The sequence below is a fragment of the Halichoeres trimaculatus genome, unplaced genomic scaffold (assembly GCF_033239565.1).
Source record: "Halichoeres trimaculatus isolate MK-OKI-2021-1 unplaced genomic scaffold, fHalTri1.1 fHalTri1_scaffold_2, whole genome shotgun sequence".
Classification (NCBI taxonomy): domain Eukaryota; kingdom Metazoa; phylum Chordata; class Actinopteri; order Labriformes; family Labridae; genus Halichoeres; species Halichoeres trimaculatus.
The window spans coordinates 18,692,971-18,814,866 of NW_027437180.1; the positions used below are offsets into that span (position 1 = coordinate 18,692,971).

Consider the following 121,896-nt stretch of genomic DNA (forward strand, 5'->3'; position numbering starts at 1 on the left):
GATCAAGTGGATTAACTATAATCAGGCCAATTCAAAGTCCTTTCTTCTGCTTGAGGCAGCCTTAAATTGTGTGTCTGGTGACATTTATGAAATGATGACTCTCAAAGTAACACTCTGTTTTGGTTTGGTTAATCACAGAGAAGATAAGTGGAAACTTCTGTGCAGATTAATCTCACTCTGACGTCACTAACCACTGGTCTTGCAATAATCTACTTCAATTAATTTATATATTTGATGAAAAAAACATGCTGCAAAGATAATTGGCCTTCAAATCTATCATTAAATCACCTCGAGAACGGTACCATCACATATTGATGAGGAGCACAATCTGCCCCTACTCTCTACTCCACCCTTAGCTGCCACAGGCTTTACTGAGAAACACACCACGGCACTGCCATCACTGTTTTACAAGCCTGCAACTTCTTCTAATTATATAGATATTTACAAAAAATCATTTTCAACACTGCACTTTCTGCACCTCAAAAAGTAAAAACAAGAGGACAACTAAAATTGAGCTAAGAAAGCTGAGAAAAAGCTATGAAAAATAAAATTATGAGGTAATGCAGACTACATAAGTGCACATATTAAGCAATGCTTGTCACATTATTGAAATTAAGAATAAACAATTTATTTTTTGCAAAGCCAGTAACTGTTGGGTTATTCTTGACAGAATTGTGAGAAATTCACAAACGTGTATTTTGTTCCCTTCGATCGGGAGAAAATGAATTGAAGTTGTTAAAAAAATCTGTTTGAAAGTCGATATTGTGTTTTGGATCAGATCTATGTGAACAGAGCACATGTATTGTCAGCTGATGCTGAGACACTGCTTGTTTTTTGAGGTTCTGTTACCAGACGAAGATTCAAAGACAGGATCACACTGCAACCTTAGACACTGAGACTGATGGAGCGTAGGCCCCCGCTGCAGTCCTACTATAAAAACCATGTCTCTGTCTAATTTTCTTGGTATCACACAGCGAGTAAAGGGGAAGAAAGCTAAATGTAGGTGGAAAGGTTATTTTTGAAGTCTTAGTGAGAAAAAGGCTTTTTCTATTTCCTGTGGTTTTTGAATGATGAAACCTTGTCTCCACACATCCTGTGTGTGAGGTCGAGTTTCTTGTCAAATCAGATGAAAAACACCGAGCTCAGTCACATCTTTGATTCAATGATGAAAGAGAAAATTTCCCACCCGACTGAGTTTCATAAGCTCAACTAACAGGAAGTCTGTGTGACGCTATGTTCTCAGGTGTTCTTTTAGCGTCTACTGTATGTACAGGACAGTGAAGAGAGCGTGGGAGGAGAGAGTGAGGATGACATGCAGCAGATGTCCAGGGTTGGCATCAAACTGTAGCCTTTACTCTGTAAACTGTATTTAGCTAAACTGATGACCTCTGTCATTATTTTTGAAAGCAAATTTCACCACCAACACAAACTCATTTACTGACTTAACATAAAAATGTAGAAACTGTGCTCAGGGTCATTTTTATCACACAGGAAATACTTTGAAGTCTGTTTTTAGTCTTGAGTCATATCAACCAATTGTTAATCAGCCTGAAAAACAGCGCATGCTGTGGAGCAAAAGCAGGCAGAGCACTGTCTACGTAATGGCATAGGATCTCCCATCAAGCTGTGATTTGACAACAATTTATTCACCTCTGTAAATGGATATCTTCATGCAAGTTAAGCAAATCTGGGTCAGTTTTAAACCTGAGTGACAAATTAGCTCAATGCTGTGTCCTGAACACCGTCAGTATTTGGATTTTCAGCTTTCCCTTAATGTATCAGAAATAATCAAACTGACCTCCAGTCAACACAAAATTAAATCAGTTTTTTTTCATATCATCTTCAGAACAGACCTGAGTTGTGTTTTGACTTTTTACCAGTCTTTAGAGTTTGGCAAATTCAAAGTTAGTGTGAAGCTTTTGTGAAGCTTATATTAATTTACAGGGACCAGTTTCTGAAACCTTGCTTCATAAAGTGTACTAAGTAGATGTCAAACATATTGCCATGACCAATTTGCCACCCCAGTGCCTGATTATGCTTCCAAGATTAAAACAGAAGTTTTAGATACTCCTACATTAAGAAATACAAAAAGGATAATATCAACCACATTTTCAGATTCTAAACTTCACAACTTCATCAATTTCTTCTTATGCATAACATCAACTCTATGCTTTGACAGTGTTTAAGTTTCGCATGGTAATGTAGTTTTTTACTGCTCACTAAGAAGTTCTGCTGTGTGTTTCTTACCAGCTGAGAGTCTTTTTTTCTGGTTTGTAAATGAAAAATTACCAAAAGTGTGGAGCTCTGTGTTTTTATTTATTTATTTTGCCATTTGATGGATAACTGATTTATAACTATCACCCGTTTATACATGCTGATGAGAAGAGCAACGTAACGAACCAGCAATGAGGTACACTCTGACAAGCAGGGGTGGACCTGACTTTCTAGACTGGGGTGCCCCGACCAAGGCACTGACTTATGCAGGGATGCATGAATTTTGTGTAGCCCACACTAGAACAAATGGCATTTACTTTTGCTTGTTTGTTTGTAATAGAATTACAAGATTAACAGGCTACAGCTTTAAAAACAAAACAAAAAAAAAATCAAATGTTTATATAAGGTCATGGTTAGGGCGCTGCTGCTGCTGTTTGTTTGTTTTGACCATGAGCAGATGTACAATAAAATATGTGAGAAAATGAGGTCTGTGTAAACTGCTGGGCTGCATTGAAGGGTTTCTGTGGTTTTATAAACAGAAAATATTTAAATTTGTTTTGACCGTTTTACATAGTCTCTTAATTTTTCCACCAAATTTTAGATAAGATAAGATCAGAAAAACGTTTTGATTCAGAATGTTTACCCTGAGTTTGATCACTTTTCTGAATGGCACTGAGGATGGAGAGTAACTCTGTGTTTGTTGGTGCACAGCTGATCATTCAGGAACAGGATGAGCAGTTGGAGTTGGTGTCAGGCAGCATCAGAGTCCTCAAAGACATGTCGGGACGCATCGGGGACGAGTTGGACGAGCAAGCTGTGTGAGTGCACACACAGTCACACACACACGCACACACACACACACAAACAATACAATGGTGCATTTTGAAATGCCTCTGCTAGTAACTGGTAATAAGTAAATACTAGTAGTAGTAAAAAAAGATACACATCTGCAGAGAAACTGTACATTGCTGAGCACAAAGGAGAGAAATGCAGGAGACAGTCCAACTTCTCCAACTTGTGGCCCCCAAAGATAGAAATATTCCAGATTCTACTGTTATTCTTTCCTGTTTTCTGAGAGTCATCTCAAGGAATTCTGGGAAATGTAGGAGTCATTATACCTGAAGTAAAATCGAGAAGTCAGAAAAATTGTAAGATTCTTTATACAGCTCAAAAATGAGACCAATGACTGAGTCTGGTGGTTTTTTATGAGACCGTGAAGGCTTTGGTCAGTTTGCACTTCATTTTCCTTTCCCTTTCTTTTCTTAACTTTATATTTTCATCAGCTATTAAAGAAAGATGAGCCTCAGACCAGCTCCATGCCTCCAGAAAATAAGGACAGGCTATAAATCACCTTGACTGAATCATGGAAAGTTTAGTTGTCCCTCCTCTCCTCTAGCACCACCTTCAGGACAAACACCATCACCTTCAGACATACACTTTATCTCTAGGGAGAAAAATATTTTTTAGCTGACATGAAAAACTTCAAGGACATTATGAAAACTGTTGCCTTCATTGACGAGAGCAGTGTTTGTTTTCTACAGCACTCTAACTCACAGAACACGCCACACTTCTCCTCCCAGATAGTGTTAAAGAAACAAAGTTCTCTCCATATTTTGGATTATCTAACTTTATTGTGAATCATTTGTTTTGCTTCAGGTGTTTGTCAGTAAGTATTTGTATGAAATAACTGTGAACTCTTCTTGTTGGTTTTCAGCATGTTGGGAGACTTTGGAGACGAGATGGACCAGACGTCATCTCGTATGGACTCAGTCCTGAAGAAGCTAGAGAAAGTCTCACACATGACCAGCAGTAAGTTAACACAGGACTGACAGAATCACTATTTGTAATGATCCCTTAGTGTCACTAATTTGCTGCTGAACCGAAAACCTTTTATATGGTTGACAATATTTTCTGTTTAAAAAGGTTTGTGAAAAATGTCATTTTTAACATTTCTGAGATTTACCCGTATGTTTTCATTTAATCAGTCAGATTTGAAGTAAACAAGACACACAGCAGCTCTACAATGAAGACAGGAAAACACTGAGCACTCGTCTAAAATGCCCTTGTTATATATAGAAATATAACATGATTTTGTTACTGAAACATTTCAAAGAGACAGTTTTTTTATTATTATTCTCTGCTTTTAGAATTGGAATTCAGCATATCAACCTTTTTTTAATCTACAGACCAAATACCCTCACCAAAGAGCCTAAATTTATTTAAATTAACTCTACTTCCAAGAAGCTGCCATTCTCCATCACTGATCCATACTAAAGCAGTGTTATTTAAAACAATCTCACATATCAGGGTAACTATTAACTGTTTTAGCAACTCTTTAAAATTCACAGTATTCCATGTTTTGCCAAAATCTAACAATATGCTGTTTCTACATCCACCTCTGGTTCAGTTCAGTATTGTTTTTTGTCTTTAGCTTTAGGCTTATCTTAAATTTCAAGTCACATTACTCTGCATATGTCAAATTTTTACATTTTTTTGAATTATTCTCCTTTGACACATAATCAAATGTGAAGCCTACTTGTTTTAGTTGCTCATCACAATTTTCCTAAACATACGATCTTCAAAACTCCTTTTCTGTCAGAAACAAGAGACCAAACCCAAATAATACAGTTTTCATTGCAAAAAATGAAGTCATCATGGTTCAGAGGTTGTAACCTGTGAATATTTTACCAGGAGAAGAATAGAATAAAGGTTTTCATGAAGTTGTTCTTGTATTTGATCAGCACAAACGCTGAAACCGGATAGAACAATAAACTAGACTCTACCTGCTGGCTCAAAACATCCAATAAGTGTACTTTCCAAAAGCTTGAACTGTCTCTTTGCATTTACAGTTTTAATATTTCTATTTCAATACATCACCACATGAGGAACAAATAAGCTGAACATCAGTTTTAGCCGGAGTGTGAAAATTCTAAAGACGATCCTGTTTTCTTCGTTAGGTCGGAGGCAGTGGTGTGCCATCGGCGTTCTGGTTGCCATCATGATTGTCGTCCTCATCCTCTTCTTCGCGCTCTGATACCAATGACCTCTGACCTTCAACATACATTAAGTGTTTCCTCTCTGTTATGAAGGACGGACAGATGGACAGACACAGGAACAAATGGCGTGTCCCACCCCCCTTACATTTCTTCACTCCAAGGAGAAACTGGTGACGTGCAGAGATTTGAATCCTCCTCTTCTCTGTTTTGAATGACTCCAGTGAACAGCACTGCTTTTGGCAGAGGGAGGAGCCCGGCGGTGTTATATATTTCAAAATGGTTCATATCGGTTTTTATTGGAAGTGTGTGTGTCTAAATGAGGGAGGGTCTGCTGCTGTCAGGTTTAAAACACAAAAATGTGCAAATCAGAGCGGTTACACACACACACACACACACACACACACACACACACACACACACACACACACACACACACACACACACACACACACAGTTTTGAGTTCACACTAATCAACTTTTTATTTCAATTAACTTTGTTTTTGTTGATAAATGAGTAAAAAAAAAAAACACTTAAAACACTGATTGGTGATAGTAGGAGTGGTCTTATTTTACCATCTGTACTTAGTTTTAACATGCTGGCTGGCTTAAAAACAACATGTTTCAAGAAGTGAAGGTTTGATTTTTTTATAAACAATGTCACTTAGATCAGTGAAAGTGCTTTGTTTTTGTGTGTTGATTTTAAAGAAAAAATTACAAGAAAAAGGCAAATTTTTGTGTTTTACACTGACAGAGCAGTGTGGGAGGGGAGAGCTGGGTTTTCAGTGTTGCCTTAACTATATTTTTATATTGTGACTGTGCAGTATGTTTATGTGCCTATAAATGAAATTAAGTGGAGAACTAATGGCAAGTAACAGAATAATGACAAGATAAAGAGAGACAAAAATGATTGTAGCTGGTGTTACTGTTACAGTTAATCCAGGAGCGATGAAATCAGCTGTTGTGAAAGAAGAAAAAAAAAAAGCATGAAATGAAGCTGCCCACCCTAAAACGTCATGCCAGAAACCGTCCACATCAGTACTGTCTTTACCAAGAGTAGGAAACGGTTCATCTCCCCCTCAATCTGTCTCAGTGAGGTGAAGTGAGGTCTGCAGCCCGCCGCCTCGCCGCCCCTGCAGGCGGCTGAAGCACATGATTGGCTGCAGCTTTGTTCCTCTCACTGGGGGGATGAGAGACAACCTTGGCTTGGAGCGAATGGGTTCGCCTGTTTTATTGAAAAGCTTTAGCTAATGAGAGGACGAACAGTTGCTGGGCAGGATGTCTCTGACAGGGGCCCACATCCAGGCTCACAGCGCCCTCTGCTGGATGCAGAGGGTCATGTTTTTCCTTTGTGTCATGTCAGGTAACACTGCCCACGCAAGGGTGTGTGCAGTGTTGTACAATATAAGATTTGATGCTTTAAAATGTGTCTTAATTACATTATCATTGTACACACTGAAGTCTAACTGTGTGATCATTTTGTGTCTGTTCCAAATAATTAAGCTAAAATCTAACCAAAAGCAACATTTTTCCTCCTTTTTCACCCAAAAGTCAAAAGTAAGACATGCAGGACTCAGAGCAGGGGACGTCTTCCTGCTGAAGCTTTATTTAATCTTCCTGTCCCGGTGGTTCATGTGTTCCTTTAATGTGGTCTTACTTATTCAAGCCCTCGACGCCTGAACGCTTCAGCGGGGAAAATTAACTGAAAAGAGCTGTGAGCATAAATGAAGCATCATGTGGTTTCCACTTAAAAGTCATGAGTCACTGAAAGACCTCACGCAAAGCAGAGGTCTGTGGAGATAAAGACCTCTCAAACGACAGGCAAATTTCTCACACACACTTTATCTTAAAGATAAATTAAAGCTGATAGGTTCTCAGTGTTCAGAACAAGTTTGACAACTCCACACTGAAACATCACACCTGTAGTATAGAGATTAAGATTATAGACTAAGTGTGTTTTATTTATTTTTTAATTGTTTTTGGTTTAAGAAAGTTTAGTCCTGCACACTAGCAAAGTGATATTATGAGTTAGAGAGTCTTAGCACATTTCAAACAAAGAATCTGAAAAAACTCACATAGATAAATACAAGACTGAGGACAGTGATTTGATCATTTCTGTCTTTATGTAATTCAGTAAGTTGCACAAAGGCTCATTTTTTGTCACCAAATCTGCAAAAATCTCAACAGAAGTCACAGGTACATTAAGTTATTGTTAGAAAAGATGTTTGTGGCATCATTTTAAAACTGCAATCAGCAAAAGTAGATAGTTTGTTTGGCGCATTTAATGTTCAAACAAACCTTAAACTTCTTACAGATTAAAAAAATGTCAATATTCCTGTGCAAAATTTACAAACATTTTAAATCTGCATTCACCTGCCGTCAGATGATCAAATAAATGCATCCTTCTGATCAGTTAAAATTTGTTGTGTAGTAAGTACAGTGTGTTAATGATGTACTTGAAGCATACAAGCTGACATTTTGTTTCCTGTTTCAAAAGCATGAAATCAATTGCTTAATTACACATAACTAAACATCAGGTGAATATTTTGTTGAAACACCATCTTGTCTGTAAACCTTAGGTCAGTAGGTCGGTGGTGGGAAGTTGGGATCTTTTTGGAAACACTTTTGGCTCAGCTCCCAAAGAAGATCCGACTCTTTAGGCCCCCAAACAGCTCCTAATATAAAGTTATTTGTAGCATCATATTCATCGTAACCTGGCAAATGAAAAAACCATGTAATGATTGACCCTTCTGCATTCAGTGTTTTTGAGCCTCATAATTGTGTCTGGACACACCCCCGGTAGCAGCGATCAAATTGTTTGATTAAATACTTTATCCAGACTAAAGATAATTTTAGGTACGGATCAGAATTTATTTTCAATACCTGACCATGGCCCGTATGCATGACCAAGCATTAGCAAGGAAGACAGACCAAAAAACGTTGAAAAAAATGGAGTAGTGGTATGCATGAGCCAGGTTAACGGACTAAAAGAGCGTTAAGTTTAATAGAGGTATGCCCCACCATTACAGGGGCTAACGGCAGGATTACAGCGCCTGTTTGGCTGTTTAAAGGCAGACATCGCGCAATGTGTTACCCTTTCAGATGAATTATGCAATGACAGTGGCGTTGTGTATCCATACAGCAAATTTAGGTAAGGAGACACAACATTTTTCAGTGAACAGATGATATAAGGGAGAAAATTGAAGTCTCAAACCAACAAGGCTCACTGCCGTCAGTTTGCCGCTCTTTGCTTTGATGGGCCTGAGTCCTTTCAAGATGCATGCGATGAAATGTTGAAGTCTACGAAACTGCATTAAAGTTATTGGTCGAGGTACTTGGCCATTGCTGCTGTGCTTGTAGTAGCTTTCATATTGATGATTTTTTTTATTGAGGTTTTATACTGTGCACTCATAAATGCCACACACATTTACTCTGTTTAAGGTTGCCAAACTTTCTCTTTCTCTTTGTTTACCTGGTTGACTCACGGGTAACAGCTCTTTGTGTATTCTTTTCATCAAATATCCATTTCTTCCTCTGAGAATTGTTTTTCTTGATCTTCTCTCAGTCACACCAATATTGCTTGTCAGGTTTATTGCTGTTTATGAGTGGTAGGCATGCGCAGTTCGAATTTGTTTGATGGGGTTCACCCTAATTATGACGTAAACTGCACTTGAGTGGCTTTCGTGGGGTAATTACTTAACTAGACAATTTCTGCAGTTCATACATGCGGCTATCTCTGTAGCCAATGTTCCATAACTGAACATTGGGGCTAATGGTCCTGTTTGTTTAATGTCTGAACGTGCATGCAGGCCCTGATATCAAACCCCAAAATGTTTTAATCAGTGACGCCTGTATTGTATTGCTGTGTATTTCAGCAGATGAAACAGTGACACAACCAGTTTTGTTTGAATCTGTATGTTCAAAATGTTTTGGCGTTATTTAATGTCTGAAGATCTACAGTAACAGCAGCTTAACATGCTTTCATTTTCACTGCTCTGCTTTCAGAGTTTTTCTTTCACATGCTCATCACGCATTGTGCCTGTAACTTTCATAAAAAACAGTGTGACAGGAACATCAGAGGTGATGAGTGTTCCTGAATTTGAAACGTAGTGTAAGTGGTTTTAAACATTCATGTCTCTAAATTTAGACTCAGTGCTGTATGTTTGAGGAATCCAGGATTTTCCTTCTGTCTTTCCTTCCTTCCTTCCTTCCTTTGATATGTACTCAGGGTGAAAAAGGTTTCCAGTAATTACAGCTGCCACTGGAGTGAGTTTTAATTGGGAGGCAATCTTCAAGTAGAAACATCACTCAGTCTTTTTGTCAGAGCAGGACCATCATGTGACGTTTCTTTCAGCTGTGATGAGCAGAGTGTGTCCCTGGTGGCCAAATGACTGAGGGGAGATCTGAGGACACACTGGCAATGGGAACGAGTCCAACATACGCAGACATGCAACAAACGTCCTTGTACTGCAACTCACTTATTTGGCACTTCATTTATCAAAGACTCTCAGAATCAAGTTCGATCAGAACTTAAAATCAGATTTGTTTTTTATCCAGAAGAAAACTGGCAGAGGGCTGGATTCAACTGAATTATGCAAACTGAATACAGGAACACTTTTAGTAGGCCAAACAACAGTGAATTTTTACAACTACCTCCTTTCTTCCCCCTTTCACACCTTTTTCAACATTTTTCCAACTATACTTTGGTATTATGAGTATCATGTAACTAGCTAACCCAGTCCTTTTTTTGTGGTCAGCCTATTTCTGATAACACAAACAGTCTGCTTAAAACCTGCTTTCCTTGCACCATTTTAAGGAGATTCCATCAGCTGCTTCCAAAATTTTGGGGAAATCTGCCAGGATTTGGTAATCCTTAACCCTGTAAACCTGAAACATCAAAACAAAGCCAGATTATTTTTTTTTTTTTTGTGGAACTCAGATGTTTATTAACCCTTTTAATAAAATACACAAAAATACTGCCATATCGTTTAGTTTGAGATGATTTTTTTGAATCACACTTGATAAATTGGGTGGTTTGGGCAACTCTTTTGTGAATTTTTTTAGAGAATTTGCATTCTTCAAAGGGAGAAATTACTTTTTTTTTTTTTTTTTTTTCAAAGAGAAACACTTTGGATGTCATTCTTACCACAACTTTTTGAAAAAAAAGTATGGATGATTTCATTGGGGCAGCCATTTTGCAAAGAGCCAAAATACGACTTCAGCTGCCTGTAGCCGAAGGATAATCCTGGGAGGGGAAGAATACTTTTTATTGTTACACTTTTTGAACACGTTTTTAAGGAAACTATTCCCCATGTTGCTGAGACAAGTTTTTTTAAACACTTTAAATATGATACGTTCAGCATCATTAAAAGGGTTAAAATCAGTCTGGATCAGGTTGGTGTAAGTGTAAACATGGGTTCACACAGTCAGCATGTGAACTTATACTGGTCAGGAGAGCTAGCACTATCAGCCTCTGATCCTCACAGATCCAACACACAAGGCTACCTCTCTAATCTCCACATGTATCACTGCAGTGTCTAAACTGGCATATAACCACCCAGCCAGACCTAGCAGTGTGACCAGCACAGGTATTTGGATGTTAACCATTGACTGTATATAGAGTGGACAGCATGGCTCCGCCATTTCTACGGTTTTAAAGCCAAAATACCCCCGTCACAGGCGCAGCCATTGAAGCACTTGTGCAGCTAGAGTCTGCGCAGTAGAGATTGTGAGGGACTCTGGGAGTATCTGAGTGGTGAGCCAGGTGACAAAAATAATAATTATTTAATTTTTTTCAAGAGTCTAATCACTTCTTGACTCTACCTCCCGACATGATTTACAATCCCTGAAAAAAATACATGAGAACGGCAGCTGTCAATCATCTTAAGATGTGACTTACATTTTTCTTTTAACCTTGTATAACTAATGAAAACAAAACTTTTCAGAAAAAAAGGACTTGAATACAAGACAGCTAAATGATATCTTCAAATCACAACAACAATCGGACGGCAGAAACATTTCTATGAGGCATATTAGTTTTTTAAAGTTTGACCACAGCCCATGTGGAATGGCAGGAGATCCAGATTCTTTTTACCTGTACTGCAGCCAGCCACCAGGGGAAGCAGTTTTCGTGGCAACCTCACTTCGAGCGGAGCAAGATGACATCCATTTTTTTTTTTTTACAGTCTATGATGTTAACCTGCAATGACAACCAAAGGCCAGCGTTGCTAGCTCTGCTAACCTTAGCCACACACTGCAGACACATTTTACTTTGTTAACTCCAACATTCCGCGTTTGGCTGCAATATTTGAATGATGCTAAATTAATACTCTTTTTTCTAGTCTTAAGAGTTTTTGGCAAGAATTTAATAATTAGTTAGTATATTTTAATATATATTAATAATTGAAATGATGAGAAAATAAGTTGCTTCCAAACATCCTTATTTTAAAGATGGAAGGGTAGTAAAAAACATCAGGTGACACAAGATAGATATGTGGAAAACATTATATCGCTGATCAACTCAAGCTTAAGTCAATGATGTGAACAAAGACACAAAGTCGTGGGTCAGTCCTGTTTGTTAAAAACTTTTTATTAAGATATTCAGAATTTTCCTCATTTTTAATCAGTCTGGTTTCTTTTTCTCTTTACAGTAGTTAATGTGCAATTATCTTTATTACTGGGTCACATTTAGGAATTCACAAAGTTATTGGCACTTGGAACACATGGGGGAAACACTGGCATGTACACAGGGCGGGGCAGGGGGCGGAGTCAGGGCGAGCTTATGATGGGCAGGGGCGGTGGGGGTTGGTTGACACAGCAGGGTCGGGGTTAAGGGTTTGGGGAGCATGTGTTTGTGTGTGTGTGGTGGGGTGAGGTCGGGTATCTTCTTTGACATCAGTAGACGCTACTGCATTGTTTGTTTTTGTTTATTTTTATATCCTTTTTGATTTACTTCCAAAAGGCTCTTCTTCTTATTTCACTTTTTTCTGGGTTATGAAGAATAATAAAGAATAATACCTCATGCTGCGAGTGCACATCTAACAATCAAACTTCGATAGTGCTTCTATGTCATAATGTACAGTTTATATATTTATATATTTATACTGGAAAATAAACAAGTAACAGAAAGAGTTCTGCAGAGTTTTTCGCCCGACAACACCAGAGACAAGGAAGAGAGGGAATAAAAAATAGTCATTCACGTTTGCTATGATTATAAGCCCCGCCCCCTTCCTGTTCTGTAGCATGATACTGAGGTAAGTCTGTGTTGACATGGAGTCCCGTTTCCTGTAAAAACCCTGCGTTGAATGCATTCAAAATGGTCCGGGAGCACTCTGCTGAGGCTCCCGGTTTGTTCCTGAAAACAAAAAATGTACCTGCTTTGTAACGGCAGCCACAGCAGTTCAGAAGCTGCTGGCAGCGCTGACATATCTGAGGGGATTAAGGTCTGCTATGGCTGAGAGCTCCCGAGGTAAACTGGTACTTTTTTTTTTTTTTTTAAACTGCATCAGTGACACGAAGACACACACACACACCTCCTGCAACTCATCCCGAGCGTGCAGGTGTGTGTGTGTTTGAGTTTCTGTATCTCAGAGGTTTGCCCGTTTTGTATTCATTTGTACATTTACAGTATAATTGTGAGTGTATGAGTTGTCTCTGGTGTGTGGGGATTTTTGAGGAAAAAGCGGCGTAAATGTTTCTGGAGAGAAGACTACAGACCTGCAGGCAGCAAAAAAAGAAAAAAAAAAGGAGACGAAGGAGAAGGGAAAAGGGTCAGGGCGGCTGAGGTTGATGAGGTCCAGCCGCAGGAGGTAGGCGGCTGAAGGAGGAAGGGATGGAGAGGGAGAGATAAAACATGATCTTTCTTGATTCAAAGATCAACTTCCCTCACTCCTCTGATCTCAAGTTCAGCCGTTTTTACACACTTCATGACACAACCTCTAACATTCCTCCAGGGTCTCAGCAGGGTTCCTACACAGGAATATTCCACCCTCTGATTTCACTCTTGTTGCATCTAATCCATCACTCTCAGGTTTTCCACTCAATCTACAGTGAGAATGCTTTCTTTGAAAAGTCTTGTAGCTGTAAATGTGCATTTTTGCTTCTTTGAGCTTTTCTTTGTTTTGTTTTTTAGCCCCCAAGTTTTCTGTATCAGTAAAAGAGACTCACTCAATTTCTTGCAGTGGGACAAATTGGGATGGTTTAGCAGCTGAGGAGCTCAAATTTTGGGATAATCAAGGCTGTTGAATATTTCACTGTCACTTTTTTGTTGACATGACCAAAGCAATGAAAAAAAAGTTATAAGAATTTTTATAAATGGTTCACCTGATTAGCCATAAAACTGTATGCTTTTAATCAATGAATGCCCCTTCTTACGATTAGTGAATGTAACCCAAAGCCATATAGAAAAGACCACATCATTTTTGGCGATAGAAAAATTCTGATGATATCGCTTCTATTATATCATTTTTCTTACTGGTGTGTTTTTGTGATATCAGGATTTTTACATAAAGCTTCCACAAAAGCCAGCCAGAAAGTTCGGCCATGGGGAAAAGACAGCAAAACTTGGTGTTTACAGTCGAGCTGGACATGAATTAAGATCGGAAACAACAGATTGAGTGCTGGAGGGTGGATTTTTCCTTCAACATTTTGACTCCTTTTGGGGAACTGAAAAAAGGTAACATGATCACCAAGCAGGTTGTATATTTTCCAAGATACAAATATAACTGACAGGTCCGACCCAACAAGCATTTAGACAGAAATTTAATCTGATATGATATCAAAGTCGCCCATCTTTGTTTTCAGTATTGATTCAGAGTAGGACCCAAAAGTCAACATCTTAAAAAGACGTTCTTATAGAGAGTATGTGACTGTTTCGTTGTCACACTGAATGTTTTGTTGTGCTCTTTTAGAGTAAAACCTTTAATCTGTCAAATGCTTGCTGGGTTATCCAAACAATCATGGGGACTTTTCTTGGGTTATTCTTAAAAGGGTAGAAAAAATAATCAATATTCCCTGAAACTAGTCCAGGGACCCTGTTTGAATCATCGCTCATTTTTAAACTCTCTCCTCCCCCCCTTTAGCTCCTCTCTCACCCCCATGCAGAGAGTTTGCACAGCCTTTGCTCCCACTTCCCACCTGTGGGGAAACAGGTCAATGGGCACATCATCATCATCATCATCATCAGCATCATCATCATAGTCTTTACAGTAAGCAACCAAATGTCATAAAGAGAGAGAAGAGAAAACATACAAAATAAGAAAGGGCATAATAGCACATAAAAATAGAAACAACAAAAATAAAGAACTTACAAAAAGAACCCTCACATTACATCTCCGTTGCCCACCCCCTTGAAAAAGTCAACAAAAGTCCAGCTGTTTACACCAGCATTCAAACCACAGACAGGAGGGGACATAGTGAGCGTGCTCAGAAAGGTGCAGAGGGCTTCAGCTCTACTGGACAGTCGAGCACTTGCCCAAAGGTGCTTTTTTTTTTGCAATTATTTCACTCTCTCTTTGTCACTTTTGTTCCTCTCTGTGGCTCTGCAGCCAAGGACGAGATGAGAATCAGGAAAAAAGACTAAGTAGTTCATGGATGGATCAGTCAGACAACAACACACAGCTGTGGAGCTCCTTTTGTGTTTTGGAAGCCAAGTCAGCATCTTTTAATCTGCCGACTACTTTTTGGCATCTTGGTCCACGTTTAGGACATTTCTGCTGGTTTGTATCTGATTTTGTAAAACTGGGCAGCAGAAGCCTCCAGCGCTCTGCTGATAAGGTGCTCAGATGATTACAGTGATTGAGACTCTTTAAGTACAATCGTAGCTTTTTTAGCGTCACTGCTTCTTGGGAGATCACCCTCTGGTGGAGCTGGCAGGTACCACAGCGGATGAGCCCCCCCTTCTCTAAGCTGTGGTACCTGCTTTAGCCACCAGGTGATGATTAAAGAAAATAAAACATTCAAGCAGCAGTAGCTTATTCTTTGTTAAAAGCTGGTACAAGAACCAGGTCAAGTAAACTTAATTTTGGTCGATTTTTAAATGGAAGTTTATGCAAACTTGGCAAAGTGTTTTTATCGTCACAAGCTGACAGTTTACCATGAACAGAATTTTTAAAGAACAGACATTCAGACTTGTAGTCTTTATATGATGTGAGCCCAACAGCGTTAAATCTGACTCGACTGTCCATCCATAAGTCTGTGGAACTGCCCTTCAGTTTCCTGCAGATCTCACCTCGACAACAGCTGCAGCACAGTAAAAATCAAACATCTGGTCCAGCATTAAAAACCCTCATCCCTCCCCACAGTACCTCAGTCATACAACAATGCAAAAATATGTGGTTCTCTTTCTCTAAACTATTTTACAGCTAAACATTTCTCCTCTTGCTCTTTTTACTGTTTTCATTTACACAACTTGGCAAACTCTACATACAGGCGTTAATGTTCAAAATGTTAGTAGCATCTGTCTTAAAAAATAACTCTCGAGGACTACAGTACTCTAGCTCAAATGTAGAAAACAAAAATATAACAGCAACATAAAATTAAATGCAGAACAGAAAAGAAATTTTAACGTGTACAAAGCTCTTCTTCTAAAAGCGTGACCAAACACCGATCATCCGCTCTGGCCCCGCTCAACAATTAGGCATACAACTGTGCTCAGACAATAGCTGCCCTACAAAGGTCGAAGGTCACATGAAGGTTATCTCTTTCATCGTACTGTGTAATTTTTCAGTATTTTGCTCTTTGCAGGGCAGTGGAGTGTTAAAAATCCTCTTCACTTAGTCCTTTCTACTCACAGCAGTGTCAGCCACTGACTGGTATCATTTCCTCTAAATAAAAGAGGAAACAAAATCAGGCACAGGTTCATGTTAGACAAAAATATTCATTTTTCCTGTGCTTTAAGGTACGCCAGATTTTTCTGAAACGCCCATCCTCTAAACCAGTTCAAAGCCCTGTGCGCCAACTAGAGGCCACACAAACACACACCTACACAGCGACTGGGTACAGCGAAAAAACTGATGATAAGCTTGTGTAAGCCTCCTTAGACCTGTTTTATTAAAAACACTGACACTCTTTGCTTTTCAAAATCCCTCACAGTGACAAAGGTTACTTTTCAAGACTACAAAATAGTTTGGAGGTTAACTTTTAGGTTTAATACTTTTGCTACACAGTCTCTTACCAGTAAAATGATTTTAAGGCATCACCAGATTAAAAAAGTACGTTATTCATATCCAAAATTACACGCATCCTTGATTCTTTTTAATTATAGCTTCAACAAAAGGGTTTCTTATCTTGCCAAATAGTCTGCCTATTATTTTAAAACTTTCTGGCTGGTTTGTTTTGGTCTAATAAATGTCAAACAAAAACGTCATATATCGCACTTTCCCGTTTCAAACCGCCTCCCTCATTATTACAACCGTCCAAAAGCTCAACACTAAATTTTTAACAGAGAAGACCAGAAAAATTGGTGAATGTTTACATTTAGAAGCAGAATCAAGCAATTAATCAATGGGTGCACCATGAAAAATTCAAAACCTTTTCTCTTGCCGTCATCGCATTAATGAATCCATGGAAGCTTGTGAAAGCTGATTGTATTTACTTTTTTTGTATCCAAAACAAAAGCTTGTAAACCATTTTCCTTCCTAGTATCATGCATATCAACAACACATGCAGGGCTCACGCCACTTTAAAAACTCCACTGGTTTTTCCGTCTCTGGGTGCTGTCTAAAGTTTTCCAGAGAGCCAAACATCGCCTCCACAGCTGAGGGGACCTGCCTTCACATCATCATAACACAGTGCTTTAACAGGACAGTGGGGTGAAACATTCAGCTGTGTGTGCTGAAGAGTTTATGGGCCAGGCACAAGAAAAAGAAAATTTGGAGTAGGAAGATTTTTTTGAGGCTTTAGTGTAAAATTAAAATTCTGAAAGTGAAGCTGGTAAAGTTAAGCTTTAAGTATCTGTGCCAGGCACAAAAACACTTTATAGATGAAGCATTGGCAACAGGCAAACAATGTGACATGAAACCACGTCAGCAGTCAGTGTTAATCAACGTGCCTGAAAACCTGGCTGCTGATTCTGAGAAGTTTTTTTTTTTTTTTTATCGGGCTGATGTTAAACAAATTGGCAAGACATTAGAGGGAAAGAGTGCTGTGCAATTTAGTTTCAGGGTCGAACAACGACAGAAAACGGGGGTGTGAAAATAACACAGTGTCTCTGAGAGTGATCATTCAATGTATCTTACAGCTGATTTAAAAATCTGACAAAGTGATGTAAAAAAAAAGAAAGAACATCGATTCAACTGTTAATTTTAAACATCACTGTTAGTTTAAATTTTTTTTCAAGCTTTTACTCTATAAATAAAAAATGTCAAGACATGGTCGAACAGTAAGGATGGGGCTGAAATAACAGATGTGTAGATAATGTGGAAGTACTGGAGATCCATGAGCAAAGTTGAAATAAGAAAACTGTGAAAATAGTGTCATGAACAAACTCATCATCACGTTAAGAGATTTCTCAATGTTTTTTTTTTTTTTTTTTAATGTCTCAGTGATAAATCCAAAAAGTTGAACACAAATTCAGGTGTCTGGAATAAAACTTAAGTTTGAGATGTAGGATAACATCAAGTTGTCTGAAATCTAGCTGAGAAAACAAGAAGATCAGGAACACATTCGAAGGACTGAGATGTAAACATCCGCAGCCCAGTTAAACTTTCAGTGTTTGGGATAAAAGAAAAACTTAGAATTAGAAGAAGATAAGTTAAGAAATGTTCAAAATCCTCCTGTTACTTTTAGTTGCATGCATGTGCACTGAAATGTTTGACTGTTTTTACTTTGTCCTACATGTGATCTGTCCTCCCCTTGTGTTATTTTCTTGTGCGTGGCCACATAATCTGCACAAAGGTGTCCCTGGACACAAAGACTCTTTTACAAATATTTAGTGCAATTTTTCCACCTCAAAAAGGGTCCAAGCTCCTTTCTAGATTTGTTCTCCAGACAGATTCTGACTCAACTTTTAGAAGCCTTATCTCTTATTAGAGAGAGAGAGGGCACTTGTTTGGTGGGATCAATTTTGGACAAATGCGTGATAGTTTAGCTGTTCAACCCACAACCCCACCCATCTGCAGAAATGCCACAAACGAGCACCCAGGTATTTATCTGTGTGGCACAGAGGCAGAGGGAGAGGCCATCGCCCCCTCCTCTCTGGGTTTACCTTCCCCTTTCTCTCCCTCTCTCCTCTCACTCTCGTCTCTTTGTCTGGATTGTGGCTTCGCTTGTGTGACGGCAGACTGCCGCAATGCCTCATCTGTCCTGGGAGATTCTTAACAAACATCTCCTCCTCAGGAAGAACGACACCCACCCTCCCTCCTCCTCCTCCTCCTCCTCCTCCCTCCTCCTCCTTCTCCTCACAGCTCAAGTCTGGGATGATTGTAATTATTTCTTTAACCCCACTTGGTCACTTGGTTCAGTCGGGTCATTTGTCGCGGCATGATTGGCCGCGTCTGTTGCATGGACGATCTGATTCGTCTGCCGCAGGGATCGGGGGGGAAATGGGGACAGATAGATCTTTTCTTAATCAATAGTCTGATTATTTAAAGGTGCAGTACACACAAAATCACATCACATTGTCCCAGGAGAGGGGGCTGGGCTGAACACAAACACACACACACACACACACACACACACGCACACACACACACACGCACACACACACACACACACACACACACACACACACACACACACACACACACACACACACACACACACACACACACACACACACACACACACACACACACAGAAGCTGTGGTGTGTCTGGTCAGACGTACCTACACCCACTTATTTGCATATTTGCATTCAAATGACTAACATACACAAACACACACACACACACTCACACACACCAGCAGTGACATATTTGGCAGCTCCATCTGTTGTTGCAGACAGTACACACACGCACACACACACACTCTCACAGGGATGTAGATATATGGGTGAGAGTTTGGCAGGGATTTATTTTGCATCCTATGAAGAAAATGGAGTAGACAAATGAAGCAGCAGCGGTTGAAAAAAAAAATTGATGGTTTACGTAATGGAGCAGCAAGGGACCAACGCTATTTAGTTCTTTCCTGTGAGTGTGTGTGCGTGTGTGAGAGAGAGAGAGAGAGAGGAAAGAGAGAGACAGGGGTGAGGCAGGGGAGAAAGACAGTAATGTATACATAAAAAAGAGACCAGGCAGAGAAGGATGTAAACAAAGGAATCAGATACACAGAAGGAGAGCCAAAAGGCGAAGACTGGGAGAAGAATGACAATTTAGGGGAAGACAGAGGGGACATTTCAGTGTCCTGGCTGCAGTTTTTACACTGTCCCGTGAAGAGATTCAGTGACAAGTTATTTAAGGAGGTTGGAAAATAAAAGTCAGAAAAGAAAATCTGATTTTTCACTGAGATGATTTTCAAAAACACAACCACACATCCAGAAATCAGCTGAGCCATGATGAGCAACATGGCTGCCATATGTCTGCAGCTCTGATACAGTAAAGACGCACAGACCTACAGACACACAGACGCACAGACTCAGAGCTGTGGGTATAGATGTGTGACTCTGCAGATGTGTGTGTGTGTGTGTGTGTGTGTGTGTGTGTGTGTGTGTGTGTGCGTGTGAGGCAGAGGAGGCAGACAAAAACAAACAGCCACTCATCTCAACCTCTGCGCACATACCACCCACTCACACACACACTTACACACACAGACCTTGCAAAGCTGAGCACCCAAACCACCCACACACACAGTGACAGACATGCGCAGTCCTCCCGTTAAGCCAGACACACACGTATGCAGCTCATAGATCGAGACACAGCAGCAGCAGCAGCAGACTCAGCCTGGCATAGGCATGCGCATTACACACACACACACACACACACACACACACACACACACACACACACACACACACACACACACACACACACACACACACACACACACACTGTACCGCTGTCTGAAGCTCTTTCCAGTGAGGAAGCAAACATTAACATGCCATAAATGGAGATAGAGGGAAGGGAGTGGGCTGCATACATACATTAATATGCACACAGACAAATTCACACACACGCACACATGCATTAAAAATACACCCACGCATTATACACCCCCCCCTCACACACACACAAAACCTCTACAAACAGCTCTCAAAAACCCACCCTGCAACAAAAAAAGCACACACAAAACACACACTTGTGTACACACCACTATGCATGCATGCATTCACACCAAATCATCCAAGCGTCCCAGCCACCCCCCTCCTCACCCCTCTCCCTCCCCTCCCTCATTCATCCCTCCTCTCTGGGGAGGTTCACACTGTCCTCTTCTTCCCTCTCTATCTTTACCGCATTTTTTTCTCATTTAAGGCGTCGGTTTTTAAACAAAGCATTGGAATAAAAAAAGATTTGAAACAAAAACAGAAATGTGCAAACTGTCTCCCCCCGCCTCCCCCACAATCCCTTTCCCTTTTCTCTTTCTTTATCCTTCTTGCTTCTTCTTGCCTCTGTTCTCACTTATGAACTTGGTTAAGTCTCCACGGATCGTTCCATGTGCCTCAGAAAAGTGTGAGGTGAAGAGTGTGTTCATAACGAACAGCCCTGACTCACTTTCCACCCTTTCCTGACGTTAGGACCATAGCGTGCTCATTTCAGGACCAAGAATTCTTTGACTCATAGCCTAAGAATAAAAAACGTGATATACTTGTAAATATATAAAAACGTAAACATCTTTCACAGCTGGGCTGTAATAATCGGACATTTTTCTTAATAACACTGTTTTACAAAACGGGTTCAGTTAACGAAGCCTTAGACGGCTTTTTTTGGTTCTTCTCCAGGTTTGATTCAATGATTCGATTCTGTGCAGCAACATTTCTGACAACAGTCTCCACACCTTGAGTGTGTGTGTGTGAGTATGTGTGTGTATGTCAAAACAGCAATAAGATACAAACAGTGACACACACACTTCATTACAGCAGCTACTGCCAATTTCTGATACCGTAGCAGAGATAAGGTCCCGCAGGTTATTTCTGACTTAATCAGCGGAAAAAACAAAAAAAAACAAAAAACAAAACAGGTAAAATATAAAGATAAGCTTGAAAGACCAGTTCAACTGTTCTTTTTTTGTTTTGATTGATTTTTTTTTTTTTTTAACAACACAGCAATTCAAAGATACGAGTCCTCACTTGTTTGTGTTCGAACATGTTAGTCCAGATTATCAGATGCTAAAAAAACGCCATACCCAATACCACAAGTCCTGACAGATAAGAAAAGCCAACACATCATGGGGACAGTGACACAGAGCCAGACCAATATGAGACCATAACGACTTTAAAACTGGGAAAATAGATATCCAAAGCAGCGTCTACATACAGGCAATCTCGTTTGTGGTTATAATGAATGTAACAACTAAATTAGTCTCCAAATCAATTAATTAATCTCCAAATTAATCATTAGGTGTATTTCTTTTGACCATAAATAGAACTAGTCTGCTGCCCCCTAAAGTCCATTTTTTTACTTCATTTCCATAAACACCAACTGTGACCTCCAGAGTTCACATTTTCTATAAACTCCACCAAACCAATATCTTGAGCCTCACCTCTGTTGATCACTTTTCATTTTGATTTTCTTTTTTAACTCAATAGCAAAGGTTGAAGTTGGATGTTCGAATATTAAATCTAAACTCTGGACACAAGTCTGCAGAGTCTTTTTTTTAATCAGTTCCTGATCTTAACAAGAACAAAGTCTGTTTCCAAAGAGAAACTGAAATCATGAAGACTATTTTAAACCTCTTAAAAAATAGCTGATGGTTTAAAAAACATTTCTCACCATCAAACGTTACACAATGAGTCAAGCTGGATCAGTGAAAACAGCTTATTTGGCATAAATTAGAACAGAGTGTATTTATGTGTTAATGATGGTACCAGCAAACAAATTACGTCTGGGTCCTAAGGTCATGCTGTAGTAACATTAGTAACATTAACATATTTTACAACTGACAAACTATTATGTTGCACTTTTTGACATTTAATTTATTAACAGTTGGCTACCTTTGCTTCACCTGTCCCACTTTGATGTTGTAAAAAATGACTTCATACTGACTGTCTGGGACCGATTTCAGATTAAAAGCCGACAGTCAGAGTAAAACTTTAATCTAGTGTAACAGGGATTTGAATCTCCATTAGAAAAAGATGAGGCCCAGATCTACTGAAGAGCAAAAAGTCATTGTCACTAGATGAAAAAGTTTGCCTGAAGCCCTAATATTCAAGCTCAAACCGAACAAAAGGAAGTGGCCCTCCCCGCGGTTTAGCTGATCAGTGTGTTCAGAAGCATTGTGGAATCTGGAGGTCAAATTTCCTTCAGAGGCAAGTTCTAGCTCTGTGCTTTCTTTTTTTTCCTGCACAGCTAATATTCAGCCACGCAAGTTAGTATCAAAGGGGAATATGACAGTGATTTGACTTTTGGGGTTGTTTCTATGCCAACATCTTTCTGTGGTTTCCATTATTTATCAGCTTTCTTTACATAATTACCTCACAGAAAACTTGACTGTCAAAGCCATAAAGAAAACTTTTAGCCAAAGTTTCTCCTCAGAAAACACAAACTGCATTAAAGGTGAGTATTCACATGTGACAAACTGCAGCCTCTCTGCTCTGCTTTGGTGCGATACCCCTTTAATTCCCACGTTGCTCTGCTGTACTGTAGCTGATGCGGCTGACAGCGCCCAAATGCGTATTAGCGTGTCTGTGTGCTCACCGCAGTGATGGGTGAATGAATCCACTGAGCGTGTGTGTGAAAAAAAGCAGTCTGGCCTCCCTGCTCCCTCCCTGCTGCAGTACACACACCATTCAAACACACACCTACACATATACACACAGAGCTGTATTCCTTTTTTGCGATGTAGCGATGCCTGAATTAGCACCTTTGTCCATGCCAGGAGAGCGCGCAGCCAAGCAACAGAGCCCGAGGAAACTTGTGCTGCTTTCTGGCCTGACTGTGAGAAGTCTAAGAGGACACAATTTAAACATGAGCAGAGAAACAAAAGAACATGACTGCTGCATCTCCGCGCACACACACACAGACACACACAGACACACACACACACACACACACACAAAACTCTTTCTTAAACTCACTGGCAGGAACTTGCTTTTGGAATATCTCTCTACTTTCCTTTAGATGACTGAAAAATCACTTGATAGACAGGGATATAAATTGGAATTCAGCTAATATTTTTTCTCTTTTTGTGCATTTTTAAATAAAAAAATCACCCTCTTCTCTTTCTGATAAAAACATAGTTCGATTGTACTCATACCGCAGGAAAAAACAGTGCATTTATCACGCGCAAACTCTTTGACAATCATCCACAAAATGTTTCCTCTCCCTCAGGAGCCTTGGCAAAAATCACACACAAAAAAATTTAAATTTAAACACAAAAACAGTCAAAGAAAATGGTCTTTTTAACATTAATGGGTAAAATAGGATAGGGAAAGTTTTAGTCAAGCAAATCTTTGATCTGCTGATACACCGACAGTCATATCTCACCAGCGTTTCTATAAGAGCTGGTAGGTCCGTTTCCCAGCATGTTCAGCACAAAGTTAAAGGGCAGAGGTCGAGGAGCTCATAAACCATGCCGATATACATATCAATATTCATCTCAGCCCCTAACCTTGTCAACCCAGCGCTAGAAGACCAAGAACAGCTAAACAAACAAACACCGAAGGAGCTTCTGTAAAAGCTCCCTCGCTGACGCTGTGGTCCAGATGCTTCGCCACGCATACATTCAATATCAAAAACAACAGTGTTACCGGAGTTTGATGAAGGAAACATCACTTTCTCCAAACAGGATCACCCCCACCCACCCACCCCTCCCCTGGGAATGTCTGTGAATGATTATGGAAAAGGGGCATTGGTGACAATACACACTTTCAAAAACATAAAAAAATAAAGGCTGAAACAATCAGGTTTGAAAGGTTGCAGAGGAACGAACAGGTCGAGGGGGGGACTGATGTCAACCTTCTTCCTCTGCTACCTTTCACGTTGGCTTTCTTTCTCTCTCCGACAGGAAAAGCAAGGAGGAACGACCAGAAGCGGGGTGTTTAGGGCCGTTGAGAGAGACAGAAAAAGTAGGAAGGAAAGCAGAACAGAGTGACAAAAAAGAGGTGTAGAAGAAGAAACAGATCCCCAAACACACAGTGGCGTCACGTGGGGAGGAGCGTCAACTGTCAACACGACTACCGCTCCTTTCTCATCATCCCCCTGGAGAAACGCCACCCCTCCCTTCATCACTATGTCCATCTGTCCATTCATCTATCTGTCCGTTCACTCACTCAAAACAAAGTGCTGCCGTCTCCTCCCACCCCTTGGAGGGTGTCTGCTTGCACAGATCCACCTCCAGCTTCGTTATTGTTGGCGGCTGCCGCTGCCACAGCTGCGACGGCTTCCAAGGAGGCAGGGTCGAAGCCTTGCTCCGCCCCCAGCCCATCGGCCTCCATCTTGACACTGTCAGCCAGGAAGGCGGAATAGGCATCGCTGTCGGCCATCAACAGTTTGAGCTTGGGGATCCAGCTTTTGCGGACGACGCGGCGGGCGTTGGTGCACATGTCGGCAGCGATTGCGTTCATCTCACTCTCCTTGAAGCTCGGCGCAAAGTTCTGGCAGTAAACTGGGAGGGAGATAAGCGGTAAGCAGAGAGGAAAAAAATAAACAACAAGACACACAAGGAAAAACACAAAGGTAAAGATTTGATGAGGAACCTACACAAGCTTGATCAGGGTCATTTATGTGGAGCCCATTTGCTAAAAGATCTGCTCTTCTTTATGTGTCTTAAAATCAAGCAGAGGCATGTCTGCATTCACACGTCGATGGAGGCGCACACAGGTCTGTTTTTTTTCATCACCTTTTCCAGGAACTGTCTTTTTGAAATGGCTGCTTTGAGCTTCTTGAGTCTGACCTGTGTGCAGGGTGATGACCTGTCAGCCAGGTGACGCTCTGGCTCAGCTACGTGGCCAAATTACTTATTAGTTGAGTAAAAACAGGTTCGCAGTGCTCTGTTTCAGCTCTACTATGCCTGTCAACCTGTCTCAGGGTCACTTAAATTAGTAAGCTATACATCTGCAATTAGGCTGTCTTCATGTCATATCAGTCCAAAAACAGAAAACAAAGAAAAACAAAAGAAGAATGCTGTCTGATTCAACTTCAGTAAACAACCCACATGATTCTAAAATAGCTACATCTTGATGCTGATTTATAAGCAGTCTGAATTCTTGCTGTAGTCGTTCATTCAGCTGAATAAAACAAGCAAAAAACAACTTAGGGTGTCAGTGAGATTCCTGTGGAAAAGCTTCACCTACATTTCTTGCTTCTAGTCAAAAAACTCAACCCCAACACTTAGCAGCAATGGCTTCTTTGCTTTTGCATGAACTTTTTGTCTTGTTTTTAGTCGAAAAACACCAAAAATTCAGTGCATTTTTGCAAGCAGGAAGCCCCAAATATCTCTAACTCACTGCAGTTAAAGAATTTAACAGGTACAGAATTACAGAAAGACTCACATTTGACAGCATGCAGCACTCTGTTGTCCAGAGGTTTGCGGCTGGGGTCGTTGGTTGAGGAGCGGATGCCAGTTCCACAGCTGTTAGCCAGAGTGCTCCTGAGCAAGAAAAACACACATTGAGCACACACATACAGAAAAGTATTCAGATAGAGGACTGAAAAGTGAAATCAGAAACTTCTTTTTTAAATCCTTGATTTCAAAGCTATAACAGGATGATTTAGCCAGCATGCAGTTGTGGTTGTAGACAGGTTTAAATCAGATTTTACAAAATAAATTCTTTGCTGCAGGATCTACCCCCCAAACAAGCCCATATGCTTTGTGAATAAATCGTGCTGAACTCTAACCTGTCAAAGAAAGCAGCCAGCAGGCGTCGCAGAAGCACTTTGTGGCGGGTACCGGCGCTGACGTGGCAGTTCATGAGCTGAGCGCGGGAGATAAACACCGAGGTGCCGCTCACCAGCTCCAGCTTCTCAGCAGGGTCACCCTCGTCATACAGTTTCGGGTGACAGCGGTTGCCAATCTGGCTGATGAGCTCAGCTGGAAGCGATGCCAAATCTTGCCTGGACCGGGCCCCTCGGCCTCCTCGTCCTCCACCTGAGTCCGGGGCCAAGTCTGGAAGAGCCTCGACCCGCTCTCCAACCACTAAGGAAAGAATGATGGAGTCCTTTTAGATTTTTACTTAATTCAAGATAAGAAACCACTGGATGGTGAGGAAATGTTGCAAAACTGCATGAAGAAAACGTAAGATGTAACAAAATGTTTGTTACATCTTACGCACATCTAACGTTCATACAACTGTAAGTGCTTTTCAACCAAAAGCACCAGAGACTTACATTCAAGGAACTTCTCCTCAAGGAACAAAAGAATTATTTGGACCCATTGTCTGCGTTGAATGTTGTGCAAACCCAGCCAGTGAAGAATGAAGAAGTAATAAAAAAAAACAGCACTTCACCACCAGACCAACAGAAGGCAGTAAGAAAGATGGCGGGTGAAATAAGAACACCTCCGGCACTTAGTCAAAAACATTCAGGAGTGTTGGCCCTTTCAGCATCTGAATTGAGGCTATGGTTCAAATGCAGTTCCTCACAAGTACCCTGGGGGTAGTTCCTGCTGTGGAAAAGCTCTGAATATCAATCAAAACCTGTCTGTGACAAAAACAAGCACTGCTTTTCTAATTTCAAGATCTGCTAAATGTACTCTTAAGATGCTAAAGCATGTTCTGTGTCCTACTGTGGTATGAATTGAAATGAGTAAACCTCAAAATCTGGGGTTTAAATATAATATTTTCTTTAAAGGCTCCCAAACTCTTGGCCCACAACCTCTAAGCTAAGGTTTAAGTTTTAGACACTGCAGGAATATCTGATACCTTAACTTCTCATGATTCTGTTTAGCAGATTTTCAAAAACATTTTTTGTGAATACTGAATAACTTCAACTCAAAATGAATATTTAATTTAACAACTATCAAATCGTTCCCTATATTAGATAAATTATAAACAAACCACAAGCTCCACGAAGGAAGCTTCACTTTTCCCTGGTTTCTGAATTTAGAACATTTTATTCTCCCACACATCCTAAGAAGTTTCTGGATAAACAAACTTTACAAGGCTGCTTCGTCTGAACACACCGCAGTCAGAGTTACAGATCAGAAGACAAAAAAACTTCAGATTCACATGAAACACAGTGAACTTGAGCTGAACTTTTCCTCTGGAGTGAGGTGAGAGCTTACCTGCTGCTCCTGCGTTCAGCATGCTGTACATGGTGTACATGTTGCAGATCTGTCTGTACTGCTCCTCCGCACTGTCTTCTGCTATTTCATCCTCTTCTTCATCTTCGTGGTAACTGATTGGAGAGTCGCTGGTGTACATGCTCAGCGTGCCTGGACTGGTGCCTTCAGGGGTTCCGCCACTGTTGTTGTTATTGTTGTTATGGTTACTGTTGATTATGGCACCTCCTGCTGGATTAGCACCGACGACTCCGCTGCCCATCATGGTAGCGTTGGCTGCAGGGCCGCGAGTAGAGGCATCTTGGGTAGTATTGTTGGAGGAGGACGAAGAAGAAGATGATGAAGAGTAGCGTGCAGTCTTCCTCATCCCACCTCCCCCACCCCCTCCAGACCCCCCTCCACTGTCACGGTTTCCTCCCTCCCACAGCCGCTTCGCCACTGGGGTGCAGACCACTGAGTATGGAGATCCCTCCTGCTGAGGAGGAGAAACACTGTTACTCATCTTCACCACAAAAGAATTAAAACAATGTTAATTTAACAATAACATAAAGTTGATTATAACTTACGTGGCAGCTACAGAGAAATAACGTACATTTACTTTTGGGATGGAAGCTTGAATCTGATTTTCATATCTATTTTCAAACAAAGTTTCCAAAAGTGACACTAGCTTCCAGGATAAATTTTCATTCATTTTTCCATGAAAGTGACAACATCATAACCACGCATAGGTTCAGATACAAGACAAAATAAAATCATCATTTTTTTAAACCTAACTTTGATAAATGTATTACACTGCCTGGCTAAAAAACGTTGCCACCTGTATGTAGGTACGAGCCTCCAATTGGATTATTACTGCATTTAGCCGGCAACAAGTTATCTAACCCCAACTGGTGCAATGAGTTGTTCTCATTTTTCAAACAACCATGTCAAAAGACGCATTCCGTAGTCGTGGAAAAGATGTTAGTCTGTTTGAGAAGGGTCAAATCATTGGCATGCATCAAGCAGAGAAAACATCCAAGAAGATTGCAGAAAATACCAAAATTGGGTTAAAAATTGTCCAGTTGATAATAAAAACTGGAAGGATAGACCCAAAGTCTCTAAGGAAGAATGTGGACGGAAAAAAAACCTGAATGATCGTGATCGGCGATCAGTGAAACGCTTGGTGAAATCAAATCAAAGAAAAACAACAGCAGAACTCAGGGCTATGTTTAATAGCAAGGTAAGAGCATTTCCACACGCACAATGCAAAGGGAACTCAAGGGATTGTGACTGAACAGTTGTACAGCCAGAAGAAAACCACTAATCAGTGAGGCTAACCAGAAAAAAATGCTTTCATATGCTAGGGAGCATAAAGATTGGACTCAGGGGCAATGGAAGAAGGTCATGTGGTCTGATGGGTCCAGATTGACCCTGCTTCAGAGTGATGGGTGTATCAGGGTAAGAAGAGAGGCAAATGAAGTGATGCACCCATCATGCCTGGTCCCTTCTGTGCAGGTCAGGTCAGTTGGTCAGGTCTTAGGTTCAGCAACAGTCTGTGCTCAAAGAATGAGGTCAGCTGACTACGCGAATATACTGAATGACCAGGTTAGTCCATTAATGGATTTTATTTTCCCTGATGGCAATGCCATATTCCAAGATGACAATGCCAGGATTCATCAGGCTCAAAATTGTGAAAGAGTGGTTCAGGAAGCACGAGACATCGTTTTCACACATGGGTTGGCCACCAGATAGTCCGGACCTTAACCCCACTGAGAATCTTTGGGATGTGCTGGAGAAGGCTTTTGGCGAGGCAGTGTATTTGTTTTTTATATTCCACCTAAGTGTCTTAACTTCCATTCTACATTGCCCAGATATAGAAGAAGTTTAACAGGGATTCTACCCTACTCCCTGCAATGAAGCCCGAAACATTCCTATCAAAGCCAGCAAGCAGCTTCAAATAACTTCCAAGTGCTGAAAACTTGGTACACGCTACAGACACAATACACTTGAAAAACAGACAAAAGCATCAGCCAGAAAAGAGGTTAGTTTGATACTTCTGAAATAAGCCCAACAAGTCTTTCTGTCTGACTTGATGTTTTACAGTACCATCCTGTGATGAATTTGTTACACAAGCCTGTCACTAAAAAATTGGTATCACCAAACCTTGTATCTTTATGCACCCAAACCAACTAATTCCATCAAAGCTTTGACAAAATTTAATTATTTAATTTCCTCAAAATGCCATTGCCAAATGTGTATAGCTGGAAGCTAACCTCCAGGGTTATGATCTGAGGCACGTTTGGAATGAATGAGGCAGAAGCTGCTGACAGGTTTCACTCACACTCACCCTGATACTGCACTCATTGAAACACTTTGAAATCATGTAAATACATGACCCTAGAGTGTTATCAGAGAACATAAAAAGAGCTTGTAACTCTAATTTTTTGAATTTTTTTTATTTTTTCAAGTAAAGTTTTAGAAGTGACTTATAATAGTTCTTTGCCCCATAAAGGGTTGATAAAACTCTTGGTGCTGTTGAGGACAATGTTTCCAAAGATGCACATTTAAAATGGCAGTCAACAGATTGTTGTTTTGCTCCACTTTGCATCTTTTGGACTTTAAAGCAATGTAAACAGCCATGTTGCCGTCTGTTCCCCAAACTTCAGAAAATTGTCATACAGCCTACATTATGTAGCTTAATGTGTAAGTGTGTATGCTGGCATCACTCGCACATAATTATTGCATCAATTTATCTGCTTTACATATCAGAGGAAAACTTCATTTCTGTTGGAATGATAATTAGCCTTTTAGCTTTTAATGGCTGATACCCACATTATACTAATGATAATAATACGGTGAATTATTAGTTTTAATACTTAAACAAGAATATAAACCTATGATCTTTACTGTGCCCCAAGTTTTAACTGATCTAAGGTAAACTGCAAAAGAAGAAAGAATATCAAAAGAAAACAGAATGAAATTCTAAAAAAGCTGAAAAAAGAAACATTAATGTCCACTGATTTACAGTGTTATTAAGAAGATGGTTGAAAAGACTGTTTGTGAAACATTTGTGATTTTTCAATGTTGTGTGGAGTTTCATGTTGTTTTATGTGTTAGCAATTTTATATGGCTGCTCACCTTAATGGCCGTCACTTGAAGGTAGGGTTAAATTTTAAAAATTACTTAAAAAGTGTCATTTCTTTGATTATAGAGAAACAAAATCAGAGAAATCAGTGGACCTGACGCTTATTTCAGCTACACAATGGTCTAAACCAGAAACTGTGATGCTGATCTCACCACTCTGAAGTGTAGCCTCTCCCTCGCTGCCACAAACACACTGATATGCAGATTACCACCTGACATCACATGATAACTATTTTTGAGCAGCAAACAGATGCTTTCCTCAGATTTTCTTTTCCCACATCTTCCTTCATCTTGATTTTATACTGCACGACTCACTTGTTTGTACAAAGATTTGAAATCGTCTGTTTGGATGTCCTGCAGTAACATTAGTTATTTAAAGTTATTGTTTAAAGTTATATGGCTTTAGTTTCTACTTTGTATCTCACTTACATCTGTTAAAAACTCAGATGTAGTGGTTTATTTTTTCTGACTTAACAATGCTTCAAAATAAAACTTGTGAAAAGCAAAAGGGCAAAAATTTGAATGAAGTTGAATGGATAAAATCATTGCATTGCTTTTCAAGTGTTTGCATTAAGATGCAGTTAACCCTCAGAAATAAAGTGAGAAAGCTCCATCAAAACATCCACAGCCACGGCTCATTAGTGGAGGTTATATGAGAAACACAGAAACATACAGGCTTTCACCATCATCTTAAACTCTTATGATTTGGTTCACTGCACACAGTTTCAAAAAGATCTCTGACCTCCAGAACAATATATTTTCCTTCATGTATAAGTTTTGGAACTGTCTGTGCCATATTTTGAAATAACCTTCAGGTTTTGCTTTGCCAGAAATATGGATGTACAGTGTTTAGAAAACTATTCAGATGCTGTTACAAAATGTTCTTTTTGTGTGGCAACTTAGAGTGAGTTTTCCTTGAGAATTCATCAAAGCCTTTTCAAATCCCAAACTCAAAGAGGCACTTACTCAGATGACATTAATGGATGATAATTTAAATCATTTCAGACCACTCCACATTATTCACCGTTAGAAAGACACAAAAAAAATCTAAATGCTGTTAAATGACTCTTCAATGCAGCATTTGTCTTGTTTCAAGATGACTAGAGGAAGAAGACCTACCTGCTGCTGCTGCTGAGATGTGGGCTGAGGTGTGGAGGCTGGCTGCTCTGTCTTCACCTTTGACACCAGAGGGAGGGGCGTCAGACAGGAGGCAGGTCTTCCGGCTGCTGTGGCGACACCGCTTACTCCGCCCCCTCCCACTGTTTGGGTGACAGGGCTCTGAGGCTCAGATGTTGGGGTCTCTTCAGTATGGAGACCCTGGGAGTCACAGCTTGGAGATGAGACCTGGATGTAAGGTGAAAGACAGAGGGTCACTAGGTTGATTGTCATTTTGCTAATATTGGATTTGAAAATGATAATGAACAACGGACTCTTTGTCCTCTCTTAAATCTATTTTAAAGACACAATCTTATATATTTTTATGCTCTTTTTCTGGAGATCTGAGCTGAGCGTGTTTTAATTGCCAAAACGCTGCTTTTATTTTATTCTTCACTTTTTTTTTAACAGTATCATGGACAGCATCTTAAATCCTTTACCTTTTGTTTTTTTTTTAATCATTTTTGTTGCTTCTATTTTATAGATGTTTGCTTTCCTTTATTTGGTGGTGGTTCTTGGCCTTTTATATTTCTATATTTTACCTCACATTTCTCTTTTACCTCTCTTTTACTTCTTGTCTCTTATTTCTTTTTACTGTTTGTTTTTGTGTAGAGCACTAGCGCTATAAATATTAGGGCTGAACGATTTTGGAAAATAATCTAATTGCGATTTTTTTGGACCGATATTGCGATTGCAATTTAGTGTGCAATTTTATTTATTTATTTATTTATTCATACATAAATATTTTTATTTATCTATTTATTTATTTTGGGGGCTGGGGGGTAGCTTTTGCATTATTTACTAAAAACAATTAATAAAATCATTCTATATCATTCTATACTATGAAGGCCAGGCCTACATGTTATGATGGTATAAAATAGACTGAAGCATGAATTGATACGAATAATATATCTTAATTTAACTATAACAATCACAGTAGAATATTGACTGATTTATTTAACTTCAAGCCCTGTAGACATGTAATATTTTTGCCAGAAAAAGCAGCATTTTGACTTTTGCTGGTTATAAGGAAGAAGGAGCACAAGTTACTATATCCCCTCCAGGTTTGTGTGCATTAAACTTCTTTTAAATTTTCGTAGACTGCGATTTTAAAATTGCACTTGGTTACATTGCAATGTTGGTTGAAATTCCATTAATTGTTCAGCCCTAATAAATATAGTTTATTATAATAATAATTTTTGTTGTTATTGTTATGTTGACCCCTGTATGTAAAACATATCTTCAGTTCCCATTCTTGCCAATACAAAGTTGAAACAGTGACACACACTGATGACAGTTTCCTGAAATGTTAAAACTGATCATCAAATCTAAAACAGGTTACACCAAACAACACAGAGGACATGTATTACTTGTCTTTACACTTATTCTTAGAGCTGGAAGAATTTTAGTGTCTAATATAAGTTCCCAATAATTCCTGGTGTAATGCCAGATTGTCTGTTGAAGCAGCTAGATGCCAAAACGCCCCCGTGTCTGATGGCCAGTATTTTAAGACTGGCAAGAATTGTAACACATCCTGTAGTAGTAAACACTGAAGACTAAATACTAAAAAACAGAGGGAGGTGTTAAGGGCAGCTCTCAGGGAAATCAGTTTCTCTCATTAATATGCAGATTTATGCAGCAAGGCTCTCCGAATCTAATAACATCATCTGCTTCTATAGAGGGAACCTGTAGTCAAAATTATTCTGAATCACAAAAACGTATCTACAAACACAAACAGCTCCATGGCAAAACAATGCCACACATAAAATCACATTGACACACACAGATGCAGTGACAGGAGATGTTAAGAAAGGGTAATAAACAACTCAGTGTCACTTTCAAGCATTAATACAAAGTATTTCAGGTATTTTTTCAGTAGACATCTTTTGATAACTTTTTAGATGCACATTGTTTGCTCTATCATCAGCAGGGTTACCTTGAGGAAAAACTCTGTGCCTTTCTCCATGATCTGTTGGATTTGGAGGAAGCCGGCGGTGTACATGAGAAGGAACTGGTCCCCTACGTTCATGCTGAGGCGTCCTGTGTAGCAGAAGGCCAGGATCTGCTGGAAGCTCTGCGGCTGCACGGCCGGGGGCAGCTCCACTACTGAGCTCTTCCCCCCGGCATTAAACAGATCCCGGAAGTAGGAGCTGCTGGCTGCCAGCACGGCACGATGAGCCTGAGGGGTAAACAGGGGTAAACGGGAAAGGTAAGACAAGTGCTGAGGGATACAGCCATGAAAGGTGGAGGTGGAGGCCAAAAATACACTGAATCTGGATCTCTAACCATACTTTCATTACATGATTCAGTGTTTTTTTATTCAGAATTTATAACTGATGGACTGATTGGTCAGTGGCCCCACGCGAAATAGTATGATTTTTTTAATAACAGTGGGATTTAACATACAGCCCTGGTTGCATGCAAATGTATCAGTCCACCAACTACTTCAGCACAGCGACCAGAAGACTATATGATGGGCCATTACATTTTCTCATATGATAACTACAAGTTGTCATATTTTGAAGAGGTAAAAGTTCTGAAAAACTTTCAGGACCTTGAAGGCGTGTCCCTTGACGACGACGGAGACATCACAGTAGAGGCCCTGCAGCCGCTGCTCATTCAGACACTCCAGGATGTTGTTGCCAAAGTTAGGGATCGCCATCTGCAGCGTCTGAGCCATAACGCTCTGCCCAGCACCACAGGGTCTGCAGGAAACAGAGAGCATGAGGTGAGATAAGAGATCACAGGACTGACACCGCTGAAAAGTCAAGGAGAGGAGTAGCTAAGACGTGGGATGGGAGAACGTAAAGAAAAGAGAGACAGATGACTGGGGGATGCTAGGATGGAGAGATATCAGATAGGGGAGGTGGAAAGGAGGGCGAGATAAGGAGGCCAAAGAGGGAAAAAAGGAGACAATAAAAGAATGATGAGGCAAGTATAATAAAGTAATGCAAACATGACAGGAATTAGGAGGGAAAAACTTCAAATAGAAGAATCAGGGTGAGTAAAATCTATGATGATTAATAAATTAAAGTATTTGGTAAACAACTTTAGTTCAAAAGTCGAACTTCCAAATGAAAGAGAATATTGGGCCACCAGCGACAGTTATATAAGCCATCTTTCTCTTTTTTTAAACCTTGTTTCATTACATCTAATTCACAGTTAATAAACTATTTGGTGGTTTTTGGCCTACTTTGTTATTTTCTCATTTCTCCATCTCAGTCAAAACACAGCCACTTACATAACTCGTCTATTTCACTCGTCTTCGTCACAAAGAAGCGCGTGATCAAAAGTGGAGGAAACTGTCAAACTCATGACGTCAATTAAATGAAGTCTCACACAGGTTGAAAGCATCTCTTTTTAGTGGACGTTTTATTTCTGTTTATAAATGCACCAAATATACATGGAAGAAGTGATAAGAAAGTACGATGTATCAGAGAAGGGAAAAAAAAAAAGTATCTCACTGATCTACTAAGCGAAAACATTCTAAACGAGATCATGACCTCCGAGTGATTGATGGTGTACAAGCTTAGAGGACACGCTAAGTTATTGGGCCAGAAGCTGATTCTAAGTGGATGATGCAGGGCTCTCAGCCTGGCTTCAACCCAAAACAACCACTAATAGGAAACAATATGATAGTGATGATGCGCCTTGTTCTTCCTCTGGGAGGAAGACTCAAAGATGAGTCCCGGTAACCTCTGCAGCAGGCTGCTACATGACCTCGAGCTCATCTTGTGAACACTGAAGAACGTGCCCCGATGCAGGAGCCAAGCAGCTAAAGGTTACAGAGGGGGCAGGTCTACAGAAGTCTCCTCATTCCTCTCTAAACTTTGATCAAACTACTGCAGAAACTAAAGCAATGCTGGTGTTAGGCTGAACTAATGATCGGACAAACTCAGACCATGGCCAGGAATGCTACCTCATCAATACACCTGAAGACTCTTGGCAAGACCCAGTGAAGGTATTTGGTTTATTGAGGGAAAACCAAGAAAAACGACTAAGTGGCAAGAGTATTGAAAAACACAAAGGCATTAGACTACAACAGTTACATCTACAAAAGTGAAGACAGAGCATGAAGCAAACACACAACATAGGATGGGAAGTCTTCTTGCTTCTTTTCCACCATAAAGTATGAAATTACCTTTTCAGACCCAAGCAGTTTGTCAAACCAGTATGGCTGGGACAATATACTGTTCTCATGATTTGATTCTATTATGATTTTTGGGGAGCCGATTCAAATTAAATTGCGATTTGTACATTTGTGACTTTTAGTTTGCCTTTTTTAACATCAGACTATGTGAAAAAGTTAATTAATGATGATAATGTCTTCAGACTTTAACAGGAGCCATATTTTCCCAGAAAGTGCCCATCACGTGAGCCAGAGAGAAACGTTTCACCCTCCGCTGGAGAAAAGTAGTATCGTTTTTCCAATTCAGTTTATAAACAAAGACTGAAATGAAGAATTTAAATCCCGATTTTGATATTGTCAAACAATAAAAAACATTGATTTTTGTTTTTTTCTCCCACCCCTACAAACAAGGCTGTAAATGTGTTTTTAACATAGACTGTATATAGAGTGGACAGCGTGGCTCCGCCATTTATCATTGTACGGTTTTGAAGCCAAAATGCCCAGTCACAGGCGCAGCCATTGGCAGCAATTGTAGCCAGAGTTTGCGCAGTAGAGACGATGAGGAATTCTGGGAGAAGCTGAGTGGAGCTGGGTGATAAAAATGATAATATTTTTTTTTCTTTCGGGAGTCTAATCACTTCTTGACTCTACCTCCTGACATATTTTACAATCCCTGAAAAAAATACATGAGAACGGCAGCTGTCAATCATCGTTAAACACTACGTAGGGCCTCGTTTTTAACTTTGTATAACTAATGAAAACAAAACTTTTCGAAAAAAGAGGACTTGAATACAAGACAGTCAAATGATATCTTCAAATCACCACAACAATCCGACATGAGAAACATTTCTACGAGGAGTATTACTTTTTTAAAGTTTGACCACAGCCCATCTGGAATGGCTGGAAAGCCGAATTTTTTAACCTATACTGCAGCCAGCCACCAGGGGGAGCAGTTTTTTGTGGAGACCTCACTTTGAGCCGCGCAAGCGGACATCCATTTTTTTTTACAGTCTATGGTTTTGAATGCTTAAAAAGTTTTTTTTTTTTTTGGCTTAGTATGTTTGTGTGTGATTTCTGGTTGTTCTGTCAGTGTCTGTCTGTCTGTTAGTGGACTCAGCAGATCGGCAGAACAAGCACAACATGGTAGTTTGTGACGATCGTAACAACGGTACTGTTATCCTGTTGAATATGCGCTCGAGGCAGAGTGTGACGTCAGCGTTTCCACTGAAAAGGCCGGCTTACTGTTTAAACAGTAACGGTGTCGGGAACGTTTCAGAAAAATCCCACTCTGGAGGCCGTTTTCGAACGTTTGCGTTTTAGGTTGGCGGAAACGCTGTTTCCTTGTAAAGGCGAGCCTGAAACGCAACAAAACTTTTCTGTTTCACCCTAAAACCGTTGTTGTGTAAACAGCCCCTTAACAAGACCATGTACAACTATGACCCTCATCTGAACGCACCTCCTTCAGTATTACATGTTAAACTGTCATGTAGTAAATAAAATACCGTACAAGTAAGACAAAAAGAGTGCAGAGCTAAATGCTGAGTAAGAATCCTTGCTCTGTAATATTTCGGGTGTTTTGCCCTAAGCAAAAGAAACAAGGCAGGGTGATCAAAGCTTGGGGCTCTGAAATGTTTCCCCTCATAGAAAATTATATAGCAGCTTGTAAAGAGGGGAATGAAAACAGCCAGGATTCTTTCTGACAAGTTGAGGATGTCAGGGTGTTAATTTTGTTAAACCCTCCTGATTGGCTTTTGTAAATGTCACAATGGGGAAATGAACAACTTCTCACTGTGGGCCACATCGCCAGAGGCAGCCATCCTCTGCCTGGCTCTGACTGCGGAAAAGGACAGAAAATGGTGTTCTGCACCAACAACAGGGTTCACTTTAAACATAGACATGAGAAATGTTCTCAGCTGAACAGGTCCTGCATCATATAAAAACCAGAGGTGATAGATAAAGGCCAGAGTGGTGTGAATTAACTCCCCTGGAGGCCAGTTGAAGCCGGAGTTATGAGCAGACCTTGGTGGTTGTGGTCTGCCTCTCCAACATGTCATGAACCTGGGAGATCTTAATGTGATGACCCAATTGTTTCAAAAAAACATTTCGTCTGTAACCAGCGCTCGAAGCATAGCTTGTTTACATTCCCTACAGCTGAAAGGAGGAGGGGGGACGGAGCGTACTAGCGCTGCGCGGAAGGACACATGACCAGTTAGTTAGGTCCGGATAAATGTTTATATTTCCGAAGACTTAATGCACTTAAAAAGTATTTCATGTAGCGTACTCTTAAACTGTGGTATTACTTTTTGATTTTAGTTCTTGTAGGCAGAGAAAATAGCCTTTGAATTTGGAACGGTATTTCCATGTTAGCGCCCATTTCCTCGTCACCATCGATTACAGTTTGTGTCTTACCGAGGGAGAGGAGACAACTTTCTACTGTATCTAATGTCCTTAGTGGTCACATAGAGCTCATACGACCCCACTTCAAAAAAACTGAACAATCCCTTTAAGATGTTGCTGTTTTTTTTAGTAAATGGACCATTCTTAGCCTTTTAAAAACAAATTCTGGGATCTCTACATGTGTGAATGCGTGGCTGTTTGAAAATTTACACAATAAGTATGGACATCCAGCATTGTTATTTTATGTCCAAATTCCAAATATGGAAAAGCATAATACCTTCTCTTTGAAGATTTAGGGTTATGATTCCTCCAAATGTTGTTGATAAGCTTTGGCGGAACAAAGCCATCCACTGAGACGCCATTCTCCCTGCTTGTGACCATTTTGACCCCGGAAAAAGCCAACAGGCATAACTACTTTACCCACATCAACAAAAGCTAAAAGGATGATAGTTAAAATTCTGCTCCGGTTTATGACCACAATCCTAACAGTGTGGCTTTTAGATCCTTTTATAAGCTACAACAAACACAACATGTGATCATCAAGAAGGGCTTTTTCAACATGTATCATCTAAACACCTAGGCATGACAAATGACGATGTCTCAAGTTGAAAATCAAAACATTACTACTTTGAAATAGTTTTTTATAGATCATGAATAAAAATGTACAGAATCTTGTTCTGGTGGCTGACTTAGATGAGGCAGATTTCTAAGAAGAAGGCTTAACTGAGCATCTATAACTCTTCACAAAGCACACTACTCCTGGCATTTACTCCCTTTAAATAATAAAACAATGTAAGAGCTTTTGGAGGTGCACATTTCCTCTATAGCCAACATTTAAAGACAGTGTTTGTGTTCAGGAGCTTCCAGGTGTGAATGTGGAGCCAGGGGCTGTAGTATGCATGCTCAGCAAAACCTTCCCTGGTTGATAAATAAAGGCTGAAAAAAAAGCCAGCTTAAGCAGACCTGAGCCCCAGCCTCACACCTACGTAAGGGCACCACTGAGAGTAAAAGGGCCATCAGCATTTCATCATAATTAATTTTTAAGTTTACAACAGCTAATTAATTTTGATAGATAAGCCCATAACAAGCAGGGCAGTGGGCTGAGAGCAAGAGTAAAGCATGTCTATTTACAATCCCAGCGCTGCACTTCGCTCAGTGTTTTCACTCACATTTCAGTGTGAAAAGATGAAAAATTATGGATTAAAAGTTATGTTTAAAAATAAACCCTGGAAATCAGCAGCCCTCAGTGGGGCCGATACTTAAAATTAGCCTCAGGCTTGTATCTTTATGTGCATCAATTGTGTAAACTGCCTCTATAATGTTATTAAGCTTAATTAATTGGGCAGCCAAAACAATTAGATTGCAGGCTGCTTATTGGATTGGGGAGCACTTTGTACAATTTGTTCTGAATAACTAAATAACATTTCAATCATATCTAAACCAGACACGGCTGTGGATGAATTAGCTTCATCTTTAACTCCTTATTTTGTTCAAATCAATAATGTTTTGACAAAACCAAGTCAGCATTCGCTGGTCATTGTCCCTCTTAAATACGTTGATGTGCCTTGAAAGTTTGTGTCGATGCAAAAAAATCAATATGCATTACTTTATCATCATTATCATTCAACTCAAATGCTTCAAGTGTTGTTTTCCATGCATTTTTTTTATCTTTACCAGAGTTTGTTTACATGCATTAATACTCCCATGTGAATTGGTGTGCCATGAACTTTACTGTAATGTAGCTTCTTGTAAAAACAGTTCACAGTTACTACATGTGTTGTTAGTGTAGTTCTTGATTTGTGGGGGGGAGACTATTAAAAAAATACATGACCCCCTTAAATCAGCATCTCCGCAGGTCTTCAGTATGTAGCTTATCAGACTAGTGACCTTTAGTATGCGCTATTGTTTCCTTCAATAATAAAAGATGCTAGAGGCTTTTGATGAGTGCTACTATAGAGTGGACTGCAGACTTTTAAAAGTGTGTTTACTTGACCCCGATGGTCTTAACACCTGTAATTAATGTTACAGCAGTCAATCAAGCTACAGTTCAAGAATCACACAGATCATTTGGCAAAAAAGAAGTGTAAAAAAAATCATCTGTGTAAATGCTTTTATTTAAGTCTGACCCCTATTTTTTGTTTACATTTTTACAATTTAATAGGTGAAAAATATAATTTTGGTAATTTCTGATTTTGGATCACACCTAAGTATTTTAAATCATATCACAAGGATGTATGTTTAAAGTTTAAAGATGTAGGAAATCTGAGCCCTCCCCCAGTCTTTCTACTCTCAGCTTTTTCTCCAATGACTGCAGATAATGTCAATACATTACCCTTAATTTAGAGATCATTTATACAGTTAGACAATGAAGAAATAACCAGTGTTTACAAATAAGTGTGGATGATTCCTATGCCTGTGAGAGATTTGTAAAAACATATCGTGTTAGTGGGTGTTAGTTATACAAACTATAAATATTTTTGGATTTAAGTATCAGATCTGAATTAATTTCCTGACTTTACAGTTGAAATCATGTGTATCATGCTTTAAGAACCTTTTAATGTGCAGATGTCAGAAAAGCTAGGCAGTACTACACAAGCAGTCTTCTTGTTGTAGAGAATCTCAGCACCGCTTCCATTATCTTAGATACAAACGCAATCTTTTTTGTGTGATACTGCATGATTTTTGCCAAAGTTCAAAAAGAAAAGTTTTCCTCTCACATGAGTTAAGTGCATGTCTCATTTGTGTTCAGCTCACTGTGGAGCATAGAGATGTCATTCAAGAGTACCCTATCTGCCACCTTTCACACTTTACAGGTCAGAAGTCACAACAACTTCCAGGAAACATAAAAGGGGAGCTAATTCACACCACTTGACCCTTGCCCTGCAGGGCCCCATGCGCCCCATTATATTCTCTGACTTAATGCTAAACTGCATGCATGTCTGTCTGTCTGTCTGCCTGCATCTCTCTTTCTCTGTCTGTCTTTCTTTTCAAATTCACCTCTAATGAAAAAAAAAAGATTGCCTTTGAACAGAGATAAACCACATGCTCCAGCTAGTATCCAAATACCTCAAGTAACTTCATCACAACAGTTTGCTTGCAGGCGTACAGTCAATCAAAGCAACTGCCTGAATCCCTGCTTACCCAAACTTGTGGTATTAACTTCAATCACTTCATACACATATTCCGTTTCCTGATTAAGGGAGGTTAAAGGTGGCCTATTAGCAAGTAGCAAGCTAAAGCTAAGGCTAGCACTTGCTTTAGTAAAACACGTCAACCTACATACAGTATAAAGCGCTGACGTGCCTTTTATCACATGTAATAAACTCCAGCCTGGTGCAAGTTAAGAAGACGTTCGGCTTAAAAAACACTAACTATCTGCACTCCTGGGCATCAAATTGTGGCTATAAGAGTAGCCTCCCTAGAGCTGAAACTTCAAAACCGAAATGTTATTTATACACATGAATTATACATCAATTAATCTTACATGAAAGTCTAGCGGAGCCGATGTCTCGCCGGAAGACGCCTCGAAAGAGCCCGCCAGCAGCGGGGCAGCAGGGCAGTCAGACCGGGCAGAGCTCTCTGTGCCCCGCCGTGTGCCAGCCTCGATGCCCGGTAGGATTTGGGAGTCCTCGGATGGCCCGGGCCGGTGTGTGCGTGCTCTCAGCGAAGGGTGGGAGGGAGCGGGGCGGGTTGCAACGAAAAAGGGACTAAAAAACGTCTCTGCGTTGTGTGCCAGATTCCCCCTCTAACACGCACACACATTTATCGTCCGAAGAACAGGGGGGACACGAAATCTGACTGCCACAAAAATAGTCCAGGGGATGAAATATTAAGCAGTTCTCCCCGTCTCCCCTCTCTCGCAGTGCCAGTGCGGTGTGATGTCCGTTTACACCGAGTTCCCTCCTCTTCCAACTGCCGAATGGCAGCTACCGAAACGGGACAGACACGCGTTGTTCCCCCCTCCAAAATGTCGCTTATGATATATCACAGCGAATTAATAATTTATTTAGTTTCAACCCGAAATGGGACGAAGGAAGTCACGTAAGCTTTCTTCACTTGTCTAAACTCCGCTTTAAAATCTTTAGGTGTCAAATTTTTTCACCATAGTGGAGCGGAGGGTGATACTGGCCCTCCATCTTTACCCGACATCAACAGGTCATCCCGGGACACAAATGCGCTGCAACTGTGGGCGAGACAGACGGATGGATCCGGCATGGCGAGGCGAGAAGAGAGAGAAGAGGAGGGGAAAAGAAAGTAGGGGGCTGGCTGTAAAATCTTAACCCATTTACCGACAGGACACTTGAACACAAGGTGAATCGACGACTGTCTTGAGTTTTAAAAACGCATGTTTGTTAAGTTTTTCGTCGTTTGTTGGGGGAAAGTTCAGGAATGCGGGATAAAAAAAGAAGAAGCGGAGGACTTGTTAATTCACTCACCGGGGGAGAGGGGGGCAGCCCGCGGCGACGAGTGGGTGAAGCCGGTGAAGTGGTTAAAGTTTGGTCTGTCCCAATGAGCCCATCCCCCATAGTCGCTAGCTCAACTTTACCACCCCATCCCCTTAAAGAAAAACAATAAACAACAATAACTTAAAATCCCCGCAGACAATACATCACCCCTCTGTCCGAATTTAGAAAGGTACCCCTCGCCACACACACACATACACAGGAACAGTTTGGCTCGCGGACAACCGACCGACCTGTCTCAACGGCCGAGCCCGAACCGTTGTCCTCGTTGACCCGCCGTGTTCAACTTACCCCCTCAGCTGTATTCCGCTGGAAAGTGCTTTCAATGGAGGACCAGCGCAGAATGAGCGGTGTAGTGTCTCCCTCCGCCTCGCTACAGGCAGCCATTCATTGTGACTGTATGTATGCCGTGTGTATGTGAACCAGCAGCCGGAGCACGCACACAATTCATGCATACACGTACATACTTGCACGTGCACGCACTCACACATAAAAGGCGAGAAGAGGAGATGAGCGCGGAGCTATCGAGGAGGGGGGACGCAGAGGAGCCAGAGCGGGGATTTTTTTGTAACTCTCCCAGGGATTGCAGACAGATCGCAGAGCTACCGATTGGCTTGACAGAGAGACAGGTAGACAGACAGGTAGAATGGCAGACAGGTGGCGTGGCAGTATGCATTGTCTCTGTATTGTTCTGGTTATTACACTGCACCGTATGTACTGTAATATAGGACATCAGTGCATTAAGATAAGCTGTCTAGACTGTGCTGCTTTTGGGCTAAGGTCAAACTGTAATGTACAGTAAAACCCCTTTTTATTAAACTTATGTGATGATGCATGAGACGGTCTTCAAAAACAATGCCTTGTACAAGGCGAAACAAAGACATACAAGTAAATACTTATAACCAACAAATAAGTGGAAAATGTTAAGTGCAGTTTACCTGTGCAGCAATCACAGACACCTCATTGAACCCTTACTTGTGACCAACAGAAAACTTAAAAAGCAGCCCTGCAAGTGAATTGGATTAACATCTCTAATTCACATTTGGAAAAAAAAAAGGAACTTGGCAAATGCATGATCATTTCTATGAGTAATGCAGAAAAGTTTTCTTTTGTGATAACGCGTGTTTAAGATTAAGACAGAACTAATATAACCCTTTTATTGTTTATGTTGTTTATTTTTGTTTCAGTCCATCTATTAAATGCCAGTAATTGAATACTATGTCAAGAGTTTCTGGTGATAAGTGTAATGCAATAAAATAAGTAAAAAGACTGAAAGTAATCTGATTACATTGAAAGAAGTAACGGGATTACTGTTTAATAGAGCCCCCTCGCCCCTGCAGGCAGGTAGACAGGCAGCGCGTCCCCAGCCGACCCGACTGTCTGAGCCCCACCCACCAGTCCACCCACTCTCTACTCACCGGAGTGTCTTTCCCTCGGGCGGCGGAACCGACCTTCTCCTTATTGACACCCTCACGGACAGTCAAGCTGGTTCGATTCCGCCGTCTGAAGCGCGTGAGAGTGAGTCTAGACTCCGGGCAGGTGAGCCCTCCGGGGCCTCGAGGCGCTGCGCACAGTGAATACTAAACAGGATGAGACTGCATTCAGGCACGGCACTGCGCTCCCCGCTCTCTCTCCCTGTCATGCCAAATACTATTAACTCTATAATTCTCCTGTGTCAGATGTATAGCGCCACGCTCTCTGGGCATTTATTGTCACAGCGCCCCCATCCAGATGTTCAGGCGTGTGTGCATACAGTAACAGGCTGCAGGCAGAATCCCTTTCCCAGAGTCTCCTTTACAGGGGAACTGGTTCTAAACCTCTGAATAAAACACTGTGACAGTGAAGGGAAAGGCAGCAAGAGTAAAATACTTAAATGTATGTGTTTCAAATAGGTCATGTATTTATGACAGATGTATTATTTGTGAGGCTGTGACAGAGGTAAAATTACACTCCTATAAAGGAGCAATATCAGCTTGTGAAAGTATTCACGAGTCAGACGAAAACCAGAGCTTCAAAACGACAGATCATGATACCCTAACAGCAACCCTCTAAGATTTGTTGACCAAAAAATGTCAGTATTTTTTTATGATTATGAAATGTCACCCGTTTTATCAATTTTATCTAAGAGTTTCAGTTTTTATTTGTTTTATCATCCACACAATCAGGCAGAACATTCTAAACTTAAAGGGACTAAGGACATAAGACGACACAAAAATAACATTAAAGTCTTAAGTTAAAGCCACTGTAAGGAGTTTTTAGCTTGTTATTGAAGAACTGAAATCAAGACTGTTCAACTATTAATGACCTGTAAAAATATAAAACCTGAACATCAGCTTTTAGGCTATTTCTAAACAGTAACTTTATGGCTAGGACACTTCTAGGGTTTTTTTTTTCATTCCAATATGTCACACGATATACTTGCTGTTTGAAATAAAAAGGCAGCTTTTCCAGTCTGTTGTCAGTCGGCTGGTCTGACATCTAACCCCTCAGCAGTTTCAGGCCTGTAGCTTTAATATAAGAAATTATCTGTTATGTTGCTGGTTGTCTCCTTTACTGCTGGAGCCCATAAAAGGCATCAGAATCATTTTTTTATCTGTTTTGCAACCACTTTAATTCCTCATAGGAGCTTTAAATGAAATCCGGGAGATTATTTTGGACACTCAATGAACTGCAGCTTCCAGCTCTTCCACATTGCTTCATTTTGATTTTTTTTTTTAAACAGGGGGTTGCTACTTGCTGCAAGTTCCTTACAGGAGCTTTAAAATATACAATCCAAAAAGAAAACACACAAACACTAAACACTAAATTCAGGCATGTTTAATCTAAGGTGTCTGAAGTTCAGGCAGCTTCCTTTGCATTTTAAAGTGACACATTTTATTGTGTTGTACTTTAAGCTGAAGAAAACCACTCCAACATATTTCTTTTAGTAAGAAAGAGGTAAGATGAAAATAAATTAAGCTGTGACCCAAGCCTGCAGCCTTCAGAGGACCCGGCCTTCATTGCCTGCAGAGACTGCAAAGGCCAAACTAAAGACAGTTTGGTCAATCACAAACTGTAGGCACCCTCTTACACTCTGTCTCACTGTTAGAAATTAATTTAAATATATGTTGCCTCATGGAAACCACTTTACTCAGTAAAGTAGGTAGTAGAACATTTTTTAATCAGGAATCTTAAATCTGTATATGTTTAATTTTTCTGGTTAAGATTAACCACATTTTGGTCTGACAAATGACTGCTTTTTATTTATGCACACACTAGGTGCCCTGGTTGCACCACCCTAGTCTGCAGAATTGGTCACACATATTTGAATCTATTTCAGCGTAGCATGTTTCATCAGAATGGAGAACATCCTTGTGGGATTAATACAGTATATAAAGCAAACAAAAAAAGAAACTTGACAGAGTTAAAAATCAAGTTCTATAAAAGAACTTCTTGCATGTCACATTAATGCTGACAAAATTCATACAAGTTGGTCTGTTGATAATATAAAGATGACAAATAAAATGATGTTGTGAGTTTGAATATAATAATATGTCATAATTTATAGAATCAATTTTCTTCCATCATTATATGTGTTTTTCTATTTTCTTGGTTGGGACTAAACTGCTCATGGGTGAGACCATGGACAGATTCCCTGCCTGGCCTGCATGTACTTAATTCTGTTATACCCTCAAGCCTACTCTAAATATTAGCTGGGGAGCTCTGTTGTGTGTTCAAAATGTATTTTTTTTATATTGTTAATATATCTGTAAAATAAAGTGCACTGTTCAAACCCATAAAGAATTACAACATGTTGGGCCCATGCAGTTTTTGATCCCATGTCTCATGCAACCTGATCCAGGCTTGCTTGCTTCAAGCAATTGTTTCAAAATGCAGCAAATAACACACCAAGTGAGGAAAAATAGAATTACATACAAGAGGAGAAAACAAGAAGTGTTTCAACCTAAATACACTTAGAACTCTTTGAATTAAACTACAAGCAAGACAACAACATTAACAAATCTCTTTACTAGTTGTCCTTTACCAGAGTAAAAGTAAAACACTCTCATAAAATCTAAATTCACTTCATTCTTCCCATAAACTGCTCGGCAGTGACATGTATTGACCCCGTTTTCCCCCAAGGCATTTCTTATCTTCGCACATTATGGTCCTGGATGGTTTGGTTAATCCATAGGCTATGTTTAGCCTTTTCATCAGAACGCATCACAGACTTCAGGCACGGTGAGATTAAATTAGATTATTCATGAAAGCACACTGATGTGTTTTCCAGTCTCCTCACATGTTTGCTGCGGGGAAAAGTAGGCCAGCAGTGTGTGCAGTGGCTGACTGATCGACCCTCTTCCTCTTGTCCTTACATTACACCGTTTCCCTGACAGTGCACAGATCTACCAAAGGGGCAGAGAGGAGCAGACAACGCGTTTCGCGTCTCCAACTTTTGAACTTACAGGCTTCCGTGGAGAAGCCCCAAACATGGCGACTTCCATGTGATAACGTGAGAGTAGAGTGGGAAAAGAGACAGTCCTGCCTGTTCCAGTGAGGAGACTGTTACCATTGGGTCACCAATTTTGCTTTTAAAATAAAGCCCTCAACTTATGAGGAAATCGATGTCCGCCTGCAGGTGTCTCAGGTAAACAAGGTGCAAAGCGTAGCTAGCGAGACTGCTAATAAGTGCAACTGGCTGGTAAATAACATGAGGGTTTTCCTCTTGATTGAACGCCAAATGTGCATTTGGTTTGCTTGTGTAGCTAAAGTGAGCCCAGTTTTCACTCAGTTTAGAAGTTGTTTCAAAAATTAAATCAACCATTGCTAAAAGAGACACAAAGCTAAAGGTACTAAAGAAATACAGAATTTGCTGATTCTTTGAGACATACAATCAACGAAGGATGCTTACTTGGTTGTTGTGCCTTTGCTTTGTCAAATAAGAAACTATGGGACAACGCCTCACGGCGACAAAATATCCTGGTCTTGATTTTAGTTAAATCTTTACTTTTTCAATGTTATTATTAAGATACTGAACAGTGTTGACCAAAATAGCAATAAGACAAAAGTTTGCTACAAAGAACAGAACATACCATGCAAACATTTCTCTGTGTTTTGGTTTGTTGTCAGTGCTTAGTGGCCCCTTCAGCTTGAGCAAAATGCAGCCCATCTACTCTCATCTACTAACTAGGATACACAATTATGACAACGTAACACCAATTTCTTTAGCCACATAAATTTGCCTTTTGCCAGATTTATGATCGATTACAAAAAACTGATTGTTTTAAAGGCTGTACAGGCTGGATTAGCACTTCCTTATTTTTCTGATATCATGCAGTGTCATGCTGCAGTGTGATCACCGAGGTCAACAAGCTAGCCTATTTTAGAAATTGAGATCAAAACTTCAAAACAGAGGGAACCCATACCTTATTGGTGACTACTCCTAAGCTATGGATCTGTCTATAGAAATCAGATCTGCTTGGTCACTTGACATTTTTGAGTCCCTTAAAAAGTTACATCTCTTCTTGATGGCCCTGTCTCTTATCTATTTTATTTTCATGTTCTAAATTGTCCAGATGTATCATTAAAATGTTGCATAAATCTAGGTTCTGTGTTGTTTTATTGTTTTAGAATTTTCTTTCAGTTTATTAGTTAGCCCTAATTAGCTGTAATGCGATATTATCATTATCTAGGGCCATGGATCTTTCTGTATTGCATTCTGAATTATCTTGTGACTCCCACCTCTATCAACACCTGTTAAGGGTGTCTGTTAAAACCACTCTTCTTTTTGATATCAAGTTAAATGGTCAAATATTTAATAAGTATGAATATCAAAAAGTGGATGGTAAGATGTGGGACTCGTTTATGGGTTCTTCAAATAAATTTTGTTCTGTTTTTTTTTTCTTTGACAGCATTTAGACCAAATTCTTTTCCACTCCAGAAGCTAAACCTTTATGCTGGTGCGGACTGCTCGACCGCTCTCCCTGATCATCTCCCATCAGCTTCATCCTTCCTGCACCCATTTAGCCACAAAGAACATTTGTGGCAGCTTAAGCAGAGCTGCTGCTGCAAGAAGGGGACTGAGATCCATGGAGCCCCTGAAAACTGCCCAGGGCCCCGAGATCCAAAGTACCACACCTCCTCCTCAAACAGACACAACAGCTGAGACAGAGAAGACACTATCCAAAGGATTGCTACCTGGGGAAACAGTGGTCAAGGAGGGGAAGGCATCTATCTTGTTTCCCAATGCCAATGAGGTGTTTTACAACCCTGTCCAAGAGTTTAACAGAGATTTGACGTAAGTATTAACTGTGGCTGCTTCTGTTGCCTCATTGCTATTCTCAAATGCCATGAAGTTGGGTTCAAGTATTTCAAATCTGTCAAGTAAAGTCATATGAGACAGAGGATGGTAAAAAATCTTCAACCTGCCTAATATTGGGAATATCCCACTGCCACAGGGTGGCGCCCTTTTGACCACAACCAGTTAGTCTTTCTTGCTCTATTTAACTATTCCTGCAATTTCATGAAAAGTTGTCTTTGGTTTTAGTCAGGATTGGGCACCTCCTGGTGGGGTGACATCTTCTCTTGCATTCAGTGGGAGAAGATGTCACCGTGTCACACACTTTTCCATATTTTTGATCGTGCAGCCATAATCTGTGTTGTTTACCACAATCACTTGAAAACATGTTTGAAGATTAATGCAAAGATCTTGAAATATAGCTGTAAAGTGATATATACAAGTAAGAGAACTTATGCAGTTGTGTTTTGATAGAAGGAAATGTAAAGAAGGCTCTGTCATTTCTCCTGTAAAGATAGATGACACACAGGACCTTTGTATGTAAAAGTAATCATTTTCCCTCTCCAGATGTGCTGTGATCACAGAGTTTTCCAGAGAAGTGCTTGCTCAGCGTGGGGTGAAGGTGGTGGTGCCTGGAGAGAAGGAGAGGGTGGTGGTCTCTCTTTCAGAGGAGACAAATGAGGCTGATGCACAGACAGAGCAAAAAAATGGAGCAGAGAAGGAGCCCACTGTAACTGCAACAGTGGGGGAGAAATGTGAGGTAGGTTTGATTTATCATGGGATTATCAAAAATATACGAGAAGAACAGCAACTTTATAAGAGACTGTGTCTTCATTTTTGTTTTATATCCCATAATTTATAAATTTATTTATCTTGTAGTTCTGATTAAAAAAATAAAGAGCAAAGTAGTGCCTTACTATACAAAGTACAACATGATAGCCTTGTTGTATCTTACTTATGTGTTGTGTCTAAGATTGGAAAACGCTGCTGAGAGACTAAATTGGCTTGGAAAGTTAACAAAGTGATTTTTTTTCCATATAATTTTTTGGAAGGCCTTTTTCATGCCTTTAACTAGATAGGAGGACAATGGCTAGAGTAGGAAAGGGGGTGAGTGTGGGGAGTGATGTACAGGAGACAGGCCACAAGCTGGATTTAAACCTGAACCACCCACAAGTGACCTAGACCCTGGGCCATCTGCACCCCGTGCCATTTTCATTTTAAATGTTTCTCAAACAGAAGACTAGAAATAAAAAAAACATAACTTACAATGAAAAAGAGGCACCATCAGTTGGTTGAACAGCTTGAACTACAGGCAAACCACCCTCATCTGCATATTACCAAAAATAATATCAAAACCATAAAATGCAGAAAACGTAACAGATGAATAAAAAAGGTGTGGTGCACATAATATGTTAAACATAATGTATGCTGCTTTTGAGTGTAGTATGAGGTGAAAGATGTGGTAAGTTGGTGTAACCGTTCCTGTCAACTGGTGAAACCAATGTTTCTCATGAAAATCTGATATTTCGTAGAAAGTACCATGAATATGGTTTTAGCAGCCTAATGCGCTGAAAAAATGCTATTTAAAATGATTTTAAACCAACTGACAAAAATAGAGAGAAAAATTGATGTCTGCAGCATATTGATCTATTGAGTACAACAAAAAACATATTATCAAGTTTTGAAATAAAATTATTATAAATATAATTTGATATTTCACAACAAATAACTTATTTCATCAGTACACTTTCATAACTTCTAGGAAGGTGAATGGTGATGATTTTGTAATTGGTTAAAAATGGCAAAAATGCCATAAAATGCAATGACAACAACAGAAATGCAAACTAAACATTTAGACAAACATCTTGCGTAAAAGCTTATTTTTGAATTAGACATCACACCAAACCTTATTTGTCACTGTCCTATGACTGTTTTGTTATGTAATATGCCTCGGTGGATTTCAGTTTGGAAAGTAGAGGTAAAGATGATGGGAGGGAAAAATGGCTTGTATCTAATGGTGACCAGAGCTGAAAAACATGGATTACAATATTTATTATTTATTGCTTCCTTTTTGGGGAAATATAGATTTTTAACTGTGGCTTTACAAGTCAGTAAAAAGTCTATAGATATAAAACAGAACAAACAAAATTACCCAATAAAAGAAGGAAGGAGGGGCATTGCGAGGCTTTCATAGTTCTGAGGCTTGAAGTGTGATTCTGTGGCCCAAACACTGTCAGTGTTCGTCATTTTGTCCCACTGGGGTTTCCCATTCCAAAAATACACACTGATACCAGCATAAAGCAGTTTGTATAGGCCCTCCATCAAATGACTTATGTTAATGTTGCAGCATTTAATTTCACACTCGGCTGGCCTGAAGTTTCAGAGAGAGAAGGAGATCCGTTATGAAACCCTGGGGGTTTTCATTATGTTAAAACAATCCTATAAAATAACAGTAGAAGAGTTGAGTAGAGTTTTACCCTGGTGTTTACTGACAGGTAAAAAAATAATATTATTGTATTTTATTAATGAAGAGATTTGTTATTTTATACAAATGACAACTGCTGTTAATACATGCTTCAATGGTGAGATCTAAAAATGTATTTCTTAGTGAAATATCTGCAGACTCTGTTGTTAAAGTTAGATCTAAATCCCAAGCAGCATAAATAACAATAGTAACAAAAAAACAATAGTAATAATTTTCCATAAAATTTCTCAAAAAAGGGGACCTCTTTCAAGGAATGCAGCATAATAGAGTTACAAATACAAATTCTGAAGTGACTGAAAACAATGAATTAGCAGTGATCAGCATCAGTAAATACTGTATGTGCCCAGTGTTGACATATTCCTAAATGCTTAATCCTGTTATCATAATCTTACATGGTAGTCAAATATTTTTGTTCGTAACTTATTAGAAAAACACTGGAAAAAGACAAGGTGAATCCAGTCAATGAAAAAAATAGTGTTTCAGGAGTTGGTAGGGATCCTAAATGAAAAGAATAATCATGTATTTCATAGAAAAAATCCCCAGCTCTTCAGTTTTGATGACTTCAGTGGAGCCTTTCTGTTTCTTAGTTCATTGCTTTGGTTCAATGGTGCACAGACTGTTTTGGACTCTCTCTGTCCTGTTTTCAGACAGCATGATGCATCCAGTGAAGGATCCTCAGATGAAAAAAAAACAAAATAACCTTATGGTCTCGTCTACCCTACCAGGGCTGAGTAAATCCTGTGAAAATCTTTCACGCCCAACAAGCTTAGAGTGAGCTTCGAGGCAGGCTTACTTTCTTGGAGCTCCAAACCCTCACTTGACCTGCAAAAAAAAATCTCTAAAATCACTTTTTAAGTGCTCGTCACAAGTTCAAGACTGGGTTTCCTTTTTTAAGACTATTTTATACCCCTGGCTTTACGTCTGCTTTGTGTTAGTTTGCTGATTTTTAGAATTTTTCTCAATGCACGTTCCTGTCTGCATTTTCACATCAAATCATTTTATTTTACATATTTGATTTTCTCCTAAACAGACGTCCTTTGCAGGCCACATGTTGTCACTCAGAGTTTTTTTTATTGTGTAATATGGAAAGATTAGAGTCAAAGTACCCGTTTCTGCAATAACGTGACCAATAACAGTTCATGCTGCTCAAAGCTTGTCCCTCCATTCTGCTCCAGCATGGTCTTCGTGTACTGGAGGGTCTGGCTGCTTCTGGTTTGCGCTCTGTGCGTTTTGCTCTGGAGGTCCCCGGCCTGCAGAGCATCACAGCCAACGATTTCTCTTCCAAAGCCGCGGCGCTGATCGCCAGGAACGCACAGTACAATGGAGTCAACCACCTGCTGCAGGCCAGCTGCAAGGATGCTAGGTAAGATGGCTCAGAAGGTTCAGGGGGAGTTCGCTTGTTTGCTGCCGCTCTGCCACGGCCACTTTCACATTTCTGCCTCACTGATCTGCTGTCTGTCTATTCCTCTTGCTCCTCTTGATTCTCTCATCCTCTTTCCTCTCATGTCTTCACCTTTCACCTTTTGTTCTTTCATCCCTCCGCTCCGGGTCTCTTCTCCTCTCATGCCCCTTTTCTTTTTCTCCTTCCGTGAACTCTTTTGGCCTTTTCACTAATTGTCTTGCCTGTCTTCATGCTTCTTTTGTTCTGCCCTTTTCTACTCTTCTATTTTCCATTTGCCTTGACTTGTCTTGTGTACACTTCTCTCCTCCATTCCTTTTGACTTCATTTTGATGTTTTATCTTTGTTGTTACTGCTGTTGTTTGTTCCAGCCATTGACAGTAATTTGTCCCATACTCCCTCTCTCTTTTATCCTTTTCTGCAGTATGCTGATGTACGAGATGCGAGGGAAGAAAGAGCGTTACGATGTGATCGATCTGGATCCCTATGGTAGCCCCTCTGCATTTTTGGATTCAGCTGTGCAGGCTGTCAGTGAAGGAGGTGGGTAGTTTGGTCTATCAAGCTTTTCATTTTTTATCATTCTGTCTCGGGTTTGCTTTGGGTCTGAGATTGCATTCTTGGTCTGAGAATACAGTGTTTGGCAGTATTTGTTAGAGAGTTTTGTGGTATTTTAATCACATGTAATGATTTTCTCTTAAAAATAAATGGAGTACAGAAGGGAATGGTTTAAATGTACTACTTTTAACACCACACAAAGAGCAATGAAAGCCTATTTTTCTTTTCATTTAGAATACAAGTAACAAGACAGTCTTTTTTTCTAACCCTATCTGTAACGCTAGTTTGGGTTTGCTGATATCTACAGATCCCACAACGTAATAACTTCCCGTCATTAAAGGGATAGTTCATTTTTTTTTTTAAGTGGGGTTGTATGAGCTCTATGTGACCACTAAGGACATTAGATACAGTAGAAAGTTGTCTCCTCTCCCTCAGTAAGACATAAACTGTAATCGATGGTGACGAGGAAATAGACGCTAACAGGGAAATACCGTACCGGATTCAAAGGCTATTTTCTCTGCCTACAAGAACTCAAATCAAAAAGTAATACCACAGTTTAAGAGTACGCTACATGATTTTTTTTTAAGTGCATTAAGTCTTCGGAAATATAAACATTTATGCGGACCTAACTAACTGGTCATGTGTCCTTCCGCACAGCGCTAGTACGCTCCGTCCCCCCTCCTCCTTTCAGCTGTAGGGAATGTAAACAAGCTATGCTTCGGGCACCGGCTGTAGCCTCGTGTGAGTTTGATCAAGTATTGTAATTCTTTTGTTTGTACTCCAAGGATTGTGAGGAAGTGTAAGAAATTCAAAATGAGTGACTATGACAGCGACGATGAAGTTCCATTCACTTTGGAATACCTGTATGAACCGGAGTACACAGAAGAAGAGCTGCAACAGATGGCGACTGAAAGGAATACAGGTCTTTGGCTTTCCTCCCAGCCCACAAAATGTGATATTTGATAACAAAACCTGTACTTAGTACTGCTTGTGAATGTAAAATCCTGACCTAAAACGAGCTGTTTGGATTTGGGGGATTTGCCGACTTCAGTGATTCCCTTTTTTGACTAATCAGGAGCAAGTCTGATTGGTCCACCGGAGCAGACACCCCCAAACCCCCTCCCTACCCTCTTACCAAAGTTGAAGAGCCATCACTGCTCTGTTTTTGGCTGTAAACAGCCACAGAGTTCCATGCACAAGCTGCCCATCTTGGAAGAAGACAAGACTAAGTGGCTCATTTATCAAGGAAATGTGCCAGCTACACTCAGTAAAACTGTGCATGTGTGTGCTAGTCATTTCACGGCCGACTGCTTTTCCAACTGTGGACAGTACAACAGAGGGCTAGCGAATAGGCTGGTCCTGAATCCAGGCACATTACCAACCATCCACCAACAAACCTCTGACCCTGGAAATGTGAGTATTTTAAATGCTGTGTGCTGTGGAGCAGATGCAAGAGCTTTCCTCAGTGCCCCCTCTGTCTCTGTGTTAGCTTCAGGATGCTAACTTTAGCTGTGGTTAGCGTGTTGTTTTAGCCTGTAATGTCACGGTAAACGAGCTTCGCTTTTTTTCAAACATTGTGCACTCAGAGCTTGTGTCACCGCTCTCAGTGACACGGAGGAGCGGGGCGGTATCAGCTGTGGCTCATTTACATATGAAGGCCACGCCCACTAAATCAGACGGTTCTGAACAGAGGGGCTATGAGGGCCTGGAAACAATGCTGCTGTGCTTGATTTATTGGCTTTTTGGACCAAAACATGTCACTACCATTTTATGAAGACATCAGTGATCCATATTAAACTGCAGAAAAGGAGCATAATATGGGACCTTTAAAACTGGTTGAAAACACCCTGTTTTTTCACTGACATCCATAAACCCTGGTGTTGAATGCATTGCACAGAGCTTCAATTCAGTCAGTACCTAAAACCTTTGAAAGCTTTTTTTGTCTTTTGCAAAGAAAGTTTTTGTTGTGCAGAGAAAGTTCCAGCTTCTTTAAGTGAAGGTTAATTGTACTCTCCTTATTATTGTCCAAATAGCACAAGAAATCAAAACAGAACATTCAATAACAAATCGAAATATAAAGTGAATGTGAAAAATAAATTTGAAAGAGGAAAAAAGGACTACTGGACTTGTGTTGTAGTTATGATTTTTTTGGATTCTGTTACATTTCAAAATGTTTGGTATTTTATTCATATCAGAAAAGAAAAGAAAGGTGTCTGAAATCTGGTTTAATTTTCATGGCAATAAAAAAACTCTAAAACCAGCTTTACAATTAGATGAGAGGCAGGTCAATATAATGTTTATGCTCTATTTGAGTTGCACTGGTTTAAAAATCCCAGTGGTCGTGCATCCACAAAATAAAACTGTAAGGGAATTTACATAAAGCATGCTATTTGTTTTTCAACTCTTGTCTTTTGACTCTTTTTGTCTGCCTCTCTCCCTCTGTCTCTCACACACACATGCATACCTCCCCCTTTCTCTCAGGTCTGTTGTGTATAACGTGCACGGACATGGCTGTGATGGCAGGAAACAGTGGAGAGACCTGCTACAGCAAATATGGTTCAGTCTCCATCAAAGCCAAATACTGTCACGAGATGGTGAGAAAACACACGCACACACACACACACACACACACACACACACACACACACGCGCGCGCACACACACACGCACACACACGCGCACACACACGCGCACACACACGCAAATTGTGGTGGAGACACATGCACAGACATGTCACCAGATTGTATTTCTTCAGTCGTGCTTCTTGGTGTATAAATGTGTGTACAAGCTGTTTGTGTGTGGGTGTGACAGAAAAAAAGTAAATGTCACAAGTTGTGGCCTGAGGCTACAGGTTGGTGAATCAGGTTTGTGTGTGTGATTGTGTTTATGCTCATACATTTGTAACTCTTCATAGAGAAGACAGATGGATCTACGATGGTCTCATCAGGGTCTTTTCATTAATGAAAGATCAAGACTGGCTCTGTCTGCAGTGACACATGATCCACAGCTGGACTGCTCAAGTTACTTGTTAATTTCACCAGGTTGTTACTTTTAATGGGAACCAGTGTGAGTAAAATAGGAAATTTCCAATATTGACAAGTCAGTACAATTTGAAAAGATGATTAGATGAAAATAGGGCTAATTTCACTGATATGAACTCAGAGAAAGGTCGTTTAAAGATACATTGATCGAGTAATTAATCCAACTTAAAGTAAACTAAACATAAACTAAAAGACTTCTAAATATTCTTGTGGACTTTTCAGTAATGTTTGTGTCTAGGTGAGTGACCCATGTGCAGAAGCTGTGTTGCTGTTTTTCCCCACTCTCTGCTCCCTTTGACTGTCCTGTATTTGGATGGAGCAGTGCCCTTAAATACTTCACCCTTATTCAAAACCTTGGATTTGTTGTATTTCACAGTGTTATATACTGTGTTTTCATGTTGATGAACTCAATGTCTTTATGAGAATAAAGGTTTAAAATAGAATTCAAAAATGACACAATAAGTAAATGGTAACTAAGACCAAGAAAGGAAGAGAAGGTGAATGAGAGGCCTTAAAAATGTTATGAAACAGAAAAAAACTGAGGTTGAAATTCAGAGAAGATAAAGAGCTGGTAAAACAATCAAAAACACAACTACACATGCAGCTTTTCACCACAGGTGAAATCGGCAAAACTGCAATGGTGGGACTTCCAAGTCTGTTCATTTAAACATAATAATGCATCAGCATTTTACTTCTAAATTCCTCCAAATTTATATCTTCAAATTCACAGCTTCATAGTTATTATGAGATGCCAGTAGGCACTTAAACGCCTGACTTCAGGTGCCAATTAATGATACAGAACTGAGAAACCTACGGAGGTCAGTTTATAGGTAACCAGCATAGCTTTGGTCTGCATGACTTATATTTTTATGTGTGTAAAAATCATCTTTTTGGGCAGAATATCACATTTTTCTTGCATGTGTTAATGTTTTAGTGAATACATAGTTTAGGCCAGCAGTCACTTAATGTAAAGAAAAGAAAGTGTGAATGTACATATCTGTGTTTTCCCTGCAGGCTCTACGTATCATCCTGCACAGTTTGGATCAGAGAGCAGCGGTTTACCAGCGCTACATCCAACCTCTGCTGAGTGTCAGTGTCGACTTCTACATCAGAGTCTTTGTACGAGTCTTCACAGGGCAGGCCAAAGTGAAAAACTCAGCCAGGTACACACACACACACACAAAACACACACACAAAACACACCCTTGTATATATATATATATATACTGTATTGTCTTCTAACAAAGGCTGATGTATGATGAAAGTTGAATGAAGGGAAACTGGGTCACTGCAGCAACAAATGCTAAAAATAATGGCAGCAGCAGACAGTCACGAGATAACGACAGGCAGGAACATATTTAAATATATAAATTTTTGAAAAGTAAAATGATTGCCCAGCTGGACAGTAGACATATAAACTAAACAAAGACACAGGATGCAGCATTGTTAATGTGTCTGTATCCATGTTAGAAGCTCTGCAGTCACATACCTTCATGCCCCCTGGTGAAACACCACAAAACATCGCTGTGTGCGGATCCAGTGCTGTCTTTTAGATTTTTTACTTGTTCATTTTTTGTCTTGTCCTGCAGTAAACAGGCTCTGGTGTACAACTGTGTCGGCTGTGGCTCTTTCCACTTACAGAGAATGGGTCGGAAGACAGCCAACGGGAATCAGTAAGTTGGACTGCTCTTCCTCAGGTCATCATGAGGTTTATGAAATTAGTGAATTTGTCAGGCTTTTGTTCCAGTCTATAAACTCATCCTGCATTAAAGTAGGAGCGTCTCACCACTACTCATTTATGACAGATGACAGTATTTCTTCATATCCTGAAATTTTGGATGAAATCTTTCTCCAGGAAGGCCTTTACATTTCCTCCCTCCTGTTTAATTTGCTAACCCAAGCTGTGCTTCAATGGAAAAATGAACTGTAAACACTGCTCTCAGTGGCTTCTTTCTTTTCTTCCACAACACTTCATTCTTTGCTTGGCAGTGTGTGTTACCTACAAATGAACCCTCTGTGATTTCAGTATGAAGTATTCTCCTGCTGTTGGACCTCCTGTTGGCCCAGAGTGTGAGCACTGTGGACAGAGACATCAGGTGTGACGCATACACATGTAGACTTTGTATTGTCTTGTTTACATTACTTGTTATGGGTTTGGTGGTTAACTTTTGCATCATGCAGCTTCAGTCTTTAAATTTCCAATGAGCTGATATCAACACTTGTTACTTCACAATAGGCACCAAAAGTCATCTGATTATGTAGAGTTATTAATGTGTAAACGCATATAACACTCCTTTTAAAGCCTGCATATGCCCCTCCTTTAGCTCGGTGGTCCCTTGTGGGCGGAGCCAATCCATGACTTGGCTTTTGTCCAGAAGGTCTTGTCTGCAGTGTCGGGAAACCCTTCCAGATTTGCTACATCTAAACGTATTGAGGGCATGCTCAGCATGGTGACTGAGGTATTCCTCCCCCGTCTTTATGTCCTGTCTCAGCACAGAACTTGTTTTCATCTCCTGGTGTTGTCTTGTGGGTGCCGTTAGCTGTGTGAAAAGCACACAGAAGTTTATTTCCTGGTAGACTGACACATTATAATGCTATGATGTGGTGTTTGTTTCAGGAGTTGGAAGATGTACCGCTTTATTACGCTGTGGACAGTTTGAGCAGCACAGTACACTGCAATACTCCACCTCTGCTGCAGTTCAGGTAAACACACACACACACACTCACAGAAGTATACAAGATTTTTAAGACATTGTAGCATTGCTTTGATACTGTTGCTGTATATGAAAAATCTTTTAGTTGGTGACATCTGCCCTTCTTTCTTACTAAAATCTACATATTTAGATTTTGAAGCGATTCTTAAGAAGTTTTCTCATTAAGGACTCTAAGAAAACTAGAGTACTGTTAAACCTGGTTCAAACTACAGGATTTTAAAAATCTTCACAGATGACCTTCTCTTAAATCTTCAACATGCACACTCTAAAAGATTTGAAAATAATGATAAATATTGTACGTCATCTCACAAGGAAGCCAGTGTGAATAGTTGACTTTTGGCGATTTCTCTCTATCTTTTGTTTTTTATTCAGAGAAGGTGTGATAATCTTTTCGTGACATGTATAGACGTTGGTTGTCTTGTTTCCATCTCCACTGTCCAGCGCAGTAGCCCACTCCGCCCCTTCATCGCTGCCATTTTCGTCTCTAATAACTTCCAATCATTCCCCCATGGGTGTGTCTCTCTGATTGGCCGTTGCCATCCTCAGCAAAAATGTGTGGCGTTATCCTTATCAATTTCAAACAATTAAAAAATTATTGGGATGGCTCTGACAACTCTGTTAAATGACTGTGGGGCTTAAGATTGATCCATTACCTGCCCAAGCCAGAATATTATCTGGGGAGAAACATGTAGCCAATCATAGTACCACATCAGTTTTCTCTGTTGATTGTCCGCAGAGCTGAATCAAACTCAAATGGGCCGGAGAATTTTATGGTCTGAGCCAAGCTTTACACAATTCTGATTCAGATTCAGACAACTTTGGGGCAATTTGTGTGGAGCAGCTTTTACTAGACAGACACACACACAAAAAAAAAAAATATTTCCAGTTCTAAAAAAAATAAATAATAATAAATAAAAAATAAAAGCAGCAGTAAAAAAAACTACACAAGGAGTTAAAAGTTAAGAACATGAATGAGACTAAAGGAGTTGACACTGGGCAAATTTGAAAGTCAGTCCAACCAAATAAATACAAAGTTTCAATGGATAAATAAGGTAGAAAGACAGATGAAAGATAAGCAGCGCCAAGATAAAAGATCTTTATGAAGCATTCAGTAATCTGATCGTGGAAGGAATGAACGGTTTGTTTTACAAGCAGATAAAACATAGCGACGCTGTGCAGACATTAAGCAGAATTAATTTAAAAGGACATGAGTTGAAGAGGCTGAAATGTTCTCAGCCTTTCTGAGTGTCTGCCGGTTGCAAAGTGAGTTTAAGTCTCTCTGTTTTACACCGGTTATTTTGGAACAGATTTTAACAATCCTTGTCAGACTCTTTTTGTCTTTGACGGAGAGCTTCCAAAACCAGTGGATAAAAGAAAAACAAAGGAGACTCTCAATAAAGACTGTTAAAAGCGACAAAGTATTCCAGGACTGACTGAAAAAGATCAATTTCCTTAAAAGCTGAATTCTCTGTTGCCCCCTCTTCAAAATCGCCTCAATGTTAACACTATATCTGAGCACTAATATGTCATTGCAGAATGACTGTGTTTTCCTTCACTTAGCACCTTTATATCAATAAGAGACATTTTAAACATCTGGTTCAATCTTCAGCCTTTGTTTTAACCAGTCTATGTTTAGTCTGAATAGAAACTGACAGTCAGAAGCTGACTTTGTAAGACTTTCAGAGCATCTTTATCATGTTTGTGCTTCTCCTGTTGAACCCAGACCTTAAAGCTGTTTCTTTCAAATCCTGTCTCTAGGTCTGCTCTCCTCCATGCTGGTCACAGGGTTTCCCTCTCTCACGCCTGTAAGAGTGCCATCAAGACAGATGCTTCTCCTGCAGTCATCTGGGACATTATGAGATGCTGGGTAAAAATAAAACAAACACAAATAAAGTCAGAAGTTGCTCCAAGCAAACACAAGTATTAAATGTCTGAATGGTGCGAGTCTTCTTTAGGAGAAGGCAAATCCTGTGAAGAGGGAGAAACTGTCAGAGACCAGCCCTGCCTTCAAAATCCTCTCCACTGAGCCCAGGTGAGACAGGCTGAATACCAGAAGTGAGACCAACTACAAGTATCAAAAGGGATGTCACAAGGGAGTCTTATGATGATCTTTACACTTGTGTGTGTGTGTGTGTGTGTGTGTGTGTGTGTGTGTGTGTGTGTGTGTGTGTGTGTGTGTGTGTGTGGTGTGTGTGTGTGTGTGTGTGTGTGTGTGTGTGTGTGTGTGTGTAGATTGGAGGCCTGCTTCACTGTGAGGGAGGATGCAAACCCTCAGTCCCGTAAACGCCACCTGACTCGGTTTCAGGAGAATCCCCAGGCGTACTGGGGACCCAAGGCTCGCGCCAAAGCCGGGTAACACACACCTGTTCTCCCACTCACACGTTGACAGGCTTACACACATTAGGAGGTCATAGTTTTTAGCTCCGCTTATTAAAATACACAAAGTTTTAAAGGTGCCATATTATGCTCCTTTTCTGCAGTTTAACATGGATCACTGGTGTCTTCATGAAATGGTAGTAACATGTTTTGGTCCAAAAAGCCAATAAATCAAGCACAGAAGCATTGTTTGGCTCTCGTAGCCCCTCTGTTCAGAATGCTCTGATTTAGTGGGCGTGACCTTCATATGTAAATGAGCCACCGCCCCGCTCTTCCCCATCACTGAGAGCGGTGCCACATCCATGACTACCGAGCTCCGAGTGCACAATGTTTAAAAAACAGCGAAGATCGCTTACCAGAACGTTACAGGCTAAAACAACAGGCTAACTGCAACTAAAGTTAGCATCCTGAATCGAAGCACAGCACAGAGACAGGAGGGGTACTGAGGAAAAGCTCTTACATCTACTCCACAGCACACAGCATTTAAAATACTCACATTTCCAGGGTCGATGGTTGGTAATGCGCCTGGATTCAGGACCAGCCTATTTGCTAGCCCTCTGTTGTACTGTCCACAGTTGGAAAAGCAGTCGGCCGTGAAGTGACTAGCACACACATGCACAGTTTTACTGAGTGTAGCTGGCACATTTCCTGATGAATGAACTCTAGCCACTTAGTCTTGTCTTCTTCCAAGATGGGAAGCTTGTGCATGGAACTCTGTGGCTGTTTACAGCCAAAAACAAAGCAGTGATGGCTGCTGGAGCAGCAGCGAGGAGGGGGTTTGGGGGTATCTGCTGAGGTGGACCAATTAGGTCAGACTATCTCCTGATTGGTCAAAAAAGGGAATTACTGACGTCTACAAATCCCCCAAACCCAAACAGCTCGTTTTAGGTCAGAATTTTACATTCACAAGCACTACTAAGTACAGGTTTTGTCATTAAATATCACATTTAGTGGGCTGGGAGGAAAGCCAAAGACCCACAAATTTCTCTAAAAGACTTAATAAAGTGATTTTGCATAATATGGGACCTTTAATACACGAGTGAAGGGCTTCAGGTGTCACTCTGAAACTTTATTATGAATACCAGTTATTGACATTTTCAGAGGTAATAAGAAACAAGGAGAGCCCTGATTCATTGACAAACCGAATTTAAGAATAAGTTACAATTTTAGCGTTTGCATTAAAGGGCTGATTTCTTCTAATTGTGTACAAAATATCACAAATTGTATGTTAGATTTAAAAAGGGTGTGAAAATTAGTCTTTGATTTACTCCTGATCTTTTTGCTCTTAAAAGCTATTTATATACTATTAACTCACCTTGTTCATTGTTTTTTCATCAAGGTAAAGATAACTGCTTGTGTATGAAAACCCTGATTCTGATCATTAAACAGCTTTATGACCCTCAGTTGAAACAAAATTTAGATTGTAGATTGAATTTATTTTGAGCCCTTGTTTCCCCTTTTTGATCGTGGAAGTGTTTTTCCTCACATGTATCTGTTTTCTTCTTTCCTCTCATGCAGTATTTGTCCTCCCTGACTTTTCCTCCACTTCCATCCTGTCTTTCTCCCATCCATCTCTAACCTTTCACATCTTCTCCTGTAGCGGCGGCCTCTCTTCTGACCTGCAGGACAAGAGGAAGAAGTGCCAGAACAAGAGAAAGAACCAGATCACGGACTCTTCTCAGCTGAAAGAGTTCCCCTGCAAGAGGTTCAGACAGGTCAGTGCAGGAACACAGCTCTCACATCCAGGCAGGTTGAGTTGAGATGAAGGAGAGATGAAGACGGTACACTCAGACTCTTAAAAAGACACGCCAGACTTATTTTTTAGCACCTTTATATGTTTCTGTCTCTTCCTCAGCCCTTAAACACAGCCTCGATGAGAGTCAACCGGGCAGAATGCTTATGCCTTATTCTTTGGGTTTTCTTTTGATGATGAACCTCTGAGTTTGATAATGAAGACTGCTGTTGATGCATTTAGCCATGTGTTACAAAGACTCTTTTTTTAGGAAATGGCCTACCCTTTCTTTCACTTACACAAAAGACAAACCTGACTCACATCTCTTTCTCAGAACAGCAGCAGAGACTAATGAACATGCTGTCTGTTTCTTTACACCAGCACTAATTTAAATCACTTTAATGAAGATGAAACTGCTCGTCCAAAGGGCATATTAACAAATTTTAATGACAACAATTTTCATTAATTAGTCCTGATTTATTTCTGCTCTGAACACACAAACACGCTGGTTCATACCAGGTAGCAGAGGAAGAGCGAGGTCTATGAGGAGCGCTTTAGAAAGCAGCTGTCTTTGTTGTATAGACACTCATTGTGCTAATTATTTTACCTCTGACTAAAACACTGTAGCAAAAAAGTGAAATAAATTCTTTAATAAATTACAGTAAAAGGAAAAACTCTGTTTAACCCCATGTCACATTTAATTTATGGAGTCCTGCAATAAGTTACAGCCCTGAGATGTTTAAATGATGTGGCCCCTGAGCTTTGCTTTATGTTTTCAAGGAAAAGTTTATAAAAAATACTGCACAGCTCTGTTCCAGAGTTACCTCTGTAACCAGAGGTTTCAAGCATTGATAATCACTGACTAGAGACAGACAGTTTTGATGTTCATAGTCTCATTTGCTTGTTCTGGGCTGCAAGAATTGTCAGCATTTATTCATGGAGTTGTCTTTACAGTGGCTCATGGCTTTATGCCTCACTGCTGTTTGATTGGCTGATTAGATGTTTGTCTTAACAAGCTGTCGAACAGGTATCCCTAATAAAGTGGGTGGTGAGTGCATCATTCATGTTTCTGACACCAAAAACAGACTCACTTTAATACCTGTTCAACCTTAATGTAAATAATTAAGGTCCAGCCACTTTGACTAATGTCTGCTTTAGAGATTTCAGTATAACATCAGTGCTCCTTCAGCCGCCCTCAGTGTACTTTTTTTCTGTTTCCTTTTTTCAGGGTTCTTGCTCCTATGGAGACAAATGTGTCTACTCTCATGACCTGCAGGAGACAGAAGAACAGAAAATGGAATAAATCAAACCTCTCCTATGTTAGTTCTCTCTCTTTTTTTTTTTTAAATAATTTTATTATTGGAGCTGCAAATGGACTGAAGTGAGAGAAACTGAGCATGGTGCAAACTGTATAAAGGACAGAAATCCCAGAGCTCTCAGCACCCTGAAAATTTCTATCATTCTGTTAAAAGCCAAGCCTTTTTTCATTTAAGTTTTTTTAAAGCTCTCTGTGACTGTTGATGTGGTTCAATAAAGTCATTGTGCTGACTTTACATCTTCTCTTTTCCTCTGTTACATTTATTTTTTAACAGGTAGTTTAGGAGAGTCATAACTTCTCTGTAACTGTTCCACATGTCATTCCCCGCTCTCACCCTGGTTCTGACTCTATCCACTGTCCTTTCCTCTTCAATTAAAGGCACGAAAAGCCCCCAAAAATAACTTCAAAAAAATCTCTTTCAAAGTAATCTACAAAAAGGATCTAAACATTTCATTTTTTATGCATGCAACCTTTGTAGTTTTCCCACAAACCTCTGCTGGGATCAAAGATGGAAAAGTATTTAGAAATCTTAACTGTCATTACACTTAAAGGCGGGTACACACTACAGGATAATGGGGCTGATTTTTGTCCCCATCTCCCCCTTACGATCAAAGCCAGCAAAGGCCTGATTGTCTGATGATCGTGTGATTTTCTTGTGGTGTGGGGTGTGTTAAGAGTGATTTCTTCTGGTCACAGCTGCTCGGAAAGCCTTCGATTTAGAGATCATAGATAATGTACGTGTTTAATATTTGCATCTAAAAATCCTGTAGTATGTGGAGCCGAGCAGGTACAGCATGTAATGTCACGTGTACCGGCACAAAGCCAATCAAGACACGAGCTGAAGAGGAAGTAAGAAATCTATCTGTAATACTTAAAATGACTTTACTCACCAACAACTCGTATTGTTATTCATACAGCCCATATCCCACAGTCTCCACAACCTTTTCCATGAGCCCATTTATTTTGTGTGGTTTTTTTAAATTCTAGAGTCTGAAAACAGACATCTTTGCTTTTTTCCCCATACGTCCATCATGTTTGTTTACACTGAAGTCACGTTTTACTTCGTGAGATTTGGAATATTGAGCGTGAAGAAGCTGAAGCTCTGCTGAAGAATCTGTGAGTATGTGGTGTCCTCTGAATGCACGCCACACACCGTAAGATCAGGAGAGAGAAATCTTGTGCGATCTGTCTTCTATCATCAAATGTGTGGTCTCTAAATGTGTGAAGTTTTGGAGAATCCTGTAATGTGTACCAGCCTTAATGCATCTTTGGTGCTGCTGTAACAGGCTGTGAAAACAAAAAGCCTCAGTGTGAATGTGTACGTGTTGCTGGAACATAAACATACACAACAGAAAGTTAATCAAACTTTAATATCAGCTGCTGGATAATCAATATAAAATCATTTTCAAATATTTACACTTATTGGCACAAATCAAGTCATACTGAAGTCATTACTTGTCCTGCGGTCTGCACAGGTTTAGGTGATTGGTGTATGTGCTTATAAAACCTTTAAGTTTAAGGGCTGTAAAATGTTCCAGGTCAGTTTTAAGGGTTGTATCAATGTCCTTGAAGTGCAAAAGGCAGCTTTAACATTCTGTACATAAAGAAGAAACTAGTGCAGGTTTTCTGTGTCACACTTCCCTTTGTTTTGTTGTCGTGTGGTCAACCACAAGAAAAGCTGAAACTGGTGAATTTCTTGATTCAGCAACGCTCCTGCCTACAAGTAGGGCAACCTAAACCTCAGATGTTTGTGGAAAACAGAGAGTTGATCTGATTTTGGGTGAAGGGTGGTGCTATCTGTCACCTAAACCCAGCCTCTTAATCTTAATCCTTTGCACGTTTTCTTGAGTGTTTGTACATTTACCGTGAATAGAAAATTCCTCATAAAATCAACAGGAGCCTTGGAGCTGATATTGCTCTGAATTGTGTTACTGATCTGAATAAAGATCCCTAGAGGGGAAAAGTGGAAAAATGGAGGAATGTGACTGGCTATCTGAGGCTGACTCTGAGCAGGAAAGTTCGGATCTCCATCGGCCTCAAGGTCACTTCCCATGGGGAGGGGTCTTCATATGTCTTCAGCAGAGGCCTCTCACCTGGAAACACACGTCACACAGGTCAATAAAACGGAGACAGACATTTTTTCCTGTTCTAAAAAAAATGTTTGGGCATATTGTCAGTTGCCGGTGTTACAACCCAGAATCCTTAATTTGTGTAACTTACAGAAAACTGAATAATTTAACTTGAACTTGATTTTACGTCAAACTAATATGACTCAAGTTTTGCAGTGGCTCTCTAAAAAGATCTCAGATCACAGAAAAAGTTGCATCATGCAGTTTTAGAGGTGATTTCTCTCATACTCTTGTTTTATCTGTCCAGTTGAACAAAACCCAATCACTTCTGTATTTTGTTTTTAATAATCACTCACTCAGGTCCATAACTGAGCAGAGGAAAAGGAGATCAATCACCTGATTAAATATGAGAAGTGGTGTGTCTTTCAGCCTTGTAAAAATGAGTCCTGATGAGCCGTAAAACACTCAACAGTTTATTCTTAAAGCCATGAGCCATAAAATGCATTTATGACTCATTATATTCCACTGACTGCTTGATTAGTCCCTGCAGGGAGATAGTCTTTAAAGTTAAGTTGTCTGTAATGGAGCGCTGATGAGCATGCTGGTAGAATTAAAAAAGCATCTGTAGATTCCTGTATTCTTACTCATCTCTTTGATCTGTATTTCAAACTAAACCAGGACAACCAGCAAAGAGCTTCATGAGCAGTGATGCATGACAACAAATCCACTTCCTCCAGAGAGCCGATTCTCTTCTAGCGTCTCTTTCTCCATCTAACTGTAGGAGAACAAATTTGCTTCCTGTGCCAAGTTGGTCAGCAAGAGAGTCAATAAGAGCATTTTGACTATAGAAACTTCCCCAAAAAGTTTGGGCAACTCTTTGTGTTAGCAGAAACCAGGGGCCAAACTTAGTTCTGGAGCAGTTCATCTTTCTAAAAAGTCCCTACTTTGGGGGTGGTAACTACCAGAGGTCCTGGTACTTCAGGGGGACAGGGCCTTTAATACTAAATGTTTCTAAATACCCCCGCTGAGGAGGTAATGTTTTTGGGAGAGTTTGTCTGTGAACTACACAACTCAAAAAGTAACAAACGGATCTTGATAAATTTTTCAAGAAATGTTCAAAATGGGATAAAGAAGAAGTGATTAAATTTTGGAGGTGACCCGGATCACCGTCTGGATCCAGGATTTTTTTTAAGGATTATTTATCATAGTGATATAGGGCCGTTTTCACCATATGTGTATATAACTCCAGGATAAATGGTCGGATTGCGTTGCAAAACAATACAAGACAAGATCACGATAATTTCTAAAAGATGCAAAAGTATGATCCAGATCCTGAAAATGTTCTGAACACAAAGATCAGGAATATGACATATGTACTGGGTCATCATAATTTTCAACACTGTTGGGTAACAAATTATTGTTCAAACCTGCAACTAACATGAAATTGGAGCAGACAGTCTGCTGAAAGGGAGTATAACATTAAAGTAGGACAAAAGTGTTGCATCATAATCACAATATGCTTGGTGGACGTCTGTGCTCTCCGAGTGCTTTTCTAGTTTGTAAAGTGCCCACGTGTCCACAATAACATAATCAAAGGAATCACAGCTGTGTGTACTAACTCCTCTGTATTTGTGTGTCAGCTCCTGGTGTCACAGATAGAACAGTGACCTTGATAACTAGCAAACTTCAGCTAAAATCTTAATATCTATTCACACTTATACCTGTATGAAGAACACTTGACCTCTTACTCAGAGCATATCTGTGCTCATTACATGTTTCTCTAACCCAACACGACGATAAAGCTCCTTAAAACTCCTGTAATGAGGGCAGTTTCAAGCACCATCCTCTCGTACCTGACTGTGGAGTCCAGTGGAAACGTTTCATCTCATCTTTCCACTGATTGGCTGAGAGGTTCAGTTCAGACACGCCCAAAACTTCCAGGGTGGAAAACAGTTTCTACAGAGAGCAAGACGGAGAAATATTTTTAAATTGTTCAAAGTCAAATCAACTTTCTCATTATACAGAGCAAATGCTTTTTTTTAACTTCATTTTTTAAATGGTTTGGTTACAACAGGAATGAAGTCAAATGCATTGTATTCACTGTTTTCTTTTTTCCCTTGAACATTTTTTGAAAATCTTCTTAAATCAAAATCATGAGGATACTTGTTTACAGCTTTCATTGGTTGCTGGATAATAAACAGGTTAATGAGTGGGGAGTGGGTTGTAACAGTAGATGAACTCTCCACATTCAGTTTTAAACACCAAGGTGTAAAGTCTGAGTTTGAATCACTGACCTGCAGGTTGACAGTGACTGGCTGAGAGCTGACTTTGCTCTCCCAGGTCTGGAACTGATGCTCGAGTCTCAGCAGCACCGAGTCTTTGTCCCACTGAGTCAATGTGAGCAAGTGCACAGCAGGGGGCAGCGCAGCTTGCAGCCCTGAGAACTACAGAGACAGACCGATCACATCACATTATTGTTACTTTATTCTACACAGGCTGCATACAAACACACCTGTTTGACTTCTAGGAAGTTCTACATGAACTAAGAGTTTCCTCTTTAATCCAATTCAGACTTTGAGACAACAGTGTGTATCACTGATTGTTAGTCCCACACAAACCTGTCAGTAAAGTGAAGCTAAAATCAACAAACACTTAGCCTGCTCTCCTGAGATTTATTAATGAGGACAACTTGTGAAAATGCAAATGTACAGAACAGGACAGAACTGGATTAATTACAAAAGAAAGCTCCAAAACAAAGACCTCGACAGGCAGAATACTGAGCTTTACAACAAATTAAAAATCTGTATTTTATTTATCTATAACTCTAAACCATTGACCAGTATTTTATCAATCAGGTAGGGGCTAAGACAACACAAGACCAGTGAAACCAAGCTTAACATTTTCACATTTGTTAGTCCTTTTTGGATTAATTTTGCCACTATCCTGGTTTTCAGTTCACAAAATGAAGAGATGAATTAAGATCGAACATAAAACGCACATAAATATTAAGTCCAACATTTGGCCAAAGGAACCACATTCATATTTCCATTACTGTCATTGGCTCCTTTGATAGTCATCCCACTGCTCCTGCTCACTCACCTCCAGTTTAGTGTTGGGGTGCAGATCCCCATCAGTAAATGTCAGCAGTGGCTGCAGTACCATTTCCTGGGCCAGGGGGCGGTGTGCATCAGACGCGCTGGGTGGGGGGTCGAGGGAGAGCAGCAGGCGCCCTCGGACCACCAGTCCCTCTGGGAAGATGTCAGAGGTCTCATTGAGAGGCTCGCCGACACCACGGACGTCATCGTACAGCAAACGGCGATGAAGCTGAGGAAGAAGAGGAGAGAAGGGGTCAGAGAGACTGAGTGTGGGGGTCGCAAATGTAAGTTGTATTTAAGTGAATAACAGCTTTTAAGAAGATTGGTCCAGGATTTTATAAAAGACAAAAACAACTTAACATCCCCCTCCTAAAGACCAAACCTTATTGAGGAAAACTCTTATTTTACAGGAGTGTTTTAAACACTGCCCTGATTGGTTACTTTATGTGTGATGATGTCACTTTGGTGTTTAAAATGGTAAATTCAGCTCCAACAGATTTTTATGCAACACTTGTCAAGAACACAAAGAATCAATCCAGGTTGTGGTGAACCAGCACATAGCACCAGGTTAAAAATACTGGTTTTGTCAATGAGGTCTGGCAGGTTTTTAGACGTTAATAGACTAAAATACCCTTTAAAGGCAAATTTACCTCTAATAGAAAGTGCATCAGCTGTGGGATTTCTTCTTACATGGGCAAAATGAACATTTTTCGAGGGCGTATGTTGATCAGACAGGCCATACCAAATGATTGCATCCCAATTGAAACCTTAACTTCAGCGGTTTGTGAAACTAGCTCCACATAAAAAAACCCTGTTTACAAAATGTTGGTTTTTAACATTTAACATCCTAAAGATGTTAAGCTGTGTGTTCTCACCATGATCTCCAGAGAACCGTTCTGGATGCTTCCTCCTCCTTGAGAGCGATCTGTCACCACAGTGAGTTGGTCCTTATCATCCTAAAATCACACACACACATGCAAACACAGAGTCAGAAGAGTGGAAGCTGAGAGGTCAGAAATGAAAAACAGCAAGATTAATTAGGGTGATCTTCTTAAATACCAGACAGAAAAAGATTAAACAAAAACATGGTGGTTTGTATTAGTTTTAAAAACTTCTTCAGGCTCTGTCTTTAAAATCTCCTTGATAATGAATTAGTCTGGAAAAAGCTTTAAAACGAACCTTGATGAAAGCGCGCGAGTTAATGGGGTAGTAGTTTCCAGCGATGGGCTCTGACTGCTTCAGGTTCCAAGTTGGTCGGAAATCTTTCCTTTGGGACAAATAAAAAGAAATGCATGTCTGAGGATCCTTATGATAAAAAAATACTTCAATACAGCACTCGACCAATTCTATTTAAATGTATATCCTTAGATAAGATCCACATCCTCACATACAGTTCAGTCATTTATCTACTCCAGCCCTTCATGCTCTGTGGATTGCATAAATACAACTTTTACATTTGATCCATCCTTTTTTGAATTTTCCGGGCAATGAAATAAAAAATGTTGGTAACATTTTGTAAGTCTGTAAGCTTTTCATGTTTATTTCCTAAAAAAACATTGATCTTACTTTCTCTGCAGCACCTCTCTGCCGTTAGAATCAGTGTAGAAATATTCATTCGTTTGGATGCTGGTGTCAAGACGAGTGATCACCTCCTTCCCAAGGTCATCACTAAAGGAAAGGAGAGTAAGAGATGGATGAAGTAGTCTATTTAGCTTTTACTCTGCACTGAAAGCAATTTAAATGCAAAGAAAATTAAAACCAAAACACATATAATTTATTGACGTGTACAAACTTACTCGATGGGCAGTGGCCCAATGGTCCACTCCAGCTCCAGAGCTTTGCTCTCGCTGTAGAGACGAACCACCTGAGACACCCAGGGAGAGAACCACTGCCTCACTTCCTGCACAAGAGGAGTCTGAAAGAAAGAAAACACACAAAGAATACCACTTTAACATCTTCCTGAAACTAAACAGATGTCAGAATTAAACAGACTCTAATTCAGGTGTGTACATATCCATGGTGATGTTGACCAGTGGTAAGAAAAGAATTTCTGATGTCGATTTCTTTGCTTTTTGGTGCAAGATGTGATCATTTTGTTGTCTTAAATTAAGAAATCAGTGTCAAAGAGATAATCGGGATCCACTGTGGTTTCATAAATGCTACCTGAATGGTCTCTATCTTGGCTGTCTTGCTGATGATGAAAGGTGTGGAGGAGTTTGGTCTGAAGATGTAGGCACCTGAGGGTTGGTTGCTGTCTGAGTTGTTACCGTCACTGGCGTTGTACCTGAAACACCAAACACAAAGATTCAAAACAAACTGTTTAAACAGAGGTAGACAAAAGTTTGCCATCTGAAGTTAGATTTACACCCAACAAGTCATCTGAAGGGGTGTGTATGTGTGGGTGTGTGTGTGATTCTGCCATGGAGACACTCACCAGTAAAAATTTTGTGTCAGCTTGATGCTTTGTTTGGTCTCCAGGTTACTAAGACTGCTCAAGAGGCCCGTGTCAGGGTCAAAGGTCACTTGTAAGAACTGGAGGACACAGAAACATAAATTCAAAATATCCAAGTCATTTGCTAAAATGTATAAAGTGCACACAGGACGAGCCCTTTGAGAGCATCTTTACTTTTATGCTTTTAAAATAATTGTTTAAATAAATTCTTTATCAAGTAGTCAAATATATTTAATCAAACTGAGTTACTAAGTGCATTACATTTTTCTTTCTTCCCTTTTTTTTGCAATGTTCTGATTTAATAGCTCTGAAAAATAAAATCAGTCAAATCCACCAGATCAACTTCAAAAAAATTTCTCTTAATCCTTTTTCTTCTCACTTTTGATTGTGACTTTGGTTTTATGAGTTTTGTTGAGGTTTTGTGTTCCACTTTTTTTTTTTCACACAGCAGGTGTCTAAGAGTTCTCAGGTAAAGACCTTGTTCTGGATAGCTGTGGGGGCGTCCTGCTGTGTGGGGGCAGGTGGAGGTCCATCCTGAAGCAGGGCCACAGAGTAGGTGGTGAAGCCCAGAGGAGGAGCCTGAACCTGGAACACCAGCTCGTTGACAGCGAAGCCTCGGTTTCTCCTCACATCTCGAGTGGCGGCAGACACTGGAACCACCTGGAGCACGCACACAGAGGCGTTAGAAGTTTTTTATGATCTGCCATGTTTGTTACATACTTCACTCGTGTTTGTGGTTATTTCTGAACTCTGGGCTACAGGTAGAAAACAGGTAGAATCTAAATCAGTTGATGCGTCACTGGAACAAATTTACAGTCATGCCTACCTCCCAAAGAAACACCATTAATTTAATGCTGGTTGCTTGGATATGCTTGCAGAATACATCCTCCAAACAAGAGCGCAAAAGGCAATAAAACTCATGCAGGATCAGTCATAAAGCTTGGAGTCCATAAATGTTCACGGACTGACAGTGCAGTTTGCCCTCTTGTGGCCAAAATAAGTTCTGCAGCAAAAGAAGTGAGGATGAAAAAAACCTGTCCTATCTGTCAATATTTTCTACCTCGACAGGTTTTAAATCATTTTATGGGAGCTAAATAATGCCTCTATGGCAACTTTTTTTCCCCACTTATTCTAAAGTCGAAAGTCCAACTGATTCATGAAACAAATCTCCAGATATTCGCTTTCGCTGGCCTCTTAAGTCTAATTAAGACTAACTTTTGAAAAAAGAAACATGCTACTGTCAGAGCTAAAAAGTTCAACTCCTCATTAAACAGTGAGATTCTTAAAAGCAGAATTGGGGATCATGCAGAAATTCACACTGACCTGGGAGTCCACAGATTTGCCGTTAGCATCTGATACGGCGTATGCTGATCCATTCACTGGCAGCCTGACAGGCCATGTGACCGGGCGGGCAAGAGGGTTGTACACATTGACAGAGAACTGAAAGAGCACAACAGACACAGAGATGAGCATCACATAGAGTTATACTGTAAAAAAATACAATTCTGTTCAACTTTTATGCACTTGTTTGGTTGCTGTGGGCTTCATAAAGTGAGGGGGCCAAAGTCATGAAAATAATGGTGGTGCTGTACATTTTTCTGGGTCTGGGTTTATTTATGGGATCAAAATAAGAAACAGTGCAAAGGAAACATAATTCTAGTCAGAAAAATCAACAAGTAAATTTGTGAGTGTGTGTAAGTGTGTGTGTGTCACCTTTTTGCTGGACTCGGACAGAGGACACACACTGATGTTGAGGTTGTCGCAGTAGATTCGTTCCGCTGAGGAGCCGCTCAGAGTAGCGAGACTGTTGCTGACCAACACCTGAGGGAAGAAAAGGAAGAGCTTTATGTGCTGCAGACACTTACCATTACAAGTCCCAAATTTCAGCACCAAATCTCTTAGAAATACTAATACAGTTTAGGTTCCTGGGTTAAGAGAGATTTTTTCATACTGCGACCACAACAGTTTTAATGTGAGATCTAAAGAAATTAATGTTGTGTGAAATGAGAAGTACCTGACAATGCTGCCAGCCCCCTGCGAGCCTCCTGGCGTAGTCATTTGCTACATGTTGTTTCTCTGTACCTGACACAGCGTCATGGTGCTGAGCCACAGCCATGGCTTTCTCTGAGAATTAGACATAAACAGAAACATGTCCGATATTCAGTTTATGCAAACTTTCAGGTTGTATCATGATTACAGAGTTGTGTAAAAAGTTGTTTCTAGCTCTTGTATCACTGGAAAAACAGAGAGTTCCAGGCAGAGGCTGATAAATGCTGAAATGAGACTTTTCACAGTTCAAGATGACCAAATCTTACTCATAGTCTGGCTGTCTCCGTTACCAAACGGCCCATTCCTGGAGACTGGACCACCGAGCACCTCCAACTGGTTACAAATCTGACAACAAACAGCTGCACGGTTAAAAAAAGTCTGCATTTTAAAAACCAGAGGGCAGTAAGTTTATACCAATCACAGTCATAAAACAGTTAATACAGATATGTGTGGTGTCTGAGGTTGAGCAGGACCACTAATTTCATCAACTCTGCGTGTGCGGTCAATGTGAAAACCTTCCATTCCTTGTTATCAAAACAGAATCAAATTTTACAAAGTTGACACAACAATGTAGATTATGAATCTCTGCTCATGGATGAGTAAACTGAGCGTACACATGAACACATGGCTCTTTTCCCCTCTCAGGTGACACCACAAGACCCTGTGCAACTCCAAATTACCTGGAGGTTACCGTTGCTGACTCTTTCGTAACGTTTCAGTGCTGGTCGGCTGGTAAAGTACCCGGTCCAGTAGTCATGAGCGTCGTCTGCATAGGGGAAAAAATCATCCGTCTTCAAAGCCCTGTGTCAATAGTTAGAGAGTTTCACCATTAAGTGTACAACAAGGAAACGTCACCAAGCAAAACGTCCTGTTCATGTCGAGTTCACAGTACCAGGTGAGGTTTGCTTTGTTCAGCTCCTGCAGGTAGCAGGACGGGGTCGAGTAGAGCAAGTTGACTTTGATGCCGTTGGCCTGCTGGGCGTTGACGTAGTGGATGAGCTTGTCCAGGTTTTTGTACCACAGGTTGGCGTTCTCATACTGGAAGTCTGAGCCCATGGTCATGATGATGTGATTGGTCTTATACACCATGGACTGAAGGGCAAAAGGAAGAAGAGAATAAATAAAAAAACAAAAGTTATTGTACCTTTACATAAAGTCATTTCATTCAAAACTGGAACCCTATTCTATGGTTTCATTCTCATTAAATGCATTTATATTGAGACACACTGGTCAAATGTGGTCATCATACTTTCCTTTAGAAAGAACAATACTTTCCTATATTTGAAACATGGATATTCATTCAAACCTCCATTCTTGAAAAAGACATTGAAGTCATCATCATTTTCAATGTTGTTGAGAACACAGACATTTTATGAACAACACAGCTAAAGCAGTTACAAATGCAGAAGGATCATTTAAAACTGTTACAGTAATAGGAACAGTGATCAGTAATCAAGATCTTAAACTCTGTAAGAGAGGGAAAGGCTGTTGTCTTAAGAGTTTGTTAGAGTGTGTTATAGTGGATATAAAGTAATACTGCTGAATGTCTGTACTAAACAAGTGCAAATTTTCAACCCCCTCTTTATTAATTTCTTGTAGAAGTCCCTGAACTAGTCCGTTAACTAAATAAAGCAATTTCTATCAAGAAAACAGCAAAAGGTCTTAACAAGAGGATCAGGGTCTATGAACCAGTCAACTCAACCCCTTTGTTAAGACCCCAGTAGCTAAGCTATCAACTGATCCATACAAGGTCAATTTTTCCACACAGTTCTGATTATTTGAACAAAGTGCTTTCCAAACGTTAATGCTGCTGTAAATGCACTCTACATTTAAATATTGTGTCTAACCTGACTGCCTGCGATGGCAAGAAATCGATTGACCACATCGTCGACATTATAGTCCTCCAGGTCAGGGTCGTCTCTGATTGGTGCATCGTTGCAGGACTGATCCCAGCAGAAGCCCTCAGGTGGGTTGTACCCATTGGGAAGGATCCCTTCATTACATAAAAGAAAGGAGTCTCATATGTTGGTTTTAGCCAGTGGGAAGAGTTTTCTGTGTAAAATTTAAGTGACATGAATTTTGAATAAGAGAAGTCCTGGCTTTATGATATATGAGACTTTTTGTTACCAGTGAAGAGGTCTGCCACAGGGGGTGTGAGGCTGTCAGAGGCCCTCCACAAGAGCTCCTGCTCCTTATCTAACATCCTGCGGCCTCGATCCTCGTAGTCCACACGACCAAAGAAGAAGCCATCGTACCCCATCTAGGAAAACAACACAGAAAACACATAGTTCAAGCTCAGAAATGAGACTTCACACTTCTCTATGCCTCACATTTTGGAAATTGTCACCTTGTTGTGGGAATAAGGAGATTCTACCACCGTTTGGTCTACTAAAAGAAAATAAGCTACAACCAGCAGCCTGTGAGGAAGCTGAAGATCAAGAACAACTTCTTGTCTGGTTTTAGCACAAATTAGTAAAATCTTCCTTACTGGCCCTTTGACACTCATTCATTACCACTTTAGGTGTTCTCTGTCTGTTGCAGGAAAAAACTGAAAGGTTCCTCAAGGCCTGCAAAATACCTGTATTCATAGAAACACTATGCACCCTGCCAGGAATTAAACAGCACATGATTTAAAGTCACTTCAAACTACTTTCAAGAGAGTGGCACAAATCTTTAAATGTTGTGGATAATAAACTACCTGTGCAAACATGGAGGCGTGTTCACGTGCATGCCCAAAGGGGTCGATGTGCCAGGCAACACGAGGGCGACCGCAGGGCCCGAAAGTCTCGTTGAGGAACCTCAGGCCCATCGTCATCTGGTCAATAACAGCGCTGTAGTGGGTAGTAGCCTCATCGCTCATGCACCAGCCGCCATTCACAAACTCCAGACGACCTTGAGGACAGAATTGAGAGAAAAGGTCATTCAGGACAGAGAGTAAAACTCTTCCACTGTGAATGTATCGAGAGAGTTTGCATACCTTCATTAACAAGCTGTTTGACCGTCTGCTGCATGCTGGCACTCTGCTGCTTCCACCAGCGGTAGAAGAACGACGTCTCCACATAGATAAACCTCCGGTCTGGATTCTTCAACAGCTGATCCACCACAGAGTCCAAGATGTACTGCACGCCTGCATGTTGGATGTCGTTACGATCTACATACAGATACATAAAGACACACACAAGCAAAAAGCCAGATTTAGCTCATTGGCAAAAGCAGAAGAGCCTGGCACCAAGGGAACAGTAGCTCAGGGTTTGACTCACATCCATGTATGTTATTTTTCTTTTTTTTCTTTTTTTATCATATTTGGTTTGATTTTAATGAACTTTTAATAATTTCAAAAATGTGTCAAACTTTTTCACTATGTTTTAGTATTTAATACCTCAAAACACTGCCAAGCCTGTCTGGATGATTTGTTTTGGACCTCGAAACTCAAAACCATGGGGAACCTGTATGGCCTAGCGGTTGGGTCACGTGTCCCATGAGAGTGGCCCTCGAGTGGTGAGCCTTAGTTGGAATCAATACACTTTTGTATAAAACATAAAAACAGCTGATTGGTGGATATAAGTTTGCTTCCATATATAAAATAAAACATTATGCATGGATGTCAACACACAAAGATATTAAAACTCAAATAAGATTAAGAAGATATCCACATTAAAGAGGTTTACTTTTCAGTGGCCAATAATCATTAAAATTCAAAAACTGCATATTTTAGTTTTCTGGACTGAGTGTGAAATTTAGCAAATATTGCATTTTAAACCACTTTGAGATTGGCTCTAAACCTAAAGTGTATTGTGTGTATAAAACATTATATATATATAATTATTGCACTTCTGGTTAAAACTGCTGAACTTTTTTGATATCCTGACTTCTTAGGGTCGAGGTGCAGATGATCTCTGCTTACGTAACCTCATACAGGTCAGGAACACGTGGTGGTTCTCCATAAAACAAACACATGTGATGAAGAACCACACAGATGCTCATCACTAAATCATACTAAAACTATAAAAGTTTAATAACTGCACTTGAAACAGAAGGACCCTGACCGAAGTCATCTGACACAACATAAAACGGATGCTTTAAATCTGTTTTTATAGGAGAAAAATGTAGATTTGTGAAAATGCTATGCAACAACCTCTATAAAAGTTGTGTCATCTTTTGAAAGACGAACCCTGTGCATTGAAGTGATGAAATCCATCAAAAGGATTTTTTATTTCTTTAAAGTGATGCTTGCAGTGAATTTCAAATGATAGGGCACTGAGTTTTAGGACTTTGCTCCTTGCACAGAAAAAGCTGTCTCTGCAAAAATATGTTTTGCAGTACTTAACCTGAGGATTGTGACTTGAAGTTGCTCCTTTGTAACCCTTGTAATCTCTTTTGATTGTTTACAGAGAAGCTAAGCAGTTAGTCTTTAACATTTAAAACACAAGCCTTACGTAATGAAAATAAGCAGATGGTAAGATAAAAACATGTTCTCCATTGATTTCAAACTGGGGATTGTGCTGTTCAAGCAGCAGGTTGACAGGTCAAAATCAAATAATAAAATCCAGCACTACAAGACAGAATAAAACAATGATGGTAAATTAAACGAAAATGTCGTTGTTAGCGCCTCAGTGATGTTTTGTTTTGTTTTGTTTCCTGAATTTGCCATCAATTTAAGGAGGCAAAAGATTTATTTTGTTTATAATTGTAATAGTGACACTTTCTACTGGGTGGAGTCTTAGCTGGCGTGACTACAATACAGCTGCAATACAGCTATTTTGACAGCGTTAGTGTGCATGGTGTTAAGAGTCTGTATGGTTTAGATTTATCTGATTTTTGTTACATTTTTGTGCTGAGTCATTGGACAGCTATATGTGGTTATGCAACAAACAGTGGTTGGTTACCACGAGATGAGCATGTGTCCGAAACCACTTCCTCAATCATCCCTCTGTGGCTTTATTTTGGAGGAAACTGATGTTAAAATAGTAACTACAAAACAAACTTACACTACATTGAGTTTATACTGTAATGACCGTTAATTTTTAGCTTTACTGCCTTTGGGTTGATTTGTACACACATTTTAAATTCATTATCATTATTTTATCCTTCTCTGACACAAGAAAGTTTTGGTCTCCAGCCCATGTTTTGCAGTTTAATTACAACTTTTCAAATTACAGTCAGCTTGTTTTATCTTTTCATTTAACCACAAGAATTGTACGTCATCTTCTTTTCTTAAATTCTTTTGGTTTTGCTGACAAATATGAGACAATTACAGTGCGTTGGTTTTCTAAAACACACATTCACTTTCAGTTGCACTTTTGGTGATAACGGCACCGTACACACCAAGCTACAGACTTGTATGCGACAGGTGGAAAAAGTGTGAGGGCAATTTTGAGTGTCAATGTGTTACTGACCTCCGTAGTAATACTGGTCCACTGTCTTGAGCCAGCCAACATCATCGTGTGTGTGTGGGACCAGGTGGACGTTCAGCATGTCTGGTTTGGTAGCATGACATGACTGCGCACACACGAATACACAAAGAGACAGCTACAACACTGTGCCACTACATGTGATGTCGCTAATCAAAAGCACACCATAGGTAGAGAAATAAAACAGATAAAAAGAGGATTACATTCTGGTTTCTCAATCTGTCAAAGAGACTGCGCATCCATTAGGAAGTAGCTTTAGCCGAAACAGAGAAGCTAACTTATGACATTAAACAGATAAAATATATTTCTTAAGATATAAAATACAGAAATGTCTGACCTCATATCCGCAGGTAGAAGGCTGTCCTGTATTCTGGCCAAGGGGAAAACTCAAAACCCCGCTGAGGAGGAAGAGGAGAGGAACAGACAGCTGCAACAGATGCATCGCCGCCATGTTGGAAAGTGAGGTTTAATCATATGATCACTGTTTATGTTCGATGGAGTCACGTGACGGGATCTTCCACAACCCACAGCGGGGAAATTGTGCCCTTGGTTGAGTCTTTCAGGCAAAGCAAATGGGAAACCGCAGAAAATAAGGAAAGGCAGCATCTTGATGATTACCTTCTGAACCAGGCCCTGAGTCCCTACGGACTTCATTGACGTCACCAAGAAAGTGACTGAGTGCACGAGGCTGCAAGGGCTCAATGGGACAGCACTTTGTAATTCTCACATAACCTGCATGTCATCAAGTAGCTTCCCATTGAATAAGAGCTTTAACATTTTTAGTTGTACGAATCCAGTGCACTTAAGGGACCAACTTCCTGATTTTCTGGTGATCTAGAAGTAATTGGCAAAATGTCTATACTCTGCTTTTAGTCAAGACAACTTGAAAGAAAACAAATATTAGTATGCACATCAAGGTTGCTTGTATATTCATACTTATTGGAGGAGTGCTATTTTTTGAAGTGTCAACATTGGTTGCATCGTTGAATCATTGGTGCTTCTAGCCAACTGTCACTCTCTTTTTTTTTTTAAAACCTAACGTGATTTACTTCAGTCTTGACTCCAAATGACTTAAAAGGGGAAGCAGACAGAGCCAGACAATCCAGTAAGTGTAAATAACATCTGAAGACTTAAGCATGGTCTATACTTATGAAGTGTACATCGCCCTATATAACTCCCCTAAAATGCACAAGGTCAGAGTGGTCATTACGAGTGTCAGATCTCCTGCTTCTTTACTTTGTGACTGATTAACAATCAGTAGAATTAATTGTATCACAAATGCTTATTGACTAAAGTGCATACTTCATAGTACATTGAGCCATCATGAAGTGTCAAAATAATGAATGTAATACGTTTCAGGTGAATGACCCGGAGCCTCATATAGAGCCCTGTGGAACGCCAAGATCATGTAAAGACAGAAAAAGAGCTGCGCTGGAAACAAAGTCGTTCAAGAGCTAAAATCTACCCAGTAACAAGAAGCTAGTTTAAAACACAGGAAGGATTCACCCATGGTCACTCTGCTCACATGCTAATGCCTAAAAAATAGCCCCAAAACGTTAATTCAGATCCCCAAAGACCAGTTTATTGCAAAGGGAGGTGATATTACCTCATTTAAAAAAAAATCAACACTCAGACAACCACAACATTTTTTACAATCACATTGAAGTACACGGTAACTAAAGCACAGTTAGCTCACAGGTTTTAAAAAAAGCTACAGGACAGAAATTTACTCACATGCAGAGGCTGTTTAATAATATGACAGCCCAACAGTTTATGGAATAATGCACTTCATGTAAAAAAAATGTTTCACTTCAATAAAAAATACACAATAATCCAAAAACTGTGGCAACAGTATGGCATCCAATCACAATGAGGAGAGGTCGCTCCTGTACCTGGATTTAGAGCTGAAACTAGCATGAAAAGTGGATCCTTTCCTGCTGTGATGCTACACACAAACTGTTTTCATGAAGAAGAAGGCCTCAGTGGACAAAGCAGCAGACTTATTGTTCAAAGTTTACTGGTACTTATCTTGATATGTTATATTTTATAGGGCTCCATTCTAAAGTTCTTTTTTTCTATGTGACTAAAAAACTTGAAACAAACTGAACAAGTCACATTTTTTTGGATGTTAGTTTATAATAAGAGTATAACTGATTACATTTCTTTAGAGATTATATAGTAATAGACTTGAATTGAAAGCATGCAGAGTACTTGTCGGTACAATCGACAATACATAGGATTTAAATTATTAACCATGGGGCACCAGGTTATTGAGATGCTTTGCTGGTTTGCCTTACATTGCATTAGCATGGTATGTGTACATACTTTTTTAATTTAAAATTTAGCATACTGTTTCTGAATATAAGTTATATTGTGACCATTTATGATTCAAACAGGAACCTTAAATGTTTGATAACTTGACTATTTTTCATCCAAGGAACAAGCTTATTCCGCCATGTTGGATTTCACCTTTAATTAATGGTATTCCTTTTTAAGGACAAAACTTCTTTTGATGTCTACCAAAACTCACATCACAGAAAATAACCATGTAGAGCCACACAAAAAAAAAAGAACGCCAACACATCGGTCACTGCCCAAAGAAAGTATTTTCTATGATATGGCCTTCATTTTGCATTGATGCAATGCTGAGGTCACGTTTTCATCAAACTGAGCTGGTTTTTTTTCACTTTACACGGTAATGAGGTGGAAAAATCTCAGGGTTTTCAAGTAGTTGCAGGGACTTCATATTTAGCTTGTTGTTGCGGTGGACCTAAGAGAAGCCTTCCTTTAAAAAGGTAAATGCAGCTACTTCAGTTAGAAAAAATCAATGTCTAACAAACATGGATGAATACCTCTGAAGTGCATCTTAGGAACATTCTCCAATGCACTCTTTGACCATTTATGGTAAAAAGGTCATTTTCAATTCAAGGCTTACTGGATTAGACACACTTGTGTATCTTATTAATATAACAATTCATAAAGTTTGCAGTGAAAAATGCATTTCTCAAGGAATTCATGTTTGCTACACTAAGCCTGACAGTGATAAAAGTACTACTTTTTCTTCCAAAAAGTACTGAAGATGCAAGGAAAACAGACAAGCAAGGAAAAGGAAAACATTTTGACCTGTTATGCTACCTCCAGATTAGGGGTGGGAATTAGGGAATGACTCACAATACGACACAATAATCAGCCCCACAAGAAACACTAAGACAACAAAAAAAAATCATGTAACAGTACATTATGACATCTGATAAAGATAAAAAAATTACTCCTAAAATCCAAATTGATGAGGAAAGCTATTTGAAGTGCCTTATTCATTTAATCAAAACATCAATACTCTGCCCCTGCTTTTTGATAATTATATCACAAAGGTCAGGATGCTGATTTATTGGTATTTCACTATTTTGTCCCGTCCCTACTCAAAATCGTTATTTTTTTTTTTACATCACAGCAAACTCTTTGGTAAATTTTTTACCATGTTTACTACTCAAATAATCTTATTTCATCAGTTGAATCCTAGCACTTCTGCCTTTTTCTGCACCACTTTACTGGGAGCAATATAAAAGTCAAAGTATCAATAAAAATAGTAAAGCAGTTTCATGTTAAAGTCAGTGTTTCTTTGATGATGCAGGGGCTGCAAGCTGAGCAGCAGTTACATACATGAGTTTTCCATCTTGTTAAATGATTTGGTGTGACAAACTTGACAATCACATGATTTTCACATATGATACTATGATTTTTGGGTGTGTTGAGGACCAAAAAATGGTCAGCACTTAAGGAAAGCTACAAAAAAAGTCATCTTACAATATGGAATTATGTTGGCTGAAAAAAAAAGAAATGACATCCAAAGCTCTGTAGTGGACAAGTCAATCTGATCTGACAGACTGAGCTCTGGGTCAGATAGAAGCGTTAGTGATCATATTCATGAGTAGCCCTTTCTTGTTGGTTTAGATAAAGGGTCCTGGGAAGAGGATGGGAAATGTTACTGTGGGTTACCATTGGTTCTGTCATGGGGGCAGATGAGCAGAGTAGAGTCCAGGTCCAGGCGAAAGGCTGGGTACAACGGTTGAGAGAACGGGCAGCGAAACGTGTGTAGGAGAACAACTGTGTCTGAGACACTGTAGAAAGACAGCGTTCCTTTCTGCCGTTCCAGAAACACACCAATCCTCGGGCAGGGTGGTGCAGCTACTGTGGTTTTACGGTTGTCGTGCCAGGCAGCATATCCAGTGTGTGTACACCTCAGCCGCCAAGAGTTCTCGTTCCGTCCCAACAGGCAGGGTTTCCCCCCACCTTTGCGTCCAATCCCCCGATAGGTGACACCGATATCAACCCATCCTCCTCCTCTCCACTCCACCTCCCAATAGCTTGCACCACCAAACTGGCCCTCCCTGCACAGGACCTGTGCCACTGAATCAAAGCGCTGAGGATGGGGGGGATAAGATTGAGGCTCCTCGCCACAGTGGGCACCCTGGGGTCCCTCCAGAAGAACCAGAGTGGGGTGGGCTGTGTCAGGGTCCAAAGACAGACGACATGAACCTGAAAGAAAGGAAAACAAGAAGAAAGGGTTAGGTTAGGTCACTCTGACACCCGGTCGGTCTCTCTGGTACCGCCATTCAGTGGTTCAGCTCTTATCTCACAGACAGAAAATCTCTGGTAAGTTTGGACAATTGCTCCTCAAAGATACATAGAAGTAACTGTGGTGTGCCCCAAGACCCAATTTTAGGCCCTGTACGTTTTGACTTGTACATGCTCCCACTGGGAAATGTCATCAGGAGGCATGGCATCATGTTCCATAACTATGCTGATGACACACAGCTGTACATCTCCAAGTCTCCTGATGACACAGGGCCAATTGATGCCCTTCTTAGATGTGTTTCAGATATTAAAACCTGGATGGCAGAAAACTTCCTGCCAATCAGGTAAAAAATCTGGGCGTCATCTTCGTCTCTTAGCTTAACATATACTCATTCCACATATTAGACATATAACAAAAACAGGATTTTATCATTTAAAGAACATAGCCAGAGTCCGCCCCTTGCTCTCCCGTGCTAACACAGAGACGCTAATGCATGTTTTTATTTCCAGTCATATGTACCATTGTAATGCTCTGCTGTCTGGTCTTTCATAAAGAAACATCTTAAGTTTACAGTTTTTACAGAAGTCAGCAGCATTTCACATGTGCTGACAAAGACCAGGAGATGGGCACATATTACATTGGTTTTCAGAACAACTGCAAACCTCCGTGTATGTTTTAGGACTGATTTTAAGATTTTAAGGTCCTTTTAATGGTTTGTAAATGTCTTAGGGGTCTTTGGCCTTCTTATCTTTTAGAACTGCTTTTACCATATGAACCCTCGCGGACCCTGAAATCCTCTGGCACTGGCCTTTTAATAACCCCAAAGCCGGAACACAAACTTTCCATGAGGTATATTTCCAGCGCTATAGCCCCTGTCTGTGGAATAGCCTGCCAGAGGACCTGAGGGCCGCAGAGAATGTTCATATTTTTAAAAGCAGGCTCAAGACCCACTTATTTCATTTGGCTTTTAACTAATATCTTTGTTTTATTTTACTTTCATTTTACGATTGGATTTGTTTATTCATTCATTTTATTTCATTTTATTAAATTATTCAATTTAAATTTCAGCCATTTTATTATCTATTTACTTTCTTTAGCTATGTAGCGGTAGTGCTTTGCTGCATTTAGCCCCTCGCTGGCCTGCAGCAAAGTGTGTGCTAGAGTGGGGGTCTGGGCAGGGTGGGACTGAGCGGAGGTTGCTTTTAAACATGTAAAGCACATTTTAAAGTGCTCTACAAATGAAATTTGATTTGATTTGAGGTTTAGAGAAACGTTTAGGATTATAGGGGCTTTGGAAAAAAGAAACAGGAAGTTCCCATAGCTCTGACTAAAACACGCAGATATTTACATCAACATCCAATTAACAGACTGATGCAGCTGAGTTACCAAAACCTGAAATTCAAAGATTTGTCTTTACAGCAGTAGGCTGAAAAGGACCTCTTTTACAACTGCCCCAAAGATAAATTATCTTAAGGTGGTTCAGTTCATCAGTGTGAACTGGCCTCAGAACTCCCAAACTAGTGATGAAAGCAGGACGAGTACTTACAGCCCTAATCTTCCCCTGACTATGTACATTATTAATGCCTAACAAGGTGGTTGAACGCTATCAGCTGTATCCATCCAGACAAAGAGCTGGTATTAACAGCAGACTTGGATGCCATAAATACAGTATGATTGCTGTGAATCATTGATGAGGATTCAGACAGGGTTCTCAGATTTCCTAGCATGTCTTTTAATTTTCTTTTAAAAAGAAATGCAAGGAACAGAGGGGGGAAATGGGTCAAAGGCAAAGAGAAATGCAAGGGACTTTATTCAACAGGTGCAGAAGGAAAAGAGAGAAAGAGAGTTTAGAAATGGTACTTACACCTGAGGAAAACAGCCCTCATCCTCTGATCATTAGGCTCCAGAGACAAAGAGGACAGAGGGAACGACGCTGGCACTGCTGATAGAGAGAATAAGAAGACACAGAAAATGGTGCTTAATACTTTCATTCACCTTAATGAATAAAAAAATGATTTGAATGGCTGTGACCAGAATTGAAATGACTCGAGAAGGAAAAGAGAGAAACTTCTGATATAGATATAGATGTATGACTGAACACTGAGAACAGTTGGAGAAGCTGCACAGATGGAAGCACCTGGTGAATAATAACTCCTTTAATCCAAGAGAGTGGCTATTTTCTGTTTAGTAACAACTGTTGAGAAACCTTTCCAAGCATTCATGCATTAGGAGGAAATGCTAAAGTTAATGCAGGTAGGATGTAAATTGTTTTTGTTTTCATGCAATTGAATAAATAAAAGTACGCTGGGGCACATATAGATACAATTATGAAGAAGATACTGGCCGTTAAAACTGGTTGGGCAATTTAAAAAATGCCTTTTTCCTTTTTTCGAACATGAATCTTTGAAAATTTTGAAAACAAAAATGCAGAATTAAACTAAAAATTCCACCAAAAATACTGTCAGTGGCCCAAGTCCTTGACACATACAAATGAAGTATGTGTGATGCAGTAACTTATTTACCTTTTTACAGCATGTCACATTTATGACACTAAAACTAGATGAACCCGTAGTATTGAAATGAGAAATCCTTCACATAATTGCTTCGATAGGTTACCTTAAAATAAGCCAGCTGAGGGTTAGTGCAATGGAATAGTTTGGCGTTTGTGAGGCACATATTAGAGACTCTGTTCACCAGAAATGACCAAAAACCCACGTTTTTGACTTACCCCCTGCAGATTGTGTTGCTTGCATTTGCTGCGGCTTCAAGTTCTCCGCACCAAGATTTCTGCCACCTCCCCAATGCAACAGATATGAAGGGTATTTGATTTTTGTTCTTACATTTATGAATTATATCAAATGTACGAAAATTAAACCATTCACTGTGACCCAAATGTCATGGTCGAGTTATTCTTAATGCTTCTTTTCCACACTCAGAGTCGACAGCCATGCCCACTGCTGTGTGAGGTTTTCTCAGAGGCAAGCTCTGCTAAACGAGCTTAGTGCTAACAACTTCATGCTAATTATACCTAATAATAAAAATTCTGACCGTCATACAAAGCATTTTTTGAGCATGTTGGCGTCTAACTTTTAGGGTTTACCTTAAACTCAGTTTCATTCATCTTACTGTTGGAGCTGCTTTGTTTGACCATTCATAAATGAAACACCAGACCCTAAGTCTTATGTAGTTCATTTAAATTTTAACAACTTGAATGAATTTAAATGTTTCCGATCAAACTACAGTACACTGAACAAAGCAGAGCTGGAGATGAGCCAGGGTGTGCTGTAACAGACATCACTCTAAGCTCTGCAGCATCAATAATTAGCTATCCCCCTGTCCCTGGTAGTGTTAAATGTCATGTCAAAGCCTGCAGCCTTGTAAAAATGGGTCACCACAGACCTGACACTGTCACAGTGTGTGTGTGTGTGTGTGTGTGTGTGTGTGTGTGTGTGTGTGTGTGTGTGTGTGTGTGTGTGTGTGTGTGTGTGTGTGTGTGTGTGTGTGTGAGCGTGCATCATGGTTCTTACCTTTCACACATTCTGCGCCAGACACATAGTTCTCATTAACTGTAAGAAAAAAACATTCTGAGTATAAAGCAGATCAGGAATTCACATCATGAATGATAGTGTACATTTGGTATTTAGTAACTAAGGGGATATTTTGGATTTTTAAAGTGGGGTTGTTAGAAGTACTCAGCAATGTATCACATACAGTAGGTGCTAATGAGCATGGCCTCTGCTCTTTCTAGACCAGTAAGGGTATAGACATGCGGCACCTTCACATATGCATTAGTAAAATTTTCCAGAGCGATGCCCTTTTGAACAAAGCCCTTCTTTTAAGCTTCACACTGTCCCTCTGTACCGCTGTAGTAGCTTTACAAGATTTAAAGATGAATAAAATCCATATTTTTCTCACGCTGTTTTTTGAGAAAACCCCTATTTCTGTCTGAAACACTTCATTTTAGCTGCCATCTGTTTAGGGCTTCCTATTCCACAAAGCCTCTTCCCTCTGAAGCCACCACCTCAAAAATCCAAACAATTTTTATTCAACTTTATCCTTCTTAATATCTAAATATTGCAGCATTTAAAGTCATATAAGAGGTCATGAGAAAGCATAGGTACTCTGGTAATGTCATGGGGTCGTCTTTCTGTCTGTGGGTCATCTGCTGTACCTGTGCGGCTGATCTTGTCCACCTCCTCCCTGCAGACCTCTTCCACCCGGCTGCGGAGGTGGCACAGTGCTCTCCTTGTGCTGCTGAAAGCCTCGCTGGGCAGGCTGAGGGCCCTCGAGTGCCGGCCGGTGGCTAAAGCAACACAGAGCAGTGGAGCTGCCTGCATGGATAAGTAGAAAGGGGGGAGAAAGGGGAGGAAAGGGTGTGGAAAAAACAGCTCAGCATCCCTCACTCTGTTAATTTCTTGTACAATTGAATTTGAAAACAGCACTTAGACGTACTCTCTTTTTCCGCTAGTCACTGCTGACTCATTCTTTCCTCTCATCCACTCTTCCTGCTTTGTCTTTTATCTACACACTAATCTCTCCTGGGGTTTTCTAGCATGCACTCTGCTATGATTTAATAGTCTTCAGGATGCATTAGATTTAATGGGTCAAAAATTGCCTATTGGGAAGTGATAGTAGAAGTACTAAGATGCATTACATAAATAAGGACAAATGCCACAGTGACTAAAAACCTTGTGAGAAGTAAAAGTCTTGCACTTCCACCCAACTGATGCACTTCAAAGCTACTAGTTGTTCAGGAACACATTTCTTTCTATGAACACAAAAATAAATTAGATTCTGATTTACTCTCTTACTTGTAAGAAGTGTGTATTGTCCTCTGTTTGCAGGAGCTGACTGATCTCCTCGTCTCTCTTCCTCAGTTCCTCCAGGTCTTTCTCCAGCATCTCGATGTCTCGCTCAGCCCTTCCCACCACTGCTCGCTCCTTCGCCTCCAGCCTCGCTCGGACCTACAGCATACAAAAAGATGCTCTAATCCAAAAGTCAACTAAATACCACATTTGGTTTTCAAACCATCAGATTATCTTTTCAAAGAACATTTTTACACAGTATTCCATCTCTTGTAAAATTGAGCTTTTATTTTTATTCTAACTGCGACCACCTATACCTTAAGTTGAAATCAGAATTACTGGCTTTGTTTTAGCTACCAAGGATACACCAGCTTCTTCTATGAGCACTACTGCCTTAACTACTGATACTATCACGGCTGTATTGTTACCACTGGCACTACACTTTAGATTAAAGCTGATACTTCAGGCCCTGATGCTCACCTCGGCCTTAGTTTTCTCCAGGCGAAGAGCCATGTCTGCAAACAGAGCTTCACTGTCTTCCAACACAGCTGATGCTGACACCTGAAACACACACACACACACACACACACACACACACACACACACACACACACACACACAAAGGAAAATAAAAGAGCAGTTGGAGTAGGTGAAAATAAACTCTCAAAGACAGCAGGTGAAACCTCACCTGAAAAAGTGTGACTGTAAATAAAAATCAGTATTGCTGGGCTACCCGTGGTGTTTCCAGCCCCAATCAACAAGTATATCTCAACACAGCAGCGTTTTCCTAGAATCAGTAATATCCTTTGGACAGTCCTCATCATGTGGGTTTATCTCTGAGCCTTCATTTTTCTAAAGCAATCATATTTCTTATTAGTTATTTGACACTATAAAAGGGTCCTTCACTCACAACCTCTGTTGACGCATGTAGCTCCTGCTGCTCTGTCTGTCCTGGAGGAATGAAAAAACGGACGACTAACATTGACAAAACAGTCTTTGAACTTCCCATAAATGTGAGCGTCTGCTTTAAAATGACACACAATTGGCTTTGCTGTGGACTTTACTGACCTGTGGGATTTTTGTTGTTACGTTGGTTAGTTAGTCTGATGCTTGTCAAAAGAATGGGGCAGGGCATTGAACTGAGGCCAGCACTAGTTACCCCTATACATCTTGGTTACTTCATGCATTACTTTAGTTCGGCTGTCATCCATCATGATATGCAGTTAATGGAACTAATGTTCAATATTATTTCTGGGGCTACACAAATGATGACCTTAACATGCTGCCAAACTCTGTCCCTACCAAGAAAAGCACCCCAAACAGAGCACACAAAGAGACTTTCTACATGAAAGCCATATCCTTAAAAATCTGACAGAAGCCCATTTTCAGTCTGGTGTTTTATCGGGTGGCAAAAGCCGATTTCCGAGAAGCTCTTGCGGCTTCGTACTAGCTTAATGGAGATGATGCTCGGGGGAGAGAGAGGAGGAAAAAGCTTTCTGGGAAGACTGAAGGAGCGGCAGAGAAACTGAAACTTAATTTAGCTACGCAGTGGAAACTGATACAGCAGCTCCTCTGAGCTTGTGTGTCAAGCTTTCATGTGTGTATGTGTGTGTGTAGATTGTGTGTGTGTGAGAGATAGAGAGGCCAGTTTGTCAGCTTGATGTTAAAGGGGAGGCTGTGTGTGCTGCTTGGACAGTTTTGTAAATGTCAAGCTGAGTCTATTTATGTCAGACTTTATCTCATGAGCTTTACGTCACACATGCTGTGCTTGACAACAGTATAGAGCACACATTCATATTTGGCTGACCAAAGTAATTATTTCCAAATCTTGATTATAATTATAAATCCATTTCTGGAGGCAGACTATTTATACTCAAGATAAAAACAAAACTGTGGGCTCATACAAAACCCAATCAAGCTTTTAAGGACATGGATCTGATTTGTTTAGACTCCCTCACAATCACGGTTGTTGCCTCAAGTCATCCAACACTGAGCCTAAATGTACCAACACTCAAGACAAAGACACACAGGGAGTACCTTCTCTTATACATCAAAACTCTTGAATTAACTGCCCTTAAACATCCGAAAAGTTACTTGTTTTTTGTTCCCTAAAGCATGGCACAGACAGTGCTCCGTCAAATTCTGCATATTTTTTGTATGTAGTATGTTTGTAGTATGGACGAAAGCTTACGTTTAAGGTACTTCCGCAAAGTGGGGCACAACTTTATGTAAAAACTTGTTCCAGAGAGCTTCAACCCTATGATGAGATCCTGTGTGTCTGTCTCACCTTGAAGGACTCCAAGCTTTGCTGAAACTCCTCCAGGTCTCTCTCTCCGGCCCTGGTCCTCCCCTGAATTATCCGCTGAGTCTCCTGAAGCTGCAGCTGGAGGACACAGACAGTTAGTTAGAGCGGCTGTGCTTTTATTGGCTGTTCCGTGCATTTAAAAGTGGACATACAGTCAAAAACATTCATACATAAGTATTATCCTAGTGCTACGTACTTAAACAAGACTTATGAGTATTGAAATGTGATAGTATTTTTGAGTTTCATTATATTGTAATTATTTTATACATTCCGAAAAGCAGTGGAAGATTAATTTAATCTTTAGTTCATAAGATAATAAGATAAATCCACTTGCTATCATAAGATATCTTCTTTGCAAAGGAAAAATATGGACAGTGGAAATTCTGAATGGTTATCAAAAAAGTTAATCTAGAGCCCTGATTCTACCATTTTAAGATGCATTATACATGTTAATGTAAAAACTTTCACTGTAAACTCAGACTATGTTTAACCAGTCCAGACAGCATGACACAGTCTGATAAATGTGTAGTGATTTAACAACAAGAAAAATTAATTCATTTTTTAAAATCTGATGGTAGATCATTCACTCTATGAACTGGTCTACCCCAGTTCATAACAGAAAAGTCATTTGACATGATGGCAGGTGGTCAAGCATAGAAAATATTTGATTAAGACCTGAAATTGCTCTATACTAAATTGCTCTGTTGTTTCTGAAGGATGCACCGATTGCTCAACACAGAATGTGAAATGAAGGAGCATAAAAAGAAGAAATCATGTTTACCAGAAATGTAAGAGTTTGGCTCTTGGGTAGCAGGATGAAAGTTACCTCCTTAGAAAAAAAAAAAGAAACCGCTGTACCTGATATTTAGGGGACTACATGTCTTGTTTGAGTAGTTTCAATGTAGTTGCTCATGTACTAATTGAGCAAAATGTGGACTTCCCACCTGTTACTATGAGGACCCTTTTGCTGAAATGTGTAACGATGTCAAAAGAGTGTTTGCACCTGTCTCCTGGCTCTCTGGGCGTCGACACTGTGCACCTCCTCCTGGTCCGCCTCGCACAGCAGACAGTCCCCGCTCCATTCCACCGCGGCCTCCGCCTCGGAGCCGCCCCCCGCGGGCTCCAGACCCAGACGGTGCTGGGCGCACAACCGCTCCGCCAAACACTCCACCGCGGCCACCATCTTGTGCCGCCGCAGAGTGCTGACCTCCCGGTGCGGAAGGACGTGGAGCTCGCAGAAGCTTGCCAAGCAAACCAGGCAGGACTTGACCGCCTTCAGTTTGCTCTCCGCTGGACAGAAGTCGCACGGTACATCCCCAACTCCCCCCAGGTAGAGCTCCGGGGCCGTGACCATCTCGCTCAGTTTAAGTTTGTCGACGACCTCTGAGAGCACCGTGTTCCTCCGGAGCACCGGCCGAGGGCTGAACGTCTCCCGGCATTGTGGGCAGCTGAACTGGCCTGATTCCGCCTGGTCCCAGTAGTTGTTGATGCAGGAGATGCAGTAGGTGTGTCCGCACGGGGTGGACACCGGGTCTTTCAGGATGTCCAGGCAGATGGGACATCTGAACTGGCTCTCGGTCACCGAGATGTTGGCCTGGGCCATCTCCGCGGTGGATCTACGGTGACCTCGGATGACTTCGTATCCGCCTGTTGACTCCCTGCTTGTTGATGCTGAAGCTATCTCTGACTCCCCGGTGTGTTGTTGTGAAGGGGAGGGGTCAGGATACAGGAATAGCTCTTCCGCAATGTCATACACCAAGAAGGCTGAACTGTGCTGTGTGCCCTCAAGACTGACTCACAGGCGACGGGAGCAGCAAAAGGCTAAGTTTGACTTGACTTTGATATTTTCTCACTTTCTCCTTATGTTGAAGTGTTTATAAAAATAAAATAAAATAAAAAATTTTTAAGTTCAACCGTTTTTCCATGCATTGTACTGACTAAAATAGATAGAGCAGGATGAAAGTTCTGTACTACTGAAAAATTGACAGAAACTTAGTAATAATGATGATGATGATGATAATAATAATGATGATGATGATGATGATGATGATGATGATGATGATAATGATGATATTGATAACAAGTACTTACCAACTCTTTCTGTATATTTTTATTTTATTTTATGTTTTAAACTCCTTGTGAAAACAAACACAAAATGTTAACACTATTAGAAAAACTCATCCAAATGTGCTCCTTCCACTTTGAGGAAGAAAATTTAAGGATAATCTAAAGGGCCCATAACTGTAAAGTACCCTGAAAAATAGAACTACATCTACTATGGTGAAATGGTGGCACCTGATTTAAGTATCTATAACACAGAACCTGACTTATCCCCTGAAATTTTCACAGATGTCTCGGCAAGATTTGGATTCAGTGTGCAGATTACCGTCATTCAAAGTTGACATGGCCACAAGTTTAAAAAAAAAATGAAGGCAGTATTTTTCTTTTCTTTATACAGTCAGAATTTGCACCCTCTGGTGAGCATTTATTGCATTACAATTCTATTCTCTCCATTCACCTTCACAACACAAAAAGCATTATCTTTTAGATGAGTCCCCTTGTAGGGTTACAGTCATAAAAAGCAGATGTGTTATTACTTTAAAATAGCACCAACAGATTGATAAAGAAGTTTTAGAAGATCTAAGCAGATATTCCTCCTTGAAGTTTATTCACCCTTTACTGAACAAGGAAATGTCAGCTGTTTTCTTGAGAACTAGACTTATTAGATGATCACTCCACATATATTTATAAAACAACAAAAGATCAAACAAAGCATGGAAATATGCTTAATTTACCATATTAGTGAGTGAAATAGCAGCATGGCATGTTATGGTCTAGCCAATTTCTGGATCAATTTTCTTGCTTTGTTATGCATAGACTATAAACTACATTAACTGATGCCCAAGTGGATGACAGTATCCATGATTTTTAAGTCAATGGAGGTATATGTATTTCTTTTTTGGGGAGTGACTCCTCATCTGATTGTCTTACATACAAATTTTGAAAGCTTCAGTCAGGAGAGAGAAATTATAAGATGTGGACTTTGGAGTTTGCCATGCAGGGTGGTGTAAAAGTCAGGATAACTCAACCCTCAAAATGTTCTTCTTCTTTCAATTCCTCTAAATCTGTCGCTCCAAAGTTTCCCAAAGTGCTATCATTGTTGTTATTATTATTATTATTATTATTATTATTATTATTATTATTATTATTATTATTATTATTATTATTATTATCATATTTTGGTGTGGAAAAGGCCCCCAAAACTTCTAAAAGGAAATTACATCTGGTTATAAACAAGGTCAAAATTACCTTAGATACTTTTTATGACCTGCAAAAGCAAACAAGACAACATTCGATGGACTTACAAAGACACTCTTTTTACATTTTTTATGGAAAAGTTTCTAAGTTTGGGACAAATATGACTCTAACAAGATATCATGATAGGTTATTTTGGGAGAAAACAGGACCTAATGCAGTACAGGATAAGATAAAATTAGCAAATCAGTTGTGTACAGCACTGTCCATATGGGGGTGCCAAAATCACCACAAACATTTTAATCCCTCACAGGGGTTTTAGGATTTGTTCTTTGCATGCCATCACCTATGAGGGAACATCTTTTTGATTGTGTTTTTTCAAGCAAAGATGAGACCGTATATTCTTAGGAGTAGAGTTACGTGAATATTATAGATGTTTTGAGATAATGGTAATATTTCACAAGTTATAAGTCACTCAGTATTGTTTTTGATTCACTGCTTTCGTCATCAAGCCCCCTTTCTTTGAATTTAGTTTCAGCAGTAGTTCAGCAGGAGACTGAAGGTGAACAGAGAGATTTTCAGGTGTGTAGGCTTTGCTTTGACTCTGAGCCATACACACTTTAAAGATGTGCATCAACCATGCAGTGCAAAAGCAGTAAAAAAAAAATAAAATAAACAAAATATAGAAATGAAAGAAGAAGAATAAAAAATGTTTCTCTATGTGCATTTGAAATATTGCAAAATTACATAACTTAACTGAAAAGTGTGAACAATAGGATGACAAAGTGTACAGGGTCTTTGCTATTTAGATATAAATATATTGGACCAGTCAAAAGCCTGGACACATACCCTCAATCACTGTAAATGAAGGTCTAGGTCCTGGACCTGGTCCGTCCTCCTAATCGGGGTTGATAGTGGTTCCAGTCTGTTACAAGTAGTTTCCTGTCACAGCAGTGAATGAATCTAGCTGCTGTGTTTGCACATTGCTGTCCTTCCTTGAGCAGGTATGGTTGTCTGTGGATATCAGGCATGTTCTGAAAGTCTCTCTGTGTGTGTTTGTGATCAGTGGGAAAAAGATGTTTCTGAGGTCCTGGTGTAGGGGGCAGGAGGTCAGGAAATGCAACTCAGTCTCCACCAGACCCTGTGTACATTGGGGGCACAGTCTGTCTTCTCGTGGGAGCAAGATCCATCTGTGCTGGCCTCTCTCAAGAGTTTACAGCCTGTGTGTGGGTGAGGGCTTTGTAATGGAGGGTGCTGAGCTCACTTTCCTGAAGGTGCTCATAGAATTTGACGGTTCTCTTCTGAATTTTAATAATTAGAGGATTTTGTCTCAGTTTTGCTCTGCGTGCATTGTTTGGTGTTTTGTGCTGAACACAGAGGATGGATTTGCTGAGTTCTGCATGCAGAGTATTTATCCCATTTTGTATAGTCTCTGTTAGTGAGTGGACCCCAGACTTTGCAACCACAGAGTGAGACAGGTTCTACAACAGGGTTTAGTATTTTGAGCCAGATTGGAATTGGGATGTCTAATCTAATGATCTTTGCACCACAGGTCATTCACAGCTTTGTTTAGGTTTCTTGCAGAGCTGATGTTAAGGCCAAGGTAGGTGTAGTTTATGGTGTATTCGAGGAGCTTCTTGTGTCAGAGGAATTTGTGTCTGGGTGCTCTCTCTCTCTCTCTCCACAGGTCACGGTGCCTTCCTGCAAAGTTCAATGGTCCCCTCAGGGAGGTTTGGGATATCAGAGGAACCCAGGATTTAAGCTCTGTGTCTCCTTAATAACACTACCGTTTTTTACAAGATGATTCATATTATTGCCTTCTTGAGTCCTACAATAATAATGAACATTTCTGTAAATTGTCTGAAACCACCACAGAGATAGGTGCCTGTCAAGGTGACTAATGCCCACGAAGAAGTCTGTCATTTCTGATGGTTAAGCCTAAATGTATAGTCATGGTATTGTCTAACCTGACATAACTGTGTACATGGAGAAGACAAAAGCAGTTGGAACATCAGGCTGTATGATGAGCAAAGAATAAAATTTTGTTAAGGTATGCTAGTACAAGCACAAGAAAAAATGTTCCCAGGTGGCGCCACAATCAACACAAAATGACATTTCCTATTGAGAGTGATTTTTTTTTATATTGATAGTGTCTGCTACAGCTCAGGTCTAAAAATACAAGGCAAAAAGACAATTAAACTAACACAATAATTTATCAACAACAGAGACAACCGAATCTCCATACTGGTTACAATCTGTTCACTGCATGGTTAAAATGTGAACAAATCCTGCAGCTCAGAGTCTTTAATCCAGTAACCCCCTTGCTTCTGTTTCTGTCCTGTTCTCCAATCCCAGTTCTTGACTGCAGTCCAAGTCTCTGTCTGACTCTGAGGTTGGAGCTGGGGGACAGACAAAGCCCTCCAAAGGGGTCTGGTCCCTCGACTCCTCAGGTCCTTTGTTCAAAGTGGGGCTGCAATGTACTTGCTGTTTTAAAAAGGGCCCTTTTCAGCTGGGCCGTAAGGCGATCCTGGGCCTTTCCTGGCCAGGGTGTGCCCCGGGCGTCTCTGGTTTACCTGCGGGACCTGGAGGGGTGGAGTTGGGGTGGGCTGGTTCTTCCTGAGCCAGGTAGGTGAAGTGGAGAAGAGGAAAGCAGCTGGTCAGTGGGAGAGCCCGCAAGAGAGAGCAAGAGAGAGGAGGGGAGGGATGGAGGGATGGGTGTAAGGTGAGAACTCTGAGAAAGGACAAATAAACAAAGGTGGCGATGAGGGTCTGAGCTGAATTAATTGTATCAAGCTCTGTCTTTCTTTGGTGATGGTCTCCAGAGACGGCAGCACAGGAACAGCAGACAGTGGATACAGTATGAGACTCTTATAGACCTACAGACTGGTTTATGGGTCAGGCTGGACAACAAGAGTATTTACTGGGTTCTCTTGATTTAATGTACAAATTACTTTTTCTTTTTTTAGATTTAATGTCTTAAAATTTAAGAAAAAAAATGCAAATTGTACAAACACGGAGACTGTCCTCAATCCCTGTAAAGTTTAAAAGAGGATAAAAAGGGAATAATATACACAAACAATAATATTTGAGTACATAAATTTACATTTAAAGGCACCTATAAAGCCTCACTAAATACTATTTCACCTCTATCCTTAGGCATAAAGATTTTCAATCATTGACTGAACTGTATTTTGATAGTGTCTTTATACTATGCTATGAGTTTCATACTTGAACTTTTCTTTGTAAAGAAAAGCAAGTTTGTAACCGGAAGTACACAATTTCTCACACTATTTGTGTTTTATTTTGAAATCAAGTACAGGAAGTTGTACCGTGGGAGCCTCAGTCTATGGTTACACTTGACGCTGGTGGGCAGAGCTGAAACTGTCAAAGTGAAATACATCAGTGTCAGCGACTTTTCACAGAAAATGAGAGGAAAAGGGTCACGTCATGGAGCCTTAGTTCACGTTGAACAACATACAGGTTTTATGTTTTCACGGGAAATTGAACCATATATTGATTATTATTAGTTTATTGAAGAAGAGACTCCGACACGAGTATACGAGTATGAAGAAGAGACCAAAACGAGCAAACATAAGGACTTTAATTTCAAGAATAAACTAACATTTTTCTACCATGCATAAAAGATGGATACGTCGGAGGTTGCCTGTTTTAATCTTCACTTTCTTCATAATTCTTTACGTGGATTTCCAATTACGCACCAGCAGCCTCCCCAAACTCAGCGTGGCTCACCCCCCGTTACCTGGCGCGCTTCACCGCTCCATCCAGCAGGCTCCGTCTCCGGCCAAAGACGCACCAACCCCGGCTCAAAACAGCAGCAGTGTCAGGAGGGTAAACCCCGCTCCTGATGGTGCAGAGGTCTCCCAGCAAAAACTAAAAGTAGAGGACATCTTTATCGCTGTCAAGACCACAGGAAGGTTTCACAGGACGCGTCTGGCGCTGCTGTTCGAAACGTGGATCTCCAGAACCAAGGCGCATGTGAGTGTCTGATGTTTCTGTGCTTTTGTGGGCCACCTTGTTGGCAAAAATGATCAGCGTAGTAGAGTCGCCAGAGGAGAAGAACTAAGCAAGTGGACGAGGGTGGCTTTAATGGTTCAACATTAGCCTGTCTACTAAGACTGGAGAATAGTTAGTCACAATCTGTCAGGAGCTACATCAAAAATGAGTGTTGTGTGACACCTGAAGAAACCTTGGTGTTACTCCTCAAAAGTTTACTTACTTTTGACGACTAATTCTGCCAATTGTTCACCCTAAGTAGCTTTTATTATAGGTCTACTTTTTATTTTAATGATTTGAGAGTTGTGGTATTGAGAGCTGAAGGCATCAGTTGTCCCCCTGTTTTCTTCTTGTTCATTTTTCTGTCGTTGAATTTAAAGGTACTTTACTGGCATGAGAGACAAACTCAGTTACTGTTAGAAATGTAAGAAAATCAGCAAGAAACAGCCTGATTGGATTGAAATAACATGTTATTGTCTGTCTACTCTCTAATCATCTCTTCAACACACACACATAGACACCACTCACACACCCCACTCACACACACTCAGGCCTGGCTGGCATTTCACTTGTCTTCTTTGTGAAGCTTTGCCAACTCACTCTGTATCTACGGGTGATAAGTGGCTTGTCAAAACAACACAACACTCTACAAAGGCCTTGTTTTAAAACCTAAGAGTCCAGCGTCTCTAATCTGCAGAGACTATTGGTCAAACTTGAGAGGAGTGCATCATCAGAATTCAGTTCAATTTAAGTAACAAGACATGGACAGGATTTTGAGTTGGCTGCGAAGTGGCACAACAGAAGTAATTAAGCAAGGAATGAGGGGAAAGATTCACAAAAAATCAAATTAAAAATAAAAATGACCAAGTCTTGTCCACACTTTGGTTTGATGTAGACCGATTATTGTGAAATGTGTTTTCTAACAAAAATGTCTCTATAAGCACACTTCATATCACGAAACTGCTCATTTCCTCTTTTGAAGTGAGTGAAACATATGAGAATTGATCTTTAGCAGAAGTGTCTCTCTTGCTTCATGCAGCTTCTCTTTTCCACTCTTTGTGCAGAGAAATCAAAAAGGGCTGGTTCATTTTGGACAGGTCTGATCAAGTTTAATATTTTGGCACACTCAAAACAACTCCTCTGTTTTCTGCTAAGTTCTTTTCAGACTTAGACAACAGAAAACACAGTCAGCATATGAAAAAATATTATACTGTGAAAGGTAAAACCATCAGGGAACTAAACAAAACGTCTCCCTTTGCTAGAGAAATGAAATTGCTAACGCATGCGTGTGAAAGTGCACAAGCTTTGAAAAAAAAATGTTGGCATTTACACACAAAGATGCAGACATAGTCACACCAAGCAGCAACTTCCTGTTCTGAAAAATGAAGCCATTGAAGTGCAAAAACTACAGTTCTTACAGTGTCCACCTGCGGCTGCTTCCAGATACCAAGGTCTCAGAATAACACAGATTAACAGTGTGGAATGAAAAGGATTTTGGTCTCCATAGCTCATTTCCTCATTTGTAAAAAGTGTTACAAAGATAGGCCTACTCTCCAATAAATCATCTGTTTTTATCAACATAACGGTGATGCAGAGGTAGCAGTGTGGCTGATTAGACTGACAGTGAGAGCATTGTGAGAGCTGTTTGTCAGGGGGACAGGTGATGACCTCCACTCAGATTACATCCATGTTTTTTTCTACTGTGTCTGTATCTGATCAGAGTACCCATGTCTTGCACATTGTTTACTATGTTTACTTGCACATTGTTGTGCTTTTCTTCTTCTTCGGTCAGCTTGCTTCCTGATTGGCTATTGTTCCACTCCTCATGTGTGCATGCTCAACTGTCAGCTGATTCCACACACAACAGGATGTCTAATATGATACTGTTAATATTGATCATGTTTAATAATTACAGGTTCAAATCAGCGCAGCACAGATTGTTCATAAAGCAGATCGGGTTTTAAAATCTGGTACAATTCTTTTGGTACCATCAAAATGTCATGCCCCAAACCAGCACCATGATCTTACTGTGTGTATCCGGGTTTACAGAGGCATGTGAAAACAAGGATGACAGAAAGCAGAAATGAATGCATTTACTCAGGAAGGATCAGTTTAACTACTTAAAAACAGAGATAGTTTCAACCATTAAGTGTGAATATGAACTTTGTTTTATAATAGAAGGAGGAAGAAATGTTGCGACATGAAGTGGTTCTTAATTCGTATGTACTCTCAGAGTTTTTACTCGCTTGTATATATTTAGGCACATGAACACACAGATAAAGTAAAGACACACACACACACACACACACACACACACACACACACACACACACACACACACACACACACACACACACACACATTCACAAAGGAAGTTGTGCAGGCATGCTGTCTGGGCCGAGGGGAAGCAGCCGCAGAGTAGACACTCCTTTAACAATACTGAACCGGAAGCTGGTCAGAGAACAGGAAGTGCAAAGGCAGATTCAGAACTGAAAACACACACACACACACACACACACACACACACACACACACACACACACACACACACACACACACACACACACACACACACACACACACACACACACACACACACACACAGAGTCAGTCAGTCAGGCTTTGCCCATCATACTGAGTGACAAGTCACTTCTACCAACAAGGCAGCTGCTGTCACTCAGCCAGGATATCAGCTAAGCACCGGAAACAGAAGTGTTACAGCGGATGTGCCTCTTATCAGATACTTTTTTAGGGTGGTGGATCAGCTCGTATTTTCGATAAATGTATGTATGTATGTATGTATGTATGTATGTATGTATGTATGTATGTATGTATGTATGTATGTATGTATGTATGTATGTATGTATGTATGTATGTTTGTGTGTTCCTTTCAGTGACCTCAGAATTATTTTTTTTGATGATAAGGTTCTACAAGTTCAGAAATCATCTTAAAACTTACATGGGGGAAGGAAATTTAAAGTAGGATCATAAAAGGAAATATTGCAGTTAAAACCTACATCACGCTGGTATCAGATATGTTGTTGTATCACTGTTCACACTTTGTCAAATATGCACTTCCGATTCAACATGTGAATAAACCCCCATTACTTTCTGGTGTATGATGGGAGAGTTTTTTCCATCTTCCTATGTGAGCTTTGTAAGAGCAGGATGCCCAGTGTTCAGTATACCCTGTTTAACTGTTCAGTCACTGTGATCACCCACATTTGTAATGGAGCCTTTCAATGATGACAAGTTTGAAACACAGCCTTTGATTGGTCGATAGACTTCACTCAAGGCACCAGGAAGGGCCACTCTCTACCACCTTACCTGGTCCAAGAACCAGGTCCAAGAAACCTTTGAAAACCAAAAGGGTCAAAATATCCTCACTTTCCAAAAGTTATCCTCACACCAGGCGTCACAGAAGCAGGAAAACAAAAGCAGTCACACACGAATGAGTGAAACATCAGCGCTGCTACCCTCTAGTGGAAATCTACAGAACAGTTCCCTGTCAGAATACAGAGAAGAAGATAATGGGAAACTTAAAGCATAGATTATTAAAGATTTTAAGCTTTATGATAAAAAAGGCAAGGAAAAGTACTTGGTAAGGTGAAAAATGATTATGCAATTTGCATGATAAGAAAATGAAGATGAATATTTCTCTGTCAACATGCAACATCTGTGTCTACTGCAGTGCTCTGCTGTGATAAAGTGTTACAGATTTTTTTGTTTTAAACCTGAAAAGTATCGATTCTATTTTTTTGAACAAGTAAAGCACCCCTGTGTTCAATCTGATGTTGAGATAACTGCTCAATAGCTGTGTGAAATTTAAGGACAAAAACAGCAAAAGAGGCAGCAGAGGTGGTCTGTGAGATATATTTCTTATCACTTTTTTGCTCCTTGTGCCTCTTTACCCCTCAAAACCTAATCTCCGTGTACTGTGCGGACTATCATCTAAAGAAAGTCTGTAAAGTCATGAGACAGATAAAACAAAGAAAAACATAAATGCGTTCAACATTTTTTTATTCTTACTTTCTCTTTCCAGGACACAATAATGCATTACCATGTGTTGAATAAAACATAAGTCATAGCTTGTGTTAATCTCATGCAACGTGATTCATCGCTGTCTGAGGACATTGAGCACCTGCTCCCATGAACACGTTGAACAAGCTGCTTAGCTCAGCCAGAGGGGCTTACAGACTGGGTATGACAAGAGGGTTGCAAAAACAGATGTTTCTTACTTATTTTTTAGGCTTTTAAGGCCTTAAATAAGAGAGGATAGGATAGTGGATAGATCAGAAAACAGGGACTCTGATCTTTAGGTGTTTTACAGGTTAATACCAACAGAGGTCAGTGTTGTACAATGGATCTTTCTATCTACTTATCTGCCTCTCTAATTATCTATATACGGTTTCTTTCTTTCTTTCTTTCTTTCTTTCTTTCTTTCTTTCTTTCTTTCTTTCTTTCTTTCTTTCTTTCTTTCTTTCTTTTTGTTTGTGTGTTTGTGTATGTGTACGTGTGTAACTACCATTTACTTTATCTGCTAGACGGGAACTTTGTTTGATTTTGTCACATTGAATTAACTGTATTCTAAACTATACTGATCCTCTGTGGTAACTCTGTATGTGTGTGTGTGTGTGTGTGTGTGTGTGTGTGTGTGTGTGTGTGTGTGTGTGTGTGTGTGTGTGTGTGTGTGTGTGTGCGTGTGTGTGCGTGTGTGTGTGTGTGTGTGTCCGATCCTCTGCCCAAACAATAAGACTATCATTTAAGGTCGTATATTTAAGATATTCAAGTCTCTCTCTGTCTTTTCTGTCTTTGTCTAGACCTTCATTTTCACAGACACAGAGGATGAGGACCTGCACTCAGAAGGTCAGTAAAAGAGTTCAATCTCAAGGTCTTTTCATAAATACACAAAACTCATGAAAACTTTTGTATGGGCTGCGTGATTCTCTCCACTAGACTAAATCCAGATGTTATTCCTGCCAGCCCCTGAGCAAAATGTGAGCAAGATCTCAGAGTATGTGGATGAGTGACAGCAGCAGGTCAAAGAAGGGTCATTGATTGAGAGTGAAAGAGCAGGCTGATGACATTGCTCACATTGAGTGAAGTGTGTCTGATTTATACTTTTTACTACTTGCTATGCCTGTAAGTATATTATTTTCCACTGTTGAGCACGTGTTGTTGTGTTACACACGCTGTAGTGGTATTAGCCCAACAGCAGATACCATAACTTATTACTCTGTCTCCTGCTACATGCTTTACCCAAAAGCCCTCAGTCCCCTCACCCATAAATCACTATTTATTGACGGTTGTGGCCTGCTCTTGCATGCAGATATCTATTCCTAGAGATCATGTAGCCAGGGGTGTAATCTTCCTGGTTTTGCTCTTCATACTAGGACAGACCTATTATCTGCATTTTAAAGAATATCAGCATCTGCCCTTTTCTAATCCCATGGCTGATAAGAAACCCATTTAAAACTGATAATTTAGCTCTGATGCAGCCACACCCCTCCACCTGCTCTCACTTCTCTGTCTCCAGCATTGTCCCACCCACAGTTCCACCTGATTGGTTACATGCAGAGCCATGGCTCAGGTAACAGCCAATCAGCACTAAAAGCTGTGCATGCTCACACAGGCTGCAGAGAAGATAAAGGTTTTGCCAAATGGAGCAGCTCCGGAGAGTAGGTATATGTTTCGAAGGAAACTTTAGGCAGCAGACTCTCCTGAAGTTGCAATAAACATCCAAGTCCCAGGTGTTTAAGTTTTGATTTAACTGTATAGGATGTGCTGCTGAGCCTGTGAGCCTTTATTAAACATGTGCTGTCCATTAAATGAAGTTAATTGTTCGAGTTTGTATTCAAAATTTTGACCCCAAATTTTTCACTTTTACTGCAAATTAATATTAGCTCCAAATATTGGTTATCGACCTCCTTGAAAATGAGTAATTAGTATTGGATCAGCCCTGAAAAAGCCATGATCTATCTCTGCTACATGCTCACAGTATACGCTTAAGTCTGCTGATGCAGACATCTGCGCTCGGAGGAACAAAGGAAGTCAGAACTCTTCCCAAACAGACCTCTGACTATGTAGTTGTAGGATTTATGTAAAATCAGTAAAAAGAGATTAGACTGAGGCTAAAGCTGCATGTATGACGTGCCGTAGCAGAATGTTTGCATCCCCACCATCTGATGATCTCTGAAGGATGTACAATACACATCAAACAAAGGGTGCTGTTGTCGTGCTGTAGTTTAGAGCGACTGAAGCTAATCCTGTCACAGTGTGAAGATAAACACTCAGTTTAATCCATTCTTTACACTTTTTCTTTTGCTTATTTGGGACTGAAAGGCTAAAAACAATACTTTGGTTGATTTTCAAGACTGTTCACATTGCTTTTTCTTGTCTTCCATTACAGTCTGTCTTTCTGTCTTTCTCTAAGTTTATTTCTCTCTCTCACTGGCACACGCTATAAACTCATTTGGTGCTTTATGATTATTTTGACTCGAGTAATTGTTTGGTTAGAAAACAAGCAATGCAAAGTATGCGCAATGCTTACAAAATGACAACATGAAGCATCTTTGAAAACTGAGAAATGATCATTTCCCTCTGTCTGTTTTTCAGGCTATAACATGGTGGTGACAGGCTGCCAGTCAGACCACAGCCAGCAGGCTCTGTCCTGCAAAATGTCTGCAGAGTATGATGGCTTCATGGCCTCTGACAAGAGGTAAACAGATTCATAATGTGTCCAAACTGAATTAAAAGAGCAAATTGAGATACCAAACAGCTGATAGTGAAAGGAAAGATCAGCAGATGTGAGCAGTCTTCCAGAGGTTACATGAGCATAAACACAAGTTAGAGTTACAGCTTTGTTTTTATTTCTCCAGTATGTTCATTGATTTATTGAGTGTCTGTTTGCACAGGACTGCCCAGAGGTCAGCTGTCAATCAAATCTGTGCAAGTTCAGAAATCAATATTTGCAGCTGCGCATTGAACACTGTTTCTTCAGTTTATTCAGAGCAAACAGGTTTAGCTTCGATTGAAACATTAGAGTGCATGGATGGTTTATTACTGTGTTGTTTGAACAGGGTGATTAATGTGCAGCAAATGAGATACACCGACATGGCTTTGATAGATTTTATTATCAATGAACTACGTGAGATGGACAATGTGTTCCCTCTGTGAAGAAAAAAGAGGTGAAATAAGATCCCTGAAGCAGGCAAAGCCCACGGAGTAACAGGTTTTTGTGAGAGTCAGAAGCACATGATTTGTGATGGACGACATGAAAGCTCCCTAAAAGTAAAGCCAAAACACTAGGAGCTCCTCTACTGGCTGGCTTTAGTATGGGTCACAAAACTGGCCCCCTCCATGTTAACAGATTAGACATGGGTCTAGCTTAAAATAAACACACTCAACAAATAAGCTTAGCTCCAGCGCCCCCTGTTGACATAAACAACATCTTATCCCCTTGCTGATTTTTTCCTGTGAATGCAAAGGCAGTGTTTTTTTTTTTTGAGGAAAAATTTCTTCCGGATTTATTTTAGCCAGTAAATATGCAACTTGTATACATTTGCTGTAAAAAATAAGAAGAATAAGATAAGAAAATAAGAAAGGCTGTTTTTTTTCAGAATGCTGTCAACCATTTGATCCAACCACCACTTCAACTAAGTTTCAGGCATTTTAAAAAACATAGATTGTTCAAATTGTATTGATAAAAATCATATTTGCTGCAGATGTCTTCGATCTTTAGAGCTCATTTGCTCTGATTTTTCTCAACATCCTGCACTCAGCAACACAAAAAAACAAATAGCTCACCTTAGCCATCAATTACAAGTTACATTAACCCCTTGATGTATGTTGTCCCAAACTTGCAACATTCTCTGTCAGGTCTTGATGCAGCTAAAATGATCTTTGTATCTCATTATTACCTATTGGTTCATATTGCAGACAAACCAAAGATTGTATCAGATTCATTTTGTCACAATGTATTGGTCAGGGGAAAACCTTCTCATGTCTATATAATATAACTCAGTTATAACTATTGTATATACTATACTCAAATTTACAATCTCCACTTATTCAACATCTGTAAGAATGCAAAATCACATAGAAACAATCAATTTTTAGAATTGTTAGTCAATTCAGGCAGTAAGGGGTAAATGAAGTGGGTCAGTAAGAAAACCCAACAGGGTAATCTTTTTTTCCTGTCCCCTGTGATGTGTTGAAGTTAAATGTCATGAGTAATATTTTAAACTTTATTATCAGAAGACCTGCCCAAGTTTTGTCCACCACTCAGTTTTAATTTCCTCTGGCGATGAACTTTGAAACTTTCAGCTTTGATGAGGAGCACCCAAAGGCATCATTAGTTTGGGGCTCAGGGGTCTCTGTTTCACTGTCGGCCTTTAATCATGTCCAGGTCTTAATTGATGTCCCATTCTAAACTGCAGGGTTATTTCAGTGTCACATTTTATGGAGGGTTATTCCAAACCAGAGGGAAACCCAAAGGGAGAAGTGAAGGCATTGCTTAAAGTGGCTAGAATTAGCACTTTTCCAGAGCAAATGGATACCAGGCAAAGTTAGCACCCTGCATGTCAATAAACTAAAGAACTGTAAATAAAAAATAAATTCAAAAATAAGAATAAACCTTATACATAGGAAATATATTTTATGCTGATGAGTTTTGGACATGCACCCAAACTCGCCCCATATCACATCACAGCTAGACAGCGTTGCAACCCTCAACTGACAATTGTTGACAACTTTATTTAATGAGTACCTATGAATCAATGCCATGGCACTAACTATATGGATGAGGAGAATGTGAATCATTCATTGGCTGTGGTGATGGTGAGATGGAGATGCAGTGGTAACCCCTGCTCTAAAAATGTTGTGCTTGTTATGCTTAAAGTGTCAGCTCAGAAAGCTGAGCTAGGTAGGACTTTAAAACTGTTCATGTTAAGAAGTGCTGTTTTTTTTTAATAGCTGAAAGATGGGTTTTTTGGTGGAGTACCTGAAGTGCCCCCCTTAAGACACAACTGGAGGTTCAGCAGCCTTACATGATACTTGTATTTTATATCAAATGCTGTTGTACTGTGTTTCTATTTGTATTGTGGAACTTGTTCGCAAAGCTCATGACAAATACTACAGTTAACTTACATTGACTTTACATAAATGTATGTTTCTATGTCAATATGTGTGGTGTAGTGTACCTAAAAATATTTCTCCCCAGCTTGAGGCAGCCATAGAAGAATCTGGATGATGTGTTTCTCGTATTCTGATTTTTGAAAAACACAATAAGACCAAACAGCTTGTGTTTGGTGTATGACTAAGTCTTCGAATACCATTACGTAGTGAAAATGGCAGAGAAAATGAAGGAGTTTCAGCTTGGCTCTGGAGCTCACTTTATTTGGACGGCAGAGAGGAGTGAGGCTGTTTGGTTTGGATGAAGCGTAAGACTCATTGGGCAGCTATTAGTATGGCAGAGGAAGCAGGACAGCACTTTGTACCAGCAGCCTTGTCATTTGGATTCTGATGTTGCAGGAAGAGTCTGTTGGGTTTGGAAGCCGATTTAACATCATGTCCAGTCATGGAAGTGGCAAGAGAGAAATCAATAAGCATAATTGCTCCCAGAAGAAAACTGTGAAATTCTTGATGGAAGAAGGATGGGAAATCCTGCCAGAGAAAGATGTGAAAATATTTTTCTTGAAATTTTCTGTTTTCCATTAGGAAGAGCAGATTTTTGAAACTCAAAAATAAAACAACAAATATCTTCATTGACAAATTTTAATCCTCAGCATACTGACCTTTTTTATCCTTTGGATATGAACCCTCAAGCCAGTGAGAACTAGTGCATCACTGGTTTTATCAGGTGGGTACCTACCGTCATTGGCGATAAGTTCAGTTATGTCCATGACACCTGCTGTTTGCTTTTGCATCCCAGAGCTACCATGCAAACTCCCACTGCCCATAATATCCACCATCTGTACATCCACACAATATTAAAGCACTACCTGTACTGCAGTGCTTCATTCAAAAAGGCCCAGGGGCCGTTCATGCCAGCCAGTAATAGTAACACCAGTATACGACAAAACCCACCACATAGTCCCATATGGCCCCAGCAACCCAAAACACATCAAAGAGATAGAGGGATAGAGGCAGAGAAAACAGAGACAAGGTGAGAGGCTTGTTTGGCTGGAGCCTACACTGTCAAGTTAGGTTGTCCACTCCACCTACTTTTACAATAGAGGAGCGATAAGACAGAAAATATACAAAAAGAAAACAGAGAGCAACACTAAGCTTTGATTTTTAGAGGTAAAAAAGTAGTTGTATATGTCAAATGTTTTCAGTTAGTGTAAATTTCAGTTTTTTCTGTCCTCATGATAAAGATATTGTTTCTAAAATATCCTGCAAACAAAATCCAAGCAAGTACTATATTTTGATAGCAGATTATTTATGTTTGAAGATACTGATCAGAATTGTAAATCTATCACAAGTGATGGAAGAAGCACTTTTATATATATATATATATATATATATATATATATATATATATATATATATATATATATATATATATATATATATACACACCACCAGTTCAAAAGTCAGAAGATCATGTTGAAATTTCATTTCCCCCAGAGGAACTGTTTCAAGTTGGAGGTCTTCATTTCTTTCTCTGAGTATGAAGTTATTATTCTGAAAAAGTTGTGAATACACTGAAACAAACTCACCCAACTTCAGCAAAGTGATAAACCAAAAACTTCTGACTTTTTAATGATAATTTAATGCACCATCTGCTCTCATTCAAGCAATTTTCAACTCTTTGTGAGTTATAGCTTGATTGAAGGCACAAACTTGGAAGTATAAAATTAGTTTTCAAGTCTGCAGAAAGAGGAATTGAGAGTAGTGTAGAATCCAGTCCAATAAGTCAGATCAGATTGTTCTATGTAAGATGTCTTTTTTTCTGTCCCTCCCTTTGTGCCCTCTTAGGTGGTTTTGTCACGTTGATGATGATAACTACGTGAACCCAGAGGCCCTCCTCTCCCTGCTCTCCACTTTCCCCCAGGATGGTGACATCTATGTGGGCAAACCAAGCCTGGACAAGCCCATCACTGCTCATGAACTGCTGGAGGGCAATGCAACGGTACGACAGCAGTTTATTCATAGCATATTCCTCTAACTTTACACGTGGGCCTTTTTTTTAAAAAATAAAGAGTGTTTAGACAACAAAATAGTGCGTAATTATAACTTTTAACGCTCCATCAGTTTGTTTTGGCTTTCAAATCTGAGACTGTTGTAATAGCTGCAAAGTAGTCAATTTTAAACTAAGGTTTTTGTTTGACACAGAATCAAAGGGCAGAGAAAAATTGTGCTGAACTGCTTTCCATGGATGGATTAAATATACTTATGTTATCTGGTTATGGCTTTTCTCTGTTTAGAATTATTTACTGTTGTCAAGGGGTTTCAACCAATCAGAATCAAGTATTTAAACTACCTGGGTAACTAGAAAGCCCAGAAAAAGTTAACAGGATTTATAAGTGGAGTCTACACTCAGTTACAGAGGTGGTTTACTGTGCTCTTGATGGCACCAGCTTCACATCAGCATTTCTCCCAATTAGAGCTCAGGGTTTGTTTAGACTGTGTCACAGAAACCGTTTTCATATAATATCCAACAGTCCCAGCATATTCATTTCGTGCTCTCCAAACACAGAAGTCTCCCCTGAGGGTTTTCTTTTGGCAGGGTTAGAAAATCCTCTCAAACAGCATTTACACCACAGCGCACTGGAACTCCCCGAGACAGAATTGAATTTATCTGCACCGATAACTCCTTAAGGCAGGGTGACCCCTCTGTGATGCATTACTGTCTTTAACATAACACCACAGAGGTTTTTTTTCTTGTTGTTCCTCCTCCTAAGAGTCTTTACCTCCTCTTTGCCTCTCAAATATTTTTTCTCATTTTTTTCCATTATATCTGCTCCTTTCTTTTTTCCAACTTTGGTTCACAGGAAACCAGTGTTTTCTATCCTCTTGCTTCTATTCTTTTGTTTTGTTGCGATATTTCCAACTGTCTTCATTTTAAACATTGCTTGTCATTCGCCACTCAGAACATACTGGCACACCAATTTAGTAGTGTCACACTTTCTCGCTTTTCTCCCTCAACGGGCTATGATCATGTTTTTACAAAAAAATGTTACTGTTGAGTGAATAAATCCCATTAAATGCTGGTTTAATTGGAAAAGATGCAAGTGACCAGTAGAGGGCAGTGGCGTGAGTCGCGTCAATCTGTTACACTATCAGCACTACTATGGGTTAAGCTCGACAACCACGGTTGGCAAGGTGACGATAACAGGTACTACAAGAAAGAGCTTCACTTCTGCATGGAAAATACACATTGCTGAGAGCAAAATAACTCTTCACACAAGAATTCAGTTTAAACTCTGTCTTTTCGAGGCCCCTAGAGAAACAGACCCGTTTACACCAAGCGGTCCAGTATGGATCAGTACAGTTTGTTATGGGTCGGTAAACCCTGATCCTGTTTGCGTCTACGCAGCGAACCATGCCCTTCTTGGTAGCTAGCATCTCAGCTACGAAACAGTGTGACAGCACAGCAGCACGACACAGTGTACCCCGCTAATAGATCCAACAAAAAAGCACAATGTGATGTTTCTTGCTGTTTCTTGATGCCTTTTTTCAAACAAAAAGAAAGTTATTTTCACGAAGTCGACTGGAGATTTAAACATGGCAGGGTTAAATGTTTTTTCTTAATACTGCTGTCACAAAGAAAGTAGCGATTCTTTCAACCAATTAACTGACTGTAGTGTTTCTAGTGCCACTTTCTGGTGTCAGACTGGTGTGTCTGGCACTCTAACAGAAGGGTACTTAAAGTGGGGCAGTACAGGGTGGGCCAGAAAGATTTACCCATTGCTTTTTCCGCACTATCCAAAAATGCTTGCAGACAAACATAACAAACATTGAACACAGTTTCTGTACTTCATTCTCTGTCACCAAAAAGATTTACCTCTCAGTATGGCCACCCTTTGCCTTTATCATAGCCTGGAGATGAGATGGGGCACTGCCTGGCATGAGCTCCGTGCTGTCTCTGCATCAAGTTTTGACCATGACTTCATCAGAGCTGTCTTCAAAGCGGTGACACTGCTGTGAGATACTCTTGAGATACTCCATCTCCAGGAAAGACAAGATTGTAAAGTCCATTGGATTGATATCTGGACTTGATGGAGGCCACATGATTTTGTCCCGGGAGCCAGGAAAGTGCTGCTTGCACCAGGCCTGTGTGACATTGGATGTGTGAGCTGGTGCTCCATCTTGTGTGAAGACATACTGGTTTCCAAATGCATTGATACACCAAGGCAACACTTTTTCTTCAAGCATTTGAAGGTACACCTGGCTGTTCACTTTCACACCCTCCTGAATGAAGACAAAAGGAGACTTTGAGCCATCAGATGCAGCAGCCCACACCATGACTCCAGCTGTCTTCTGACTATGAAAATGAGTTCTGCAGCCTTTGGGTAGGTGCTGTGCACTATGTGCATAAACCCTGTCATTCTGGGAAGTGATCACTGCCTGAACGGTGAAGATCTTCTCATCAGACCAAACCAGGACTTTGTCTGCGGCACTCTGGATCTCTTGCAGCATCATTGTCCCCTTGTCAAGACATTTTTTCTTAGAAGCGGCTGAAATCAGTTGTCTGTGTTGCATTTTTAGTGCTTTCAGTCTGAGATCCTGTTTGACGATTCTTCTCAGTGAGGTTCTTGAGATGTTCACTTCCTTTGCTGTTGCCCCCATGCTCTTGCGAGTATTCCTCTGGATTCTCTTCCTCACCATCTCAACAACCCTTTTGGTCTGGACTGAACGTTTTCTTCCAGGGATTGGCTTGCTGGTGGTATTGCTAGTCTCCTCGTATCATTTCATGACATTGTAGACAGTCTTACGACAAACATTCACCTTTTTCATGATTTGCATTGTTGTCAGTCCAGCCTCCTTCAAGGCCACAATCTGGTCACGCTTACCCTTTGATGCCATACTCGACAATCATTAGGAGTAAACAAATGAACTCAGGTACATCAAAAGCTATGCCTTTTAAGAGAAACTAAGTTTCTAGGGCAAAAGCTAAGCAAACAAAATAGAGATATATGATAGGTAAGTCTTTCTGGCCCACCCTGTTAGGGTCGGTAATTTGAGGACTTGTCCCAGTTTTAGTCAAAGGGAAATGCTTTTTTCATGCCCCTGCTCATCATGCTCTGCTCAAATGCACATCGAGAGACTCTTATGTAATGTACAACAAAGCCTAGGTCCCCTGCGAACAGATTCAGGACCATTTGTCGATTGGTAAACTGCAGATTGCCGATTTGATAAACCGTTGCCATTTTATGATCCATATTTTTCCCATCCATCCTCAACTATCATCTCCACTGTCATGAAGCTAACAGAACATAAAGACAGGATGCAGTGAGGGAGAGATGCATGAATAGATGGAGAAACAATAAACATGTTTAGTGATGCATATTTTGTTGGGATGGGTAAGAATATCTGGTTTATTGATCAATGAGTGATTATTACCTCATTAGGCTCATATCGGCTTGTAGTGAAACTCTCTGTCTCTTCTCTGCACCTGTTTTCAACCTCTGTCGGTCATTTTTTGAAAAGACTCCCTCATGTATTAAACTCCTCTTTAGGTGCAGCTATTTACCCTGAAAAACTAACATCTTAATTCATCCCTGCTTCCTCCTTCTGCTTCTTCTGTCTCTTTTCTATTCCGGTATTTGCATTCCTTTGTCTCACTTTTCCCTCCTGTTTTCCTTTCTCTCCATCCTGGCTGGCAGTGAAGAAAACACAAACGAATGTCAAGCCACTCTCCATCTCCGAGTCTCATTTTCTTACATCTCGCTGCCTATCTTTTTCGATTTCCTGTCACTGTTGCAAGGCTGCCAGGAGGAGAAGAGAAGAGAGGAGAAGGAGGAAAAGAAAGGAGAGGGGTGGAAAGAACAGGATGGAAAGATAAGAAGGAAAAGACTTCACAATAAAACAAAAACTGGGGAATGACAGACAAAGAGGAAGAGGAAATAAATGGTGAGAGAAAAATGAAGAGAAGAGGAAATGAAAGGAAAGAAATGGATACATGAAAAGAAAGAGGGGGGGTGAACAATGGAGGAGAAAATAGGGGAATATAAAGTAAAGGAAATGATGTAAAGAAAGGAAAAAGAAGGGAAAGGATTGAGAGGAAAGATAAAAATCATGCTGAGAGACAAAATAACTGTGAGTGCAGATAAAGTGAATACTCAAACAGAATGAAGGGGAAAGTCCAGAACGACAGTAATTTGTTCTGTGATCACTACAAAAAGAAATATTTCCTATTAAAACATCACCTGAACAGATAAACCTGCAGGCAATAAAAAAATCTCACCAACACATCTGCTATAGAAACCAGAGAGGTTTTTCAGATAATCATGAGCTGTTCAAGTCCAAAGAATCAATATGGGTCTGAGAGAAACCAGAGACAGAGGAGGAGGAGCTCATAACTAAGGCAGAGCCTCACCGGTTTGGCATTTTTGAGCTTGATTATGAAATCAGGTTGGGACGTTAAAATTGACGCATTTTCCACATTGGGGCTCATTATTTTTCAGACATTTGAAGCCTGAATTAGACCAGACCTTCTCAATAAAGACTGTGGTTAAAGTTTGGTCCAGTGCATGGGGTAAAAGGTACAAGAGAGCTGCTTTTATAGAAAGATCTTAATTCCTGCGGAGCTGTGATACAGAGTTACATGTGCTGCAGACAGTCCTGAGGAGATTATCAACTCTTGAGTCAAAGCATGAACTGCTGGATGGATTGAGTGATGGCACCACCAGGATTGTAATATTGTATGTTCTGTTAAAAAAAAAAAAATCATATTACCACACAGGGGGTACAATAATTCCAAAACCAGTATATCTGTGAAAGCTCCATGTCAGTCGTCATAGTCTTATGAAAGAATTGTAATGATGTTTGGTTCAGTGAAAGGTGCATTTATTTTCTTCTGTGTCTGACACAAAAATAGTTTGAATGTTAAACTGTAGATGCTACTCTAGAATACGCCAATACAGTATGATAATCAATGAAGTTTTTATTTTTTGATAAATCAATATAAAAATCTATAACTGTATTAACCCACATTAAAGATGCAGTTTCATTTTTATTGAAAGCTCATCTAGAAAGGTAGGATCGTCTATAATTAGAGGTTTTGTAATGAAATGTCTATAGTTGTCATGTCTAGAAAGGGTGTGTATACGTCATGTCTGAGGTCATGTAAGGCTCACTGCTACAAACCAAGGAAATGAGACACACGGTAAGAAGAGACAAGCAAATTCAAAAGGACCACTGAGCGCCATCTGAGAACAACATTTGGTTGATGCTGATTTTGGTGCCCCCAGTGGTAACAAATGTATATGCGAATACTTTTCTAGTCTGGTCCTGTGCATAGTTAGAGCTATGTAGTATTTTCTGAAACAGTCTCAATCTTCTGTATATGCCAGTCTAATGTGTCGCTTACTCTAAATATTTGCCGTTGAAAGTCTAAGGAAAGGCCGTACCTTATTTCTTTGTCTTTCATTTGATCTGACACCTATTCCCATGAAAAAATTCTAGGCATGAAATTGTCTGTTTGCTGTTGGTATTTCCTCTACGGTTTTGGCTAATGAAGAGTCATTAGTATTAAGTTTAATCTATTTGCCAACCTGTTAAAAAGCCCTCTTTAAAGCAGATTTAAAAGGATTTTGCCTGAATATAGCACCAAAATCATCTGTGCACTCAATTACAAGTAGCTACATAATAATTGAACAGAAATTTAGCATTTAAAAGGTGAGATTATGCTGTTGTTTTAAGTTTGTGTCCTCTTTAGAAATGCAGAGCAAACAAGCTAGGCTAACGAGTGAGACAATACTAGTTAGCGCCCTTTGTGCTGCTTTGGTCCTGCTATTGAGTTGATTTTTTATGTACTTCAGTTTTTAACCAGAGAAGTTCAAACACATCTATCAAAACAATGATAGGTAAATCATAAACAAACAAAACTAATCTGTGCATATGTACATGATTTCTACTCAGACTGAAACTGTGTGTATGTGTTGTGTGTCTCTCAGAGAGAAGTGCAGTTCTGGTTCGCCACAGGAGGAGCAGGGTTCTGTCTGAGTCGACGGCTGGCCGAGAAAATGTCTCAATGGGCCAGGTATGCATCAAATATCCACAGCTGATTTCTCACATTCAGTTACCTTGTTCTACCTTTAGAGATTGCAATTTGTCTTTTTTTTATCTTGGTGGGGTAAAAAGCTAAGAAAAAAGTTTCCAAACAAGGCAGCAAAGACTGAAAATGTACAAGGAAAAACTTTGACATGCCAACCTGCTTTTTATAACTTCATCATTTGATCTTCAGAAGCCTGAACAACATCTCTTGTCTCTCACATCTCTGAGTTTTTGAATGCACCAACATATCCACCACAGTCTCTCTTTAAACTTTAACTGCAGTATAACTTTGAACAAAAGAAAAATAAAGCTGACTAAATCTTCTGAGTGATGAATCACCAGTCCAAAGTAAGTTAAGAGTCTCTGCAAGTTTGTATTTATACCGCTATCAAACAACTGAGACTAATGGCCGCCCTGGGCTAGAAGGTAGAGAATCAATCCATGATATTTATGGTGTACTTTGGAGAAGGTCAGCAGTAAAGTCCAGGCTGTAAGTGGTTAATGGGCCAAATCATGCAAAAATCTCTCCTGTTCATTTAAGATGAAAGTTGAGCCTATTATAGTCTTTAAAAATGCTCACCTCATAACTGGAAAACTAGAAGCATGATCTATGTTTGATATAATTCTTAAGTCTGGTGTGTGTGTGTTTTGTGTGCATTATGTCTTCAGTGGCTCACAATTCGAGCAGACATCGGCAAAGATCCGTCTCCCTGATGACTGTACGGTGGGCTTCATTGTGGAGAAGAGACTGGGCATCTCGATGGTCCACTGTCCTTTATTCCACTCACACCTGGAAAACCTGCTGCTCATCAGCCACAGAAGCATACCACAACAGGTAGAGACACACAGACACACAGACACACACACAGACACACACACACAGACACACAGACACACACACACACAGACACACACACACACACACACACACACACACACACACACACACACACACACACACACACACACACACACACACACACACACACGGAGGAAGTCTAGTGTGGTTTACGTCTGTAATCTCTGCTGCAGGTGACTCTGAGCTATGGCATGTTTGAGAACAAGATGAACAGCATCGATGTGAAAGGAAGCTTCTCTAAAGAAGACGACCCTTCCAGGTTAGTCTGTCACTTATTTAACCCATGAATCATAGGACTGTAATGGTGCGTTCTTTGTACCCAGAACTGGGAAGTTGGGACTGGGATTGACGTCATCTTCAAGTTCAGCATCTCAGTTGCCAATTCGGTAAAAAATTGCCACAACAGCAGTACTTCTGTATTTAAACATCAAATAGTACTCTATAAACAGCTGATCTATTGCCACAAACACTAGTCAGAAATTCTAAAATTAAAAGTATGTAACATGAGCTTAATTACTGTTTTCTTTTTAAAATCTATGATAGTAACTGTGAAATTGGTCAAACACCAGTGTATACTTAAAGGCAAGGCAAGTATATATATATATCAGCATGGCAATTCAAAGTGCTTTTAAAGCTGTGGCTGCCTTTGCTTGACATGTCTCTATCACATCAAACTTTCATAATTTAGCTGAAAACACACTCTTTGGCCCTTTGCATTACAGCAAATTAAGAACGTCTTCAGCTTATTACCTGCTTCCCCAAAGTTAGCATGCCAGCTGAAATCACATTTGCAATGCATCATGCTGATGACATGCCATCACACTGATGGTTTACAATCTAATCCATGTTTTTGTGGTGGCCATGTCACCTTTTTATATGTCAACCTGCCCCATAGATTGTACGAATGATAGATGACAAAACAGCTCCCCAAAAATAAAGCCTTAAAAATGAAGCTCCCCTTGCTGCCTGGCAGCAGTATAAGCCGTAAAGCTAGCCTCCTTTATGTAAACAGATGAGACATGAGCCAAAGTATAAAAGTAAAAAATGAAACAAAACAGAATTAAATACATGTCCAATAAACACAGTCTCTGTTGTTAAAGTTATTAATTATCATCCTCCCTCTTTTGTTTCCATGATGTGCCCATAAATACAATCACTGCCCAGTAATTCTGTATAGGTGTGCACAGGTGTCCTTTGTTTTAGAAACAGAAGTGCAGGTGAAAGGATTTTTAAGTGATGAGAGTGGCACAGAAACTTTCAGGGTTCAGCAAAAATAAGATATCTCTGGCCTGTTTTTGGTTTGATATATTATAAAAGAGGAGTTGGAGTTCACCAAAAAAGTAGAGAGGTTGGAGAGGACAGGAAAAGCCTTTCTTTTTGCTCTAAAATAAGATTGTGCTTTAATGTTCAAATGTGAAAAATAAACACTCAAAACCTGTAATCAAGAAATCAAATATTTAGCCAAAGTGCACCCTATAAATATTTCAGCGTCAGAACTTCCTCAGCTCTCAGTTTTACTCCTCAGCTGATCCGAACTGAAGACGTGACACCTCTGCAGCTCTGGTTCATCTTGTTCTCTGTTCAGTCAGAGATAAAAGCAATTTGATGTAACACCACAGAACAACAGATGTGTTTGTCTTTCCCAGTCCTCTCCTTCACCAGCTGCAAGAACGTATCACTGTGAATGCTCAGTGGTGAACTTTTCCATTTGTTTCCATCCGCTGGTGTCGCAAGGAGTTACGTTCAACATCACGGCAGCCTTAAAGGTGCAGCCAAAATGTTCATCACTGAAAAAAACTCTTTCCTCTCACCAAAGGCTCTTTTTTTAAATCTTGTTTTTCCTGTTTCCATCCTGGTTTGTTTGGGGAAATGTGATTTGTTTGACCAGAAAAATCAGGCCAAAGCACAAAAATACACACACAGAAATACAGACAGCATTGCTGAAGGGTGTCAGAGATGGATTCATATACTGTAATATAAATGCAATCTATAATACATGACAAGATGAGACAAAAGCAGAGTCAGGTACTCAGTCTGGGATAGAGAAATGAACAAACAAGGTAACTTTGATCACAGCGTGTCACAAGTTTGTCTTTTCTCTGATGAATTGACTTCACATTAAGACAGTTCTTGAGACATGTTGTTTTCACATAGCAAAAAACAGCACAAATGGTTTCCTGCCCAGTTTGTATCATACAGTTTCTCTATCAGTATTACACAAACACAGGCCCTTTAATACAATATTTTTACAAAGTCACTTGCAAACATAAATAAACCCACAATTATCTGCACACATACTTTCTCAGCAAGTCACAGCATAGCTAATAGAGAAAAGAGTGTAAGCAGCAGTTTTTAAGTCGTTTCCTCCCTCAGTATCACACATTTACAGGAGACAATGGTATATTATGAAGAAAACAAATCTTGTAGGAAGCTTGTTTGATTGATAACAAGTAGCGGGGTAGACTGAAGTGAGCCAAGTTGGGCCTGAGCAAACAAACCGAGAGTCATAAACTGTTGAAATTACCATGCACAGATAAAAAATACTTGTCAAATTTCTTGAAAAGAATTATTTTTAGCACAGTAAACTAAAGAAATACCTTTTTTTTTACCTGTTGACAGATTTATTTCTCTTTACAATCGGTTCAGACATTACTTTATCCTGTAATATCTTCAAATAAGATGCTTTTTTAAAACATGTGCCAAAGCCAATGTACAAACACAACGATTAAGAAAACATATCAACAATCAAAAACATTATTATTAAGAACAAAAAAGTAATATAATCAATTAACTCATTTAATTGTTATTTTATCACTTATTCATTTTCACAACCTTTCAGACCTATGGGTGCTCTTTCATGGGCAGTTCTTGTTCTTGGTATCTTGCCTAGATATACTGTAAAAAAACCCTGATCTGATGACATGAATCAACTCAAATTTTAAAGAACAACAAACAAACAAATAACTAATATATTTTTCTTGCTACACGCCTTCTATATTTGTCTTTTTATTCCAAAACTTTTGACGAGTTTTAAATGTCTAGACAGAAAAGACAGGAGCAAAAACATTTTCTCCTTGCTGCAGGTGGGAATCATGAAGACGCATAAATTATGTAGGATTATTTTAATATGTGACATCTTCATTAGATGCTCTGGCTGGACTATTTTTAGCTCCTTAAGCTTTCTTTTTTTAGCTGCAGCAGATCGTCAGTATCGGTGCTGTCGCAGTCTCCACAGGCTGCTGGTAGAGGACGATACAAAGTCACAGACAAGTTCACGTCTCCTCTGAGACTACCTGCAAACTTTCAGGTCCACAGTCCAGTTTTGATATGGACTAAAAAATGGACAAACAGCGGCTTTGTGACATCCTGTTGTAATTTAATCCAGATTTTTGTACCTTTGTCTTTATCTGTCAGGTTAGATGACTGACCTTTGAGTCTGCTCTGTCTGAGGGGACTAAATAAGTAGTGTCCATTTACTGTGAGGATGTTGAACATGAGTACCTGATTAAAAGACTAGTCTTTACTTTTTTTTTTAAGGTACTAGAACTGTTTAAAAATAGTTATCCTTCATGTCTCACTAAACCTGCTGACACACTCACTTTTTTGCTGCAGCAACTACACCCTGTGATCTCTCTCTTTCCTCTCACATCTTGTCATGTCTTCCCCGTCACTACACATAAAAGACAAAAAATGAAACTTTCAGAAGAAAGCATGCCTCTGAATTATTAATCATCTCTTCTCCTATCCACAGGTTCAAGACTGTACACTGCATGCTGTATCCTTTCACCAGCTGGTGCCCTTGAACTCTGCATACAGAGACTGCAACTTCTAAACAACTCACATGTAAAATGGACAGGCAAACCTGCTGGACGAAGAGTTTTACCTGGAGATAAACTCAACCAAATAAAGTCGATGGATTTATTTCAGGAGCAGAAACCACAACTGGAGAATCAGAACTTAAAATAAAGGTTTGCACAATGGAGGACGGACTTCATGTTGTTGAGGGAGGTGTGACTTCCCGAATGATGGTTGTGATACTGGCTATGCTGTTTCCACTTTAATTCCCCTCAGGAAAGAAACAGGTGAAGAGATGAAGCTGAGACAAGCTCTAAGTCCTGGCAAATAGCTGCAACATGAATGTAATCATGCCTAACTCTGTAACCTTTAATGATCAAGATGAAGAAGTGTTATAAAATTAATATCATCTCCTTTTAATTGTTAGGTGTTCAGAATAAGGTCTGGGAACCAAAACCTTTGAACAGGCTATTGTGATATATAGGCTGTAAAGAGGATTCCTTGTTTTTTGGAGGCAGCCTCAAGTGGACACTCAAGGAACTAATTTTTTTTTGTACTTTTTTTACTGGCTCCAGCTTTCGGCACCAGAGATTCCCTTTTGTTTTTTCCCACCTGAACCAACCTCACTCTGAGTATGACCTGGGGAGGACTGAACCTAGAAATATACTTTCTGTTAACCATGCATGTGCAAATACGTGATGATGGCTGCCACCCATGTCCTCAAAATTAAATTAAATAAACAGACATGAGCTGAAGAATGTATAGACAGTAGAGGCAGTGTAGAGTCAGAGTGGATGTGGCAGCTTTAACAGCAGCGGATGTTACAAATGGTGGAAAGCTTGCCTCTGTTGTCTCTTCCAGCCTTGATCTAATCTTAAACACAACAGTAACCTCCTCCTTTTTGCCTATTTGTTACAAACAGAGATTGTTACATCTTAACTACTGAATTTTCTGGTTTATTTTGATGTCTATGTCTATGGGAGAGAAGCAATGAAGAAAAGACAGCACTTATCATGTCATGAAATTTTGTCAAATTATATCCTTGACAAAAATAAATATGAAATTGTTTTTCTCTTAAACATTTTTGCTATTTTATTTTATTTTTTATTTTTTTAATTCAAACTCATATTTTGCATGAATAAGATGACACGGTTCTGTGCTCTGGCCTTGTTTGAATGTGAGTGTGTGTGTGTGTGTGTGTGTGTGTGTGTGTGTGTGTGTGTGTGTGTGTGTGTGTGCTATGAAGGTCGTGTCCTCCTTATCTAAACCTCCTTCCTCTCTTTACCTCGCTAGCTCAACTCTCTCTTCCA

At 40.0% G+C, this 121,896-nt stretch overlaps 6 protein-coding genes across 9 annotated transcripts in view; 3 read left to right on the forward strand and 3 right to left on the reverse strand.

The window, feature by feature from the left end:
* The window catches only part of stx10 (syntaxin 10), an 11,370-nt gene extending 5,360 nt beyond the window's left edge, over positions 1-6,010 (forward strand). The window contains exons 7-9 of the mRNA XM_074661935.1: positions 2,926-3,032; positions 3,929-4,023; positions 5,172-6,010. Coding sequence (XP_074518036.1) covers positions 2,926-3,032; positions 3,929-4,023; positions 5,172-5,248 — 279 coding nt within the window. The 3' untranslated portion in view covers positions 5,249-6,010. The remainder of the gene's footprint in view (positions 1-2,925; positions 3,033-3,928; positions 4,024-5,171) is intronic.
* A 12,536-nt stretch (positions 6,011-18,546) lies between these two features.
* Positions 18,547-43,275, reverse strand: nacc1b (nucleus accumbens associated 1, BEN and BTB (POZ) domain containing b). Its single transcript, XM_074686169.1, is given in 9 exon segments — positions 18,547-24,901; positions 25,788-25,885; positions 26,134-26,431; positions 27,518-27,989; positions 31,757-31,981; positions 33,729-33,971; positions 34,347-34,497; positions 43,073-43,098; positions 43,100-43,275. Coding segments are annotated over 9 exon segments (1,917 nt in total). The 5' UTR covers positions 43,169-43,275; the 3' UTR covers positions 18,547-24,566.
* Positions 43,276-47,164: 3,889 nt separating this feature from the next.
* On the forward strand, positions 47,165-64,701 carry trmt1 (tRNA methyltransferase 1). Its single transcript, XM_074688659.1, has 16 exons — positions 47,165-47,408; positions 48,673-49,058; positions 49,626-49,818; positions 52,719-52,906; positions 53,367-53,482; positions 55,979-56,091; positions 57,553-57,701; positions 58,128-58,211; positions 58,565-58,634; positions 58,863-58,997; positions 59,156-59,241; positions 61,011-61,119; positions 61,208-61,284; positions 61,485-61,604; positions 63,229-63,343; positions 64,589-64,701. Exons 2-16 carry the CDS (start codon positions 48,715-48,717, stop codon positions 64,661-64,663), a joined length of 1,974 nt encoding a protein of 657 aa, XP_074544760.1. The 5' UTR covers positions 47,165-47,408; positions 48,673-48,714; the 3' UTR covers positions 64,664-64,701.
* A 1,355-nt stretch (positions 64,702-66,056) lies between these two features.
* man2b1 (mannosidase, alpha, class 2B, member 1) lies at positions 66,057-80,232 on the reverse strand. Its single transcript, XM_074688646.1, has 23 exons — positions 80,092-80,232; positions 79,740-79,842; positions 77,321-77,494; positions 77,042-77,235; positions 76,471-76,603; positions 76,191-76,336; positions 75,236-75,435; positions 75,024-75,144; positions 74,610-74,688; positions 74,309-74,418; positions 74,008-74,115; positions 73,618-73,734; positions 72,772-72,954; positions 72,277-72,374; positions 72,006-72,126; positions 71,639-71,757; positions 71,409-71,510; positions 71,022-71,109; positions 70,718-70,798; positions 69,847-70,071; positions 69,042-69,191; positions 68,601-68,703; positions 66,057-66,771 (listed from the first exon to the last, which is right to left on the reverse strand). The coding sequence occupies exons 1-23, from the start codon at positions 80,203-80,205 to the stop codon at positions 66,668-66,670; spliced, it is 2,973 nt and encodes a 990-aa protein (XP_074544747.1). The 5' UTR covers positions 80,206-80,232; the 3' UTR covers positions 66,057-66,667.
* Positions 80,233-81,336: 1,104 nt separating this feature from the next.
* LOC141786206 (E3 ubiquitin/ISG15 ligase TRIM25-like) lies at positions 81,337-93,208 on the reverse strand. Of its 4 annotated transcripts, none has more exons than XM_074664969.1 (9): positions 92,444-93,208; positions 91,423-91,518; positions 89,616-89,696; positions 89,142-89,294; positions 88,502-88,661; positions 87,858-87,896; positions 87,059-87,124; positions 86,195-86,269; positions 81,337-84,290 (listed from the first exon to the last, which is right to left on the reverse strand). In XM_074664969.1, the coding sequence occupies exons 1-9, from the start codon at positions 93,041-93,043 to the stop codon at positions 83,737-83,739; spliced, it is 1,824 nt and encodes a 607-aa protein (XP_074521070.1). In that variant the 5' UTR covers positions 93,044-93,208; the 3' UTR covers positions 81,337-83,736. The 4 variants fall into 4 exon arrangements, with proteins under 4 accessions (XP_074521070.1, XP_074521062.1, XP_074521081.1 ...); XM_074664961.1 differs by having other exon boundaries at positions 86,195-86,272; XM_074664980.1 differs by lacking the exon at positions 87,059-87,124.
* Positions 93,209-98,046: 4,838 nt separating this feature from the next.
* Positions 98,047-121,588, forward strand: mfng (MFNG O-fucosylpeptide 3-beta-N-acetylglucosaminyltransferase). The gene is made up of 8 exons (XM_074665547.1): positions 98,047-98,691; positions 103,530-103,575; positions 105,325-105,427; positions 109,690-109,843; positions 115,833-115,918; positions 116,602-116,767; positions 116,965-117,050; positions 120,543-121,588. The coding sequence occupies exons 1-8, from the start codon at positions 98,329-98,331 to the stop codon at positions 120,592-120,594; spliced, it is 1,056 nt and encodes a 351-aa protein (XP_074521648.1). The 5' UTR covers positions 98,047-98,328; the 3' UTR covers positions 120,595-121,588.
* The last annotated feature ends 308 nt before the right edge of the window (positions 121,589-121,896 follow it).

Bases quoted from the DNA above. Each gene is read 5' to 3' on its own strand.
- trmt1 (XM_074688659.1), top strand. From the start codon at position 48,715: ATGCTGGTGCGGACTGCTCGACCGCTCTCCCTGATCATCTCCCATCAG. The intron at 49,059-49,625 runs GTAAGTATTAAC...TTCCCTCTCCAG, and splicing joins GAGTTTAACAGAGATTTGAC to ATGTGCTGTGATCACAGAGT. The intron at 49,819-52,718 runs GTAGGTTTGATT...ATTCTGCTCCAG, and splicing joins CAGTGGGGGAGAAATGTGAG to CATGGTCTTCGTGTACTGGA.
- man2b1 (XM_074688646.1), bottom strand. From the start codon at position 80,205: ATGGCGGCGATGCATCTGTTGCAGCTGTCTGTTCCTCTCCTCTTCCTC. The intron at 77,495-79,739 runs GTCAGTAACACA...ATCTGTATGTAG, and splicing joins GGACCAGTATTACTACGGAG to ATCGTAACGACATCCAACAT. The intron at 75,436-76,190 runs GTTAGACACAAT...TTTGCCCTTCAG, and splicing joins TTGCCATCGCAGGCAGTCAG to TCCATGGTGTATAAGACCAA.
- LOC141786206 (XM_074664961.1), bottom strand. From the start codon at position 93,043: ATGGCCCAGGCCAACATCTCGGTGACCGAGAGCCAGTTCAGATGTCCC. The intron at 89,295-89,615 runs GTGAGCATCAGG...TGTATGCTGTAG, and splicing joins TGGAGAAAACTAAGGCCGAG to GTCCGAGCGAGGCTGGAGGC. The intron at 87,125-87,857 runs GTAAGAACCATG...TGCATTGGGGAG, and splicing joins TGGCGCAGAATGTGTGAAAG to GTGGCAGAAATCTTGGTGCG.
- mfng (XM_074665547.1), top strand. From the start codon at position 98,329: ATGCATAAAAGATGGATACGTCGGAGGTTGCCTGTTTTAATCTTCACT. The intron at 109,844-115,832 runs GTACGACAGCAG...TGTGTCTCTCAG, and splicing joins TGCTGGAGGGCAATGCAACG to AGAGAAGTGCAGTTCTGGTT. The intron at 115,919-116,601 runs GTATGCATCAAA...TTATGTCTTCAG, and splicing joins AAAATGTCTCAATGGGCCAG to TGGCTCACAATTCGAGCAGA.